Raw genomic sequence first — 144,179 nt, 5'->3', positions numbered from 1 at the left:
TTCTGAGGACACAATGATTTAACTGTCCTTTTTTTAGGCCGTTTTATCAGTCTGGTTTGAAGAGATATCACAGTGACCACCATCCCCAAAAGTTAAAAGTCCACTTCTTGGGGAACTAAGCTCTCTGTGGAAGCAAGTGAGGCTGCTGTTGGTGGTCACTTGAAATGATATTGTCACCAACCCCGCCTGCCTTCTGTGGAGGAAGCGAGTTGCCTCACATTCAAGCTCTTTAATTAGCTCACACAAATAATACATATTGTGAGCTGCTCAGCTGCAGATGACTCACTGTGTAATTTTATGGGATCAGACGATGCAATATATGCTAACCTTTTCTCCATAATCACAGCTTTGTAGCTGAATGCCACAACCTTAATTTGAACATGGGGAAGGCCACTTACAGCAATAGCTGACAATTAAAGAATCAACTTTGGAGCAGCTCCAACTACCTCTTCTCAAGATACTATGTCTCAGGTATAGTTTGAACAGGTGTTGGGCCACTGGATGAATAATTGATGGATCAATGGTGGACTGTATCTGTCTATGATAAAACGTCCCTACTGAATTTAAATGACTTTGAAATGAGTGAGGAACCCATTCCGGTCAGTCAAAATCTCTACCAAGACACATACATAAGAAAATGTGACGAATACGATTGAAACAAAAACTTCTTGCTAACTGCATTGGTTTCAGCATTCAAGTGTGCTTCCTTGAATGTATTTCATGTCTTATTGTAGCGAAGCAAGAAATATGCTCAAATGGCTTCATGATTTATTTAGACCGTTTCCCGGTGCTTTGGTAAATGTGTGCTGGTTTTGTTCTTTTTGAGTGCCTACTGTACCATTGCTGTTCTCTACTGGGAATGCACCAAAGACTCTTACTTTTGCTGCAGTTTTTATCCAGATTGTGACGACGTGTACCGTAATTTAAAGAACATCATAATGGCTCTTCTGGGATGGTGGTTGTGACGTTTCATGTTTGGTCAGATCTTTGTTGTATGCCATCCGACCTTTTCTCTCGCAGAGGTTCATCATTTCCTTTCATAGATACATAGAAATGTCCTACGACATACTGTAAGCTGACTATGAAGCCGAGTCGGGGCCAAAAGTTTTCTCCGGCAGAAGGAGGAGCTCCGGATAGAGCCTCGGCTGAACTTGTTAAAGCGGTTGGCTTTTTGCGGGGTGGCTTTGCACTGCTCCCTCGCCCTGCAGTCTAGGGAATTGCTGCCACCTTCAAGTGCAGCAAATCCTCAGACGTAAGTGTCTTAAGCCCCGTGTGCTTTGCCGAGGGTGGAAATGAAGACAGGCTACCCCTATGAAGAATGATGGCTCCTTCAAGAGGCAGCTGTCCTATTTTAAGCAGGCGACACACACTACAATGTGCTGTCTGACTCTGCCTTTCCCTCCTTCTGTTTTCTTTTGTTCTTCTTTCTCTTTCTCTTTCCCTCTATCTCCATCTCTGCCACGGCGAGGAAGGACCTTTGAGATTGGGGTAAATAAAAGTCACAGGATGTGAGCAGATCCTCAAAGTCGGCGAGAAGATAATGTGTAGTCCCCCCTCAAACATCTTCAAGGATGGAAATGTTATTGATGCATGTTAAGTCCTCTGGGGTTTTCACTCAAAGGACATTTGGGGCCTTTCATCCCTGACATGAAGGTGGAGGGAAACATTATTTAGGCTGCGCAACATGATAGAGGTTTCTCCTTTCAGTGGGAAGCTTGAAAGGGAAGAGTCATCTTTCTCCACCCTTTGAGAGAGAAGCCTCGTAATTGGCTGAAATGGCTGCTCTTTTTTCCATGCCTACTTCTTGAGGTAATTGGTATTTATGAAGTATTTATGGTCCATCTTTGCCGGTGTCAGCTGCACACAGAGCAGTATGTATATTTTTTTAGACAGAAGAGAAGCTTTTTCCATTCTTTTCCTTACCCTGGAAGAAAGGTGGTACTTTTTTGTTTTGCCATTCATATTAATAAATTCAGCAGAGTCATGCTTTGTTGCACTTATATAACAGCCTGAGCAGGACCAAGGGGCTGTTATTAATGTGCGGTTTCACAGCAGGCTGCGGTCTCATCTGTGATGGCGACTTGAGGGATGGAGATACCACTTCTACAAATAAAGAAATGTACAACACTAAACTATATAAACAATACAAATAAAAAGCTCATTGATCAATCCAACAAGGATTCCCCAGCCAAAACGTGGTTACTGTCCCTGTCTGTGGAGCTTTTTAGTAGCGGCATTGTCGGTCAGTTGGAGTCAACCGATTTGTTCCAGATTGAAATATCTCAACATCTATTGGATTGGAGGAAACTTCATACAGATGTCTATGGCCAACAAGTGGATGCATTTCCATAACGTTGGTGACATTTTTTGTTAAGTGACCATGACGTTGATATTTTTTGTTTTACGGCCATTGTATTGGTATCTGTACGGTGGATTGCCATGGAGTATGGTACAGATATCCAACGCTCCCAGATTCTTAAAAGATTTCCACTGATGTTTCATTTAGCTTTTTTAGCACGTCACTTTTTCACTTTTCCAGGGAACTATCTCAAAATAGTTGATGGATTGCTAAAGAATTTAGCACAGACATGTTTTGCTTCCCGTATGTAACCTTATGCATTGTGTAATCCGACTATTCGCCGACTGAAATGTCTAAACAATGTGTGGACTGAATTCCATGTATTTTTTACTTTCCGGTTACCCTCTCAGATGTAAATCATGTTCCCACAATAGAATCCACAAGTCACACCGATGAAAATCACATTAATGTTGTTTAGGATTGGCAGTGTTTTTGGCAAGATGGACAATGTGACAGCAATGACATGCACGCAATGCATAACGAGAGAATCCCATCTTTGTCAGGGGTCGGTGGGAACAAAATTGTGTGTACTCTGTAAGCTGTGTGTTTCCCTTTGTTCTGGTGCCCATACAGTTCACGCTTATCTTCCTGTTTTTCTATCCCTTTTTTTTCATTATCATTCTGTTTATCCTATTGTACAGCTATATCCACATTCTGAGTGACTGAGCTAATTGTTCCTGCTCATGCATTTTCTGCAGATTCAATCATACGCCACTCTGGGCATCCTGAAAAAAAAATGAGGGTGGGAAAAGAGGGATGTGTGGGAGAGTGGAAAAAATGAAAAGGTAAAAAGCGAGAAGGGGCTTGAGAAGGTCATGATAAGAAGAGGGTAAAGTTTAGAGAGGCGAAAAAGAGGAGGACAAGACCTAAGAAGTCAGAGCAGGGATAAATTGGAGAGGAGAGTAAGAGCAGTCCCTTGAGTCATATATTTATGTAAGGGGGAAATCTGCTCACTGGAGTGTACACTGTAATGGCACCCCTCTGTATAATGATCGGCGCTGACCTCCCAAATAAGAGGATTAGTTTGTGCCTGAGCTGTCCAGAAATAATAGACCTCACCTTAGCTTAGCTGAAGTTTGACACAGCAGAAAATAGATAGGGAAATAACAATACCTCAGCAGCTGGAGGTTTGCCTGAACCTCATTCTTCTGCATCACCATTGTGTCAAATTGGACATGCATTCCTGCATATCTGCCGGGTTCACGAACAGATGGTATAAACGTACTGGACCCATGTGGATAAAATGCTGTAGTAGAACCATTGAAATAGAGTGCTGCCAACTGTAACATGTTGCAGAGTTGTTGCCCCCCCTTCCCATATAACAAGCAGTGCAATAGTTGCTGTTTTCGTTATTTATATGCAATGTTGTCCACAGGAAATGAGCTGTCGTTATTGGAGCTTTCAGTCAGGCAGTGAGAGGGCATGTCTTCTGCTCGGAAGAATATTGTGGCTCGGCAGTGAATGTTGTGGCTAATGTCTTACTGCAGGGCACACTCTCCTTTTGTGTGCTCTGAACCAGCAGGATTAAAGCATCCATCTTGCTCTCCTGCTTCCCCTAATGGTATTAGGAAAAGGGTGGATAGGTTTCAGTATTCCGTTAAGGAATATCTGATATGGGGACCGGCTGATTCAATTAAGTCAAAAGCAAGGTGGGAGGGAATGAGTAGCCCTACTGGTGTAATAGCCTCTGAGCTGCATCGCTCAAAGTGGGGTATTTCAATCTGGACAACTCTTACATTACCACCCCCCACCCACATAAAAAGATATATTACACACTCATTACCAGAAGGACTCTAAAGGGTCAGCGTGCAATTTCTGCCTCAGTGCAGATCTCGGTCATCCTGCGTTGTGAATAACAACAACAAAACACACAAGATCCATCTTTTATGCAATGCATGCTGGGGATGGGCTCCGTTCCCTTGTTATCTAGAGCAGGATAAAGAGGTATAGATAATGGACAGATCGATGGATTTTTGTTTGCTTCTGTATTTTGGCATATTTCACAGTGAAACATGAACAGTTGAGCAGTAAGGTTACAAGATGGATTTAAATCGAATATTTTGCGTTTGATTGGACCACTAAAAAAAAGTGTCGGATTATTTTTTGTAAACGCCCCTGAGTGCAGGATGAGTCATCAAACATTTGAATCTATAACGGGAGCTAAACATGGTTTACTTCCATTTAACTGGGACTTTTAAACTAGTCACCAAGGTAATGATTTTAATGAGTGGTGCTATAAGTACATACAGTTTCTGTCCCGAGTTACAAAAGCCCTATCAGGACAATTTCAGTCCAAATTAAATTGCTGGTTTAATTGGAAAAGTTGTATATATTATCTGTATTCTCAGAGAATACATGACCTAACACACAAACACACCATTCAGTACCATCCCGCCGAATGTCTTCTATTTATACCATTTCATATGAAGAGTTGTAGTCACATTCATTTTTAAAAAGCCTAATCTGCTCCTCTCTTCTCCAAACTGGAATGTTGTACTTCAACTTGTTGGTTGGACATCAAAACAATGCCTCAAAAAATGTATCAGATAATAGCCTGCCTTATGCTGGCATATGGGGAATATTTGGCGCTGTGAAGATATTTTTCAGTTTGTTTTTCACATTCACAGTTTGCAGGGTGTGAGCAAGCAACATGTGAAGTGAAAACAGCCATTACTGTTGTATTATTATATTTTTTGCCACAGAATAATATATTTTTTTCATTTTTTCATTTTTTTCTCACACAGAGTGGACAGTGACAGTAGCATTTATGAAGTCCACACAACAACAACAATGTCATGTTTGGGAATACTCTGTCACGGCTTTTTCAAAGCACATGAATGTGAGCAGCTTACCACTAGAAATGGGCTTTTCTCCGACCCTCGAGTATCAGCGATCACAATGTTCACCATTCCAAAACTCCTGAACTTTACAGTTTAAGATGCATAATTGCCAAAATTGCTGTTGCTCTTTCCCACCGTCCAAGGTTACTTGTTTTACAGGCTTGACTAGTTGCCGTTGGAGGTTGAGCTAAATCAGACAAGTCTTGAATTAGATAAGTATTATTTTGACCAAAAGAGGTAGTTTACCTGAATTCTTGAGCTCTGTTACACTCAAATGACTCCAAATGGATTTCTCTTGAATTACGCTGAAGGCTTTCATATCATGTCAGGGGCAGAAAACCCAAATCAGTTTCTTGACTTTTTCCACTTCATACAGTCGAGTGGTCAGGTTATCACATCGTCGTTCGGTGTCTTCACACCACCAAGCCCCAATGCTGTCTGGAGCCATTGGGTTTCCATTACCACAAATCCATTCCACTCATTTAAAATTAATGGCATTGAACCTTCCCTGACCCCAGAGGTAAGCCTGGCCACGTTTTTCTTTTTCTTCTTTCTTCTCAAACACCTTGGGGATTAAGTTAACCTTGCGTTATCAATTCTATCAATGTAGACGGTATGCTAATATTTGGGGCATCACTTCTACTTTTTTCTTCAGAATTAAAGTTGCTTTTTTCAAATATAAATATACAATCCATCTGTAGAAATTTTTGCAATTCCAATCTCCTCTTCAAAATAAAAATATTAATTTTCTCATGATGATGTTCAAGGATAAGGCTGGTATTGTTTAGTAGTTTTAATTGTATCAACAAATCTGTTGAAAAGACCATAACCAACCGAGTTTAAGTCCCAAGCGTAATGGGGTCAACTGAAACCATTTGTTTATTGACAATGAGAAAAATACAGAGAAGCACCTTGAAATCCAATTCTAGGTGCACTGACATGGAAAAGCCAGGGTTAATATAGCTGGAGGAAAGGATGGAAAGCAACAGTTTTTCAACTGTGTTATAATTATATCAAATTACTCTCAGTGTGAGTAACCTGTTCTATGTTATTTTCCCTTTTGTGGCAGCTGGATAGACATTTAGACAATAGAGGCGCTCATGAAATGAAGCTTATCCACATTTGAGCACCAGCATTTGTCCTCTACATTGCCAGTAATGAGTGTACACAATCTAACAGATGGTACTGTAAACATACACTTCAAATTGTGGAATTCCACTCATAAAAAAGGCCCCCGATGCATAATGTTATAAGCTGAGCTGTATTACTTTTGCTCATTTCACTCGCTGCTCTTATTCAGCGAAAAAATGTAGGGCTATCGGTTCAAAGTCATGAAATGCACAAGGCCATGTATTCAGCCCCCCTACCTATGACATCGTGAATAGTGAGAAGGTGTGAGGACATTACCGGTGGCTTTCTTTTCCCCCTGCTGCACCCTGAGGACACAGCCATTGGTGGTTGAGGGAGGGTTCTGGGCCTTATCAGCAGGGAAGGAACCCAGCTCTCTAATCGCTGGGTCTCAGAAAGAGCCGGAGGTAAAGAGAGAGTGGATGGGTGAGCAACATCCAAGTAGGAAGTAGGCTAGGTTTATACCTCATAGATTACATGAAATGACAGTTGCTTTACAGAAGCAAATCCTTGTTGGTGAAAAGAGAGGCATGCAGATACTGTCCCAGGGCACATTGTTGGTGATGAAATGTAGAGACCTCCGGTTGCATCACGAGACTCTAAGCAACCACCGCTGGTGCCATCTTGAAAGCGTCCTTAAGAAGAGGCCATATGCAAAAAGACCTGAAAAGATAGAGCTAGTTCATTGAACTGTCCTCCTCCCTCGGCATACCATGTCTCTAACAATATTACCAGACTTTGTTCTTTGCTCATATTTCCCAGAGTCAGACAGAAAAACAGTCTGGAAGATTGATAGTGCACTTTTCTAATTGCATGAGGAGATTAAAAGGCCATTCAAAGAAAGAAGTAACACTTTCAGTCACACTTTTGCACTAGCGTTTTGGAGAAGGCAAATAAGTTATATATATATTTTTTTTTTACAAAACTAACCTTTACATTTGTGAAGCATCACCGGTAAAGCAGCTTGATTCTGTCTGGCAGCATATTCTGTAAACTCCTTGAGTTTGCAATACAATAAGGAAGTGCTACAGGCGGTAAATAATAGATTAATATGTTATCAAAAAGCTGTGATGCAGCCAGAATCCAGGTATGGTTATAACCCCAGAGCTCATTGTGATAAAGCACACAGTGTTCCATTCTCCACACTTGATTTACTGCTGTGACTGGTTTAAAAGAAAGACAATAGGATTGGTGCTATTGATAATTAGTTTTTAATGTGCCACACTCATCATGTCCAATTTGATGCCCCTTAGGCAGCTGATCACAGATTTAATCAACACATTATTGCTTGCTATACTTAAACTGAATAAGGCAGGCTTATTTATGTCTGTCTGTGTGTTTGTGTTTGTGTGTGTGTGTGTGTGTGTGTGTGTGTGTGTGTGTGTGTGTGTGTGTGTGTGTGTGTGTGTCTGCTGGTAGGAGTGTAAAGAAGACTGTTAGCGTGTGTTTGTGTGACCGTGGAGCGAGTGAGGGAAGTTGTCAGCCTGCGTATCCATCCCAGCAACGTCCTTCTTTGATAGACATCGAATGTGTGTTCCAGGCCATTAACCACAAACTACGTCTGAGGATGACGCGCTTGGAAGCGCGTTGTGTTGTGCTTTGTCAAAGGAAGCCATATTAATTATTGTGTTTCTTTGTAGCGGAGAAGAGAGTGTCCAGGCCTCCCTCACCTGATGAATACAGATGAAAGCAGGGATGTTATTTGGGGGGTTTATTTCTTCTTCTTTTTTTTTGGAATGCTCTCATAACACCTGGGATTTATTTATTTTTTGTGACCATGTGAGGTTGGCTCATTCTTTTAAAGGAACGTATGTCTTAGGTTTTTACAAATGCAAAAAAGATTCAGTGCAGGGACAAATAAAATTAAACATTGTTTTAAATTCATAGGGAGTTAAAGGTCATGCCCATTGCAGCATACCAATGTATTTAGATGCACTCCTAGTGCTGTGACATAAAGTGCCCATATGGAGGGTGGAACCTACCAAAAAAATAATATCCCTTTTAATGTACCAAAGTATATATTGAAAATAAATGTAGGCATTTATTAAATGATCAAATGTGACATGGATTGATATCGGTTTGAATTGTCTTTATTCTGATGAATCCCTGGTGATTAAGCAGATTATCGAGGGAGGCCACAGTGTAGCCACTCCCACAAGTACCACCGTGTTTTCCAATCCATAAGTCCCATTTATAGTCATCTACAGGCATCTATTTGCAAAGAAATGTTCAGGCGGAAATAAAAACCTTATACTTTAGTTTGTTCAAACTCATATAACTCAGTGTCAGCAGCACTTAAAGTTATTCTGACTATTGAGGGAATAAACTTCAGATTGTTACCTTTCAAAAGAGACCAAGACCATGCAGTTACTCCAAATAGTACAAGTACAGCTTGCAATTTACTTTGGGTATACCTGGATAGACGTTTTTCATCAAATTTTACAGGAATGTTAAGAGGTTAAACAAGTTCCTATAATATACATTAATAGCGTGTTTGCTAAAGAGGAAATAAGCTGCATCCAGTTCAAGCTCAGTTTTTTTACCAATTTAGCAAAGTTTACAAATGTAATATGTTGCTTTTTTGAGAACAATACAATAGGAATGATGGTCAAAGATAAGAAGGGGAAAAAAAGATTATTATTATGCTTTAGCCATCCATCCGGTAGTATAAAAACAAATATTGTATTTGTATTATGTCTTGCAATGATGATTACTAACTCTGATTCACTGAGATTTTTGTTATGGCTGCTGCTGGTTTTGTGCTCAACGAGAACTTAACAAGTTGATCTCACAACAAAGAGACGATAATAAGTTATCAGGCTTGTGAATGAGTACCGCGGAAAAGAAAGACCGAAAATTGGCCAACGGGATCCAGTTCTTCTCGAACCGCTTGGCTCCCTGGCTGTGTCGAATACCGAGAAAGACATCGTGAGCTAGTGGAGGTCTTCATTATATGCAGTTCAGGCTCCGGTGAAACCCTGGTTAATGTCCCTATCATCTCTGGAGTGGCCCAACGTCTAGCTCTCTGTCCAAATGACTCATGTTTAATGCATCTCTGCAGTACTTGTCATTTAACCTCACCTCTGGAGGTTGTAGGTCGGGGTGGAATAGCGAAGGATCCCCCCAAGACCCACGAGGGGCAAAACGACCGCGCAGTTATTCTTCACCCGCTCTCCATTTACTTAACATGGGGAGAGCTGCTCCATGGCTCGCCCATTGCTGTGTAATCTCCCCGAAGCAAACCCCCCACCCTTCACATCACACTGCATGAACCTGAACTCGCGGGTGGTCTGGGTTGACTGTGTGGCTCTCTGAAGCACTTTGTTACACTGCTTCCCGTGTGCTGCGGCTGAATGCTTAAGCAGGAGACAACTGATGTTATCCTGGGAGACTGTATGACTTACTCTTTAGTCTTCAGATGAGCACTCCAGTATTATAGCTTTGGTAAGAGCTTTTCAGATGAGATCGAAGGCTGCCAAACTCCACCTTAATCTTTTGGTTTTCAATGTTTTTTAATTATATATATATATATATATATATATATATATATATATATATATATATATATAATTATATATATATATATATAGAAGAGGCCCATATGGCTTGGCAGATTTCTTGCTAGATTTAGCGACTCTTGAAACCAATGCTGTTTTTCAACTGCTCACTCTTGTTGGTTTCCCCGATGTTTCCGAACCCAAAGCTTTAAGCTTACAGAGGCACATGTGCAAGCAAATGAGGAGCAATTCAACAGGATGCAGCTTCATCAATGCTGTGTAACAGGATGTAATAGAGATGGAATTCTACTCTTTGTTTCGCTTGATCTCTCCACTGCATTTTCCTTTTTCACAGTTTACATGCAAAGACCACCTCCCTTTCACTCCTTGAACCCCCCCACACACACACTTACACACACCCACTCAATCTCTGCCTCTCTGTCTTGCTCTGGATAATGGTAATTAGAACATCACCATGATTGAAATTTGGCAAAAGTTGAAGAGGAAATAGGCTTTCTAATCAAAAGCCGCAAAAGTAGCTGGAATCCATGCTTACTTGGCTGAACAATATTCCTCAATGATGGGGGCCTAAACGGATGCCAGTTTGTGTACTGAGGGCCAACGCCGCTCTCTCCCTGCTACGTTGGATTTCATACACATGCCGCAGTTGAGCCCGTTTTAGACACTTATTTATTTAAGTATGTGCTTTGCTGTGATTTATCTGATGTTAGATGAGAAGATTGATACCACTGCCAAGTCTGTCTTTTAATCTTAAATCCACATTCAGCAGCGAGCTCAGAATAAAGACTGGAAGCAACAACAAAAAAATGTAAATCCACTTCCAGTACAAGCAGCGTTAAGGCTTCCTGGTTAACATCTTCTATCTAGTTTGTTTATCCCGTACAAAAAGCCAATTATAAAAGCGTAAAGTTGTGCTTGTTGTATGTGGGGTTCATGTGCTTGACTGTCTCTTGGCTCGGAGCAGTGACTTCCTGCTGGTTGCGTGGCAACCTCTCGCTGTTGCCTATGGTGTCACTTCCCACACATTTATTAACTAGAGCCGACTCTCTTCCTCTTTCATTCGGCCGATACTTGAAAGACAATGGCAATGTTGCCGTTAACGTGTGCTACAGTGGAGAGTTTTGGTGTAATTGGAAATAATCTTTACCGAGGACGCTATGGAGCGTAGAAAATGGAGCCAAATATAGTATATGAGCAAACAATGTCATCTTTGCAGGACTTGTAATCCACAAAATTGTTGGTATTACCTAAAAAAAAAACACGTGGATCAAAGTTATTGGAGTTAAAACCTGACATTTAAACTTCAACAACAGTCTGTTTCTCAACTCACTTGTGGTCTTGTAATGATTTCCTTCTTGCAGAGGGAAACCGTATGAATGACTTTTCTTTGCATTCTTATCTGAATTTGCCTCTACTTTTCAAGCATGAACCTATGCACCAGCAAATATGGGGCTATTCAATTTCGATGGGGCTTTGAATGCTAACCTTGCTTTCTTTTTCTCCCCCTCCTTCCTTCTGCCCTTCCCCATCTATCCTTCTTCTCCAACACAGGAGCTGCACAAGAACCAGGTAAGCCTAAGTCACTTCTTCTGTCGTTTTCCTCACCACATCTTCTCACCATGTTCAATTTTCCCAGCTTCTGTTTTGTTTCCTCACCGCAACTAGCATCGGTTTATTGTGTACGACCAATTCACAGCCTTCCACTTTCCGGTTCTCTTGTTCTCTTATGCATTTTGATTTTTCTATCAGCCTTTCTTGCGTTCTTCACAAATAATTTCTTCCAAATATCATGTTGTATGTGTTTTGTATGTGTTTTATTCAGGTAATCATAACAATACAATAAGTAAAGCCACAATCTTTTGTACAAAACAGGAAGACTGAAAAGGTATAGGTAGAAGCATAATGCGTATATATATATATTCCTATCCTAAATTCTTATCAATTAAATCAGATAATTAATTTGATATAAAGAAAAAAAAGAAGGAAACTAAAATATATATGTATATACATACATTTCATTCACACTTGTAAGCCTCAAAAATTGTTTTATAAACAATCCTTTTGAAAACCAAAAATGAGTTGACCATTCTTACATTCATGTTATCGTTGTTCCATAATTTAACTCCTACAATATAAATACATCTTCTTTTTAATCCCTTTTTTAGCTTTTTGTACAGTAAACTTACAAACATCTCTCAAATCATATTTACACTCATGTATTGAAAACAACCTTTGTTGCTGTCATTGCTGGTGTCTGATACATCTGCAGTTGCTTAATCTTGTTCCATATAGCGCTTGCTGTAGCATCCTAGTGTGCACTGCACTCAAGCAGACGGTGTAGAGACCGAACCCAATGACCTGAAGAGTTTCAAAACCAAACAGCAAAAATGACAAAACGTTGAAAGACCTCTTGTAAGTAATACAAGGGATGTCTTTGTCCAGACAATCTGCATTTATGTATTGATGTTGCTTTTCATTGCTGTTTCATTTTGATTATATTAATTAAATATCTCACAGGTTTCATTCCTGAGATGGATGCTTCCTTTTAAATCAATATTTTAAATACACCTGGTTCATTGTTAACACAACAAGCTGAAATAATGTTTAAGTAATTTTTGGTTGATTTCGCTAAATTGTGTCTGTTACCAGCCAATGAACAAGTTCATCTTGACATTCTGCTATGTGTGTTTGGACTTGCAGCAATCTGTTCATTGTGTTCCTCACAGAGTTAATGCACTTATAAATGTTGAAAATATTGTTGGACCTCGCATTCTAAGAGATGTTATACAAATGAAAATATAAGAGTATGCACCTCTTTTATCTGTCGCCATCAGTCGGTCAACAAAAACACATCCTCCTCAGCTCCTCTGTCCATATGAACCACTGACACAAAGCAGCAAATTGGCATTGAATAGCAATGGCCAGTTTAAAATCCAATCTGTAATTCTGAATTGTAAATGCTGTTTTTATTCATACATTATTTCCAGTGCCTTTTACTTGGCTTTTCTTCTTGCTGTCAAGCTACTGTCAGTTCATCTCAAAACTGTTTTACCAATACACACTGTTTGCTATCGGTGTGTATTGCTTTTGCAATGATCAGAACAAATATTGGCAGCAATTCATATTGACCAGTGAGTAACACCCTGGTATCCTAAACATTATGTTCCCATATATCCCAATAGGTTTGTAAAGAAACATATTTGTTTCCCATTCCCATTTGTTTTAGACATATCGCAAATATGATTCTAATCATACAAACCCAGGACTGTCACCAAGCAGGTCGCTAGTCGTGTCCGTCATGCAAAAAGAAAATTCTGTAACATAACAAAAAAACGTATTTTAAGCCTAAACATGATGTTTCACAAAACCCAACCAGGTAATTGTGTTGTCGAAACAAGTTTGTTGCATTTTGGTTTTGTTTCAATTTACAATGTTAACCATGTGTTTACAACTGTGACCGTAATATGGGTGAAAATACATTTCCCTTGAAACATAATTGAGGATGCAGACTTGTTGTATTTTTTTAGGAGCCAGGGTTGTGATTGACAAAACATGTTAGGGAGAAACCCAGGAAACAGGAAGCCATCCTACTAAAATATGATCAAGTAACTATTAAAATATGTCTCTAATACGAGCCCATTTCACATAAAGGCTGTTTCTTTCTGCAGTTGAGGTAAATAAAAGCTATTGCTGCATTTTGAGAATTTACAGTAGATTATGTTTTGAATGATAGAAAAGAACATTCAATTACAAAAACAAACATTATTTCACCGGTCATACATTGCTTCCGTAGCTGCCCTCACAAGAAGATAATTGTGTGCTGTAAATCAAGTCAAGCTGCCTTCACTCCCCCTCTTCCCTGTCTCTCCTCTACCTAGCCTTTTAATCTAATTAGCAAGGCCAGGGAAAGTTATTTATATGTACATGAATTAAAATTGGACAGTAAGACATCCTCCCTTGAGGCCAATTGGATGAAGCCAAGTCCTTCACAGGCCTGCAGTCGGTCACAAGCCTCTGCTGCTTCCCACTAGCACTGGTGGTCTCCGCAGTGGACTGCCGACGAAGCGGCAAGTGAAACTCACACAGACATGCGCCGCCAATGACAATCATCATCTCGTTTGACTTTAACGTGAACACCAAATCAGTGCACACTTTTCATCCTCTGCAGTGAAACACTTCGAAAATATTGTTTCATCTTCCCAATGTTATCTTTTCTCAAACTGTCGAGACTAAAAACACATTTAAGTCATTCAAATTGGGACACTGTAATAAGCTGTCTCCTCAGTGTTCAGGTTCATCTTCGATGTATCTTTCTATTGCATTCCATTGCGTTGGACTGAAACTGTAGATGTGCCAAATGAGTATGGAAGCTGCCAAATATGTCTCTCTTACCCTTTTGAACTATTTTCCAACGATTGCAGTACTTCAAAGTGTAATGAATGTCACACTATTGGCAGCATAGCCATTTCTAAAGGTTTTAACTACAATATGTTCAGTGCCGTAGCGGAAACACGTGAGGCCCCCCTGCAGAATAACCCTTAGCCCCCCCACCCCCATATGTAAGGGATAATGTATTGTCTGGCGGTCATTATCCAAAGATAAACGAACAGGTATGTGAGCGAGTGTGTTTGTGCTCTTTTATTTTTCTAGACAGTCCTTGCCAATCATTTATTCCCGTAGTCCAGGCACTGTTTTGGCATGCAGATCTTCTCTCACCAAAAAGCCAACAGGACTCACAATATACTCTGTCAATTTTGGGGGAGTAACACAGCCATTTGCGTTGTATCTTGGTTCCTTTTTTTTACACTCTATGATACAAATCTTTAGAAAAACATCTCCCCTTTTTATCTTTAGGATACGGACCTTCACATTTACATGGTCCCTGCCTTAAAATGAACTTTTTCATGTCAGCATCAGTAATATCCACCGGGAAATGTGCCCGGTCACCAGGGTAAAGTGTAGTATTAGAAGTTTCATCTGACTCTGTCGCACGGCTGCCTGGCTCTTCACTGCAGCCTGACTTCGCTGGACTTGCAGAACCTTGGCGCACGCCTGGCTCTCCCTTATCCTCTGTCACAGAATATGATTTAAGTGTCAACGGTGAATGGGACTTTTATTTTGACGGCCACAGAGATCGGGAAGCAAAGGAAGTTAGGAACGTACACAAATCAGGCATTGTTCAGATAGCAACAGTCAACTGTCAAATAGCAAACTGTGAAGACCCATTCACCCGGTACTGGGGGAGCGTCTCAAGATTAAGTTTTCAAATAGTCGTATGAACCACAAATGAGTTCTAATACTTGTATTATTTTATGTCATTTTTTTTCAGAATTTTCTTGTGAAGAAAATGTATATTTAAAAAAAAAAACTTTTATAACATATTTTTATCATAACTATGAACATCCAGCATGATCTAATTAAGAATGGCAGAAAAATGCTTTTCGAGCGGATGTTCAAAATGTGTGCTTCAGACCCTTACCAAGGTCTCACATACTAATAACACCCCTTGTTAGAAAGAACAGAGCCTAAAGAACCTGAATATGCAATGAAACCACACACAAAAAAAAGTGTCGGGGTCATTTGAAGGCTTTTCAGGGGAAAAACTGTGTAAATCGGTTCAAAAATGAAAAACGTCAAAGTTCTATAAGAAAACTACATTTCCCAGAAGCCAGCCCAGGTGCATTCTCTTCAGTTGACTGCGCATGTGCAAAGATCGTCCATTTGACAGGGCAAATGCTGGACCCAGAAATGTAAAGTAAAAAAATCTCCGACGGTTGACAGAATTTAAAGTTACTTATAGGTGGCTGGTAAGGATCTAGATGGCGCCGTTCGACTCCTACATGCCCGCACGGTCACGGAGATGTGTTTATTATTGAAATCCGTTGTTTTAAAGGATAGTTACGAGAGATTTTGTGAAACGTTACTTGCGTCATGGAAAGTTGAAAAATATATATATAGCCACGCGACCCCCCCCCCCCCCCCCCCCCCCCCCCCCTCTCTCTACGGGCCTGAATATGTTTGAAATCTATGTGAAAATGTAAAAACATGGATTTGTTATTGAGGCGCCTCTTAGTCCAGTCACGCAGATGTTGATGTTTAGAGTTGTTTGGCTGCAAAGTTACTTGCAACATTACACTTAAACTTAATTATTGTGGCTTTAAAGAACTACATAAATGTCCCAGGTTGATTATTTTGGCTTAGTTGGAAATCAAACAACTATTATGTATTTTCACTTCAGAATAATATGTCGTACAATAAAGACAAACCAAAGATAACATGTCCAAGGTACGTTTTGAATTAAGCGTTTGGTTGTATTTTGCTTCAGCTTCTCTGGTTGCAGAAAAACAAGATGGTGATGGATTATTATTACAATCATAATACGTAGTATTATAGTGGTGGCAGTTATAGTAGCAGGATCACCTGAGATCCTATTGGACAGATTTAGAAACAGGTTGTCCTTACCTGCCGGTTGGATTGCTACACAATCATCTGAAAAGCAGTCATTTTAAACTATTTGGAAAAGGGCAGGAGCTTTCAAAAAAATACTTAGCAGGTGATTGGAGTCATCATCTGTCAATCAAACTCATTCCGAAGCAGTCGGAAGAAGAGCAAAAACATATTTTTCATCGGGAAAATCTTTCAGTTACGTTTTTTCGCTCTTCTTTCACTGAAGAAATCCTCTCTAGTTCTAGTTTAACTGATGCTATTGCAGCATCTACGCTAATCTCTTGAGAAGCCGCCATTGAGGTTTTGAACATCAGGCCACACCCTCACAGGATGCTGATTGGTCACTGGCTTGCCAGACACATACGTATTACTTGAAGCCCGACACGATGGACCTTTGCTGCGATGTGTGATCTTGTGACATCGTGAGAATCCAGCTTTGTGTGCAAGGTTTGTACTCCACTTGAGTAAACCAGTTCCAAAAATGGACCATACTTTGGGAAAAAAAACTAAACAAGCGAAGCCCTCGCAAAAATATGTCTTGCTGTTAAAGGTCACAGTGCTTCCTTAGTTGACTTGCCACGACGGACGAGACTTCTCTCCTCCTGATCGGGCGACTTGTGTGCTCGCTCTGTATGCCAATCAATAGAATGGACAAAGTGAGAGGATGGAGGTTGGTTGAGGGATGCAGCAGTTAAACACAAGAAGTCTTATCCATGTGTGCACAGAGAGTGGCGTGCGCACACACACACACACAAGCAATAGCACACAGTGTACAGCTCAGATTAATGACTAAATCAATCACACGGATACAGTGTTTGCTTGTCATCCTGTATGCTTTTCTTTTATAACACAGGTTCAATTTCCCAGGCTACTGAAGCTCTATCAGCCTTCCCTCCGAATATGTATTCAGCAAGGTCATCTCCCACTGCACCAAAACAAATGTGCCAACCGCAGGATGTCTTTACTATTGCAATGTCAATAGTCTCCAGTCCAATGCATTGCAATCTACATTTGTCAATACGTGTGCTACTTAGAGCGACACCGCGAGCTGAGGATGCAGCTCGTTTATTAGGGAGACCTTGTTTTGACTCCTGCTCGCTCGTAGATTTATGCTGGAAATGACAGGATGATTATTACATTGTTTTATCTTATATCTCAAGTAGTTAAATACATAAATAAGTAATTTCAAAGTGCATTGTGATTTTCACTACTACAACTGGTCAAGGTCAATATTTTACAGTTTTTCTAATTTGGCAATAAAAAAATGTGCCAATCAAAAGCGCCGATTGATTCTACCACCGCCTCTTTCTTATGGCAGGAGGAAGACGATCAATAAAATCTAGAAGATGAGGGAAACTGCATGCTATAAAATATTACGATTGTAATTACACTTTACTGGGAGCAGAGAGGTTGGACTCCCTGCTCTTGTCCGTAATGAGGGTGTCTGCTCCGTCTGCTCAGAGGGAGCGACAAAGAAAACGTTGGAGGACATTATGATAGTGCAAAAGGGCAGTGTTTAATGTACATTTCTATTTATTCATTTCTAAATATTTTTTTTAAAGGCCTTTTTTTATTATACATTTTTCTAATTTTCCTCAAATTCCATAAAAAGACCAAAACCAACATATCTCTGTTAATCCCTCTCTTAATACTTTCCAAGTGATACAGACAAGGTATCGTGCCTGGATGTTTTAAGTCATTTCCTTTGACACTTTCCTTCGAGATAAATCCACCTTAGTTATGTGCTGCTCACTGTCAACACCTGGTGAGATACACTTCAATTCAATGTAACAAGTATGACGTCATCACTGATACTTGTGAGATCATGGACACAAGTTGCCGTGCATCTAGCGCCAAAGCCAAGATTCTCTCTCTGTCTGTTTAACCTTCGCATATCCCCAAAAGCATTTATCCGATTTACTTCACAATACTTTACTTTTTGGGACACACACGACACGTTCCGTGTAAATAAACTTTGAATAAACAAGCTGCTCTGTTCGGGGGCAGCGGGGCCGGGGCTTCAGGGCTTTGCCGACTGAGTCGAGCTTGCGGTGGGCTCATTGACTGCAGTTCACTTTACGACTGATTGTCGTCACTTCTCTGGAGTCGACATGAGCGGACCCACTGGAAGCAGACTTGAACCAGAATGTAGTTCACCTGTGAGTATGGCCGGGACTTTGGAGTGTTTTTCCTTCTCGATTGAGACTGCATTATAACACTAATAACATTACTGGCAAAAAAAAAAAAAACTCTGTTAATTAATTCAATACATTATAACCACAGTAGTTTTGTCAAATCAAGCCATTAAAAGGCCGATTTCGAAATTCCATTCGCTAAGTGTATTTCACCGGTGTTTCGGACCGCCAGCAACCACAACATGTTTGTTTTTTATGGGCAGATTTAGTCATTTTGGGGTCCATTTTTTGCTCTTTCTCTGACTGGGAACGTTGGTATTGGCAGTGGTAGAAGTACTTTTTTTTCTGAAGTAAATTGTACTTAAACTTTAGTAATTGTACTTAAATGTTGTTAAAATCTGCTCGAGGTGGAGCTTTCAATTGGCTGTTGAATAATAATGCTTCATAGTTTAATTTTTGTATTTTGCGACTCAAATCTAGATCTGCAACGTAACCAGTAGCACTCCTCTGTCAGGTCAATTTAGTAATAAAAAGTTGTCTGAAGTAGAAATACACTAAGTAGTATACAGTTAAGAAGCATACTTTTGAAGTTTTTTAGTTTGCAATGAGTTAGCATGGTAACATAATTCAATATATTCATATATAAACATAATGATAAATATATAGTGATTAAGGGCTCTTTGAATGGGCTCCCAACCGAACAGTAAAATCCACCCCTGGTGTTTTTTCTGAACCAGAGAGAATTGTAAAGTTTTTTCTGGCTGTGAGTCGTAGCTGCGTCTTCGTTGTGTTACGCAACTGTATTTTTGGTGTGTTGCTCAGGACCCGCGAAGTGCAGTGTTGACAATGAAGTTGTTTGTATCAGCGGTTCTTGTGAAAGCTGCAAGCAGCAACACTACGGGCCAAGCATTGGCCCCGGGCGCTGCACTAATGCTAAGAGAGGAAGTAAATAAGAGAAAGTGGACAGATTTCTCCTCGAGGCCGTTTGAGGCGATGCTCGTGTCAAGTGAAAAAGGAAGATGATTAATTATGCTTAAATTAAATCAGGTTATAGGGGTTGTTAATCATAGTTTGGGATAATTCAACATCCAGCCTGCTATATACAGTATGGGGTAGTATAAAATATTCATTCTTTGATTAGCAAACGTAATAATACGTAGTGTCTCAATAGAGGATTGCACGCAGTCATTTTTATAATGATTAAATTATTTGTCCTAATTAAATCGCCAGAAAATAATAATAGCCTTCCCATGCCAGTACCCACCTGCTAATCAGAGGGCAGCAGTCATTCATATGAAGTCATCTCTTTCTACAACATAGTCTGAAAAACTCTGTTATCTAAAGTAAGTCGATAAGGTTCCTACCTATTTCCAAAATAAATCAAAGTTCACCAGCATTAGAAACAGGCTGAAATATGTTCACTCCAGTACACTGGTAAAGATGGATAGATATGAGGGAAGCCTTTTGACTGCATAATGATACCTAACTATATGCTAATGTTATTACTGACATTAGTATATGACATCCTTTGTACAGTTTTCTACCACCTACACTGCTTTTGAAAAGTGTTTTTCAGCACCTAACTCAGAAAAATCCTATTGAAGGACCTGTGATGCCACTGAGAAATTACTGATACAACCAACATTTTAACTAATTTAAATGATAAAAAACAAAGCAATCCTGCAGTTATTTGAGTTAGTAGAACAAAGTTTCAAAGTGTTCATAACAGCTTCTGTCCTTTGAGACACATTTCAGATATGGGAAAAAAATACACCCAAAAGCCCTGTGATAGGGATGAATGGAGACCTCATGAAGAGCAACAGAGGAGGGATTCCTCACTTTAGATTGGATAGAATGTAATATATTTTATACCTGTATCTTTTACCATCCTTTTATCCTTCCTATCCAAAACTGACCCACTCACAGAAGAGCACCGAATCATGTTTCTACCATGTCACATACAACATATTAGTATTTGAGTGTCCTGGGGGGAAAAAATACCACATAATTTGATGTAGCTGCTACACCAAAAAATAGAGGCATTACTGTGCTTGGCCAGAGAAAAATACTTTAAAATTGCAGCAGCAGCAGCAGCAGGAAATATGCAGTTAGCACAAGCAGCATCCGACATACAGCTGTAGGAGAGCAGATCAGCAAAGATGAGATGTACTGTAAGAAACGGAACGTGGGAGTTACACAGGAGCTACAGAAGAGAGCAGACTGGGAATGAAGAAAAATATGTCTTTAGACTTTTGACTAAGGCCAACCTCGAAATCCCTCCTCTTATGATACACACCACGGCTATTTCATGGCTGTGCCCCAAATTGTGGGCAGCCCTCCTTCTAAAGCGTAATCCACACTGGCATGGAGTCTACTTATTGTTCATTGCATTTCTAATGTTTGTCAGTTTGGTGAAGTCAGTTTGTCAGCCGGCTCTATGCTTCGGATCAGTGCTTCATTATTGCTGAAACGCCTCTGACATCTCCAGTCTGGTGTGAATGTTGAGGTATAGTGAGGCTGTAAAAGTGTGCTGCCTCCCCAAAGGAGATGGTCTAACCCAGGGGTGGGCAAACTTTTTGGCTCAGGGGCCACATTGAATAAAAAAAAATTGACAGACGGGCCGGGCTAGTATCAGATGGATGGAGAGTGTTTGTGTGAACCTGTCAAGGGAGGACAATGTTGCGTACCCAAATGCAGACCACATGAGAGTATGAGTATCTGGTAAAACAGATTATTGGAGCCAAAGGGAAGCCTGTGGTCCGCCACAGGGGGTGCTGGGCGGTGGGAGACCCGTGGCTCTACACTGGACAACGGCGAGGCCGGCAGGGGGCGGTGTGAGAACATAACGTAAATGACTCAGCTTTTTTGTTCAACTCGCTGGTTAAATCTTCATCAATTTGTTATACACGCCGAGTCACTGTTCTGCGTGATAAACTAAATTTTTCAAATTTGTTTTTGCTCTCTGGACATAAGAGACCTGCTGTTTCTACCATACATTCTTTCAAAAACTCTCCTTCAGAGAAAGGCTTGCTGGCTTTTGCTAATTTGAATGCTAGCAAAAAACTTGCCTTGGTGCAGTTTTTGTATAGCAGTTTGGCGGAGAAAAATATTTTGCCGACTCTTTAAATTGGCTGCCAACCTCTTAGCAGTAGCCGCCCGTTCTGTCGTTGACTGTTGGCTAGCATAGTTAGCATGCTTGGCAGAAAAGTGGCGGCTAATATTGTATTCTTTGAATACTTCAATGGTTCCTTGGCAAATAAGACATACTGCCTCTGATCGTACTTCGGTGAAAAAATACTTAGCAGTCCACTCATTAAAGACTCCGCACTCACTGTCGACTTGTCTTTTCTTGGGTCCACTCATTGTGACAGAAGGGATCAATGCATATGTCACATGACATGAGCGCGCAGGGTGGCGCAGTTCCGTGGGTCGAATGTGGTTAGTTATGTTAGTTATACTGAGGAAAAATACTCTGCATGCAGCTGTCAGTTCATTTTACAACTCTAAAACTGTTGTAGTACAAACCCTGTCTCCAGCGACAGAAAGTGATTCATATTACCGTAATTCTTCTAAAGTTAACGCTTTACGACATAATTCAAAAGGATTCTGACCGCTAAGAAGTGGAGCTTTTCAGTGTTTTGCGGTATATTACGGTAATAAAAAAAATAAAAAAGTGTCGCCCTTGTCTGTGGGATCAGTGGGGGAGGGGTGGAATTGACCAGCGCAGCACAGCAAGTGTTGTGTGTCGCTCTAGTTCAGCAGAACACGGCAGGCAGCGGTCCGCACGGCGCGTACAAACTGCTGTAACGCCTCTCTGTTCCCGACTTGATTTTCCCAAAGCACGATGACCACAACAGACCAGCGTTGATGTTTCTTCATGCTTATTTATTGCACAGCGCCCTTTTAGGCTTTTTGTGTGTGTGTTCTTTTGCAGCAGAGCCGTGTGCGCAGCAGAAGGCATTACAGCGGTCTTTCTGCTGCAGCAGAACACACACGAGAAGCCTAAAAGAGCGCTGTGCAATAAATAATCATGAAGAAGCATCAACGCTGGTCTGTTGTGGTCATCGTGCTTCGGGAAACTGAACTTGGGAACGGAGAAGCGCTACAGCGGTCTTTACTATAACTTTTTTTTTTTTTTTTTTTTTTAATGTTATAATAATTATAATACTCGGCGGGCCAGATTAAACTACGGCCCGCGGGCCGAATCTGGCCCGCGGGCCGTAGTTTGCCCACCTCTGGTCTAACCTCAAAGATGTTACTAATAGTGCACTCCTCATCGACTCATGTAGTCAAACCTGTCCAATTAGTGGATGCCTGCAAACTGTGTGGATGCCTGCAAACTGTCTACAGTGTGTTGATACAAATAGTAAACTCAGTGTCAATGCACAGTACCAAGTTAATTATAAGAGGAACCCTATAACTATTGTATACAATAAACCTATTGATTAGTGACTTATCTGCTATAAACCAAGCTGAAAATGTGTTAACATTATTTTACATAAAGACACATGACTGAAAGAAAAGAATCAATATCTCACATTTGAATGATTTAACTTAGCTGAATTTATTTAATTGCATTTCCAAGTAATCTGGCATCTTATTCGTCATAACCTCTGCGTCACAAGACGGATGTCAGGTGCTGTTTGCTTGACAGATAGATTGCATCGCTGAGCTCTCTCTCAGACAGACACCTTCGTCATCAGTTGTTTGTCACCTGTCGTCGCCCCCGAGGAGTAAACCTGCTTCGCTCCCCGCGTGTGTCAGGAGACGATGGTGAGATATCCCCTCACTGCCTTCATCATGCTGTTCTGCAGCTGCCTGACTCGACACAACATCCACACACGACTCACGACACTTTTAAAAGTCAGAGTCAGGACGCACGGTAGCCCAACAAGAGTTTCCTTATTTTTGCTCCAGTTTGAGCGTTGTCTCATATACATTGTGTACACTCATCAAAGAGGTGAACGCCTCACGTGCTACTGTGGAGATATCTCCAATACTCACGTGACTTCATTTCACTTCAGGAAGTTGGAGACAGACTTGCACACTTGTTTAGTCACCAGCTGTAAAATGAGCCCTGTTCCTAAGGAAAGAACTAAAGTTTCCGGATCCAGTACAGATTTTATAATCTGTATAAGCGTATAATAATGAGCTTGATTCATATCCCATTTGATGTGCCAAATAAAGTATTTGTTTATGATAAATTATTTGTAAACCTTTTAAGAAGTCATACATAAAACATATATAAACATTATATACATAGATGGATAGATATATGCAACACTTTGTCAACTGTTAAACTATCTAGAAACATTACATGAATAGCGTTCATAAAGTTGCATCTGATAGTTGTAATAGCTCGTTAAATGATTAATAAAGAAAGCAAAACTGCCGTATACATTATTGAGATAGATAGTTGAGACTTTGTCAATGACTAATGCTTAATTTCTGATCCATCTGTCTGTGATGTGTATAGATCTTTTACCAACAATTTCTAAACTGTTTACAAATCATATACAATACACTTAATGTTGAACAAAAATGTAATAATAATAATAATAATAATGCATTTGATTTTCATAGCACTTTTCATAATACTCAAACACACTTCACAAACGTTTTTTTAAATCATCATAAATACAATACAAACACATAAAAATAAAAACAACATGTATGCAACAATAAACTGTTTTTCTGTGATTGAAGTGTAGTTGTTATCATCTCTTATCAGCTGATAAAATATATTATTTTCATAGCAAACTAATGATAAAATAACAACAGTTATAGCATTACCAAACGATAAGTAACAATTATTGATAATGATTCATCTTTTGTTCAGAGTAAAGTCACTATTAATTAAAGTGTAATTAACTACCCATTACCTATTTATTGATGGTGGTTATAATAAACGGCTGTCCTTCAAACTTGTTTTATATGTGTGCGTTGAAGACGCGTTGATGCTAAAAGGAGACACTAATGAATCCTGATATGTTGGAGGACAGAAGGATGCTGCAGTGCCCTCTGCCTCCCTCCTCTGTTCTCTAATTCTCTCTCCCTCCTTCGCCGCCCCGTTCGACCCCAGTAAAAGCTCTCAGCTCACTTTTGTTTATCTGGCAAGTGATGTAGGAGCCCCCCCACCCCCCTTCTCAAAGCTCTCCCTCTCTGTCTTTCTTCCCTGAAAGATATTTCCAAATGAGTGAGCCCAGACCACAGCTGCCTCTCTGACGCATTAATCACTTGGCTGCCGCCCCCTCCACTCTTAGATACACACACACACACACACACACATACACACGCACACACACACACACACACACACACACACACACACACACACACACACACTCATGGATAACCTGGTTTGACTCAACAGAAATAAAGGCATGTACCGCCCCTGTGTAGTCTGAGCACATGTCAGAGCACATGACTTGAGCAGGTACTCCGCAGGATGATCCACGCACACACGAAGCATCCGCCCACCACTCAAGTGATCTTGACTCTTTATACTACACCAACTCCCCTCTCGCTCTCCATCCAGCCGTGGCTCCCACATGACCCTCCATTTTCCTCATCATTAGCGACACCGACCAGCGGCCGCTTTCCATCCAGCCCTCCCTCCTCCACCCGTCCTGCCTCCCTCGCCGCTCCTCTGTTTACTTTTTCGATCTCTTTATTTGAATCCGGCACAATGCCTCCCCTCGGTCTCCTCTGAGCAAAGAGGGGCATCAGCGACGGGAGGACGGCGAGGTAGAGAGGGAAAGAGAAGGGAGGAGAGCCTGCTTGAGGTGTTAATTTGATGTAAAAAAATGTAATCACATGTAAAGTGATGCACCTGGTTTATGGAACTACCCTGTAAGGAGAGGAGTGGAGGATGTTGTGCATCCTGACATAGCTTGATGAGGCCAAGTCGTCATAGAAGGACTAATGACATTCACTTTCAGAAACAATAATGCACTACTGTATACATCAGTGCATTGTTGCAGTTGTTTCTGAAGAGAGAGAAAGAGAGGATAGGATTGATGTTATTCCAAACACTTTGAAGATCCCCTCCACTCTTAAGTGGGTTTTTCTTCTTTTTGATGTCCCCTGAAATGTCTGACCTTGACTATACTGACTTGTATCAATGGAGGTCATGACTAGAGAGGTGTTTCCACATTCCTCTACTGGAGAGCGAGATCCCTGTGCACTTCCATAAGATCTGATATTCAAGCTAGATTTGGTAAATGGCAAATTCGAAAGGCAACCACCGTCTAATAAGTAAATGCCGACACATAATGTAATCATAATCATTGCAGAGTATTATTGCATACTTTAAAATGTGTCTGAGGGGGAACTCAAAACTTCACTTGTAACTATTTTAAACAGTCAAAATAGTCATCATTGTTTTTTAAAGAATTGTGGTGGGTGAACTAAAATATTACTCAACCCATGAAGGTTTTCAGATTGAGTTTTTAAGTTTAACTTGAAGATGTGCTCACATTAAATACAGTGTTTGGTTTGTCCGTTCTGGACTACTGTAAAAACATGGCGGTGCAACATGGTGGGCTCTGTTAAGAGGACCCTAATGTAGATATGAAGGTTTATCCTAAACTAACACATGCTTTTTTGTTTCAGATGTGTATGCACTAATATAAACATATTTATGAATAGCATATTCCATTTCTAATAATAGATTCCCAAAATCATCCACACTGGCCCTTTAAAGTGCAGCTAATTTATGTTAAGAGTCACGAGTGAAATGATCATGACATTTACCCAGTGTATCAGGAGACTGCATGGCAAAGCTTTCTGAGCTGCACATGTGCTTTCTATATTTCAAACAGCATGTGCTCTCGATTTTAAGTGGCTTTTGGTGAGCCAGAGAGTGTGTAAACGAATTTGAAGCTTCAGCAGCATCAGCTACATTTGATGGAACATATAACACACTAAAATACATTAGTTTTTTGCAAAAGAGATCACATCGTCATCTATTCTAATTTGGTCACATTCCTCCATGGTACTATTTGTATGGGTAATGTGCGACAGCACAGGTCCATGAAAAGGTATCTTGAAAAAGTGTCCGATTTTTCTGAATATTTGTGGATCTCAGTGGAGGAATCTCAAATGCATTATGGGACCCTTAACCTCTCATTCATCTACTGCCACTAGGTTATAATTTCATATTATATCAGACAGGGAAATGGCCAGATCGATGCAACTAACAACTCTTAAATCAGGATTGTTCTTATTTTTCGGGTAACAAAAGGTTAACTGCTGCTATCATCTGTTATCAAGGGTTATATGGAGAATGAAAATAACTGACAGATATAGGTCAGTCACTTCTAATTGGCTCGGTAAGAGAAAACATTACGACCCCCTCCCAAACAGAAATTAGCTACCTGAGGCTGAATAAATGGAGTGGAATGGCATTTCAGTGATTAATCGTTAAACCCATTGGATTCCTTATGGTCTCTGCCAGTGTCCCCCTCAGGACAAACGTTACCTTTTTAGAGTCCTAGTTTGCTGTTGAATACATCCAATAGTTTACAATTGCCAGTTGTAGTGAACATTGCAGCCTCTAGGGGATGCTAGCGAGGCGCTTTAACTCTAGTTTTGATGTTGGAATTCCTCCCCGCATCCATTTAGTTAAATGTTTGGAACAACACTCTAAAATCAATTTTGGAACAGCTGTTGCATATTTATCAATAATTACTCTATAATTGCTTCTTCTTCTTTTTTTAAGACTCATTTACATTATAGAAACACTGGACTTAACTGACATGCATATTTTGACTCCAGGCATTGCAGCTTCCCTTATCTGATGAGATTATTTCCATGAAGCAGCAATGCTTGGAATACATTGCTGTATAACTTGCAGTACCTGCTCTTTAATAGCTGCAAAACTGGCTGGAGAAAAACAGGCTGCAGAAAACTGTTTAGCATGCAAATGAATGGGATTGCTGGTTTTCTTATTTTAATTTCCTATTATTATTATGAACAAACCACAACATTGCAGCACACTTAAAGCCGTGAAATCTTCCTCCTTTTATATTCACCGGTATTGTCGAAATTTGCTTTGCACCCATTAGGCCCAGCGAGAGATAAAGGCTTTGTGTGCAGTATACGGCAGCAGTGGTGGTACAAAAGCCACTTACATGCTCACTGCAAGCATGTAACACCCTATAAAGCTCTTCACACCCTGCTCTTAAATAATATGTCACAAATCCACCAAGCATCAGTGGGAGAGGTACTGTGTGTGTGCGTATGGGGTGGGGTGGGGTTTCTGGAATTTAGCTGTGGGAAGTATTTAGTAGCATTGCTGATGCTTTCATAAATGTTAGTTACAACAATACAAAATGATTTGATTGAAAGCTTAACAATTGGCTGAACTATGATGTCCACTGCACGGTACGGCGCGGTTCTACTCACCTTGACAAGTTCTCCTTCTGGTTTTCCATTCAGCATAAGTTGTGAACAGTTCCTGGTACCTGGTACTTTTTTTTTGGTACCACCTTGGTCAAGGTTCCAAACGAGCTGACTCGATACCAGAAGGTGGTGTTTAAACGTAGATAACTGATTGATCAGAGAGAATAGTAACCAGAATCACCACTTGCACCAATCGTGAGATGATTCAAGGCCTGAGATGGATTGCCATGCCATTTTTAGACAAACATTCATGGAATAACTTGATTAATTCCCTTGATTTTTGTTCTTCATCATCATCATCATCATCATCATGTCAATCTCTAATACTTTGGTTTTTGCTTTGTAGTTTGTGCTCAGAACATCTGTGGATTTGTTCTATAGATTTTGAAGCTATTAGGTCTTAAATTGTTATTTGTGGCAGAGAGAATACACTTCAAGAGCTTTATATATAACTGCCATAACGATGTCCCATCTGGATCTCGAGGCGCTGTGTCTTCCAATGACACTTTTAAGCTCGGCAGTTTATTAGCAATTCAGTCAGATGTATTATCTTACATTTGAGTGAATCTCAAAAGGCGGTTTCTGCAACCACTAGCTTTAGCTTTGGTCTATTATGGATTATTTGGTTGAATAATGCAATGTCAAAATGGAAAAGAGAATATTGGCACTGACAATCTTCATTACAATTTCACAGCAACAAACATTGGCAGATGTACAAGTAAGGCCCCAATTTATGTATATGTAGTTTATTTTAAAAGATGACTCTTTGAAGGTGCTCCACATGTATTATTAAATATAGTGGAAAGAGTAATTTGTTTTTTCACTCCCTTGAAGTCTCAATGTCTTCATGTCAGAGAGTTACAGAAGCACACTGCTACCATCATGGGAAAAGATGTATTCATAATTGTACATATTTAATCATTATAAGTTTCACATGTTTTCATACTTATTTAAAAAACTCTTCATAAAGACACTTTTTTTCTGACTACAGAAAGAAGCTTGAATGTTATATTGGTGTATTGTTTTTTCTTGAAGGGAACTTCTTCATTGGACACAGACAATCAAAACATAATGTAACAAATCTAACAAACCCTTTAAAACTGCAAGGCCACGCCAATGTGAACATGTTCAATCACCTCTGTAATGGCTCCATTGTTGTTAACATTAATTTTATTTTGCTCAGGATTATGAATTTGGGAAGAAAAAAAACTGCAGCTGTTTATTTTCAGTTAATGACAAAATGCTAAACAGTCATTGTATGATGCATTGTAATGTGCCACCCACCGGGGCTCTATAAAACCATTCAGTGCTCAGTAAAACTCTTAAACACATTATAAAATCCACAAAACATCAATAATGGAACAATACAAATTTGTGAGCACCTCTATAGTTACTCAACAAAACGTATAAATCCTTAACAGGTAAAAGCTGCTTTAAAAAAAAAAAAGAAGTAAAACAAATAAAATGCTTTGTTGATTTCTGCAGTTTACTGGCAACATTTGCACAAACGAATGTAAGCTGCAATGTCTTCTCTTTAGACTCTTAGAAACTTTTTATTTTTATAGCAACACATAAAACATGTACGTTTCTTTTAAGACGCACATCACCATTCATCTGGTTATAATCTCATTTTGGATAATACCCTTGGCAGAGCTGGGAAGCCTGAGGCAGTACTTGGCTGCTGTATGTCAATATGAGCCACTGAAGGCAGCAAGCCACCAGAGACACAGTCAGAAACTTATTGTGGAGTCTGGACATCAAACTGACCAATGGGGTTCTATCCCACAAATCCTGTGTGTCATATCTCTCAGCTTCCCTCTGAACAGTCTACACACAGCTGAACTCATCTGTCTCCTTCAAATCCTCAACAAGAGGGATTCTGCTGTTTGAAGTAGTCAGGCCAAACAAGGATCTTGACCTTTTCTCGACTGCCTTTGGCTGTCACAGCTTTCACATGGCAAGCAGCTTTTTTTGAAGGGTTGTTCTGTTCTCGGAGATTGTGGTTGACTTTGACATGTTCAAGTCGTCTAATGCATCAAACTCATTTTAAAAAGTTGTAGATTTCCGCTTTGGTTAACGCGAAGGATAATTGTTTCTTCTTGGGTTTTATCTTCTTCGGTCTGGCCATCGATTCTTTCAGTTAGAATATTAGAAGTGCTGAGATCTGAGAACACGGCCACACAACTACGACAAGCTCGGTTGGTCAAAGATAAACCAGGAAGTTGTTCTGTGAACTGTCTCACATGCAGTCTCACTCTCAACTCGTCAAATACCGCATCTTGGTCACTGCCACTCGGAGTTTGATTCCGATGTACGGAGACACCGTTTAGCGCCTGTCTAGTTGTGTGCAGAAGCATGTCTGCTTGTGTTTTGACATAACTGATAAATATTTGTAATTCAAACACCACAATCAACGGCAGTCACGAGATGGCTGCGAAGCTCCGTCATCCACTATACTTGTTCTAACCCCAACTGAAAAGTTGACTTTGCCCAAATCTAATCGACTGATTGAGAACGGAAATTGAATTTGAAAAGACCCGATGTATGTATGAGCGGACATTGACACGCCGTTCCTAACACGTCCAAGGCTGACTCTCGAGGGTTACCGAGAGCGTCGTAGTTTGAAGCGTACAGCCATCAACCAAGCGAAGGTATTTGATGAGGAGTGAGACTGTGTTTAAACGGTGATGGCTGTTTACAATAGATAGCTTGACTGATGATTTTACCATTTGCCTCATGTTTGTTGCCCTGTAGGATGTATTTTTTTAGCAGTGTGAGTGCAATTTCCATATCAACTGCATCATTACATTGCGTGGCCTGTCGCCTTATTGTGGTGAAGAGTCCCCCTGATATGTAACAAGGCTGAACGTGTCGACTTGTCCAGAAAGATCAATCAACTCTTTGCAGTAAACATAGAGACACACAATCAGACGCGCTCACACACATCTGTGAAATCATGCAATCACACCGGACTGGCTGCAATCAGACATGGGTAAAACCACAGTCGCTCTCACATACACACATAAGCACTCTGGCAAAGATGTGTTTTTATGTCAGCAGGACCCACATCATCAAAACAGGAGAAAATTATTGTATGCTGTTCAATGCACTCCTTGAAATGTCAAAATGAAATTAATATCTCTGGATTGGTTGTCGTGATCACAAGCGGTGCAGAGAGCAGAAAGGCATGCAAATGATAAGTAGAACAATTAAAAAAATACAATACTGTATAAGATTACGTAATGCATCATGTTTCTTATTCAGACGGTATGAATAAATGTACGTCTCCCAGAAAACCCCATAAAAAATGCAATACCAGTGCTATTACGACTAATAACACCACAGGGAGACATATTGACAGACTGATGCCCTGATTAATATTTAATATTTTCAACAACCCTTTTATCCTTTAATCCCGTGTGCGAGGGATCTGTTATCAACAAAACAAAATCTACAAATGAAATTGATGTCAGTTCGACAGTGGGTTTGATTTCCTGATGAAAATATTTCTCACTGTCATGGTGGCCATCTGTGTGACCTAACTTATTATGCATACATTTTTTATTGAATCAAATGGGAACATGCCACTGTTAGCCGAGGCAAATGGAACATGGCGTGTCTTTCCTTCCATTTCAGCCTTAGTGAATTTGGGCCTCGGGCTAGCTTTGTACGGTGCGCTGTTGAGTGTCACTGTCTGACAACTTTAATCTGGGATTGGCTGCGTCGACCTTTTTTACATGGATGGCCAAAGGCTGAAATCCCCCCCTTCAGTGCCAAGGGCCAAATATGTCCCTGGCCATTGTTTAAAAAGTTGATAATACCAAAGGGGCATGACAATGACACGGGCTAAAACTTAAAAAGTGACAATTGTAACCGTACAGTATATGTTTGTATTTGTCGAGAAATGCAATAAAACCTGTTGAGTCCTAGGGTCCCCTTTTATATCAGGTCACAAGGTACAAATCAAGAAAAAATATGCTATAATGCTATAAATCCAAAGATAACGATAACATGTTAGATATAAAATTAAACATAGAAATCAGGGTTGCAATAATATATAATCCCCATGTACAACCTCTAAGCACAACTCAAACAATAAATAGGATTAGGGGTTACGGTTAGGGTTTAGGGTTAGGGTGAGGGATTAAAGGGTTGACCTAAAGCAGTGATTGTCAACCACTGTGCGGTATTTATTACAGGTGGCGTGCAAGAGGAAATGCTGATTTTTAAATGTTCACTGTATGCCGTTAATAGGTTACACTTGCGCATGCGCGACTCGCCGATTCTTGTCATTACGCCAAAAAACGATCTTTATGAGATCTCCCTCCGTGAGGTCGTCTTTCCTGCTGTTGCGTCTCTCAACATGGAGCATGCATTGAGAGTGGCCGTATCAAATCTACAACCTTGTTTTAAAAAGAGTTGTAGAGGAAAGCAGCTCATGCAGCCACTAATATGGAGTCACTGATGGAGCAACCTGGTTTAATTGAAAGTGATTGCAATGTTCTTTATTCTATTATTTATAAAAGCACAGATGGAGTCACTCATACTGTGAAGTATTACTTTGTAGTACTGTAAGGTACCACTATGTAGTACTGTGAGGTACCACGATGTGGTATGTCCGTCTGTCTGTCAGTTGCTCCCCCCCTAAAGCAGTAAACCAGGGGAAACACTGAATACTCTTCCACGCCAGTAGGTAGCGCAATAATTACCTAACCATACTGTATATGCTGTATTATGCTACAATATGACATTTTGTAATTTTGTGGGTTGTTGGTGTGCCGCGGGATTTTTTTATTGTAGAAAATGTGACGCGGCTCAAAAAAGATTGAAAAACACTGACCTAAAGCATTAAATTGCGCAATATTTGCCTCATTTGAAAGCAACATTTACAACCACAAATCCAATAAACACATACCTATTTTACATCATATCCAATATTTGTATTATATCACTTAAAGTTCAAGCATTACTGGACAGTTTTTGCACACTAGATTAATTTAAAGGAAGATACTTGTATATTTACAAGTTTTTACCCGTTTGTTACACATCATGTGTACTTTACTATATTTTCATTGTTTCCCAAAGTATAACATTTTGTACTTTTCAGATAGCCTTTGGTTTCATGTTATTTCAGTACTTTCAGTTACTTACCAAATACTTTGTTGGTAGAGATACCAAACCTTTGGTTTGCAGATCCGTAGATTCAAACAACGGGATAAGAAACATGGATATTGTGGAAATAGAGTATCATGCTTACTGTTCAGCAGTCACTTCAACACTACAATTTTGTAGAATCCAGGAAAGCAGTGTATTTCAATAGTTTTGCAAAAGTCCGTGCAAGCTGGGTGATGATTGTGCTCACGGACTAAATGTGTTCCTTCATATTTACTCTCATGTTATTCTGAAACGTACAATGCCCAGACGATGCTGGATGTAGAAAGTCATGTAAATTAGTGCTTTGGAAAACAGTTTTGTCATTGTCAGTGAACAATAGCTCTCCAGCAATTAGGCAATCCTATAATTAAATCATATTTTCCAGCAGCTGCTCTGGCTTTGCCTGTTTGAATTGGAAGCCAATAAGGCGTCGACATATATTCCTTATCTTGACCGCACAGTTTAGAATTTCCTGGTCTAGATTGATGTAGAGTATAGTAATATGACACCCTCGAGGTGTTATATTGCTTGGGAGATTGAAAAAATGTGCACTTCAAAGCTCGGCTGAATCAGTGACAGAGCTAGATATTTTGCCGACCGACTTTTCCATGGCACCCTTGACTGGTCGGCATTGAAATACTGTACATCGGATGTTCTACTTTCTTCATGCGTTTTCTCAAACTGCTGTTCAACTGTCAGTCTCTTCATCTGTCCAGTAGACACATGAATGGTGATAGTTCCTTTGTGTGTGTGTATGAATGCAGAAGCTCATGTATAACAGGGAAAAAGGCAAATTGAACATTTGGAGAAAAATGCAGCTAAATCTAGCAATTGTATATGACTCCCACCATCTCTGGTGTGTCATTATCATAATGTCTGTTTCAGTTATGTGAGTTTATCTTCTACTGTTCTCATGATGTGCAGAACTGCCAGCTGCGACTGACTTTGTTTTTCTGAGAGCTTCGATGTGAGTGTTTTGTTTGAAGGCAGTGTATTGTTAGTTCTGTCCCCCTGCCCCTCAGCTGGTAAACTTGATGCACCAACACTTGTCACACGTCTCGATGAGCTGTCTCTCACGAAGAGGCTTATAAGCAGCTCGCATGAAGCCCTCACAGGTTTTACAATGCCGCCATTTGCATTTAAAAACGTCAACACAGAGCTTCACCTTGTGTTTGTCAGTTGTCAGGCGCTCATGAAATATGTATTCTGTGATCACAAGGAAATATGCAGACATTATTTTTAATCGAGAACTATATACGTATGTGATCGTGGTTGTGACAGTTTGCTATGTCGAGAACATGTCAGATAATTGGAGTACCCTGGAGTACCCAGGGTACCCTGTGTAGTTTACTTGTTTCTCAGCAACACATGATGGTTGTCCTCGTGCACACGCTAGCAGAAGATGGGCGGCAAAACAAACGACTTGATCACGATACTTATCGACTCGGTACATTACCCTTATAATGTCTACTGTGTAGTATCATTTTATTTTAAAAGTAGCATACTTTCCAATAATCGAGCAACGCCTACTGAAAGTAGTGTACCAGTGTGTTTCCAACCAACAAATCACCCCTAAGTCTGCAATGATTTTATTTAATTTTATTATGCTCCTATAACTCTACCCTTCCTCATAATAATTACAAAAAAGTTATAAATGTACTAAAACATGTAAAACTATTGGTTTAGCCCTTGAAGTCAAAACTTGTTTGAAAGGTTGTCTGATAAGAAACTGTCCAGCTACAAGCTTCGGCCCATGTTTGTTTTTCCCTTTGTTTTTTTAAGTGACACTCCAAACACAATTGTCTTTTTGGCTCAAGACCTTCATGCCAAAAATACTGTTTAAAACATCTCCGGGTTGCAGCTTTAAACAACCTTCGCCCGGCACAATGTAAGAAGTATTTTTCCTGCAGCACCTTTGACAGCGGCCTTGGCTGATCGCGAGGGCACATGGTTGTTGTTGTTGTCGGCCATTAATTAGTGTAAAGCCCACCGCCTCCCCGCGCCACCTTTCAGCGTGTCAGAGTTGTTTATTTAGCACAACAGGAACAATTAGGCAGCTCACATGGCAGCCGCCACTTGAATTCCGTCGGACCACCTCCCCCTGACTTAAAACACAACTTAGCAGACACATTGCAGCACCCTGCTGCTGCCTTGTAACCTTCAGAGGGTGCACTCTCCAGCATGTTAGCGTATTATCATAACCAGATGCCCACCTTACCGCCCACCTCTGCACATGTTTGAAAAATGAGGCTCGGTCTTGAATATTAAAGACAGCGAGGTTCATTTATTTAGGGCTGTGTTCGGGCCACCAAGGGATGCTCATTTGAATCTCGTTTGTAGAGCTGTCCATCCTTATCTGTCAGCATCTGAGGATGCAATTTCTCTCTTCCCACCTCATCCTCCTTGTCTACTAAATGGCAGGGATATTTAGAGGTGCTTGACAACTGAGGAATGCAAATTAGCAGTTGATGTTTCCTGCGTTCTTTTTAGTTTATTTCGCTTCTCACCACCCCATACCGCCCCTGAGTGGGTCTTTTTAGCCTCTCTGAGAAGATGTTATTTGTGATGCTATTTATGTCGCTACGTAGGAGGAGAGTGTTCGGGTGGATTACAAAGACTTTATCCATAAGTTTTCCCTTAACCTCAGTTTTCCCTTAACCTCAATTACAAGTGTTTATACGATCCGGTGTAACACTGGCAGTCCACAGTTACATTTATGTAACCCTGCGTCTCAAAAATGAATAAAGAGTAATTCACGAGAACACCCAGCTCCATTAGTAAGTTGTAGCCTCATATTGAACCACCTGTTTGTAATCGCTGTAATATTTATCGTGGAATGCTGGTACAATGGAATGCATTTCCAAATTAACAGTGATTAAAAAGCAGCAGAGGGACAGCAGGGACTGTATTTACCTGTTACTGAGAGCATAACATGCCAGGACTGGGTCTCAGGTTACACTATATCAGGCTGGAAATTGCCCAATCTGACATATCTTGCACGGCAGCTAGGTTGCTGCGATATCATGTGAGGAACATGGGTTCATAAATCACGCAAATATTAATTTTGTCAAGTGATGCGCTCGTGGCTGAACCAATGTGGTTTGCGTAGCATCGAAAGAAGAGCAAAAGACGGCACTAAAGGCTTTTCTAGTTGCAAAAGATTGTCAGTCTTCTTCGATCACATGGTTGGTAGATCTGATTGGTTGAATGTGACCCGTGATTAGCGGTGATGGACAGATGGTTCATCCAATCCCATGCCAAGAGTTTTGTGGGTTTTCCAATGACGGCTTCTTGGATGGTTCTGTGTAACAAACCATCTGGCGCGTCAGGTTAGCATACGTCGGCTGTCGGAAACAAATTTGTCGTCTTATCCTATATCATGTGTCATAGTGGAAAACAACCATATTTGTGTCTAGGACGCCTCTTGTTTGTTTTTAAATTATATTTTATTTTGCCTTTATTTGGCTCCTATAGTTCTACAACCAGCTTGCTGACATACATAATCCTTTGGACATCAGGAAAAAGTCCAGCAGGTGTTCAGTTTAATTGGTTCCCTTTTTAGTCTGACGTGTGTCACGGAAGACACGCAAAGAACGAAAAATTGCTAATTTCTTGATCCTGGCATTAGGGACAATTTGTTGGAGTTTGTTCAATACAAAACTTGGTAAAAGTAGTATAAGTTCATGTGTTAATACATATTCTACAAGTGATTCTGTGTTTCTGATTGTCTGCTCCGTCAGTCGGATGCAATTTTGCTGCCAAACGTTTTAGATCAGGACAATCTGCTGGACAGAACAGACACATTAGTACACCTGCAGTGTGCGCTCCTGCATATCCACCTGCACCGTTTTCCAGTCGATTGTGTCCCACAGTATTGTTTCTCTGTTACTGAGGAGTAAACATTTCAAATACAGTTACTTGGAATCCCAAATTGTTGATTTGACTTTTTACTTTGACTGCCTGCTTGTGTTTGTCCGCGGCTCCATGCAGCCTAGAGCGTGTCTGTGTGCTGCGTCTCACCACGAAAATATTGCGCTGGGGACTGATAACTAGCAGCCACCATTGGAAAGCTGCCAGGTGTTTGCTTTGTAGCGATCATTTAAAATAAACCAAAGCCATCAACCGCAACAATGGATGCAACCCCAAAGCAAAGTCTAAGATGTTATTACTGTAGTTTTTCAAATCAAAGTAGCACATAGCTAGAAATAATCCATTTTTCATTCCACAGGTAGAGATATTGTTTGTGAAACAAGGAAGTGTAGCAATCTGAGCCGCAGCTGAAGACCGATGACGGCTATGACCGATTTTTCTCAGCCCACAGGCTTGTTGACTTTCTCTGGTCACTCGATTCTATTCATTTCCCGCGGACATGCATTAAAGGGTTTTGGTCCACCACTTGCTGCAGGTTGCCAATGCCAATTAAATGTTATATTAAACCAAAACACTGACTCAAGAAAGGAGAATAAAGGGGCATATACGTACAACAAACTGTCGTGGAACATTTTCTGTAGTGCTTGTGTTCTATTGTTGCATAATAGCATATGACGGCATTTGTTATTTGTCCAGATCAGGTCAAATCGATTTTTTTATAGACAATATGCCTTTCTCAGAGCCGAGATTTTGACTCGTCATAGTAGGTGAACACCAACGATAGCTCTGTTCTAATTAACTGTTTCAGTGAACGTGAGCCAAGATGCATTGCTCTGTAGGTTTTCACTCTGCTTTCTTTTAATCCCACGTGTGCTAATATCTTCTGTTGACTCCTCCCTCCTGGTCCCATTAACACACCTGAAAGTCATTTTAATGATGAGCCTTTAAAACCAGGGGTTTCAAACCCATTTTAGTGAAGGGGCCACATGCTGCCCATTTTGATCTCAAGTGGACCGGACCAGTAAAATCATAGCATAATAACACATACATAACGACAATATTTCTCTATGTTTAAATCATTGGTGAAGGTTTTTGGATGATAACCCCGATTTGAAGGTCTTTCTACAATAAACTAGAAACATAAAGACCACAAATTCAGACATCAGCCCACTGTTTATCTGCTTGGGCTCTCCTCTGCAGATTCCCTCGCAGTTGAGCAATATCTCTAGTAATGTCAGTGAATCAATTGTGACTGTGTCTCAATGATTAGCATGCCCGTCTTTCAGTCAGAGGATCAGTAGTTCAAAACCCAGCTCAGCTAGTTTTTAGTTTTTTCTTCTTTTTTTTTTCCTGACATATTAACAATTATGTCACAGGCCGGACTGGAGCCCCTGGTGGGCCGGATTCGGCCCGTGGGTCGTATGTTTGACACCCCTGCTTTAAACCCTTAAAACGACTTGTGTCTGTGTCTTGGAAAAAGCTTAAATTGCCTTGTGTTTCCCCTCACTTTTTTTGTCATGTTTCAATACAGCTGTGGTAATCCATGTGTTCCTGTCTTTGTCTTTTCCAGTGGTGAGTCAGAACCTGGTGACGGACAATGTGTCGGTGGTGGAGGGCGAGATGGCCATCATCAGCTGTCGGGTGAAGGACAACGACGACTCCGTTATCCAGCTGCTCAACCCCAACAGACAGACCATTTACTTCAGAGACATGAGACGTGAGTGTCGTGCTATCTTTACTTGGGGGGGTGTTGCTGTGTACTGTTGTTGTAAACAATCATTCTGTTTTGACCGGATGAAAATGAAAATGTTTCATTCAACGGCGTCACTAATGCAGCCAATTTCAATTTTAATTATTTCCTCCCTCATGTTGCAACTGAGAGACTGGAACAAAATGAGATACCAACATGAATGCAACAGGCTGATGGGACTTTTGCTGTTATGTTGTTTTGTTTGGCATTGTTTCCCTGAAGTAGTTTTGATTCATGGTCAGTTTCTTCAGAACACGAGGTCAGGGTTTCACAATATAACGTAAATAAATGTAGGCGGTTAGGGCTTACTTAGCTATCTGGTGTGACTAAGCGGCTCACTAAGCAGCTTGTAGTGTCTGAATTCTCCATGATTATCATTTTATCAATTACATGCTATACTTAAAGGATGAACCAGGGCAATGATTTATAAAAAAAAATAAAAAAAACACAAAACATACTCTTATACGACGATAAATGGCAAAAAGATAACACAGTTACAGACTTAAAAAACGTAAGATTGATCGTAAAGTCTGGCCAGGTTTTCTTTCACTAAACATTCCAGATCATCCTCCTGCACTTGATATACAGTACAACAGTAGCTGTTTAGGAAAACATCATAGATCATGTTAGGGGTTATTATGAGGCTGTCAGAGGATGAAGTAGGCTTTAGCGGGTAGTAGACACTGTCTGCAAGTGAGAAATCATTCAGCGCTGCCATGTCTTTATGTGATTGATATGGAATGTGTTTAATTATAGTCTCAAGCAGTTTGATGTGATCAGATGACATATAAATCAATCCCAGTGAGACATATATGTATGTCAGTTCCACTGGCTCATTTTGCAGGCAGTCATGAAATTAGACATTTGACAAATCATTTGCATTTTGGTAAAAATGTTGCAGAGCCGTGGTTTGACGACAAATCTGATGAATCGGCACAAACATGATAGAATGTGGAGTTTAACCAAATCATGTGAATGGAGCCGGCAGTGAAGCTGTAAAACATTGATTAATATTCTCTTACACTACTTGCACTTCTTCTGGGGAGCTGCATTAAGTTTGACCCACTTGTCTGCTGTAGGATTAAAACAGAATGAGGTTAATACAATTTACCAAACACGGTTCGCTTTCAGCATGTCTGCTTTAATAAAAGCAGCTCATATCCCTAAACATTTAATGACCTGTTGTGTTTATTCTTATCCTGCCCAATTATAATGTCACATCTCTAATTAGCCGTGTTCAGCTGGACATACTCTCTGCTCTGTCTTGTCAGGTTTTTGGTTCTTTAATTATGTCTTTTGAGCCCCTGAGTGTAAAATGTTGAGTACAAAATATAGTCGACCTCTGTACTATATACCAGTAGCATTATGTTATAAGTTCAAAATGTACAATGATCAGCACCTATGATTCATTAACGGCGTTTACCGTGGTGTATTTTATAGTGCTCTTTGCAGCTTGCACTGTTCAATTGCCATTAGCAAATATGGTTTTGAAGAAAATGTCTTAAATCAGAATCCTCTTTATTGGCCATGTGTGTGTACACATACATGGAATTTTAATCCGGTTACACATTGCTCTCGTCGTACATATGATATACAAATAAACAAGATAAATATAAAAAAGACATTAAAGACAACAGGGTAGAACACAGAAAATAAGCATCAACATCAAGATTTAACTAGTTTGTAATAACACGGTCAAGTTCATACGTGTGCAACATGTGTTCACATATTAAAAGTAAATGTATTGCATTGCAACTGCAGCGTAATATAGGTTTCTGTTCAGTCTCTTTAAGTGCTTGCATGGTGAGAGAAAGATTGTGGTTTTAGGTTGATGGTTACCCGAACCTCACTTACCAATACCACAATAATTCCTTCACCTTTTAAGAAGTATTTCACCCCTGGAAAGATGGTATTTTACATACAACGATGCTATCTATAAAGTAAAAAGGCCCAAATGTTTTTTTTGTCTTGGTTCAACATGGACAGAAAAAAGAGGGCTGTGGTGTTTTCTATCGCTAACAAGGTAGAATACCTCCAACACCCGTAATCTGCTCGTTGCCACCCCCGTCACTCCCGGGCTGCTCCCCAAAGCCACTGCTATTAGAAAGGCTTGACCGGAGTTCCTGTAAATATAGACGGTAAATCGGTTTCTGCTACATCAGCTTGCTGGAGTAGGAAATACTTTTCGCAAAAATATTTTATCCGCAATTGTGTCAACTTGCATTGTTCCCGGGTGTAAGGAGTCGAGGATTTAAAAAAGAAAAGTGCTGCTGGAGTGAGTTATTATTGGTTGCCAGTAAAGGATTCCGAGTGCTGTGTGGCTGAGAGCTCTGAATAACCGAAATAATGGAGAGAACACCAAAAAGTCTGCAAAGCTTTTCGGTGTATTCATATGAAACCGGAGGACTAAAAATACAATATTAAAGGAGAAAAAAAAAGGTTTTAATACACCAAACCAAACAACACATGGGATGCAGGACGTCATGTCATGTGATGTCGCTGTGCCAAACCATCCACCCTGAAATCCAACCTATGACTTTTGCAATAAATTGTCACACTTCCTGGATTAGTAAACAAATGATGATGAAAGTAATGCATGTAAAAACGTAACTCAATTAAGTTTCCCCCAAAATATATTTGCCAAATCAAAATAGGCATCAAAGACAGGAGTGGGCATTCCAGACCGCACATACTGAGTAGCATGGTTTCTGGAGGAATGTTTCATAAGTATTGGAAGATTTCAGGGCATGATGGATTTTTACTTTCGTAAACCGTAGAATGGAACCGTATTCGTCAACGTGTCGAGTGACGAATACGGTTCCTTTCTTCATTGCATGAAAAACGAAGTGGCTTCACCACTGACGTGAAGTTTATTTGTTATTTTTGCTATTGTTATCTATTTTAGCCACCGGTCCGCGCACTGCTCTCTCAACCTGTGTGTGTGTGTGTGTGTGTGTGTGTGTGTGTGTGTGTGCCTACTCCCACACATTGGCACTGAACAAAGATACGTTCTCCAAGATGCAGCTGGTGATGAGAGTGGAGAAAATGCATTTTATTTACAATTTTAAAGAAATTCTTACATCCCTGTATTGTTTACAGTTAATACTAAATAAATCAAATTCCAACCACCTGGAATAAAAAAAGTAAGTTGACGAAGTATTACCTGGTAGTGAGTTTAATGCATTAATATCAAAACTTTAATACATTCTGTAAACTACACAGACGCAAGTTAAAAACAATTCCAGCCACATGCTATCGTGGACGATAACAACGACCCAGTGAACATAGTGGAACATTTAGCAGGCAGATATTTTACTCAAGACCAAAACTAGTGAAAAGGAGACTGTGTATTGGGACTAATATTCATCAAGTGAATAAATATATATTAATGTTGTTCCATGTCTGCTGGATGTGGAAGTGGGAGCTATTTTCTAACATGTTAGCCATAATAATTTGATAAGCTGAAGGGATATGAGGAATTTTGTATCCATGAGTTTCTTTTAAAGTGTGCAGTTTTAAGTCCATGGAGCGCTCCTTTTGACATAACTATGAGACACAGGTTGCAATTAAGCCCTTTTAAATTATGTATTTTTAAATGATCTATGTTCATAAGCTGCCTGTCCAATATTATTAGCTGTATCGTTTCCAAGATATATTTGAAACAGCTGCCTGTTGTCTTCTGCAGTTAGTACATGTTTTATGTATTTTGACTCGTTTATTGAGCTAAGACTTCAGCTGTATGCACAAACATAATGTACAATGTTTCATGACATGTTAGTTCTTCCTGGCCCCCCTATGAGGCGAGTGTCAGGCCATCCTCCACACTCACCACCCCTCCTTAGTCATGTTTACCGCCTAACAAACACACCCTCTACATTATATACAAGGGCACACTGGCAGAAAGGCTTCGTGCGTATGCTAAACCAAGCTCAGTATTTATCCGCTGTTGTGCCGAGCTGCAGTGAGCCGACTCCCACAAGCTGGCTGTCAAGGGCAAGGTGTTTTTTCTTTGATGGGGGGGCTCCTTGATCTCCTGTGATCCCTCCCAGGCATCTTCGCCGCAGCTGCACTGCTTCATTACGACATGGCATCCACCAGGCAGCTTCCAAACAACATTGCCCCCTTCAAAATATCACATCTGCCATCTCCGTCTGAATCCACAGCGGTGGATTATATTTGTGAGCGTGAGATGGAGAGCAAGAGAGGGTAAAGAGACAGAAAGGAGGGAGTGCTCTGAAACTGACTGCAGTTACACACAGAGTAAACCCTACAATGGGTCACCATACTGTTACACTTCCACCCAAAGTAGTTCTGATTTCATCCCCGGTGTGTTAAAGTGCTACCTTTCGTCCACCACTGAAGTATGATAATCGTGGGTCACCACATCCACCTCACACTAAGCAGCAGCACTTCTGTGACAAGAAGACCTAATGATGCTTTAAAAAGGCATTGTTGTTATCACTATTTTTAATCACCAGAGTATACACAGATGGGGATGTTTCCAAGACACAATGACCTGTTTAACATGTGACTGTGTCTAGAGGTAGTAAACACCCAGCTGGAATGTTGTAGCTCTAACTGCCATATGTTACTTATTTTTGTCTGACCCAATGTAAGACACAATCCTTCAACAGCTAATGTCGTGTCCCTTAGATGACCTATTTCAGTTCTTTTAAATAACTTTTATTATTAATCACAGCATTATGAACAGGGAGGGCGGTGATGCATTTGACACAACACACTTCCTAAATGATGACATCGACGAAGGTTTTTGAAATGCACAAAGACAATATTTAGATTAATTGCAAAACGTAAATAACATGCAATTTACTCAAAATCATTACCAAACACCTGTTCCTTTAATGTACGGTAAGCTAATATTCAAAATCCACCAAGTCTTCAGATAAACAATCGTTTACACTTCCTTCACATGTGTGTCATGGTTGAGGTGTTGTAGCATGAATAAGGTTGATGAGCAATACCGTAGCATCATAATACAGTAACATTTCTACCAGAGGCTGCTGGCAGATCTCCTTTCTATTCAACCAGAAAACAGACGCAAACTTATTCATCACTCACTAAATTCTTCTTGAAATACATGGTTACTTGTATAAAAAAGACTAATAGGAGCACTTGAGCAGTGACACACTGCCCTTGTTCTCCTGTGGAGGAGGGAAAGATCGCAGCTTCTGCAGCAGTGGGTGATCTGTCCAAACAAGGCCAGCAAGGTTCAGGGTTAAAGGCTTTTTGTGAAAACAGCTTAACAAGGCATCTTTGAAAGAAAAAAGCATTTATTATATAACATATTCCCACAGAAAGGACCCGATTGGACCTTCAGAAACAAAGAGACTGAATTTGGCCAGAATATTACTTGTGATTGTGGCATTACTTAAAAATCTATATGTGAACATGTAAAATATTTAAGTTAATATATATTTCCTGATGGGTAAAAAGACTGCCCCAATGAATAATAATAATAATAATAATAATACATTTTATTGGTATAGCGCTTTAAAAGGTACTCAAGGTACTTATATAAATAGTAATAGTGATCTAAAAGCGAGCATGAATATTTACAATTGGATCTACAGAATATCAAAATGTAAGTTTAAATAAAGTGTACAGAATGAAGTGTTATGTGAAAGTGACAAGTGTAAAGTGGCAAGTGTAAAGTGGCAAGTGAATTTAAATACGAGGTGTGGAGGGATGTGCAGGCAAGTGAACATGTTGCATCCTGAATAGGCAGCAGTGTTGTTCTTGACAATCATACTTCTTTACCCAAGCCAAGAGAAAATTACCACACATTGGCCTTAATGTCATGTCATCACTCATCAATTGCATGTTGCTCTTTCTGAGATGGCGACCACGATCTTCAACAAGAAGTAACGGTTCATCTTCAAACTTGAAAGGCTTCTGGCTTGTTAATGTCAAGTGGAAACAGCAGGCGGGAGTCCAACTGGAAAATGATGGCTGAGATATACAAGTCTTTCAACTCACTTTTGGCTTTGAGTGATTCAAGTAGCTCTTCTTGTTGTGCATCTGTCTTTAACTATGAGAAAAATGTTCTTGAAATTATATCTGGGTTAAAAGGGTCGTCCCGGTGTTTTGAAGTGGGGTGTATACTGTAAGTACCGAGGTCGCATTTCTGGTCACCCGAAAATAAAAAGTCTCATATTCTAACCCATTTTTGCGGTCTGAATAGAGCAGTGTGTTACCTATAGTAGAGGAGGGTCAAAACACCCCCAGCTTGGATAACTAGCCATTATCTATACTCCCTGCCACTTTACTGAGTTCAGATTTACAGATTTCACACAATAACTTAAACTAACTAAACCACAGAGGCAGCAGCGGACTAATTGCTGTGTTCTGAGGGTTAAAATGATTGTATTATTGTTCAATGGAATATTGTGGCTTCGGCAAAAGCAGAGACAAAGGCTTTAGTTCTCCATCTGACAGCTTTCTCATGGGAAGGAAAACCAGCAAAATATTGTAAACATAGCTTTCAGTAAATCTGATATTGATTTTTTTTAGGTGTCTTAGATACAATGAATGATTGTGCAACATGTATTTGGCCATGTGAGGAGTCAGAGTGGATAGTCTGACATTTAAGTTGGGCTATTCAAATAGCAGGGCATTTCATGTGAGGACAAGAGATGTTATCCATGATTACACCAAATATAAAGTAATTGCGTGTCGTCTTTTTTTTTGTGTGTAGTTTAGTACTGCAATCTGAGTCTAAAGCAGGACGCTTGTGTTTCAGCAGAATTGGCGCAGGCATTTAGTGAAAGATCTCAAGTACCAGTATGCGTTTGTAAAGAACTGATAAACACTGTGATAATGGGGCTGATATAAATACACACAATATCAACATAATGCTTGAGAAATATTCTTGGGATTTTTTTTGTGCAAAGCAGAAGGGACAAAAGAAGGACGGGTTAAATCAAAAAAGATAACGTGACTGATAATGTCATTGTGAGATAGAAAAAGAAGTCTTGGGGGATTCTAAAAACTCTCAAAATGCAAAAATACTAAAAGGAACAAAAGAGCAGGCAGTACTTTGATTACAGTCAGCTGTGCCAAAGAGGGAAAAGCCCCTGAGTCTGAACAGCTGCTGAAGCGATGCTAAATGTTCCCATTCTTTGGGTTTGGTGACTACACAGTGATGTGGAAGCCTGGACTGCACTTAGAGTGAAGAGGAGGGGTTTTTTGTACGAATGTAATTACCCCCAGCCCACCTCGTCGCACCCATTCTGACACCCAGTGAAAAAACTTTGATGTGCTCCTCTCAAAAACTAGCAGCAGCCACTAATCACAATGGATTGCAGACACTTAGGCGAGGCACACTTATCATCGCCTGCTGTCTCCCTGGATGGGAGTCATCTTCGGCCGAAGCCGGAGAAGAAATGATTCGAATGAAAGAAAGAAAGAATGAAATAATGAAGATGAATCCAGAGAGGGGGAAGAACAAGCAAGATGAGGATAAAGTCATACAGTCAGCACAGGTGGAATAGGAAGGGTGCGCGGGGGGGGGGGGGGGGCCATTAGAGGATGTATTGATCCCAGTTCTCTTATGTCTTGGATTCAAGTTTATTTTCACCTCATCCATTCAACTCATCTACTCTAATTCCATCTTCACTGCTACTTTTCAATGATGAGATCATGGCAGCTTGATGGATTTTATTCATGATAACTTCAAAACATGAAATTTGTATTTATCTCCACTCAGGGTGACCATGTAAGCCATGCCAGAACTGAGAGCATAGGAGATTAATGCAAATGTTATGGCAATGGAAAAAATACCATATTGTATGGTTAATAATCAATAAATGGCATCTTTTTTATCAAAAAATCCGAATCAGAAAATACTCTGAAATGTGTTTGCACACGATAGATGCTGAGAGCAGACTCGCCAGAAAAATGTAATGCTAATACTGTTTGTTATTTGATCAAACACCTAAAAAAGCATATTTTATCATGACGAATTAAGTCCTTTCTTCGTGTCAGTTCTGACTGTGAGACATTATGATTCCCAGCTCCCCCTGTCCACATGTCAAAGTGTCCTTGAGTAAGACACTGAAACTCAAATTGTCCCTGATGAGCTGGCCAGCTCTTCTGCTGTGTGTGTGTGTGTGTGTGTGTGTGTGTGTGTGTGTGTGTGTGTGTGTGTGTGTGTGTGTGTGTGTGTGTGTGTGTGTGCTTTCAAGCACTTTGTCCTTCTCAAGTTGGGAAGTGCTATCTATACGCATCCCATTTAATATCTAAGTGCTGACTGGTAATATGAGACGAGACCTGATTCCATGGCCATAAGGTTTAATGAAAACACTAAAGGATTTAGGTCTTGTTTTTTCATATGTATCCTAACAGAGTTGTTGGCCGATGAAGTCATCCCTCCTCTCCATACCGGCCACAAACCTACGAGTGCCTACAATGTAAAAGATGGGCCACATATACCACAGCCCTCAATCTGAGAAAAATGCATTCAGAAGTTCAGCTGAAGCTAGTGTGAAGCTTAATAAGTCTGAGTTCGGCCGGGCTGTCATGTTAAGGTTTGTTGCCACGTTGTTTTTGTACCAGCAACAAACTTACATGCAACTGCCAGAGCGACTCCGCCCTGTTTGTTTGTTTGTGGAAACTCAATGAAAATGACTAACTTTTGCTGATACCAACCTCATTGGCTCAGGCTTCTGTAGTCATAGCATATCCTTTCAGACTCTTGTCTATCTACTCATGCATGCACACCTACACTGCACTAATGCAACACTATTCACTTCTCTGGCACTCAATGTTTACTCTACTCAAAATATTTTTTTTCATAGTTTACTTTATGTGCTTCAGAGAGTGGTCCACATACACATTACAAACATAAAAATGCATAGAGTGCTGACAGAGTACAGAACAACAGGATTCATTAAAGCGGGCATCCTGTTCACCTGCATTAATCTGCATGACAAGTGACACTGCCCTCGGTACCTTGAATCGGAAAAAAATGAACTTTCCCTTTGTCACCTACCTCACAAAGTCTCCTTCTACTGTACCGGCTTATCACTGCTTTTAAATTAGCTTCATCCATGTCAGCAGTAAAAAGTGACTGATCCGATAATGGGGCAGCCATTAAGAGTTTGGACAGACTTCTCCTTCAAAGACTTGACTATCATTTACCTTTGTCAGGCATCTGTGATGTCCTTCTCATGCTATCAGATGTGATAGAACAAGAGAAGATGAAGAACAGGGCAAAAAGAGCACGAAGCTAAAGGTCACCCTCTATTTTTGTCCAAAGTAGAGAGGATATATATTCTATTGTGCGCTGACATAACAATGAAAGAACGGTCTGCTGTGTTGTTCCCTTTCTGTTTGCCGGTACCGCCACATTTTTATTTCTGAGGTATACCACTGTGTTCAACCCTGCTGTGTGAACCAGACTGTTCTCCATCGTCTGTCCTTGTATCTCTTTGAGCTTACAGTATTGTTGCCCCGAGCCCTGAGCACTGGGGAACTGTGTCCTTGCCACAGTGTCTCAGTTCTCAATGTGTATTAGAAGGTATTTATTCATGCAGCTCATGTGTACACCACAATGCCTTATTTAGAAGTGATACATAAGAGGATTATGAGATCCCTGAGATTTTTTGATTTTTTTGTGAAATGGATTATATTTGATTGGAAAACATGCATCTAGTAAAACCCCAAAAGACAAGCATGAACCTAAAAATGAGCATTATAGGCCCCCCATAAAGCTTTGTTTCTAGACACCATATTGTCCTACAAAGCTCATAATAACCACTTCAACTTGGATCCTTATACTGTTTTGTATTTCATAACAGACCAGACTACCAATATTGAGATGCTTACACTGCTGCCAGTAACCTTTACCACAAGGCCTTCGATTCATCTATTATACATCCCCATATATCTTCATCATAACAGCAGCAAAATACAAGTAGCTTTCCCTCGGGAGCAGCTCAGCCTCTGAAAACAGGTTGTACACTTTCTTCAGTGCATCTGTATACTGCAGCATCGGTATGTTTTAATCTGACAGTATTTAATTCAATTAAATCATTAGGATTAGAGTCTGACCTCTCATTTTAATGAGGGCTAACAAGGCTTTTGAATGAGCTACACTAATTAGGGGCGTATTATTCATGTGCCACAATAAGGGCTTCATTGTGTTTGGATAAAATAATCTAATAGCTTCACTAATGGAAATCAACCATTTAAGTTTTTTTTTATATTCGCGAATGTGAAGAACGTCATGTGCAGGGAAAGAATGAGCATTTGCATCAAAAATAATCTCCTTGTATGCTGCATTTTCAGATTGCTTGGATTGCGTTTTTCCTTGTGTCTTTGTACTGTGAAGTATTGTCAGCAGACCTTTCTGGCAGGATAATCAAAGGCAGAGAGAAGTGGGAAGGTGGCAACAGCACATTATGTCACGTACAAAGCACCCAACAGTATGATCAGGTCTTGTTCTCTTGCTATTTGGCCAAACAGAGCATACATTTATAATGAGATTAAACACTTTACATTTTTGATGCAGATTTTGGTTGCGCTGTCTATGAACATAAACATACTTAAAATGCATTATGATCTGTTCATAGCACTGTATGATCATAGTAATAAGCCCTTTTAAATATATTTTTATATGAATAAAGTATACATCTATCTAAGTGAGCAAGTATAAAATAATGATACTTGCCGTATAAGTAATTTCACTCAATTTGTATTTGCTCAGGACATAATATGCATAAGGATTGCACACCACGCGAGCTACATTGTCATTTCCAATGCCCAACATGGACCAACAAGGGCCTTTAAAATAACAAAACATAAAACATGTTCACAGACTACAGATTTAAACTAGAAAGGTGTACTCAGTAGAGCGCAGATCTCCGCCAGGTGTGTCTGTAACAACCACAGCTATATTATTGTTGGAATGAATGCAACTCACAGTTGGCTAACCCCTCCATCTCGACCGCAAGTGTATCAGACGTGTTTTTTCCGCGTGGCTCACACAACAGATCCGCTCTCTCACTTTGCAAACGTCTGCGCAGGCGTGCGTCGCAGCGCCGTCTCAAGAGCGCAACCGTGACTGTGTTTATTTAGACTTCAAGTGTATTTTTTCAACAGTACACATGTAAATGCAAGGTTGAAAAAGAGGCATTAAAAATAAAAATACATCCAGTCTATGGTTTTCCCACTCATTCAGACACATACTCACGTGTACACTGCACAGGCACACCCGTTCCTCGTGGACATTTCAAAGGCCTGTATTGGTTGCACCATGTCGCTGAGAGCCTCGCCATGTAAATACTTGCTTTATTTATTGTAATAAGGCATGATGGATATTTACAAGTGCTCCTAACTATAATTATACGGGGGTATAAGCTGATTATAACACCATATAAGTATGTGTATAATGCATTACAGACAGGGGCATCATCAAAATTAGTATTTTTTTTCCACATCTTTTTCCTTAAAGTGGTGACAAAAAAAGTCTCATCACCAGTCAGCCTTATGGTATCACTTAAAATGTGCCTAATGTTCTTGTTTAATGATGCACAAAATCAATTGTGGTGATTAGTTTTCTTATTTCTTACTGGCCGTCTCCCTCTCTACTTTTTCCCTCTGTTTCCATCACTCTCCCTGTGTCTATCTCTTGACGTTGAAAGCAAATACACCCCGGCAATAACATCACCTTTCTTCTCCATCATCTGTGAAATTATAATGTAGCCCGGCATTTAAAAAATTAAATGTGTTTATGTCTTTTTTTAGGTCTTGTGTGTCAGAAGTGTCCATGTTTAATGCTTTAAGCTTTAAGAAAAAGAAAAGAAAAACCGAGCCAGAATACACAGATCTATACAAGGAGAGTGCAGAGTGTAAAGAGCCTGGAGTTGCTGTCAATCAGAACAGAATTTATCAGCACATCAAAGGGGGATGGAGACGGGTAGGCTTTCATCTTACCACATGTTGTCATTCTACATTACAGCTGATGGAGTGTGCTTAGGTAGATGGGCAAACAAGGTAAGGCAAGATGAAAGTAGCTACAGATGAGCAAGATCTAGGATTCATGGATTTGTCTTCAATTGCACTGAAGGCCAACTCAATAACAGCCAGTCACGAGGTTTATACTAATCCTGTTGTTAGCATGTTCTGTATGACTGCACATGCCAAACAGAATTAAACAAGTTACTCCTGTAACGGTCCGATTACGCAAGGACCCAAAAGCACGACTCCGGAAGACAGAGATAAAGAATATAAGTATTTTACTGAACAGATAACACACAGGGAGAGCTAGGTTAAAAAACACAAGACAATCTGGCAGGGGACAAGTGCAAGTGAGGGGACCTAAGTAGTGAAGACTAATGAGGGGATGTGCTACAGGTGAGACAGGGATGGGCCAGGTGCAAGGAATGAGGGCTGACGAGGAGGGAGTGACTGATGAAGGGGGCGTGCAGCAGGATCTGAAATGACAGGACAGTTAGTACACAGACAGGAAGAAAATAACTTAAAGAAAAGTGTGGCGCTGAATCGTGACAACTCGAGTGTAAAGTGTATCTTTCTTTTGGGGATTTTTTTCCGTTCCAGGCTTGAAGCTATGAGGCACGTCGAGCTAAAAGGACCAGCGAGCATATGCAAACTATTAAATATGCATTTTTACACAAGCACGCCTTCTCAAAGAGAATAAGAGGGAAAAAAAAAGAAAACAACCTCTTATCTTAGCTATTGTGCTTTTATTATTGGTCTAAATGAACAGCTATACAAAAGTGAATTGCTTCTTAGTGCGTCCTTAAAAAAAAAAAAAGGTTTGCCTCCTGGACGCCTCCCATTAGAGGTTTTCCAGGCACGTCCAACTGGTAAGAGGCCCCGCGGAAGACCGAGGACACGCTGGAGGGATTATATCTCGCGGCTGGCCTTGGAACGCCTCGGGATCCCCCAGAATAAGCTGGAAAGTGTTGCGGGTGAGAGAGAAGCCTGGGTCGGCCTGCTGAACCTGCTGATAAGCGGTTGAAAATGGATGGATGGATTCCGGTACTACATAGAATCCCAATTTGTCAATATTGATGACGAGAAAAAATAGATGTGTTTTTCATTTTGAAATTGGATTATTACAGCAGTGATTAGGGTTGCCATGGTAATTTGTTTAATTATTTGACAGAAAACACATTCAGTTATTTTGTCCATCTAAAAAAAGGTTACATCTAATGCAAAAATGCCCACATTTTTCTTTTTCTGGATTATGAGGATGAGTTGTAACTGAATATATCTTGCTTCTGGAGTGGTTCTGGAGTGGTTCATACCACTTGGGTTTTAGATCTCATAATAAGCACACTGTTGCCTCATATACTGTACTTTACACTATTAGAGCTAGGGTTTCTATATTGTAACCTGTATTACCATCTATGAATGTTGACTCACTGATATAACGCTCATATTTCTTTCATTGTAATAAAAAACGTAAACTCCCTCTCGCAGCAGAGACTCAATTATTACGTGTCGACTGAAAATGATAAAAGCAGAACGGATACGTCACTTCCTAGTGAATACTCGGGGCAAAATGAAGACGACCAACCCCCTCTCCCCAAAAAAACATCACATCAGAAGCAGATTGAAGGGAAGTGTAATGAAATGGCAATTCAGTGTGATTGCCAGGCTAGTAGTGGATGACAGAAGAAACGGCAACAGTGAGGTATTCTGACCTCAATCCACTAAGCAAAAAAATAAACAGAAAACAAAAAGCTCGAAGTGGAGATGGCACAGCATCACAGGAAATATGTCAGCTGTGATGGGGTCTTCTGATGTCTGCAGGTCGCAGACCTCAAACAGTCAATCACGGCAAAGGATTTGACGGCAAATATTGATATATGATGAGGTTTGGTTTTTCCATTTGTTTGGCTCACTAAAATCGAGGGATCGTACATAAAAAGGGCTCCAAATCCATCACAGTTCATCTGATGCGAAATGTCCAAATACTTCAACGGTATGAATAAAGAGTAAAGAGTCAACTTTACTGTTGTATATTGTTTTTATTACAGCATTTGATGTTCCAGTCAAACTTATTTGAGGTGTTTACTGGTATTTTAAAGTGTGTATGTGTATATATATATATATATATATATATATGTTTGTCAAATAGATTTAAAATTGTGTGTTTTTCTCCTTCAGCACTGAAAGATGCTCGCTTTCAGATCGTGAACTTCTCAGACAACGAGCTGCGGGTGTCGCTGTCTAATGTCTCGCTCTCAGACGAGGGTCGATATGTTTGCCAGCTCTACTCAGACCCCCCGCAGGAAGCCTACGCCGACATCACCGTGCTAGGTACAACAGCAAAGCACACTAAACATACAAACACACACAAAACACTCAATGTTATTAGCCTCAGCGAGGTAAAAGCCTATTAATCAACATTTGTGGAAGACGGCATACGTCCTGAGCAACATGGCTGACGGCCCACGAGGAAAACTGTAAGAGGCTTTGATAGCATTGAGAAACACGAAGAGCATGTTTTTAATATGTAGTTGCTTTTAAAGCCTCAGCATCATGTTGGAGTGTTTAAGTAAGCTAATATACAGCAGCTAGGTTGCAAGAATGTGAGACCATATTTCTTTCTTTCTGACTACTGAAAGGACACGCACACACCGACACACACACACAGACATACACCTGTGGAATTAACCGTAGTTGTGAGCATAGTACCACTGTACTGTAGTGTTAAGGTTTTAATGTAATATGCATGAAAGACATTACTTGTTTATTTGAATATATATGTACAATATATTTTGATTTACTTCTTAGCAAAAGTGAAACCTGAAAGCTATATCAAGGTATGAATGTGACCATTTGGTAACACTTTCAGTGTCATGCATTATGTCTATAATGCAACTTAAACATACTTGTAATGGTTAAGATGTGTAATCATAGTTATACACTCAGTCATATCAATAATGTTTCATAACAATAATCATAACTTTAGCTTTAGCATTTTAAAAGGACTTATACGGTTAAGCATTATAATCCTTCATAATTGCTGACGCAACAAGTTTGTAAAGGAAGTGCAACAATGTGACAATGACATTCCTTTCGTACTCTGTAGCTGGGTTTCAAGGAGAACATTTGCTTTACATATCTATACCGCAATATGTAGAATCAAATACTTTGCACTACAATGTCTTGGACCTGAATCATTTATCAACAACTCTATTTAAATGCCTATATACATTGGTTTTCTGGGGTTATAGTTACTTTGTCTTCTCACTGTAAGCGTCCGATCATGTCGTGCCACAGTGTTAACTGAGTTTTGTTTCTGTGTCCTGTCGTAGTTCCTCCAGGTAACCCCATCATCGAGGCCCGGGATGAGGTCCTGAGCGAGGGCAACGAGACAGAGATGACCTGCACTGCCATGAGCAGTAAGCCTGCTGCCACCATCAGATGGATGAAGGGAGATAAGGAGCTTCCAGGTAGGTCGACTCCGCACATAAGGAGGCACTCACAATCATATATCACTATCTTAACACAATACGACTGGTATGAAGTATCACAGAAAAAGTTCTTTTCACAAATGTTCACTCATCTGTCTACTTTTTTTGATTGGTTGTCTGAACAAAGAATACTTCTGTGTGACACAAACACACTGTGTTCCATGAACCAGAGAAAAATGACTGAATGATGTGAAAACTCCCGATTCCACTGTTTTCCTCGCTTAAAAAAAAAGAAGTATTATACCATAATTCATAAATTCCACCCAAAAGCAAACAAAGAAACAAAATCATGAACTGTATGCTTTCAAAATCCCCCCTCATGTTATTCTCATCCCTCTTTGATGCAATTTTCTCTTTAGAAATAAACCAATTTAAAACCTAATAAGTAAAATAAGTAACCAAAGTTTACCTATGTAAAACAATAAACCTGAAATGTGAATGAACCTGAACCTTCACCTGTTACCTCAACCATTGTGTATACAATTAATCAGCTGCTTTTTATGGTTCAATCTTTGATATCAGAGCAGACTTCCCTTCAGAAAAGTCTTAAAGATGACAACCAGTCAGGTGGATTCTAACCTGGACACATTTAGCTTAAGTTTGACTGAAATGCTCACACATTGTCTTGAGTAAAACTAAAATGTAAAATAAGAACACATTTAATGTATTGTTCAGTAAGCGAGCCTTGAGCTCCCTCAGAAGGCTAAATTAGACTATCACTGTCAATTAGATTATCACTGTCTGAAATGTGTGTAGGACGGCCAATCAGGACGCCTTTTGTCTGAGACAGGCTAGATTTTTTTAAACCTCACAAAAGAGCCTAAAGGAGTTGCAGGAGTCTAGTTTCCCACTTAGACCACTTGAATCACTTTGCCCATTGAAAATATACTGTCTGCCCATTTTAAGATTGAAGAAATCTAATCAAGACCTAAACCAACATGGACTTCTCAGGACAAAACTTAAAAATATCTTGCAATATTAATGCTATTGTTGAGACTAGGTGGACTGCTGATTGAGTAATGGCTAAACCAATAATACAAAATGTCTGGAGGGGCAGTATGTCACAGCAGGTGGCAGACAGCCAAACCATTTCAAAAATCAAACAGAAGTGTTTTAGATAGATCGCAAAGTCGATGCCAAATAGTGTGTTGTTACTCACCAGCAAAGCACAGGCCCCACCGGTGGGCATTAGGGGACACTGGAGCTCGATGCCCTTTTCTTTCTGTCCATTTCCTTTATAGAGCAGTCTGCAATCCGTTGTTTTGTTCCACAGAGGGAAGACCTTGGAAATAGATAAAACTGCAATAGGTGAAAGCAATTTTGGTATGCACGAAATGACACCCCTCATTGGCTGCTTATCATGTCATACATGGTTTGTAGAACAAAAAAACATTGTTTTAGGCTTAAAAGGTCATCATGAATTATTGTGTGGACTATGTTTGCCACGGAATAAAAACAATTCTGTGAAAACAATCTTTTATTTCACTACTTTGCCACTGGGTTTCCTATTGAATCCAGAATGCACCTGCACACAAGTTTGTGTAGGTTTGCACGTTCTACTTTTAAGTGTTGCTAAATTCTAACTTTTGCATGCACGTGTGCATTTTTTAAGCCCTTGTGCCATGTGTTTAAATGAACCAATTTAAGTTTATTTCCCCCCGTGCTGGCGTCACATATTTACTGCTTGCATCAATGCTGTTGGTTTTTAAATAGAGCTCTGCTGTGACTTTGAATAGTTTCCATTAAGGCGATGTGGATGTGCAGTGGTGGCCAGAGTCTGTTGGCACCGCGTGCCGTCATCAAAGGTGGCTGAGCTTTAGAAGTCTGAGCAGAGCTCAGGGGTGACCAGGCCTCCTGCCAGGCAGCTCCACCTTAGAGCCCAGACAGCAAGCTTTGTAAAGACTTTGAAACAAAAGGTCCTAATCAGAAGTTGTGTAGAAGGCCCTGAGCAGCTTCACCTTTACACTGCAGCATATTACACCCGAAGTGGTCTGCTCAAATCTGGGAATCCTCCAATGTGCCGAGGTCAGGAATACAGTAAAACCGGCTGTTAACTACACAAAAATGTCAGTGGACGTTCAGTAAAATCCTCTTGCAATACTATGCTATGCAGTGACTACTGTAGCTTTTAGTGGAATACCAATCCATTATTCAGGGTTGCACAGCACCTTTGTTTGATGAGATCTTTCCACAGTGCCTCCATACGGAACACTCTCTATCCTGTATGTTCTTGTTTTCCGGTGTGCAAGGACGTTATTTGCTTTTAGTAATATGTCCCTCCTTCACTGAGTATTTTCCGGCACTTTAACGGAGCTTTCAAACAATGGTCATTTACTTGTTATGTTTAATGGCAGAAAAAAACGATTCGTATAATGCTGAATGCCACTCGACCCCACACGTATGCCGTTTTCCCCCACTTGTTGGGAATGGAATCGCATTTACAGAAAATGCTCAGCACTCTCACCGCAGGTGAAAAGGTGTTCATAACTGAATCAGCCTAAAACAATGGCGGACACGTTTCTAATCAACAAAAAATCGTTTTCCCACATTTTACATTTGCAAGTTAAACTTTATTAATATTACAGCCATTTGCATGCTTGCTCTTTAACTGTGCTTACACTGCAGCCATGTTGTGAAAAAGAAAGCTGGCGTTGTTCTGCTGAAAATGCAAGACGGAAAAAAATGGAATGGCTGATGGTGCCAGAGTTCTGGCACCAGGATGACTTATTTCTAATAAAGCGTCCCAAGAATTGTACTTCATTATCTGGAGGGATAATCCGTCTCTCTTACTGTAAATATAATTTAAAGGTTGAAATCGTCATGCTTGCCAATGTAAATCCAACCATCTCTCCCAATATGCACATGCCCGTAATCTCACTATTATCAACTTTTTCTTTTAACTGAAATCATGTTGTTTGATTTAATCAACATTGTGGAAGTCATGAAAAGAGGGAATTATAGCAGTTCAGGGTGTATGGAGGTCATTGTCTTTTTAAAACGAAAGAAAACAAGAGAGGTAAAAAAAAAGAGCCAGTAGGCAGAGCAAATCATTGACTGACGGGGACCAGATCAGCCAATGGCCTCAAGTCCTATGAGACGACCACAAGGAGATTTCAATTACACGACTCTTCCCCAGCAGGAAGACTCTACAAGTGGATGAAAGAATATTTTGGGAAAAGAAAAGCGATTGAAGTGTCGAGACACACAATTTGTTTTAACTAGACACAACTCCCTTACTGCTCCACAAGAACGCAGTTAAACAAATACCAGTTAAAGAAGTGAGAGGAGGGCCACCTGAGTTTGTATGTTAAGGTCTACAGAACACTGAAAGTGCCACTTGACCTTCTGCTGCCTTTCAGTGACGTTCATCTCCACCGTCCTCACTCCGAAGTTTCTCTCTTCGTCCTTGACACAGAACGAGGAGAGCTTTCACTAATTCAGTATTAATACTCGCGAAAGGCTTTTCTTGTTCTGTGCAATTATTAATTAGTAAACTCCTTGATAGTTTTGCGTAACTAAAGACACAAACAAGGGCACCAGAATGATTTTTGAACAGTGTATTAAGCATATGAATCCATTATTATTGTTCTTTTTCATACTAGACAGAGTTGAACTGGTAGATTTGCACCGTGGACCAATAGCGAATATTCAGGAGAGTGTCGGCTTTTGAAGGAGCTCTGTCCAAAACAGAGAAAGCCTATTCACTGCTCTGTCAGAGCATTGGTCCTTGAAGTAGAAACATTAAGTAATAATAAGAATAAGTGCCAGTACTTGTCTGTTGATGGATGAATTGGCCGTTATCAAGAGTCACTATTACATTCTAAATGCCGACAGTGAATTACAGATATGAGGAGAGAATGTGTCCTCGCCCCAAGAATATTTCTCACATAATTTATGACCTTTGTTTTTACTAGGTTATAGATTAATGCCCAAAAAGCTTACAGACAATATTTACTATAACTAAGTATTTTATATTGCCTAGTAAAATCCCATTATATAAATTAAAAGAGCTGATTCAGAAACATTTTAAACAGTGTTTCATTCATTATCAGTGGCGGGCCGTGCATTTCCTACCTAGGCCTGCTGTCTGGTATCGTATACATAAATACGTGCATGACGAGGCGCATCCACACTGTTTTAATGTTCATATGGCTGATTAAGCACGGCACTAAAATGCTTGTCGTTTGCTGAATCACCCAGAGAACCTGATATGGAGAGGGCAAAAAACGAATACTGACAGCTTGTGAGAAGTGCTGGTGCACAAGAAAAAGTCAGGGTACACCATACATGCATCTCTTGAATGACGCTCCTGTGACCAGTGCTAACATGTTCCTGGCTGGCCAGCTGTATTAGCTGTGAGCTGGCTCTGCAAGCAGGCACTATGTGGCCAAGTTTCCAGCGTGCCCTTTCTTCTGAGGATTCATAGATGTGCCGCTTTGCTGCGTTGCTGGTGACCCAGCCTGTGCTGAAAACTGCAAAAAGGGAATTAGCTATACATCAGGGCTAACGGGCAATTCCCACCGGTCCTATAATGCACTGCAGTGTCATGTGATTTGACCTGTATTATTTTATTCCCGTTACTAGCACAGACTGGATAAAATAACGCAGAAAAGAAAATAGTCGAGGAGTATTAGCTGAGATGTGCCAACCCAGGGAGGCGATGCGAGTGAATTGCTTTGTGGAGTGTTGCCACGTGTCAACTCTGGGGCGTATCCCAAAGCAGCAGTGTGCATAAACCTTGCATGATGCCTCCAGTGAGTGGGCTTCAGTACAAAACAATTGTTGAATGTGTATTGATGCATCTAGTGTGTTTCCCTCAAGAGCTGCATTGTTTCTATTTGAACACATTCATATTCAATGCAGCACATTTGGAGTTCCCTCTTACTAGATTACTCCTCTGCCTTTCCTCAAGGAATGGGCACCAGCAACTACTTGCGCTGTCCAGCACACAGCAGGGCTCACTTGTGTTATCTTTACTTCGCACACATGGATGTGAGCTAGAGGCTGCTCTGTGGTCATGTGACGATACCTCCAATCCAGGCCAGGAGAAAACAAGAAAAAACACAAATTCACCTTACAAACTGTTGTTTTGATTTCTGTCCCCTTCATAGTTTCAGAGTAGCATTGAGCAGGAGCATTTGTTATAAATCGTCACTGGGTGATGTGCTTCCTGTGCAAATGGAGCCACACTTTTGAAACTAGTGGTAATTGCAAAGCGTTGAAGGAGAGGAAGGGACAGAATTAAGACTTAGGCCCATTAAATATCTTCCATAGTAACCTGCCTTTCTACAGGTTCCAAACCCACAGACACTTAGCTTCTGTAGGTGAGTATTATGACTTTACAATGAATTCCTGAGCTGTAAAGAAAGACATCCAGAGACCGGACTTGAATAAAGATGTCTCCGCACCACTGTTTCATGCTTCTCAAAAGAGATTTTGATTTGAGCAGGCCCCTTCAGGTTCCCGTTTCAGGTGCTTTCATAAATCTGAAGTCTCTCGTGGTATTTATTCATGACAACCTGTTCCTTTACACCAGGCACATCACACAGGTTTGCTTTCCCAGCACCCAAAGAGACGTCTGTCACCACGGTGACGGCATCGCCACAGTGGCAGAACTGCAGCACAGGAGTGGATCGACTGTGCAACTTAGTGCATATTTTACAGCTAAAATACAAACTGATTGATGCAACTACTCGTATTAAAACCAATTTTCTCTCTGTACCAGCATTTCCCTTGGCAGCCTCTTTGTTTTGGCTTCCATTGCTTGTTTTATTGATGTGACACAAACACACATGTGCAACAGACTGTTAGGGAAGTAGGACAAAGGGGTAAAAATAATCAATCTCTGTTTGGGACTCCGCCGTGCAGTGCTGTCTCCAGCTATCCCTCTTATTTTGTATGACTGTGATGAGGTATCCTCTTTATTGCTTCTGAGAACATACTGTCTGTGTGATATTACAGAGCAGCCACTAATCAGAGGAGGGTTACTTTGCAGGCTTCAGATCTGGCAGAGCTGCGCCAAAGGTGGCCACACAATAAATCTGGCTTCTTAAAGCCTAATGAGTGATTCACAGTCGCACAGTAGCCCCTGACAGCAGGCAATTGTTCGCTGATTCACCTTCTCTGACCATTCTCAAGGACGCCCTCCTCATTTCCACTCTACATATTTTGTAAGGTCAATGAAAGAAAGACATTATGCTTGCAGCCACACAGTGTTTGTGTTTATCAGCCTTTTCCCTTGCAGCCTTGAGTACAAAGGTTTCAGCTTTGTTATTTTCTCAAGGAAAACTTAGTGGCCTGACCCTTCAAAAAAACAAGTTGTTCACAAAGTACTCCCAGAGGAACCAAGGGTGCATACAAAAAAAATAGTTTCAGCAAGTTAGGAAGAGATCCAAAATATGAACCTTTGGTAATATTTTCAAAGATTTTTATAAAAACAGCATGCCAACTTTGTACATATTTTCTTTGTTAAGCCAGCCTAAACCTCTGGAGCTCAGTTTTCATGATATGACTGAAGTGTTGGAAAACACACTGAAAATCAATGGAGCCCTGAAGGAGGAAGCCAACCAACCAGCAAACTATGGGGAGTCATTCAAGTGATTAAGCCAACAAGCACTGCTGTGTTTAGTGTTTGAGTTTGAATTAGACATTAAAGATTAAAATTCAGGCACTGCAAGAAAATTGGAAGAATGATGGTGCAGTAGTGATCACTGTTGCGTTACAGCAAGGCGGGTCCTCAGTTCAAGTCCCCCGGCTAGATGGGGACGTCTGTGCTGGTTTTCTCCACCGGCTCTGGTGTTTTCCCACAGACCAAACACATACAGGTTAGATTAGCTTAGCTTCTGAGTTGCCTGTAGTTGTTAATGGTTATATGTTCATATTTTGTCAACCTTTTATAGACTGACAACCTGTCCAGGGTGCACGCTACCTGTCACCCATTGTGAGCTGGGATAGGCGCCAAACCCCTGCAGCCTTGCTAAGGATAAGTGGCTATGGATGGATAGAGATGAGTGTAATGTGTTTAGAACAGCCTCCCCGTTTTTCAACCTTCAGTTATTCAAGCGCATTGTAACGCCGTTCGCCTTGCTCGGAGTCCATCTTTACCACAATAACACCACTTCAGGAGCAACGAAGGTCCGATGGTGGCTGACTGTACCAGGACTTAGCGGCGCACGTTTTGGCGGTTTCACAAGCGTGTCGGAGAACTACGGTGGCTTTTTAGGGCAAACATAAAAACGCAAAAGGTTTCTGCTCGAGTTGTTGGTTTGTCCTTTGGGGCATACTGTAGAAACACGCCTTTGCAACACAACGGTCTCAGTGAAGAGGACCTGCTCGTTAAAAGGCTCATTCTAAGCTAAAGGAAAACATGGTTATCAATATTATTTTCCTTTTCTGTTTATAGCTCCCCTTAAATGTCAGAGTTGTCATGATATTAAACTGGAATATCAAGCAACAATCAATCAATACTAATGCTTTCTAAGTAAAAATGTTGTTCTTTACCTAACTGTGTCCAGGCCGGGCCACACTGAGTGAAGTGAATTTTATGTTTTTAATGTGATTCTCATTCTTATTTGAACTGGAATCTAAAGTGCACCTTTGTTGCCGTGTTTAAGCCTGCTTGTGTTTTGACGTGTCCCATAGGTAAGCCCAAGGTTGAGCTGACCTACGACAAGATGTACACAGTAACCAGCCGGCTGACGTTCACTGTGAGTAAGGAGGATGATGGTGTACCAGTGTCTTGCATCGTAGACCACCCTGCAGTCAAAGACTTCCAAGCACAGAAGTACCTGGAGGTGCAGTGTAAGTACTTTTAGTCAGTAATAAATATACAAATCTGCCTGGATATTTAAGATGTATTATGCACGTTTTGTTTTTATTGTTTTTCTTCCAGTGTCTCATCAGCTACACTTGGAAATTTAACTTGAAATATAGAAATGAGTGTTCCATTTCCGCTAATTAAATGGCATAAATTTGCTACTTCTTCCCTAGCTAAAACTTGGTGCTGTGACATGTATGACAGTGCCACTGAAGGGAAATTATTTCATTGCATAGGTTATGATGAATAAAAGGGGACATTTGGACTGCAAAGGAGTAGATCTCTACTAATTCAATTACATCAATTTTGCACATTTTCCACCCACTAAAACGTCTTCAATGTCATTGGAGGGAAACTATCTCAGTGCGTGATGAATCAAAAGTGCAAAGAAATTCAAATTCATGTTTACGAATGTTCATGTTTTCTTTTGTCCTTTTCGTCCTGTTGCAGTTCATCTTTACTTTTGGGTCTGACTGTATTTATGCAATATGAGTGGAGCTGTGGGTGCCTAGATGCCTACAATATTGTTGTCTTCCATTTCTATCATCATCACACATTAATACAGATGCTATTAGATCCACAAGTCTCAGATTTCAAGTCACAACCAATTTATGCAATTTCAATACTTTTAAGGGAAGCCAATATGCAGTAACCACTTTCAGAATAGGAGAAAATAACACAATTATTAAGTACTACAGCCAAAAACAACATTGTTTTTGCTCCAAACTGCATGGGATCAGCAATAAGTGTGCATGTTTGTAAACGGGAGACTTGTGGGTACCCATAGAATATGGCAAAGTTAGTTTTTCCCTCACCTAAATTTCGCCTATTTGGAGCTTCATTTAGCCTCCTTTCAGACATGCTGGCATGACATGGTTGGTACCAATGTATTTCTTAGATTGTCTAGTTTCATATGAAGTCAAGCCTTCACTCTAGCCTACTACAGCCTCTGAAAGACAATAAATTAAAGGACAACGGCGTCCAAAAGGAATGCAAGAGGTTAATTGAGGTCAAAGGTCAGGTTTGTATTGTTACAACTGCTTTATTTGGCATTAGAAAGGCATCACAGATGAGTATTTGCAACTCTTTTATAGTGGTTCATATGAAAGGTCTGTGATTAAGGCCTGACCATGATATTGACAATGAATCTAAAGTGACTACTCAGCCATGGGACAAATAATTAGAACGCTAGACCTTTGTAACGTGGAGTTTTAGATATTTTCATTGATGCAAAATGATAGAATTTATTTATTTTAACCTTATGTCTTTGGCCTCCAGGATATCCTAGCATTATATATATATATATATATATATATATATATATATATATATATATATATATATATATATATATATATATATATATATATTTAAAAAAGTCTTCTGTAGATATCTGACCTTTCCCTGGGAGAGCGAGAAAAGGAGATCAGCTCATCTACAGAGGCAGCATGGCATTTTGTTTGCCTCCGATAACGGGGAGCTCACATGGAGCACCCAACTCAGCACCTCACTCTGCTTCACGCTCTGTGCGCACTGCAACGGGCAGTCCTGCACTGCACCTTCTCTTTTGATAATATACAGTTGAATATAACATTTACAGTGATACTCTGAAGAATGATACTGTAGATGGTGATTTCATCAATCTGTTCTTTGACTTCTCTTTGTTTATATTTATAAATCTGTAATCTATGAGTAAGATGTCTTAAGAGCAGTTCTTGATATCCCAAATAATTTCCTATTTATGTGCACCAACTAAAATTGATAAATCAATTAATTGGAAGCGTATCGCTTCCGAAGCTGTCCAGGTGAGGCCCTCACACTTTAGTATTTATGTTTTGCACTTAGACATAGACCTAATTACAGTGTAACAATATGGTTCATATGTCATACCAAACTTAATCTAATGTTCTAAATGGTTCAAGATTTGTCTAAAGATTCCCGGTCTCCATTTCCCCTATAATTAGTCGTAAATTACACAGTCTTTTCTACAAACCTTTAAGAATATCCTGTCATTTCCTGTTCATGAAATTATAAACAACAGGAATCGTAAATTGAAGCTCACTGTTGCTGTCACACACTGTGTTTGTTTACTGATTATATAATGTACTGATAGACAAAGTGATTTACATTACAATCACTCACTGTGTGGGCAATTTGTGAGTGGAATGGAATCCATTGTCTAGTAGGAAACAACAAAAATGCCATAGTCAGGGCAAAGCATAATTAAATAAGCCTGTAATGTTCATGTGTATAAGCAAAGCAAGCTGTTTTGCTCCGTTGCCTGGTTGGTTTTCCCTTAAGGTCAGCCGGCTGCGGAGAGATGGATAGCGTTGTCTGGTGGGCTTATGAGGTGAGGCACACAATAAAGCAAATAATTCAGTTAGCATAATGATAACGGCCTCCTTGCATATTGTAGATGCTATTTCATTTCCTCTGAAGTGGCAGTGGATCCAAATCTGGCTGTGCAGTGTGTGTGTTTTTTCCATCAAGCAGAGACAAGGAAAACTCCGACATAACTACTTGAGGCTATCAAAACAACTTACAGATGCCTGGCGTCCTTCATGTTTATGGCTCTGAGATGACAAGGTCAGATGACGTTGTAAGCGAAGAAAAAGTTGCAGGATGCCATGTTGCGCCTGGAATGGAAAAAAAACCAAAGGGTTCCTGTCTAAAACCGTGCATGCCCACTGAGCAGAAGACTTGGCTTTTCGCCCATCTGCTGTCCATCACCGAGACTGAGAGCCGGCCCCTGACAGGGTGTGATTTAGACAGATGGATGGCCAGACACGTGTTGTTTGTTGCAGAGAAGGTCGGACAGCAGTGTGAAACTTAACAGCCGGCTTTGAAATCATAACTCAGGCCCTCTGTCTGCAGCCTGATTAAAAAACTACCGAACGGTGCGTTTCTGCTATAAAATGGGGAAAAGAACAATCAAAAAACTTACACCATTGTGACTCAGCAATCAGTCTGTATTGAGATGACTCCGGTATTCATTTAGAGCATCTGATGTAGGAGCAACAAAATAGCATTGTGTTGTAAACAAGATAGGGCATAATGTGCTGAAAACATTCAAGTGTGATATTGGGGTTAATTAAGCTATTGATGTTTCGGCAAAACATTTTTTTATATTATTTCAGATGGCACTGCTGGTGAAACAAACTTTGTTTTTGATGAATGGAGTGATTGTTTGAGCGAATTCATCTCTTACAACACTTACACTTTACAAATGTGCATGAAACACATTTTGATATTTTCAACGAAGGATATCACTCTTGACCTTAACTAAGCCACGCCCCCACGTTGCTACTCCGTCAATCGGTCAGAGCTACCATGGAGCCCACACTGTCACTGACAGCACTCTTGCAAAGATAAAGATAACAGTTAAAACCAATCATTAAAAAACTAAATCAGCATGTGAATACATTCAGTATACCTTCCCAAGCTAGCGTATTATAGAAGTGCACAGCATACTCTGCTAATGTTAGAATCATATATCTTCTTCCAACCTCTCCGGGGAACGAGAATCACTATTACACAAACGACGAGCTCCAGAAAATCTGAAACGATTGCATGAGAGTCTGTGGAGCAGAGCCGGTTAGTTTTGCGACTTTGGTCGGAGCTGGCTAATGCTACGCTATGATTGGCCCGTTTGCGTTCCATGATGTGATTTAGCGAAGATGAATGAGTTAATTAACGTGCATAAGTATGATAATTCACTGCAAGATCTCCCACACACATGTACTTCTAGTGGGATACCTTAAAAGGTGTAAGTTTGAGCAGGACCTTTTATTGTCCTGTTTTTTTTATCCAGAATAAAGGATCATCTCTCACACCAAGACGAGAAAAAGCTTTGATAACACCAGCAACAGTCAAGGGAGTGGGAACAATAGAAACGCCGCGGTTGCAAAGAATAGCACAGCAGCGACTGTCAAAGCACCCCACTGATTGTCAAAACAACACTCTTACATTTTCTTTCCAGCTGCATCAGCTCGTCAACAGTGGCTTCTGTTTAATGTAGCAACTTTATCGGGTAATGTCTTTGGACATACTCGGGGCTACGTGTGATTCTGCACTGCACCACATCTATCATTCACAAAAGCTTTGGCTCGTGTTTTGGTGTAAGGGTTGATTTAAAATACCATCAATACGATGCCCGAGGCCTAGCAACAGGGATTTGATTCAAGGGGTAGGCAAGAGTAGTAGGTGAATATATTGGATTGGTAACATCATGTCAAATCAAATCTACCTATGTAGATGTATCCATCTATATCCATGTAAATATCGACATTCTGTATAACGCATTTGCAGGTAATACTTTCTACAATGCCCATGTCCAATAAGTACATATTCATAATGCTTAATTATAAGACATTATAAAGTATTTCATATTCACTTATATGTTCAAGTATCATAATACTTAGTATACAATATATCAATACACTTAAATACATAATACTACACAATTGATGGTCCCTTCATAACTATTTTATTTTTGCAAGGATCATAATGTTTTATAAATCCCACAGTTGTAAAACATAAGCCTTTTTGAATGCATTATAATATGCTATGTAATGTTATTAAACGTTACTCTGAGTGGTGATTGGTTGCATTAAGTGAAGGTGAAAAAAATATTAAATCTATGCAAGAACAGCACACAAAAGCGAGTGACCAGCAATCATGAAGGATATTTTACATTATAAGTCATTATAAATAATGTTTATATTGTGTTATGATTATTGTTACGATGCATTGATAATAATTATAATAATAGGTGGTGGCAGCAAAACTGGACTAATGGATAAGATGTTGTCAGCTGAGTAATAATGTTAAGAGTCAGGTAAGAGTATCAGTGCTGTACACCTCCATGAATATGATTGGATGCTATTAGTCAGCAGGTAGCCTGATGGAGAGTCTGAAGCCAATCAGCTAATGATTCTCTCCACTGTGGCAACTGCCTGAACAACAGTGCCTAATGTCTCTCCTGATGTGACATGGATCCTGACTGTTTGCTGAAGCTCCTCTTTGGATGAATCATGGTGAACACTTTTGGAAAGTTTGATAATTTGACATGCAACCAGATAATGTATATCACGTCGCAGACATGGACATAATTTGTACTGTGACTGGGTTTTGTTATATTCATGACATATTTTTTTTAGTTTACTGTATACGATGAGAAATTCTTCTCACTCCTCATTTGGTAGCTGTACATCAAAATCAAACAATTCCACCAGAATGTGTATGCTATACTCAACATGGCTGTGAATAGGAATCAATCAGAAAGAACATAGAAGAATATAAATGCAGACCGAAGATAATGCATTGTCTGTTATGGTGTCCAAGCAATTCATTATATGTCTCTTTCTCTCCCTTTCTTTTCCTTTCAGACAAACCAGAAGTAAAAATCCTGGTAGAATTCCCTCCGGGTCTCACCAGGGAAGGAGAGAACCTGGAACTGACGTGTCATGCCAAAGGCAAACCCCAGTACGATACACACACACTTACATTCACAATTAAAAATGTGCCTTGGGGATAAAAATCACATTCATTTATTTATGCATGTCTGCATGTCAGGGCTATCTTGCAGTTTTGTCTGAGCAGTTGAGAAGAGAAAATTGGCAGCAGCAGAGTTGAGTTGGGTTGAATGATGGTTGCATCAAAGATGTACATATAGGCAACTCATAATCGTATCTTCTAGTAAGGAGCTCTGATGCACAAGAGGGTTTTCTAGGTAAATGAGGAGAACTATACGAGGACACTCTTAATGTTACAGACAGACCTGAGGCCTGACAGTTAGAAATGGCCATTCCTGGATACATAATCACCTACTAGAATGGCTGCTATTGTGTTTTTCAGGAATTTCAAAGGGGGGAATTAAAAATGGCGTGTAATTATGAAACGCATCAGAATCACTCTGATATTTTGAGCAGGTGTTTAATTACCACTCTTTTAAAGGCGACAGAAAGAGCAGAACGGGTCATTACTGATAGTGATAAGACTGGGTCCTAATACCTCGAAGGAGGAACTTTAGCAGAAAGAGGGTTTGAAAAGAAGCGGCCTTTAGTGCTTATTTTCTGAAAGTATCTCGGCAGACTGTGTGAGACTGAGAGAGTATGTTGATGGACTCGAGGCACTGGGTGTGCACAGATGAAATCACTTATGTGACTCAAGTTAAAGGACTGTTTGTCCACAGAGCTTAGGACAAATAACTGTCTCCAAGCAATTTTGCCCCAATCTGAAAAATGAATTCTCAGTGGCCTTCATCAGTTCTGTGATATTTCTGGCCTTAGCATCAGAAAGCTCTTGTTTGACACTCATTAGGTCATTACTCCACGCTTATCATCTGCAAACCCCGGTGCTGTTTTGTTTAGATGACAGGTTTTTGTGATATGAGATGTAATGGAGTGCAAATGAAGCCATTAGGCCACTCAGGGGTGAGTAAAGGAGCGAGAGCTTTGTGTCTCAGGCACGAGGCCCGCAGAACTATCCAAACATCAATACAGTTGTGCTGTTGGTATCAATCATATTAGTTTGTTGACAAGTTAGTTCAAATTTGAACAGGGGAAAATATTCATCAGATGAGGCTGGGGCTATGAATATTATATCGGAAACGATGATATGACCAACTTGCAGGTGTGGCATTGCAGTGGATGTTTTCATGCTCAGGTAAATTGAAATGTGGAGATATATGACAACAGCAGTAGAACAACAGACTTTCCCATTCACAAGCCGAATGGTCAGAGAGGGTGGTATTTTTATGTGTACCCTTGCATAACAACAACAATCACCATTTCCTTTTTTACTAGTCAAATGACCCTGAGAATCAGTTCAATGTCCTTTCTACTCCTATTCTATCTTTATTGGTATCCCCACCCCCTTTTGTTTTTGGCATCAAACTGTCATCTGTTCATATTCACAATGGATTTTAATGGCAACCTAGTTTCATTTCTTGAGAAGAATGTATCAAAATATCCATTGTAACTTTCCAAACCGTCCCTACAGCACAGTTTCTCTTTGTCCGGAACATAGTTGGCTGTTTCTCACTCTTGAGTAATGTTAGCAAGTGACAAATAGGTGACGTATACAGCTCATTAGCGACAAATGGAATCTGTATACCTTGTCACATCTTTAAAAATGTGAGAACTGTTGGAACCCATTTGAACTCCTGTTCAGCTGCAGCTGATTCTAGGCTCCATTTTGTAATCGTTTTTTTTTTTTACTGAATATGCTTCCTAACATGCCAATGCTTTCCTGGATTATGTTTATTGTTGCAGATGGCGATGCTTTAGATCTTAATCTTTCTAAAAAGGTGCACTATTAGTCTGTGGGTTGTTGTTAGGGCACCGAACAATACTTTTGTAAAGTACTTTTTTAAACTCGGAAAACTCTCGAGGACTCCTTTTTGATACACCTTGCTCATACTCATGCTGGATTATAGTTGATCAAAATATCTTTTAAAAGTAATTTTTGTGCAGATATACATTTTTTTCCCAAGACTTTGCTGAACAAATAAATACAATAAACACAAGTGTTGGAATTAATTTGGGGTTCCTACAACGACTCAAACACAGGGGAAAAGAGGTCTTCAACGCGTTAAGGAAAATATTGACAGTGGCATGATGATTGATTAAAGGTTATTATTGCTACCATAATGCTTTTTGTCTCCACAAGCCAGAAGGGTCACTGTAATACATACACAATAATGCTAAATACTCGCGAATATTTGGGATTCAAACTATTCATACCGGCAGCAATGCAATTTACAACACTTTTTCAATAAAAGATACAATTAGATTACCGGCAGTCTGTCAGAGCTAAATTGTTGTATAGCCTTTGTGGGTGCAGGGGGATTATATGTTTAAAGAACAGGACCAATGCAGGACTTTGATTTGGTCCTAAACACTTACACAAAATGTATCTGAATCTGAAAAGTACACCCTGGAATCAAAATTAGGATCATTGTAGCTGTTCTCACTCTGCATAACATGTTCTCATTCTGAATGTCTGTGTGATTCTCTGAAGAGTAGAAGTACAAGAACACTCAAACACACACATCAAACTAAACGTGGCGTACTTCAGGCTGCCTCCATCCACCACCACCCCAGAAGTTTTCATACTTGGCATAGAGACACGCTAACTACCCATATTCATTTTATAAAGATGAAAACACAATCAATACAGTGAGCCGGGAATTGGAAGTAATTTTCATTAGAGCTGCTGAGAGTTGTGCAGTCATTACCAGCAGATAGCACAGGGGGCCTCGGCTGCAGGCAGCCATTTGTATTCTAGACGCCTGCCCTTCCTCTCTCCTTGCAGCCCCATCTTACCTCTTACCTTTTCCGTCTATCTCTGTCTATCTTGCTGTTCTGATTCACTCTCCCCTTCTTACAGCATCATATCCACCTTTTTCTAGGTCATGTCTCTCACTCCATCTTCTTTATATTTGTATTATTTATTTCCATTTCAATTAATCTGGAGAGCACTTGTAATCGACCACACACTCTCTTCCAAGCCATCCACCACAGACAAAACCCCAGCACACGTGGGTTTGTTTGCTCTCGCTATTGAGCTCAAACACTTATTTCAGGATCTCTTTTCCTGGGTTTTTCACATTATTTCTTTCCCATTCGGTTGCTCCCTCCACACCAAATGTTTTCAAATGGAGGGAAGCAAGTTAAAACAGCACAGCAAAATGCAACAAGAGACCCCATCAGCACACGCTCATGAGAAATAACAGTAGTTGGCAGTGGCCATTGGAAGTTGCAGCAGCAAAATAGAGGTGTTTTGTCTTCTTTCTTTTATTTTCTCTTCACCCTCTGTGGCTCTGAGCTCATTGTCATAAAAAATGGAATCTGTCACCCCGCTATAAACCTCAGTCAAGGTAGAAAAGAGAACAAATACCGACACTTGATAGGCGCCCACCTACACAGCAACACAAGTATGCAAGTGTAAAAAGCCTGTAATTTGAGAACAAAGCTGCTTCACAGTTATTGTTGCGTTTAGCTGTACACAACAGGAGGAATGTCACTTTTGTTTTTCATATCCTAACTGTCTTTGATTAGCTTCTAGTAAACAGTTGCTTGAAAATACATAACACATGTTGTATATTCGTGTTGCCAACAAGTCTACCACTTCCATTCTCAGTTTTGAATGTCTGTCTTATCCACGAGGTCTTACTGGTGCTCTGGTTTTCATTTCAGGCCACAGCGGGTGAACTGGGTGAAGGTGGATGACGATGTGCCATCCCATGCCGTCATCACCGGCGGTGACCTTTACATCGAAAATCTAAACAAGTCCTACAACGGAACCTACCGCTGTGTGGCGTCCAACACAGTGGGGGAGTCTTTTGACGACTACATCCTCTACGTCTATGGTATGCCGGTCTAACACTGACCCTACATCACTTTCTTGTTTGTAAAGATATGATATGATATGATATGATATGATATGAACTTTATTCGTCAGCTGGTGCTGAAATTTGTCTTGCGACCCAGCAGCCGTTTGTCTTATGAACATATGAACACCAGAATCATTCATGTGCAGACTGATTTACAAGATTGGTGAGTTGTTGGCACTGAGCAGTTGTAACATACGAAAGGCCAAGAGATGGGATGACAGGGGTGTGCCATCGCCCTTGTTAGCAAAATGAAAAAAAGGCATGCCCTTTGTTAACCTACAACCCCCTCTCGTCATCCCCAGAGTGCAGAGGGTGCAGAGGCAGAGGAGTTGTGTAGTTGAACTTGTTAGCCGAGTCTGCCTGACTCATTGATTCTTTATCTGACTGAGGTTTGTGCAAGTTAAAGGTCCATTGCCCCTACCACGGCTATGAAATATCAGTAGCCTTCACCAAACGCTGCTGTGTCGTGTTCCGGCTGCGAAATGGCCAGCAGAGCTGAACCCAACGAACCGGGTCCTTCCCCCCTGTTAAAAATTAACAAATCGCCTACTGCCAAAGGCAGTAACCATTAGCATAATCCAAGGTATGCAGACTGACTTTTAAATAAGGACTGTCTTTTAAAACAGGTGCATTATACTTTAAATCCCTCCTTGTTTCCAACTGCACTGTGGATATGGCCAACACCGAAAGCTTGTCGCTTTGCTCTGTCCACTTGGTTCCCTTCACTGTCCTTTCATCCTGGCATCTGGATCTCGACAAATGGGGTCCTGAGGCTGCATTAAGATGCACACAAGAAGGAAAAAAAGGCAGGCAATCTGTTTTGCTTTCTGATAAGCATGCAAGCTTATTGTTATGATTACTCAAACTGGCTTATATTTCTTCTTCACACCAGCGCCTGTAGCAACACACCAACACCAAAGCAGCTCCTTGAGATGTTTTAAACACAGTGCTATTTTCGGTTCAAAAGAGAAGGTCATGTCCTTAGTGTTGTTTCTCTCTCTCTCTGTATTGTTTTTCGTTATATGTACGACCTCAAGAGGAGTTTACATTTTTCATTTGCGTACGCATTAACAAACACATTTTACATTTAGGGCGGGTTAAATTTGGCAAACCTCATGAGCTCAGCATAGTTAATAAGACCTGCTAGCAGCCCATTGAGGCCAAGTTAGGTTTTACTTTTGTGGTTTCCAAAAGATGAAGGTAATGGGAGACTGTGGTTTGATTCTAATGCTGCGTTCACACCAAAAGTGTTGCGAATTTGACGCGGCAGTAGATTACATGCAAAGTCAATGCACAGATGCGAATGGTTGCGAAAAAGCGAATCATTCAGACGCTGTTGTGGGACTATGGATAATATTATGAACCCAGACACGATGGAGTTTGATGTTCCGACGTATGTGGAATTTACACAACAAGTATAAAGCAGAACTAGTGGTTATTTCCATGGTGGATGGCGGAAACGGTAACGAGATAAGCCACTCCCCTGTTCAGGCGCGAGTAACATTCGCAACGCTTTTGGTGTGAACAGAGCATTATTGTCGAGCACGTAAACTGAAGCGAGTAACGCGTCGCGAATATTCGCAATGCTTTTGGTGTGAACACAGCATAAAAGGAAACCTGACCACACCCAGCTCCATTAAGTAATTGGATTTCATTTTCAATACTGTATGTGCAGACAATCACCGCAAGAGTTCTTCAATTGTGTATGACACAGAGCTGTATGACATGACAGATAGAAGCTTTCAATTGTATCAGAACTAACAATAGCACCAGTCCTGAAAAAGCTAACAGTTTTAACCTTAGGGGGGGGGGGAACCGGCGGGGGGAACCGGCGGGGGGAACCGGCGGGGGAACCGGCGGGGGGAACCGGCGGGTGGACGCCTCTGTTGCAACGCTGTCCAACCACCGTGTGTTGGAGGACGCCGTTATCAGCAGTAACCACTGTATTGCGCTGTATGAGCGCTGCAGGCGTGCTGTATTAGCGCTGTGCAGAGTGGGGGCTAATAGCCAGTGGGACACACACACACACACACACACATGATCATGTGATGATCAAATACACTTCTGGTATCTGCAAAGAGATGAAACTCTGGTGCCTCTTTGACAACCGCTGCTAGATGGCGCTGCTTTAGCGCTGCTTCTGCTTTAACACTGCTTCTGCTTTAGCGCTGCTTCTGCTTTAACACTGCTTCTGCTTTAGCGCTGCTTCTGCTTTAGTGCTGCTTCTTCTTTAGCGCTTCTTCTGCTTTAACGCTGCTTCTGCTTCAGAGCTGATTCTGCTTTAACACTGCTTCTGCTTTAGCGCTGCTTCTGCTTTAACACTGCTTCTGCTTTAGCGCTGCTTCTGCTTTAGCGCTGCTTCTGCTTTAACGCTGCTTCTGCTTTAGCGCTGCTTCTGCTTTAACGCTGCTTCTGCTTTAGCGCTGCTTCTGCTTTAGCGCTGCTTCTGCTTTAACGCTGCTTCTGCTTTAGCGCTGCTTCTGCTTTAACGCTGCTTCTGCTTTAACGCTTCTTCTGCTTTTATGCTGGTTCTGCTTTAGCGCTTCTTCTGCTTTAGCACTGCTTCTGCTTTAGCGCTTCCATGTATGTCCATTGCTCAGTTTATACTCCCCTTGGAAGTCCGGCAAAATGTTTAATAAACAACTAAATAGTAATGATTGTATGCATGTTCATGATAATCTTTTCACAATAAAATACATGCTATTTTGGTAGAGACATTACATATATGACAATACAATAGAAATAATGTTATTTTACTTTTGTACGGCACTTCGGCGCCGTATGTTTTACTGACGTTCTAGAGCAGAGGCCTAGCTCTACAGTTGCTCACTGATGTTGCAATGGAACGACCAATTAGCTCGTTCTTTGGTATCGGTATCACTTTAAGGGTACTGATTTTGATACTGGCACCATAAATCTACACAATATTCAGCCTTAAAATCTAGTTAATTGTTATTTATATAGCCCAACATTTTTACTCATGAATTGCCTCAAAGCGCTTTATAACATACAACATCATCTATTCTTACACCCTTGATTAAGATAAGAAACATTGTCATGCTCACCACTGTCCATCAGCAAGGTGTAACCCAGTTTTTTAATTGGGTTGAGAACCACAGCCACAACCTAGCTGTGGATCAATAGATGAGTGTGGTGTGTGTGTGTGTGTGTGTGTGTGTGTGTGTGTGTGTGTGTGTGTGTGTGTGTGTGTGTGTGTGTGTGAGTTCTACCTACCACAAATCCTGAACCCGCTTCCTCCTACTTCTGCCAAATGTATTCATGTAGATTCCTGATGCTGTAGCTTCCTCCAGTCTTTCTCTATGCTGTTTTCTCTCATCCTCATAAGCATTATCCTAACATGCTTTTACACGGTTGATACCAGTAACATGTTCTCCCTAGGCAGGGCATTACACTCTAATGTGCTCATTTTCCCTGGCAAAAATGACTTCACTATCACTTTTGGTAGACCCTGAGCCCGCAGAGAACTTATTTGGCGGCTATTGTCAGAGGGAATTAGCAGAGTGAAAAGGCCTCTTTTTATGGAGGAGGGAAAAAGGACTCTGAATGCCTGATGGACACCAGCTGAATGGATGTTATTTACAGCAGAGCGAGTTGCTGTGCTAATGATGAGTGCAATAAAACAAGAGGTTCTGTTGAAAATCAGGAAACAGTTTACTGCCACCTGCTATATTACAGCTGTTAGTCAATACGAGCAGTGACATACAAGCCTCTTTTTGTGTGTCAGAATCAGTTCTCTCTCACGATTTACCAAATGAATGACACAACAATTTCCAAGTCATTTTGCATGCAAGAAAAACCTCTTTCTTGTTTTTTTGCCTGTCATTTGTACACCGTGCAGTCCGTACTGACATAAGTATAGTATAAAATGTGAGAGACTGCTGCTTCTGGGGGACGGTTGGGGCCGTGGATCAGTCAAACAAACACAAACTCTTGCGACCAGGTGACCGTTGTAGCAGTCTGGTGTCTGTTAGTTATGTTTGTGTTTCCATACGTATTTTACTGAGTTTAGTTTAACTTATTTTAACCCATAATGTTTTTTCTGAAACCTAACTAAATTGTTCTGCTCACTAAACCAAAAGTGCGGATGTCACCTTAGTTTTGTGGCGTGCACGTAACTGCAACCGTTTCACTGGGACAACATTAAGTTAAATGACACACGAAAAGTGCCTAGAATGATGCGCAACAAGCCATGAATGCATAATAATGACTCACAGAAATGGTGTATGCTTTTGTTTTTAAGCCTTCCTGTGTAATTCAGCAAAACGATTTTGGTTGAGTAACTTGAATAAGTGTTTTCAATTTCAATAGTTGAGGATTAAAACGTGAGTATGGAGATACAAAGGTGTGAGTGTTTCTGTAATCAGATCAACTACAAGACACATAAAATACCATAAATGCTCTTATTGAATCATTTTAAGTTGTGCCATATTATCCACTACTTCAAAGTCAGTTTTATTGTCACTTCTTCCATTTGTGCAAACATACAGAAGACCTGAAATTATGTTTCTCTACTGTCTGACATAAAGTGAATAGTGCAAAATAGTGCATGAAGTGTGAATATTCTGGTAATTGTTGCAGGTGTTTTGTATATCTCTCTCATCTGGCCTGAATAACAAAATCCCATGGTGAGGGATGCAAGTCACCCTTCTCTACTACCCCCCTCTCCCCGGTGAGAGAAAGACAAAGATAAACACGGTAATGCAACATGTGGACAACTAAAAGCCTTGCGCCCCAAAAAAAGAGCCATTAAAACCACAGAAGGCCTCTGTCCTTTTAGAGCTAGTCTTTTGATGACTTTGATGTGTCCGTGGCTCCCACACCACTAATGCCGACTGTAATTCAACAGAAAATAATGCCGAACCTTCGCCTTGCTAATGGTAAGACAGGGTGTTGTGGCTGGGCTGTCAGAAGCTGATTCCCACATCCAGACCCCCTACCGCCAGACACACACACACACACACACACACACACACACACACACACACACCACTACCACCACCATGCAAACAACTCTGTAGTCGACCAAAACAGAAGCTGGGAGACAGACATGTATATACAGTCCCATGTAAGCAATCCGACCAGTAGCAGGGGTGTCAGCATGCACATGCTATAAAGTCACCAGCTGATTTTGAACTGTTCACAAAGTGATTTCTGGAATCTGTATCGAAGCAATCTACAGATTTCCCTTGTTTAATTTGTCGGTACCACAGCAACGGTTGTGGTGGTAAAAGTAAGAGATGCACTTGACGCCATGTGGCACGCCATGTGACAGCAGAGTGCTTGAAAACCTGTTGACAGTATATAACTATACACCGTTTAACCACAATGGGGGTTGCAAGAGCGGCACAGTCCGTATCTGACTTCAGATATTAAATTTATATTGGCGCTTGTCCCTACTCTTTGAATTAAAGCAACACCCCATTAAACAGTGATGAGAACAAGTGAAAAGGTACAACCATGTAGTAACCAAACGACATGCAACCTTTGATTAACCCCAGCCCTTGGACCAAAAAACAAAGACACTTATTTTAATCCTAAAAAGTTTACCACCATACCTCTAGGCTATTTCAGAAAGATACATCTAGTTAAAATGTGGCAAGTAAGGAGATTCTTAATAACGTTAAAGTTCTTCCAACAGACAAAATGTACCAAGTTTTAGATTTAAAGCACCACAATGCCCCAAAAGCCTTCTTGAAATGAATGTTTTTTCACATCTCTTTTTAAGTTAAGATGTAATTGTCTTCGTTAAATGTTCAAAATGAGCCACAAGGATCCCGAGCTGTACATTACAGCTGTGTCATTAAATGATAGAGTCCACATGGCGCCTCCACCGCCGGCACTCCCCCTGCTTGACAGCCAGAACAAATGCAGCTATGGCCAGCATCTCTTCTAATGCATCTGGTTCCCGAGTATTGTGACCCTAAGTGATGGAGAGCACCGCGAGACTGGCTGACACTAACAATGTTAACAGCGAAAAGAATGCAGTCTGTACTGCTCTAACTCTCACTGCCGCTCTTACTTCACAGGGTAAGAAAACACAACCATCAGGGTTTTCCTCTCGCAGTCGAGTGAGACCCAGCGCCGAGGGGTTTTAAGTTGTTTACAGGCTGCCGCTTACCCAATAACTGAGTTCTCCTTCTCACTGCTCCTTTACCAGCACCGGCTTTATTGCACACCAGCCGCATGCTTAGTGACCCTGTTGCACTCAGTCGTCTTCCTACTTACTTTACACTTCTTCTCCATTAAAGCACATGGGAATTTCACTGCTTTAAGTGGCCTCCAACATTTCTTCCAGAGGTGCAAAGTGTCCCAAAACATCCTATTCAAGCTGCAATCGCTATTAGTTTGCTGAAATTGCACTTGAGTGGAAATGAAATTGCCGGTGTAAAATGCTACGAGGAGAAAAAGTAATTCATCACCTCCAAAGCAAATGTGCAAGTACAGTAAGTCGTGTTTTGAATTCTGTTTAAATTTAAAAACTCTTGGATTTCTCTACAATGTCTCTGTCAATTCATGACATTTCAGTTGTAATTTGGGGGAAATTCTATAATTGGAGATCCAACGTTCATCTCCTGATCACCCTGTGGAAGGATTATGTCAGAGTGGCTGTGATCTTGTATTTCACAGTTTATTTGAGGACACATTTAAAGAGTCACAACACTGGCAGGTAGACAATGTATCTTCTCAAAATGACCCCAATATACAGTGTTTATTTCCAAATCATCCATACCATATTTTCAATGGACAATACTTATAATAATTAACTAATCAATAATCAAACTTATATTACTTACAATATAACTCAATTTGGAGAAAACTACTTTCAATCATGTGTATATAAATCTGAAGATGAATGCCTGGCCACCTTTAAACTTTAAACTTTAAACTTAAATTTACTCTTATTGTGAAGAGCATGGAAACAGGAAGTGCTTTTACTTTGAAGGCAGAAAGTACAATGATACGTGCTTGTTGACGCTAACTAATTTTGAATGTTACGTGTGGAAAATATATACATGTCAGGTGCAAGAGCGCGTTCTCAATGCTTTAACAGTTGTAATACTGCGGTTCACCAGTAAAGTGAGTCCGTTCATACCAGACTTGTCTTGGTGCTCATTAGAAGCTCCACTTCATGACACTGTGCCACCATGGCAGCGGGAGCCTCACTTTCACTGTCCGACACCTCCTGAGAGGGACCCGGCGCGCCCGCCGCAGCCAAAGCCCTGGAGCCGGAGGCTACGCCACCGCCGCCGGCCCCCGCAGCAGCAAACATGTTTATTATATTTCTGCTCTCAGCAGCATCAGTTGCGAGAGCTTTTTTTCTTCTTTTCCCTCAGTTTTTCTGCACCGCCTTTTCGTTTTTTCTCCATTTTTGCTTTCTCTTCTCTCTCACAGATTGCTAATGATGTGTCATTAGCTCATCATTAAAGGTGATTGGACGAGGGGGTGGGAGGGTCTGGAAAATGCGTGGGCGGGACTACTGGGCTTATCATAGGGCCACTGGGCCTCTTATGCGTCTTTACATGCAAAAAAAAAAAAAAGGTCAGCCACTGCCGGCCCATTACTGACCGGCCCACCGGGAAAACTCCCGGTACTCCCTCTGTCTTCCAAGCTTCAATCAAGGCCCCCATCCTAATTTGAACACCTCAAATGTACATTACTTTATAAGTAAAGGAGGAAGTGTCCCTCAAATGTCTATTACGTGCAAAAATGTATATCGCCCCCACATTTATCCATTAATATTTCTTTGACATGGTGACATTAACAGCAATTTGTGTAACCTAAACTAAGTAGTCTATTTTGTAAAAACAGCTCATAAAATCTCTGCTATTTTTTCTCCTTAAAACTTTGAGCTGACGTATTTCTGGCAATACTGTACAATCAAAAAATGATCGATACTATCTAATCTTACTGTGTCTGTAACTTTTTGATTATTTTTAACAAGCATGTACGGTATATATACTAGACTATACTAAACTACACTCCACTATACAGGTGGGTTGCCTGATATTTTATCAGGGTCGCCAACTAAAATTGCAGAATTTCTTCCATTGTCTTTTATTTTACATTTATATCTGCAGTACACTTTTGGGCCACTTGAGGGAGCCTGAATGCCTGTGTTGTTCTAATAATTGGAGTCTACTTAGGTTGAGAAAGGCTTGTTTGTTAACTGATGAGAGGAAATTAAAAGAATGAAATGCATTTATTTGGTCTCTTTAATTAAGACATATATGGAGTTCCTGTGCTCACGTGGAGTTCTTTAACTCCCTGGCTTTACCAGGAACAATTCCGGTCAGGCTACAGCTCGGAGCTTCCTGCGGTCCCGCTTCATTCAGACTAGAAACACAGATTCATAAGCCTCATCAGTAAACAACGGCCAGTGACTCAGTGGGAAGAAAAACACATTCTGCCTGTCACATTTGAAAGTCAATAAGCTCCAGTGTCCTTTGATACATTGCACCAGTTTGTCACTAAAAAGAGAAATATAGTGTACATTCAGAGTCTTTCTTTTAATCTTTATTTATCTTCTTTCTTTTTTTACTGCTGGGTTTTTAATGAGATGCTGACACTGATGATCCCAAACATCTGCTGGACCCTCACATTTCATAATGGGATAAAAACCAATTAGACAGCACCACCCCAGAGCTGGAGTTGTAACTCTCAAGCATGTGTGAAATTCATCAGCTCAAGCCTCATCTGCCAGCCGACTTCCCAATTGATCATTTCTCCCCTCCTTTGTCTGCACATGTGTGTGTACAGCCCTTTGTATTATCAAGGTTGACTTAAAAAAATTTAATTGTTGGTAGATTAAAAATATACCACACAGCAACAGAGTTTGAATACTGATCCAGATCACCTGAAGGCCTTCATTAGCATTTTAAAATTTGCTTCAGGCAGAGTTCTGAGGGACTACACAGACCTCTCGGCTTGTTATTTGAATTACTTAATACATTTTTCTTATAGTGCATGAAATAGATGATTTTCAAAAATTGTGAAGGGATTTTTGAAGTAATAACTTCTGCCCTTAGGGAAGACTACTTTTCAATGAAAAACAACCTCTGTAACCTCAGGGAAGACATCGTACTCTACAAAGAGCAAGGTAACTTTTATTACCTCCAATGCAACTTTGGGATGAATTGCATTTTCAATTCAATGATGTCATTGTGAAAACACCTTCACTGGTAACGTCTACTGGAACATCTGGGAACAATTACTGCTGTACATTCAGTGATGCAATAACAATACATTTGACATCCGACTGTTCGCCAAGCTGCAACCTATGGTGCAGAGAAATGAAGCCAACGCAGAAGTGCTCAAAAAAACTGCAGTTCCGCAAATGGCCTATTAAGGCTGGTTCCAAAAGCGAGTCACCCCACAAAGACCTCCATGTTAAAATGTCCAACATTACTAGTAAAAAAAAAAAAACGTTGTAGCTTTGGCCACACAGATGATACTTGTTCGTGAGATCAAGTCATTGTTGGTTGTTGGTCTCTTCACGAGTACAAGTACAAAAATAGAACTACACCAGCCTTACTAGTTTTAGTTAAATAGAGAGAAAGCTTTATATTGAATTTTGTCCAGCTAGTAATTGGGATTGGAATGGTGTAGCTTCTAACTGGTTAGAAATGAAAACACAGGCATTTCATCTCATGTGACATACTGTAACCCAGCGGTAGGCACATTAAGTACAACCATTGGCAAACTAGCAATAAGTGTGCAAGGGACTTTTTTTTAGAAATGTTGAAGCGCCCTCTCAAATTAATGCCAAAATACCCCTTTCACAGCCATTGGCAGCTGGTCTGCCTGTTATTGATGGTAGTTTGAATGTTTTTTTTTTTATTCAAGCAAAAACACCTGCAGTTTTGTCATTTGCAGCTTGTTTGGTTTTATAGCCACTGTCGTGTGCATCCAATAAACTGCAACATAACCGATGCAACCTACCATGCACCATCACATAACCAAATGTGACATTGCACACTGCTTGTAACTGTTAAAACAACACCTCTTCTGTATCCCGGACATTAATCTCCTCCCAATTCTTGATCCATCAACTTTCGTCACCTTCTTATAATACAGTATTTCATTAAAGTGCAGACTGGCCTCTCCTTTTCAACAGCCAAAAACATATTTTTCCAGCACATTTCAATAACCCTGAAACCTTGTTCAGTCCATTTCCAGGCAATCAGAGCAGCATGGGTGGTCTTTTCCAAAGCAGCACTGCCAGCGGCTTCATATCAGTGCAGCACCACCACTTCAACAAGGAAAATGTCACTTTTGATATCTCCCCCTGGTCATTGTCAGAGTGGGGAGTCTAACCTGGATAATGAAGTAAAAAAGGAAAAGCTATGGGAAGACAAATGCTTTCTGGTCAAAGTTTGTGTACTCAACAAACCTGCCTGATGCTGTTCATTTATTTTCATGCCTCCGCGTAGGCGACAACCGTGGCCGGAGGCCTGATGTTAACGGGTTGTCTGTCTGTCCGGCCAACCATCCAGTTAATTCTAGTGAATGTGATATCTCAGGGATGCCTCGAAGGAATTTCTTCAAATTTGGTACAAACATCCATCTAGACTCAGGGATGAACTTGTTAGATTTTGGAGGTGAAAAGTCAAAGGTCAAGGTCACTGTGACCTCACGTCCGCTTTATTCTCGTAAATGCAATATCTTGACTTTATCATCATAACATAAAATAAAGTGGGGATGTCTGACCTCTACAGGTCATAAATGAAAACAATGATGGATTATTTTGAGGAACGCTGTTTGCAAATGTCTTCAAATTTGACAAATCGTCGACTTGCCTTCGAAAGTGAACTGATTTAAATTTGGTGGTCAAAGGTCACTGGGACCTCACAAAACAGGGATGGCATTTTGGAAAGACGTGGTTGTTAACTACTTAACTACTAGACCTACAACCGCAAGGTGGTAATTCTTTTTTTTTTACCATTTGTTTTGTGTGTGTATTATTTCCCTCCCTCCTGTTTTTTGTGCCCTGCCATTTATTGTGTCATCATGTTTGAGTTTTTACATTTAATCTAGTTTTTTCTTTTGTTGCCAGTATCCTCACCAACTTTGTTCTTGAATCTCCTTGGAGATATTAAGAATGCACAGACACGTTTGTTTGTCAAGACAGCTCGCTGCATAACAATGACAGCATAAGTACAACACCAGCATGTGTTACTCATTAGGCATTTAATCACTTCTAACAACCATGTGCTCGCAAGCATTGTCAGTATTTCATGTCATGGTGTGTAGCCTGTAAAGCGAGGATCTCCCAACAAATCTTTGATAAGCTCAGTCGGAGTGAGACCAGATGATGTGTCGCAGTGTCATCATTGTGTGTACAGTATTTAATGCACTGCCATTACCAATCCATCAAAAGGTCTGCAGCCAGCCTTTAACTCTCTCACACACACACACACACACACACACGGTGACACATATTGAGCTGTTGGTTACATATCAAACAACAATACCATCGCTTCACAGTGACTTCACTTTATCTTCATGGCTTATATACTCATTTGTTTCCCCCCTGTGTTTGTCATGTATGTGTCCTCTCATCCAGATGCTCCCTCCACTACCCCTATACCCACCACAGCCACAACCACTACCACCACCATCACCACCACCATCTCCTACCCTGAAGCCAATCAAGGTACAGTATCACCCTCGCACAATCTGTTTATCTTTTGTGTGTGTGTGTGTGTGTGTGTGTGTGTGTGTGTGTGTGTGTGTGTGTGTGTGTGTGTGTGTGTGTGTGTTGCCTTATCCCCCGCACAACCTTGAATCACTCCATGTATCTCCATCCTCATGCCACAGTGGCAATCATATTCATATGTTCCTTTAACGCTGGTTAAGAACACACAGGTTCTGTCATCATTCACCATTTTTTTTAAAAGCTTTTACAGTTAATTCAAAATGAATTATATTCAGAGCAACAGAGAACTTTTTCCACATTTGTTCTTCAACAGTTCTTAAAGGATTATAGGATGTCCTTAAAGGTTGTCTTTACAGCGATAACACCGTCATTGCGGACATTTTGTGCCCACCCTTCAGTTCCCTCTCATGTTTCGCCCTTTGTCTGCATAGCGTTTCGCCGAGCAATACTTGCATTTTTTCCGTGCTGTGTCTGCCATTTCTGTAGCTTATTATTGAATGCATGCTTACAATCTGACAGCTGCTACACTTTTATATAAATTGATGCCCAGAAATGTCCCAAACACAGCAAAATGAAAAGAAAAGAGAATACACATGCAGGCAGAGGGCATGGTCAACGTGACACACTTCTACTGGGCAATAAGGGATTCTATTTGTATGAGTCTACACATTGTTTCTGAAGGAAAGTCATAACCATTCACCATTGTATGGTTGCCACCGTTGGCATTGGCAACGCTCATTATGATTCTCTAATAAAATGCAGTTCTATAAAACATTGGTTAACATGGAAATATGACAGAAAAAAAAGAGACTTTGATGGACCAACCTCATCTATTGCAGTCACGAATTATGAGTAATTACAGTGCTCCTCTTTTCAAATAAGTGTGTGGGTGTGTACGGGTGTTTTTGATTGAGAGGACAAATAGTAGGCCAAGGCCCAGCTTGTGTTGCTTTGTTGTCTGTGTGCAACCCTCTCAGAGCAACCTGGTGGCTTTGTTCCCCAAATCCTTTCACAACAGGGTTTTTCACACATGGTTTGTATTATTCCCGCACCAAACTGCAAACCTCTCCATCACACAAGAAATACATTCATTACGGGTGTAAATAGTAGCGTGATATCCCCTGACATGGCATGATGAGAAAAGCTAAAGCAAACAAATAGAAGGCTGTACACTATAAACCATGGATACTGGGTTGGCTATGGTAATTGTATGACTTTGATAATTGTTCTATAACATTTAGTCACTGCAGACTCTCGCTTTATTTTTATGAAACACATCACTCATTCTTAAAGTAAATTATAGATCATACTCTAGGTGGGTTGCCAGGGTACCAGTGGGGATGAACAATAACTAAACATGAGCGCTTGAAAATTAGGCCCCTTTGAAATTGGCAAATGTTATCTTGCTCTTTCAGAAACAGAACTCTGGGCTATTGTGAGTGTAAATCTCCAAAGGGTGTAGATAGAAAACATCACTTTATGCCTCAACTCAGAAATCAGCCAGAGCCCCAAATGCAATCAAAGCCTCTCTGACAGACCACTCAATTGGAACAAATCTCACGAGGCTGGCAGAAATCACAGGCATTGTGCTTGATTATGCCATCTGATTGGATTAAAGAGAATACCTATCTATGCAGGCTTATTGATAGCTCCTTTGCCTTAGATCAAAGAGTCGGGAGTCCGCACAGGCCTGTTCTGATTATCCCTATTCTGACTGATTAACATTTGGATCTCTGCTGGTTATTGCTAATGTGCCTGCTGAGAATAAAATAGTTACTTTATGGGTAAATAATAATAGCAATATTTCCTGAAGGTTACTAAAACAAAAATGTGTAAATTAGGCAATGAATAAAGTGAGATGATTGTTTTACCTAAAAAAATCAATAATAAACTCACAAATAAACTAGATTACAATTAAAGACCAGTAGTTTATACTGTCTAATTTAAAGGAGCTGTAACATTCTGACCGCTAATATAGCAGTTTACAACTATTTGCTAAGTAAAGATACAGTGGACTAACGTCTACCTAAGCAGAGAATGAGGTCATTCTCCCTCTATGTGTGTTGTTATCCAAGCTTCTACTTGCATTGTTGAGAAAACAGGGCCGGTTGCGCTTGATTTTAAGTGCACGTGAGCGTGGCGAGCTCATGGCCGCAATTCAGCTCTGTTCTTCGTACAGCGTTTACAGTTTATAAAACCGTCCAAACTGACAGCGTCTTTGTGGAAGCACAGCACCCAGATACTCCCCCTCAGATAAACACTGTTAGCTCTGTCAGCACTTTTGCATTAGTTTGCTCTGTTAGCGCTGTTAGCACCGTTGGTGAGAGCCATTGAGGGGCAACTGAAATGCTCACAATCTTGAATATTTTGCTTTTGAGAAAACAATGGTCCCGCTTTGTTTATTTCCTTTATGATGTAAGTAATTGGTGGGCATAGTGGCCACTGTTTATGAGGAGTTTCACTGTCTCATTTTAACTTCTTCAATTAGTAAAACAGATATACAAAATATCTATTGGTAACACTTAATATGATGTCTATAAAGCATATACACATACTTATAATGCGTGGTAATCTGCGTAAATCATTGTATAATTATAAACACTAATACCTATTCATAATGTTTTATAACAAGAATTGTAAACTTTAAAGCATGTCATAATGATCATATTACTTCATAATTTCTGGCCACTCACTGACATTGTTTTTGTAAGGGTCATTGTGTATTACAAGTCCCATTGTTTTAAACAGTATACTCTTTTTTATAATGCATTGTAATCACTGTTAAAATGCATTATAATGTGATTATAAGTTACAGTAAGTGGTTATTATTTGCTTAAAGTAAAGTTGTTCTTGCAGATTTAACGATATGTTTTCACTTAACATAAACCAACAGCGCCTACTTGGATTAATTTGTACACAAAAATGCCAGTGAGTTACCTGCAATTATGAAGTATTATGATACTTCACCTTCTAAAGCGGAACAAAAAAGCTTTATTGTGTATTTCTTTAAAATATTTATTTGTATTTATGAGTGCTTTTAACTATAATTATGCATTGCTATGAGCTTATAAAGCATTCAAATGATTCTTATAATGCACTATATATGGGAGTTGTAGAAAATGGTTACCAATATAATTTTATACCATTTTTGTGCAAAAGTCCATGCAAATCCAAAATGCTAGCTCTGACTCTGCTTTCCACTCTACAACCACCTCCATACTTAATGACAGAGTAAGATAAGATGGAAAAACTGAAAATGATTGTGTACGGTATGTTGGCGAGTTATTTCAGTCCCCAGTGAACAGGACGTGCACTGAGATGTGTGGACTCCACCTGATAAAGCAAACCTCACGTCTTCAGTGCCAATATTTTCAGGTTAAAACAACCCACTTACAGTTTTCTTCCAGATGTCCTCTCTTTGCTTTCAACTATCAGAGGAATGCCATTATAACTGTGTATATAGATTGAAGGCAGACTCATATGGCCATAATTCACTCTGCCAGTTGATTTAATTTACCCACAGCGGTGCCGCCCACCGCCAAATGAATCTATCAGAGTGGGGTTGAGATTTTTTTTCTATCAGTTACCCATTAGAGGGACAGAATAGAGCACTTTAAAAAAATCTATTAGAGCCCCAACATATGGGTCTTAAGTGCTTGGCAGGGTTCTGCAAGTGACATGGGGAAATGACAATTGCTATTTTCACTACTAAATACATTTCTTAATTGAGATATCTTGCACACTAAATCCTACAAGTATTAGGAAATATTATTAATTTCCATTCATAGGCTCCCTTTATTTTTCATGACATCTTTCAGGAGCTGTATGTTGTGTTTCTTTTCTCTTGTGTGCTTTGCTGCATTCTGTTTTTCTACCATTTCTGTGTCAGTGTGGAGGAAAGATTTTTGTTGAAAAACAACATTTTGTGCTGCGCACTCTCTTTAGGGGCTGCAGTCTATTGCTTTAGTGGTAGTCAGGGCCAAAAGGAGGTCTTTTGTGAAACGCAAGCCCAAAAGTAGAAATGCTCTGCTGTCTTTTGTAGGGATTCAACGTGCATCCTCCCATACATTCTAGCTATCTCATTACCTCAGCTCTCTCCCCCTCATCAACACAATATGACTCATCGTTCCCTAATTCAACACATCGGCAATAGAACAATGTCCCTTAAACCCTAAATGAAGAAAAAAGATAATGGATGTGTACCTTGTGCAAATAAAACAATCTTCGCCAGACTAGCATTACGTTTAATTGATGAAAGACCATAAGCGAGGCTGACAACCAATTAATTTAACCCACAGAATGACAAAACAGGCAAGGAAGGGAAGAGGAACAAATATATTGTACTTTTGTCTGGGTCTTAAATCACATAAACACCATCTGGTGACGTGTCTCCACCTCACATTGTCCGAAATGACACATGCACACAATGTGCCAGATAATGTGCGATATTGTTCCCACTTTGCTCAGTTGGATTCCTTGTCTTGTTTTAAAAGTGGAGCAGCCAGCCTTAACTAATTTGATTCAGGTCAATAGCAACACAATAGGTGCTGTCATGTGACATGCAAACCTGAAAGAGCATCAATGATATTATAGCACTCGGAATCATGGAAAAAAAAACTAGTCTGAAGACACACACGTCGTCGTAATGTGGAAGCATATTGTCTTTTAGAGGTATAACTGTGCTGCACAATGACCAAAATGAGATGAAAAAGGGCCAGGAGGTAATTCGCTAGCTACACAATATCTGAAAAGCAGCACCAGTTAAGGCCATTTCATTCTGTATTTACACATATGCTTATCATTAGTACCTTACGGCTCCGAGACTACATGGAGTGTGTTAAAATGTGTTAAAATAACTGCTTAAGTGTACATATGCATCAAGCGGCCACCTCATTTTGCTGAAAAATTAAGCCAACACTGAAGAGCCAAAATCTGCAATTTCTCAATTGGCCACTCAAGGCTGGCTCCAAAAGCGACCTCCATGTTCAAATGCCCTACTTTTAACATGTTTACAGCCTTGTACAAAATAACAGCTACAGTTAATATCCTGGTTCATGACTGCACAGGGGGGGATTTTTTTATATAATATATATATATTTGAATTAAATATTGTTCGCTATGTCCTCTGCTGTGTCACCCGAGTCACCTCAGCTCGACCAATGAGCCACCTCTTTGCTCTTTGCTCTTTTTGGATGAGCAGGTTTTTAGTTTGCCTCAGTCCAAATTGTAAAGTAAAAACAAGTAATTAACACAGTACAACAAAAACGATTAGTCAGTATATGCGGTTAGTTCCTCAGGATTCAGACACAAAGTGTCTTCCTGTTTTTTATAGCAACATTCAACAGTTGTTACAGGGTGAAATCTATTGTTGAAGAAAAGAGATCGGCTGCTCGGCTCTCTATCAACAGAGCTCTGTGGGAGACGGCAAAATTCTGGGATATGTAGGAAACCACAAACAAAAGCCGAAGTAGGGAAGGCAGGTTCGAGAAAATGGATCCAACAAAAAAGTAATCTCGCTGCCAGCGGGGACACCCGGCAGCCTGTTGGCATTTTCAGCGCCACGGGGTTCCACCTAATCCATTTCTGCCAATACAATTATGATTGGCATGCAGTTATCGCTGCATGTTGAGCTGGATGTCATGTCACAGTGAGTCACCAAAGGGCTCATGGGAAGTGTGGCAACTAGTAATGGAGCTGATGTGACCGCATCATATCTGTGAATGTCAGCGAGAACACTGCCGATGTCTCTGTTGACCTGTGAAGCTGGAGATGGAGGATGAGGAGGAGGCTGTTTAAAAATGGACAGGCAATCACTCAGCAACAGACATACTGAATGGTCCCACATGGCTGCCACCCACAGTGTAATGAGGGTTACCAGGCCATGCTGGCTTTCTGTTGACTGAGGCTTGCAGGGACAGAGGATTCACTTTACATTGTAAAGCCAACCAACACTAGTGAAGCCATTGCATGGCCTCTGGACTATTCTGTGAAGAAGAAAAAAATTCAATCCCATGAAAATGAAAATACTCCAGTCACTCATTTCCACATTTTAATTTAATATGAGGCCTTTCTTCATCAGCATTTACTTGTGTTGATGTGGACCCAAGCACTGACCTTTAGCCTTCATTGTAACAAGTATGCTGCTTTATTTTCCTTAAATGTTTTGGATAAAGCACAGTGTGTAGGATTTGAGCAAGGAAGGAGGTGACTCAAGATGGTTTTTCAGCATGTATTTGCTACTGCAGAGGACAATACATAACCCATGAATTGCCCTCTGGTATCTCTTTCTGCATCGTTGCTCCCTCAACAATGCAAAAAGGCTTCATTCTCTTTCTTAAAATACATACATTATTTTGACATTACACTTGGCAGCCTACTCAGTTTTGTGTATACCATTCCTGTGTACTACTTTACTATTCAAGAGCTTTCAAAATTAATAGAAAAACACATCTAACCTAAATTAAAACAACAAATCTGAAAGCCATGAAAGACATACAAGAATAAAAACAGTAACGCTTGTTGGGCAAAGTAAGCAGGTGGGTAACCCATTATTTGACTTCTTGTGTTTCTTTCAGCAAATCTTTTCCTAAAAAATTATAATAATTATATATATATATATATATATATATATATATATATATATATATATATATATATATATATATGTGTGTGTATATATAATAACATAATTTATTAAAAAAATGGAAGCCAAAGCCTTTGCCGCACAACGTTGGTAACATGACACAGGGTGGCCTACCGGAGTACAAATGTCGCTTAAAAGGTGAAATGAAAAAACTATAAAACATATATTTAAACTTTAATTTTTTTACAAAACAGCTGGGTAATGTGATCGTAACCGTAAACAAGAGTAATACTTTAAAGTTTACAACATAGACAATCTCCAAAGAAAACAACAAAATAGTGACGATAGTGCTGATACCTACTACACAGATGTAACAACTGTAGAATCTTGACATATAAAATGTCTCCTTTCTCCTCAGAGCTGCAATGATGTAGAACAAGTTCAAAGCAGGCTACAATAAACCAATAAATGTCAAGAATACTGTTGCGTCTGAAAGAATGTCAATGCAATTAATATGCAACTGCAAATATCACCCATCATTGATAACTGGTCAGATTGTTGCATTAAATTGATACACTACAAACATTTGGTACATCTCTTAATGATCGTGGTAGATTGATTGGGTAGATGGGCTGTTTCACACTGTTTTGTTTAATAGTTAGCCTTGACGCAAAGGATACTGATGATTTAATTCATTCATTCATTCAGCTAGACATGTGGTAATCTAAAGCCCGGGTTAAAGTCAAACTTAACTGGCTCACTTGCTTATCTGGCTTTGAGAAGTACTTTGCATTTTAAGTATGAAATCCCTTCAGTGTTTTTACCGAGGTGTGATTCAACCAAATATGCTAATACATTGTCAGTGTAATGGCTGGCCTGTGGCGTTATTTAGCCCTGACATGTCTCAGCTACTCGAGGACCTAGTAGAGAAATGGGTCCTCAGAGGCCCCGGTAACTCTGAAACGGACTCAATGCTGTCTCACCTTGCAAGATCGTTCCCCATACCCTGAGCCTCTGGCTGCAGAGCTGAGGTGTGGCATTGGCCTACTGCTCCCCGAACAATTACACATACCGAGCAGCATTCTCTCCTACACAAACATCTGTCTGTGTCTTAATAGCTTTCCGGCACTTTCTCATGTCTCCGCTGAGACAGAAGGCCAAAGAAACCTAAGGCACGCTAATGTACACTTAGCCTCTTGAAATAACATTTTGGCTGTTTAAACTGTCCTATTTGGACACAATTTGTTTTGATGTATGTGTTATGCATTTGTGCCTAATGATTTGACCAAATTTCAGCACTTTTATTGTGTTAGAAATTGGCTCTTATGCAGACACACTTTGTTAATCACTCGGAGAGCAATGGTTTTGGACAGGCCCCATTTGTCGGTGTGCAGGCATCTCCATCAAAAACGTTTTTAAATGGTATATGTTTCTCCAGCACAGAGGCAAGGTGTGATTACTGCTTCTGTTTCCCAGGAGTACAATAGTCTGTAGTCTCAATGTAAGTCATGTTTTGTGGGATGGGAAGATGCACAGGTCAAACAAAAACTGGACTTTCACGTTTGTGAAGGAGGTTTATTTTGAAAAGACACTGTGCATGTTAAACTGACGTGTAGTACCTGACTCATCCAGAACCGATGCTTAAGGGGGTCCTTCAAGGATCAGAGTTTGAAGCTTAGGGACACTGGCAATACTGCCGTAATTGACAAGTTGGGTGTTGGGGTGTTGGAATATTTTACCCACACCCAGTTATCGCAACAATAAACACTATGTTAGAACTTTACTTGAGTTGCTGCCATACAAAACATTTTCCTTTGCAAATAGATGGTGAAGTGTTTTTTCAAGTCATACACTGATACATTAGGACAGCTGCACAATGATTTCCTCTTGATAGTTTGTCTTTTCTCCAAACCAAAGCTGCGTAAAGCACATGATAATAGTCTCTTCCATATCTCCTCAAGCAGTAGCCACCCTCCCCTCTGAGTGGAACGTCCAGTGTGTGCAATGAAAAGTGTATTTGTGTGTCTGTAAGCTTATGTTTATCTCTGCACTGCCTTTGGTTCCCTTTGATTTCTGTCTTTTGTCATGTTCTGGTCTTCTGAATGCTTGCTTATGGGTGTCATTTGTTTTCTCCCCCTAACCCGCTCCCTCCCTGCCTCCTCCCCATTTCTCTTTGATTTGCATGCTGTTCCTCCTGTTCCACACCTCCCTCCTCAACTCCTTGTGTGCTCAGACACTGCGCCCAGCACTGAACCTGCAGCTCATGGTTGGTATCTCTACTTTCCTCTTTATGTCTCTTTTTTTAAACTTGTATGCTTTCTCTGCAGCATGCTTACTGTTACTGTTGCACAGCCGACAGTTATGCCGGGCGACTCAGCCTGGAAATATCATCTGTGTGCCTGGTTTCAGTCATTTATTGATCCAGCTGACCTGTCTTTTGATGCCTCAGAGCACCTGTCAAGGAACAGTCGGGCTGTTTTTTGTTTTTGCGGCATTAATTGTGCCACAAAGATGTTTTTTGTCACATTCTGTCACTGCATAGAGCCATGCATAGCATAAAAACACCTTTTCTTTTCAAAAGAAAAAGCCTCTCATACTCCTCGATGGAACTGCATTTGTAGAATGGTTGCACCAACTAACCAATTACAGCGTTTCCCTGAAGGTGTCACAGAGGAATAAAACCCACTCTGAGGCCAGGACTGATTATATCAACAGCATGAAATGATTCTGTGTGGAGGCAAAAATAGACCTCATTTACTCATTTTCATTAATTTGAATGAAGATGATATGCATCATTTTCTCATTTTGCCTAATTTGCATCCCTTTTTTTCATTATTTTGTGGCAGCAGATTCATAATTAGTGTGAACAAATCCATGAATGCTTGGTCACAAACTTTCTATTAAGCATGTGCTCAGTGTTGCTCCATCAGGACCTTTTAAACTGACCTCCGTTGCTATAAATGTCAAATTAAAGCTAACCCTCCGTTTGTGGTTATTAATCCATCCAATCAAACATTATATTATGCTTAGCTGGGGCGGGGAAAAGCAGGTTAATCAGGGTAGTCAAGGATAACTTTGAAAGAAAAGTGTCCAGGAGGCATCCCGATCAGATGCCCGAACCACCTCAGCTGGCCCCTTTTGACATGAGGGTGAAGCGGCTCTACTCCGAGCTCCCTCCGAATGTTTGAGCTCCTCAACCTATCTCTCAGGCTGAACCCAGCCACCCCTACGAAGGAAGCTCATTTTGGCCGCTTGTATCCGCGATCTCATTCTTTTGGTCTCGAACCCAAAAGCTCATGACCACAGATGAGGGTCAGAACGTAGATTGACTGGTAAATCGAGAGCTTTGTCTTCTGGCTCAGCTCCCTCTTCACCATAGCAGTCCGGTACAACATCTCCATCACTGCTGACGCCACACCTAACCGCCCGTCCATCTCACGCTCCATTTCAATCTCACTTGTGAACAAGACTCCAAGGTATTTGAACTCCCTCGCTTGGGGCGGTGACTCACTCCCAACCCAGAGGGCGCAATCCACCATTTTACAGCAGAAAACCATGGCCTCAGACTTGGAGGTACTGACTCACACTCGGCTACAAACCTCCCAATGTGTACTGGAGGTTTTGGTCTGATGAAGCGAACAGAACCACATCATCTGCAAAGGAACAAAGAAGTAATTCTGAGGTCCCCAAAAAGGAAACTATCCTCCCCTTGCTGTGCCTTGAGATCCTGTCCATGAAAATCACTAACAGAATTGGTGAGAAGGGACAACCCTGAACAACCCTTAGGTTATTTGGTGCAACCCAATTATATATATAGGGAGACAAAACATACACACTAATTAAATAACCACAAATCAAGAAGAACTCGGAAAATGCCTGTTTTTCCAGGTTTAAATTGACATTAAAAGTTGCATTTTCATGATCTCATAGCTTTGTTTCTTTTAGTATATTTTCAATGGATGGTCAGATTTTATCACAATAAAAGATAGGGCCAGATGGGCTCAGGGCTTGCTGTGAGGCATGTGAGGTGTAAACAACAAGTGTCTTGCAGAATCAGAAGCAGCCATCTTATCTTTTTAAATTATAAAATGTGATGATTCACACTTACAAGGGGATCAGTTTACACATCAAAGTGATAGAGGAATCTGAGATCGGCAGGTTTTTACTCTTCTAATGCAATTTAAATGATCTGTTTTGCAATTCATGGCTTGAGTCATAGTGCCTCTTGTACTGAGGATTTTACAATTAAATTAGCCTTTTTAAGTCTGAGTGCATCCATTTAATGTTTGTCCGAATCCAATCTACGGTGATGTTTTAACACTATGTACCCAATAACATTGCAATAATATTTTGATCAAATAACTATGTTTGATTTGTGAGCTAGTTTACCTTTTCATTGTTCATGCAAGTTTTCTTACTGCCCCACTGTCTTGTATCCATAAATGGATGGATGGATGGATGGATAGATAGATAGATAGACACTTTATTCATCCCCAAGGGGAAATTAGTTTGTCACAGTAGCAAGCAACTTACATAGAAGGCACAACAAATCCCGAGTGTTAAATATGCTGGAACTGTTAGTGAAGAGCAATCCAGTTAATTTCCATGGTGCTTCTCCACCATGCTGATCGTATTTATTTTGTACACACAGTATTACATTGTGATGTATAATCGGCCTCATGGTTACCTATGCTGTGATGAAACAAAAGTGAACAACTAGTTTTGCGTTGGCTTCACATATTGAACCAACACATTATCACTCCCAACTCGTCAAATAGACTCTTGGTAAGTGTCACTAAGCTTCAAACCACGACACTCTAAAGGTCAACCTCTAGCGTCACTTTTGGTCGAGTTTTCACTACTGGGTTAGTAAAAGAGCATGGTTGATGTTAAATTACTCTTACCCCATTATCATGCAATATCAGAGATGAGATGATTTGATTACATTTTTTAAGCACCTTGTTGCATAAATGCAAAAGCAAATGAAAACACGTTTCTTCTACAGTAATGCTTAATGATAGTAAGTTCATCTTGATATCTCACGTTTCAAAAATATTTTCTAATTTATGCATGAATGAATTGAATTAATGATGTAATCAGCATAAATTGGCATGTTTAATAAATCACACTGATGGTGTCGGGATGTGAGGCAGTTGAAGTGCCTCCTGACATGGTGTTGATTTCTTGTGTCAGACAGACACGCCTGCAGCAGCCGTGGGGCTCTCTCCCTGTAAATGATGTTGGCAGTTTGTATTGGCCGGGCCACAGATGCTTTATTCTCCTATTTGTGAGATTTGTTGTCAACATTTATGAGTTTTTGAATGGTTTCCCCAGATGTTCTACTGTATCTCAGTGGTTCATAAGTGCTGAGCTGCGCCTTGAAATACTGTTCTTCCTCTCTGGTGCGGCAGTCAGGAGAAAACGTGTCGTGCAGCAAGGAAGGACTCACACACAGAGAACAAAAGAGATTCAGGCTAGAGTCTGGATTTGTATTATATATAAACTGGAATTGTTACTAGAAACGTTGAACTAATTGCAATAAACAGAAACTGTATAGACTCAAGATTGTGGATATTTCAAGGCAAGTGTTAAGTTGCGTGACGTATCTTAATATTTTCCACTAGCTATTAAACTCACTGATTTATTGATCTATTTGTCTTGTGTTAAAGACATCTCCAGATCGTTGTCTAAAACTCTAATATAAAGGTCATATTGGATGATAACGAATGGTAAATGAGGTCCAATGTCAATGTTCAGTGCCAATGCAGAAGGTAGTGCTCTTTATTGAGTAGCAAGGTTTATCAATCTTCTGTGATTGAGTATTCCAGGTCAGATTGTACTGAAACCAAAAGACTTTTTGATGCTGCTTTGAACTTTTATCTGCATCTGAGAGTCAAGTGAAAAAAATGGCACATTTTCTAAGTCCTATCAATTATTTTAAAAAAAATGTCCTCTGTTTATGACTTAAGAACAGGTGAAACATGTTTTGACAGGATAATCCTTCTAAATTCCCTCGAGAAAGAAATATCTGGGAAAAGCAATTAAAAAAAAAAGTGTTGTAATACCCATTTTGGCAAGATTATCCTGGCAAAACCTCTTTTTTCACCTCTTCTTAAATCATAAACACAGGAAAGAAAGCACTTTAGATCAGACTCAGAAAATGAATCACCAGAATTGTATTTCCTCACCGTAGTATCGCTTTAAGTAAATTTAAATATCTACTATGTTCGCTGCTGTAATCCATATAATAACATTATATCAAATAACAGTGTTAAAACAATTTGTTCTGAAATGTGAAAACGATGAACCTACAGATAATAATCCCCATGATCTGCAGCTCCCCTCGACTTTACAGAGCTATAAAGTGAGTTTCAGCTCGCTCCAGTTGCCCTACCCACAAGTTTACTGTTCAGGTTCACTGTCACATTTGTTTTTTTTGGCTGCTGTTTTCAGTGAAAAAGCTCTGGTAGACCCACTGCACACTATACCTGCGCAGCATCAAACAGCAAACATACAGACACTCGCTGGTGAACACAGTGCAGCATGTAGTAGCTAAAGAGCCAGATATCTCCCCCGAGAGCTGGTGGAGATCAAAAAACAGAGCTAGGAGAGAGTAAATATTAGACTTACATTAACCAGGTGAATTATAATGATGCTCTGTATTTGCTGAATGTGGAAATAAGCAACTCTTTGCTAACGGGTTTGTCATACCAACTAAAAAGGTGGTGATACATGTTGTATGTTTTTTGGCCAATTAAGGCAGTTATTGCAGGTTTAAGTTAATTATTAAGTAAAAGAAAAAAGATATTTTGAAAACCTGTCACTTGTTTACTGTGTTTACAGTGTCTGTGTATAGTAGATGTAAAAGGTGTCAGATATATCATGGTACCTGAGTGTTGTATGTCGTTTTGATTTGTAAAAAAGAAGCTGTATTTCCCTTCTATAAAATATTTGTAAAGGGCAAAAGAACATGGGCTTAAAGCAGATGAATGGGTTTTCAAGGTGGATTGTGGAGATGGGATTTCATTAATATGCATACATGATTTGGTGAATGAACATTAGTGAAGGGTTCAGGTGTTGTATCGAATATTTAAACATAATTAACTTTCACTTATTCCACAGGGCTTATGTTGATGTGAAATCTGGCTTTAGTAGAAATGTTAGGCAGTTTCTTTTTTTCGGCTGACTAATCATGTTTCGACCCTTGAAATGCCAAACAGCAGACGCGCACAACAGAGCCTTGAAACATGTCTAAATGCAGTCCTTAAATACAGGCTCACGACATATCGATCACATTGTATACGTCAAATTAGTCTTGCTCATTTTTCCTTGAAGGTTAAACATGCTTTGTTCTGAAAATAGCACTGCGCCTTTTCCCCCTCCAGGAGATAACACCATAAATCCAGCTGCTCTGTAGAGGTTACCAACAATGAGCTGACTGTGAGAGTGAGAATAGGATGTTGACAAGACGCCTTTTCCTTTAAATATTAGTCAAGGTCAGCATTTAGATGTACATTAAATTCAAATACAGATCAAGTGTTGGTCCCCTGTTCACACCCACAGAGGTGCCAAATAATTGTAAGTCAATATCTCTGTGTTTGCAAAAGCATGTGTGCATGCCACTGTTGGAAAACCGAATGATTAATTATTTCAAAAACATACATTTTCAAATTGTTGTATGTGTACTTATACATCAACTATAATAGTGATATTTCAATATTAACATTGTGGCAATTTGGAAGGTGTCACTTGTACTGATGAACTCACACACGAAAAGTTAACTAAAATAAATACTGTACAGACATGTGCTAAAGGCCATTTTGTATAGTCTAAATTCAATTTGAATGTTAACATACTTAAATGGGAAATTCTCTCAACATGAATGAATAACTTGAAGTAAATATAACTTGAGCATTCATTAACTTCAAGTACAATAAATAAAACAGTATTATGTATAAAATGATCAAACAAAAAATAATAATAAAATCAGCAGCAGATTTTTAACCAAATATACAAGCAATATATAGAACATAATAATGTATCCTATTATAACTTAAAAGTTAACTTTTTGACAAAAATCAAGGAATCAATTTATTAGTACATTAGGGACCATTCTACTCAGGCTTATATGGTGCTAAACGTCAGATTTTCCATATTTCTTGGTTTCTCCCAATTAATCATAATATATAGCCCATTCTGGTAAAAAAAAAAAGAGAGAAAAGAATCAGCTGATTAATGATACTGTTAATTAAACTTTTAAAACAATCATGTAAACTAAGTTGCACTATCCAAATGTGTGGAATCATTGTGGCAGCATCTTGTTACAAGGCTACTGTTTTAATGAATGACAATGCGGTTCTGCTGGATGTGTAAAGATACAACTGTTTGCTAACAAATTCAAGTATCAACTTAAAAGGTGACAATATGTCACCTTCACAGCTTGATTTTTCCACCCACGAGTGGCCAAAAAAGATCAGTTATTACAAGTTCAACAAGTTTAAAACAAACAGGAGAGTCATGAATATCAATCAAGCACCTGTCCTGAGGAGAGGTCTGATCGGGCAGCTACTTGTGTGGGTGTCCAGCCCAAATACAATAGACGTTTTTTCAGTAAACAGTGAATCACTTTGTTTGACTCGGATTTTAAGCCCTGATTCAAAGAATATTGACAGTGATGAGTCAGTGACGGTCAATGCAAGGATAATACCATCAACAGCATCGCGTCCCCGGAGGTAAAGCGGGCTGGTCGGTAGACCAGAGGAAGATGTGAAAATGAAAACAAAGAATCGACTTAACAAACTGCGTGTGCAATATCTGTAGCAATACCTTATGGCTGTTAAATGTGCCTTTGTAGGGACACATTTAACAGAGGTGTGATGCCATGGAAACAGCTGCAGCTAATGATAATTGGAACAAATACGTTTGACTAAAGAAAGGTTAATGGGTTGCATTAACAATAGTCAATTTTGTTTAGTGTTCTGACTAACTGGCACACTTAATCAAAATAATCGGGGGTGGCTGTGGCTCTGGAGGTAATATAGTACAGCGCTTTTATATAAATAACCCTTTAATAGTGTGAACTGTACGTAGCTACAGGGGAGATTCAGCCACGACTATGTTTACATGCATGTGCCTACTGTTAGACAGCCTACAAATAAAACCAGCATATGCACTGTTGTATTACACTTGCATTAATTTTCCCCTCTGGAGACAGGCTCATACTGTCGTACTTTAATTGTTGTAGGCTGAGGTTCAAACCAACTTTAGTTCAGGCAACAAAAAAAAGCTGAACCTGGGAAAAACTTGATCTGCAACACAATTCATTATCATCTGGCCATGTCCTCTGTTGGCTAATCCAATACCATTGACTGTATATAAACAGTAGACGTGCCGCCGCCCATCGGTTTGTGAACTACGATTGTGAGGCCTTGAATTCTGTTTCTTTGTCTGTCGCCATCTTGGTTTTTGGAGCAAGAAGTGACATGAGAGAGTGGAGCTGGAGTGCATTGGTCACAGATTTTTTTCCTGTGACCAAAATTTCACATTTGTTTTCATGAACAAAAAACAGAGTTCAAGTTCTCAGACAAAAACACGGACATCTCCCATACTGCGTGGTAGCAACCCGTCAATCACAAGTTAACGACGTTAGCTTTATCGTCTATTTTAATCTAAACAAGATCATAATTGAGGAGAAAATCATGCTGTATTGATATTTTACCTCTTCTATACAATCAGACATTATTTTTGCAACCAGAGGAATCACTCCCCCTGCTGGCTATTTGAAAGAATGCAAGTTTAAGGCAGTTCTTCATTGGCTTGACTTCTCAGAACTGATAACAGTATTGTTGTTTTCAGTCTTAACACCTAGGAACTTGGTTGAACACTGCGAATCCGTAAAGTCCCTCTTTGTCAACACCATTGTTAACCATAATGTTCAAAATAAATTTGCCACTAAATTAATTCAGAAAAATAAGTGCTTTTCATGAAGTGCTCCCTTTAAGTGTCATTTACAATTATGATGAATAATTTGTGTGTCAACAGGGAAAACTCCCCAAATCCCGGTACATTTGAAAAAGGCATATTCACGTCTTTGTTTCTGTGCCCAGTGTGTGACACCAAGTCAGAGCCTTTAGAAAAGCATCGGCGCTGACCGCCTCGCTCACTCCCCATATTTCCTTGCAAATGTTGTTGCCATGGTGATGCCCCCGCTTGTCGCGATTAAAAGAGAGAGAGGAAGCCGGGACACTATTGAGCTCGAAGGCACTTCCCGAGATTGTCCATTTCCCTCTAAAATAGGCCAGGTACGGGGGATGTGGCGCGGAGGGCAGGCGGGAACAAATTAAACATGCGCCAGAGCGAAGAAGAGGCTCTGAGATGAGCTGCCAGTGGACTGGAGAAGTGGGTGTTGAAACGTTGTGTGTTCTTATAAATTAAGCTTTTGCTCTGATGCTGAAATGAGAGAGAGAGAGAGAGAGAGAGATAGAGAGAGAGAGAGAGAGAGAGAGAGAGAGAGAGACCGGAAAAACTCTGACATAATGACTGATTTTATTATGCATGTGGATAAACACCACTGCACTTCTGGCTCTCGGAGGCTCCTGTGGTACAAAATCGTTTTCACTTGTTCCCAATAAAGTGTGTTCCAATGAGATACTGTAAAGTCATCACGGTTTAGTTGTGTTAATAGTGCACTAATTTGCAGTGGCATAGTACAGTAAATAATGCTTTCACCAACAATAATCACCTAACGTTGCTACATTTCAAAGACGTCCAGAGAAGCCGGTCAAAAATAGTTCCGCAAGGATTCTTTACTGCGTTTCTGAGCTGGACCAATTGCTCCCATCGTCCACTACTATGTTTTGTCCTGTTGCATTGTGGAACAAGTGACCCTCAACACTACAGCAAATAATCATGGCTTTGCTTTTGTGTCCATGTTACCTGCATGAGGTAGATCGACTCGCTGCAGCTCGTTTAAAAAAACAAAACAACACACATGGTCCTCGGCTCAGAGCCAGCTCTTTTGAGTGTTGAGCGTTGGAGCAGCGTTTGCTCTTCTCATCTCACTTCCTTCTCCTCACTCTTAATGAAAGGGCATGCTGGTCGAAGATGTCAGTTGCTTTAGCTGATGGCTAGCTGCACTGACTAATTTCACATCCGGATAGGTGAGAGCGTCTGTAAAGGACACACCTGCCAACACTGCTGTCAGCAAGCGTGTGGAAGTAGCGGGATAATTGAGCCGCACTCTGAGATCTAATAGTGGAGAGGAGAGGAATACAGCAGTATAATGGCCACTTTGCTCACAGCAGGATTGTGGCAGGTGAAGCACAGGACCTTTCTCTTTAATCCAAGGACTCAGCTGTCACATTTGGATGTCATTAAAGAGACAAAGCATTCATTAAATGACAAGGCCATACTGTGTCAAATTACCATCAGGTATTGATGTGCAACAAATGTAGCGATTGTTTCTTCAGTCTCTTGATTACTGCTGCATGGGGCGGCTAACTTGGGGAAGTATTTTGTATAGGAGAAGTGTATGTCTGTTGTGTGTTTATTATATATGTGTGTGTGTGCGCTCCATGTGTATCGTAATGCCTGGTTCCTATGCCGAGTATGGAAACGATTGGGGAAGACGTGTTTGGAGATTTGGCCAAATTCCAACAGCTCTTTCGACTTGAAGACTGAGTCCTTGCCGGCCTCAGAGGCAGCGGTGGCCAGGTGATCTTGGGCTAACTGATGATCAAAGGGACAGATGGCATTGCCAACATCACTGACTGCCTGACATATTGGTAGGTAAAAGAGACACAGTGGCAGTTTCTTTTTTTCTGAGAGCCAGGGCATTAGTGTGATGACTGTGTGCATAAACCTTTTTTTTTTTTGGTTTGATGTTTTTGGGCCTTTGAAAGCGGAGAACCCGATTCATGGAATTAGCATTAAAAAAGCCTCCTCTCTTCTCAGAGCCACAGAGTACACAGAGATTATAATGGTGGAATCAGAGGAACCTTCTCACTCCAGCGATAAAATAGCAGATTCTCTGATGTCAAGCGAGGATAAACATCCACAGCGCAGCATGGACCAGCTCTGACCACTGTCCCACTGCTATCCGGTTCTGCTCCATCGACTCTCTTGCAGTCAATTCATTGTCTTCATTTACAGGCTGGTTTTGTAGATTGCAAGCTGGTCATAATTAAACGTTATGTCATAGGGATTGTATTTTACCAGGAGAGGTTGGAAGGAGATATATGTGAAACCTGTGGCTAACATTAGGAGAATACTCTAGCACATCATTAGCAAGCGTTAGCGTTATAATATGTTAAGGGAGTGCAGTAGTGACATTGTGGGCTCCATGGTAGCCTTGACAGCTTGAGTAGCAAAAGGTCAATTCAGCGTGACTCCCCCTTCTGCATTCACCAACATGTAAATAAATAAAGGGTTAAAACCAGGATGACTGACACCATTGCACTTCCTGTTTACAGTACCCAAAGCATGATGGGAACAAATGTTAATAAGAAAAGGAGGAACAACCGGAGTGACAAAATCCAGGAAAATTAGCTTTTTATCTCTTTATTTTTATATCTATTTACATTTAATTTAGTTTGTAGTGTGTTGAAAACCTGCTGAGAAATACCCGACCAATGTACAGTTTCATAAAATGTTTTGTCTTCACAAAGGGGCTCTCAAACATGAGCAGTACTAGTAAACATGACATTTTCAGAGGTAACCTATTCTGAAAACATCAATATAGGACATGCCATGCTGAGACTATATGCCATAAACCTGTGAATAAGAGAGTGAAAACTCAGCAAATACAGATGAGGGCTGAAAGGATTTTTGTTCAATACACTTTTCAGCATTAGCACAGAAGCTGTATTCCCTGGGTCCTCGCTGGTCCACAAATATGTGGTCAGGCTAAAAGGTGTGTTTCTGAAATGGAAAGACAGATTTTTTTTTTTGAATTCTCTTCGGAGGGCAGAAATGTCAGCGGGGTCACTGCAGGAATATTGCAACACTTTCAACTTGTTTCCCACATTCACTGCATCGTGATTTTAAGTAAGTGGAAACCTGTCTCACCATCCTTTAGAAAAGAAAAGAAGGTTTGCAGCTCATAAAAGTGCTGACATGTTGTTATGAGCAGTGCTGTGGGGTAACACAACTTCACAAGACATTAGAGTACTCAGTTTACTACTTTGTTGTAATGAGTTATGCAACAGGTTAGATTGAAATTCCAGTTATTTAGTCACAAATAAGGAATACACTTGTTAAATCATGGAGGAGATGCTCCCAATATCAACTCTAGAGTTTCTATCTTTCTATAGGATCATTAAAACAAAATGCCTATGATGCATAACATGAAGGCAACAGTGCCTGGCTGTGCTATCTAATGTAATTCTTATTTTTGGTAACTCTGTAAAGTAACATTCCCCAACACTGATTGTGATGAGTCCATTATGACACTCTGGGATGCCTTTATTTAAGATGCGTGTGCGTGTTTCATGCGCACACACAGAGATAGATGTGTTGGTATTTTGAGACTGCCGCCCAGTGGCTTGAAGGCGCCTTAGGGGCTCTCTTCAAATGAGGCACATATGCTGCATTAATTAGTTTTAGACTGGCAACCGAGTTTGGCAGGTGACAAAGTTAAGTGAACCTCTAAGGTTCCGTCTGGCTTTCACATGGTGAAGTAGACGGGGCCTGTGACATGAGATCTTTTTAATTAGTCTGTACGGCAAAGTTAAAGATTTTAAACAGGAGGTCAACAAGTGGCAGACATTTTTTAATGTAACTTATTCGGTGTAGTCATACTTTTTGGGGTCCAAAAGGTCAGCAGGGGTGTTGTGATATAGTGGTATTGATGATAACCGTGGTGATATTTAAAGTAATACACATATGATGTTGTGTCAATAATCCGGGGCTCCGTAAATTATCTGGTTGCCTTTTCACTAACTAATGGTTTAATTGTTCATTTTACAACCTCTCTCTCTCATTGTCTGCACATTGTGTAACGCCTCCATTAACCCTCAATGTGTTGTCTTTTGTTAATGTGCATGTCTATTAAATGGTAAAACATTTCCCAGATACAATGCAGTTTGTATGTATTAATGTGTATTCATATTATATGTATTTCTTCGTTATTAATGATCATAATTTGGTTGACACTCTGAGCTCCAAGCAAGCAGACACAGCAGGTGGTGAGCTTGCTGGCATTATGTCTCACAAGTTTTAGTTGCAAAAAAAAGATCCCAAGGCATGTGACCTGCATGTTCCTTGCTTTTGAATGCTCTTATTATAATTTGCATTTAGGCTCAGTGTTGTCATGACAGCAGCAAAGTCTTGCAACTTTCATCTGAGACAGTTGTACTGTATTTTATATTTTTATTTTTTAAGCTTGGCTGGGCCATTGCTGGCACGAAGGACAGCGGGGAAGAGAAAAGAAAACTAAATTATAGAGTTTGTAAGGAAACACCTTCACACAGTTTCCGAAAGAAGGAAAATCACATCTGAGAGGAAATTGAAATTGATTATTAATCGGCATTGCAAAAGTAGCCCCTTCTTCCCTATTTCCCCTTCAGCAAATGCTTGCTTCCGAGGCTTTGGCAATTCTGCCATTCTTGGTGTTGGCAGAAAAAACTGGAATACATGTTTTCCCATGATGCCACAACCAGGGCTTTGTCATTGCAAGGATATGTTTAAATATATATATATATATTAATAAACAATATCCTCAGCGTTTAGTGTAAATAGGACAAACCCAGTCGTGGAGATCATCCATTGTTACTGGCTTCCCTCACTGTTAGCAGCTCTGAGTCAACGTCGAGCTATTATGTGAGCTGTATGTTCTTTTCTTTTTTTTTTCCTTACACCAGCCATGCATGTAAACTGGCCTGAATTTCCTTTGAGGTAAGGCTTGGATTAGAGGCCGACACCCAGTACTCAGCCCTGTTATAGGGTTTTATTATCACTGGAGGTTTTTGTCAGCGTTGCTACACCTGGCGGAGATTGTGCCACAACACTGCTCCTCAAAGACCGCCAACATAGCATGACAAAGCCCGCATACAGAGACTAAGATAACAAAGAAAATATACAGCTAGGCCTCCATCTTTACATAATGGCTGACATCCATTTTTTTTTTCTAGTGGCTTAGCAGACAAAATTTGCGGAACAAAGGTCAAACCTCATAGAGTCCTTTTAATGCACTTTTAAATAACTACAAATGAAGACCATGTCTACTCAGATTTGGAACAACCGCCTTTAACACATTGCAGTTACTTTTATAGAGCTGTGATTAAACAATTAGAAGAAACTTGAATTATAATAGCCCTTTTGAGACTTCCTGACATTGTTTACATACACCCTTGTTTTCTCTGGTGGCAGCCTGTCTTTATGTATAGTGAAATGAAAGCGTAAACATGGAGTGTCCCTGAGAGTGAGATTATTCTTCTTTTTCTGGTAATGCGTAAAGCGTGCGGTGTGTCTGTGGAGCAGGGCTGCATTATGCAACCAGGCAATAACATGTCTCTCTCTCTCACCCAGCATCCGTAGCTAAACCTCTGAAAGATATTATGAGCAGTACTTCGTAGACATCCCGCGGTACTATTTTGTATGTTATTCAAGTATTCACAAACGAGGGATCGTAAAGACCGTAAAAGCACACATAGGACGGTAATCTTAAAACTTAATTGGATTTAGTCCGTCTTTCAAAGTGTAAGTTTAAAGTTAATACTGGAACACTTTAAATTGGAGTTTAAAGTTGTGGTGCAACAGAATTAAATTGGATCTGGGTTTAGAACAAACTAAACCAACATTTAAAGAAAGGTTTAAATTAAAACATGTCTTCATCTTAAGCTAGTTTAAAGTTTGGTGCAACATGATTAAAGCTAAAATATGATGTGATGGGGTTTAAAAAGGAATCGTTGTCGGTGAAACCCGGCCTTGGCTTTGTTTCAACCTTAAAGCAACTCAAGGAGAAAACAACCTGGTTAAGGCATCAACAAAGTTGGTTTACCTGAAAGACACATTACTCACTGTAACTATAGTGACGGATTAGAGAAGTCAATAACGTGTCATATTTTTGTCTCTCTCCTAATGCTCTCGGTCATGGTGTTTGCTGCATGCAAACTAGATACATATAGGTCTAGATCTGCAAATCCCTGCAACACTCTTTTATTTGTGGCTTTATTGAGTCATTGAGGGTTCGTGAAAGGTTTGTGTCGACAGATCATCTCCATGCACGACCTTGACCAGAGAATGGACTACAGTCTGTGTACTGCATGTATGTAAATGCAGCCATTGTCTCCGGCTCTTTTTCCAGGATTAGCCCCTCATTTCCTTGGCACAGTTCCTTCACCCAGGGATGTCTCCGCTGAGTACACAGATCTACACAAAGCCCCCAATGTAATTTCACTGATACTATTCTGTCTCACAACACATAATACACACTCTCCTCTGTTATTGTTATCACTATAGCAAGAGCAGGGGAGGAGACACAGGACTTGACATTGGGAGTCAATTTAATCAATGCCTTTCATTTTCTGTCACTTTGACCTTGGCGAGATTGTTCTCTTTGGATCGCTCAAACACAGTTTACCGTTTTCATGATGAGTAGCATCATGGCATTTTCTTTTCTAGTGAATACATGACCAATTATCAGTCATTCGTTTTGACCTTATCTCTGTTAAAGTCAAAATATTACATTGTCTAACACAAGGGAATCCTCAAATGTCTGCTGTCAGGCAAAACATATCATTCAACATGAGCACACATGAACGCAAACCAGGCTTCTGGCCACCTTTCACATCCACAGGCATAAATAAACCGATGAAATGACTGTGGCTGGAGGCAGCTCAGTGACAGCGGGATGGGAGGAGAGCGTTGGTGGGTGGGTGGGGTGCGGAGGGGTTTGATAATCACGCTTGAGAGAAGAAAGGGCAGTCTGGTAGATGGAGAAAAACTCCACTGGGCTTCTTCTTTTTTTTTCTCCAAACAGTGCCCCCATTAACAGGACTGATGTGCATCTCTGCAACAAGCTGCAAACTCATTTGGCCTTGGGAGCCATAGAGAGTCCTCAATGTGTTAGGATAAGTCACTCCTGAGACCACTAAAAGCCATTATTAGAAGGTGTTTATTGAGCCAGCCGTGGCCCAGATACGGCTTAATATCCTGAGAACAGTTATAGCCCATAATTATATTACATTTTGGATGAATACCGAACGTGATTAGATAAATGATGAATAGCTCTATCAGAAAAAAGAAAAAAAAACAAGGTGCAAGTTTTCTTAAGAGATAATAATGCTAGGAGTTGGAACATTTGCTTTCCTTCTCATGATTGCATTGTTTGAACCCAAAATAGATTTCATTACATGCACTAAACTCTTTATATTATGCGGAATATCACAAATGAAGAAATATCTTGGGTTCATTTGACAAGATATATATATATATATATATATATATATATATATATATATATATATATATATATATATATATATATATATATATATATATATAGTTTTAGCTTTCTATATTCAATGCAGGCCCACAGGTTTTGTGCCAGAAAGTACAAATTAACATTGAAGACTGGTGACTTGTTATTTTCAGAAGACAATGTCTCAGTGTAAAAGTGTGAATCATAACTGTCATTTTTCTTCAAACGAAGAAATAATTATAGAATGACAAATTATATGAATTCATATTGAAATGAAGTGTCACTGTCCTCTTTGCTTTGTCTAATTGAATTACAGTGAAATTATGTTACAGGCCCCCTCCCAACCTGCATAAGTGTAGAAAAGCTTGTGATAAAAGGAAGTCCAACATAATTCTATCTCCAATAACTCTAAAGTATGTTTAGATTTCCTCTAAACTGGTTGATCAAAATAATTTGGTAAATCTGAAGAAATGTACATCCTTCTACAACTTTAATGAAAAGGTAGGATGGTTATGATGGCACCACACATGTCATCATTCACCCATTCACACCCATTAATTCACTGATAGGAGGGGCTACCCTGCAAGGTGCCACCTGCACATCAGGAATCTAACTAATCATTCAGACGCGCTCACTCGCAGTAGGAACTGCCTGCGAGAGCAATTTGGGGGGTGTCTTGCCCAAGGACACATTGACATTCAATTCAATTCAGTTTATTTTATATAGCCCAAAATCACAAATGGAGGGCTTTAAAACCTGTACACATACAACATCCCAGTCCCAGGACCTCACATCGGATCAGGAAAACTCCCCCAAAAAATAGAAAAAAAAAGTTTCACAGGGAAAAAAGGAAGAAACGTTCAGGAGACATGGACTAGTGAAGCCGGGGATCAAACCCCCGATCCTCTGATTCCAGGACGACCCTGCTCTCCCACTGAGCCACACTCGCCGACACATGATGCATGAGTATAGAAGAGTATAGATGTCTAGTGCCATCTATACTCATGCCTCTTTATGCCTGACTCATGTCTCTTTAACGAACAGACTTCACTATTCAGAATCAGGGATCAGGCTAGAAAAAACAGAACTGTCTCTTGAATCAATGCAAAAGTTAAAAAATAAAACTTCACAACGTTAGCTTTAATCATTTAATTTTCAACTTTATTTGACCCTTTGGCTGCTCTGTTTTTAATGGTGCTGCTGTCTTTTTAACGTGAAACCCTTTTTTGACACTTTCGAAAAAGACTCAATAAATCTTAAGCTGAGTCGCTCTGTATGTAAGCAGCGTGGTGCGCTACCCGAGAGGCAAAAGATTCAACTGACATTTTTAAATAGGTTCAATGAATAGGTTCATCGGGACTTTAATTACATTCACTCTTTAACCGAGAGTGTTGTGGGCAATGGAAGAGGATCTTGAAAAGCCAATGTGCTCTTATGACACCCCACCCACATCGCAGCGCTGTAGTCCTGATTGCCCTTCTATCCTCAGGACGCGCGGGCACACCGGTGAAATCACGAGTACTTAATTAGCAGATTAGGAGATCCAATTAGGAGATCTCCTCTGTCTCAAATCAGGCCTCTGTCAACATGTCTTGTGAAAATGAGATACTCCGACTTAAGGTGAGCGCTTCTCTCACTACAAAAAAAATGAACACTCTTGATTGACTGTTGCATGCTTTGTTTAGCCCCGTGGATACCTTGTTTGAGACCCAGCTGTGATTAATCATTTATATTTCGGCATATTTCAAAGGCTCGATAAGTCCAGACAGAAATTGACGCAATATGAAAACATAGAGCTGGATTCTGGAATAGTGTGCTTGTGTGTTTACATGGGATTGATGCTGTAGCTTGCTTTTAAACTGACAACCTGTGACTTACAGTTTTATTTGAAAAAAGGCCTTTATATGGATTCGGAACAGAAAGCGGTGCTGTTGCTTGTGATATACAGTACTAATAAACACCACCACTGTGGTTATCATCTATCTTTTTACATCCCTACCCTCCTGGATTATTGTCCTTAGCTTCATCATAAAATCTCTCTCTGAGCAACATAACACACAGCAGCTATTTATGCTTTAAAGCGTTATTCATTCATGTTCGGTCACTAGGGAGCAGAACATCTTTAAAACAAGCTGCCCTGATGTACAGTTTTAAAGAGAGCTGCCGGGATGACATATATCGGTAATAATAGGTTAAAATCGCACTGGTTCCCTTGACAAAAAGCAAATAGAATTTTTCTATTGGATTTTGGATTATTGCAAAAAGTAAGCTCTGTGGCGAACAAGCATTTAAAATTATGATATTTACATATTTTGTTTCGACAGATAATCTTCACAAATGAACACCACTTTTATGATGTTTGAAATATAAATACAATCTCCAAAAGTAAAAAGCTAGCATGAGGCTTTTGTTAGCAACCGCCTTTGGTAAGAGACATAAAAGCTTCAACATTAGAGAGTGGGATATTTAATGATATATTTAATGTTGTAGGACGAAACTTTAAAATGTGTTATAGTTGTGTTAACCATATACCTTATTTCAGACATCAAACCAAAAATCCTTTAAAAAAAAAACATGGACTTTGAGATTAGGTAGCCAGAAGTGCAAACATGCACACTAATTTCCAGGTTTTATAGGACTCATGCCTGCAGCACTCGATTACATAATAAGCTAACTGTAATAAGCCACTGTCCACTAACTTAATAACTTATTAAGTATTTATATGTAAATGGCACCAGCCATTTTGCGATATCTGTTGTGTTTTTAGTCTCCACACATGCGCCACAGCACTTAACTGAACAACAGGAGTTACTTTCAAGGAATAACTAAAATTGCCTTTAATGTGCACTTCTTTGATCGCTAAAACAATGACCCACACAATTTTGACGCTCTATGTGAGATAATAACACAAATAAACTGTATTTCAAGAGGTGACAGTAATTGCTCATAATTGATGCACATTGATATGACATGCAAATTGCTTTTTATGGGATCGTTGGGACTGAGTGCTTCCAGAAAATGACAGTACAAGCTCTGCAGCTGTCATCCAGACAGTTCTTCTGGCTTATAAACAGGGCTCTTTAAAAATGGAACCCAAACAACCCTTTTTTATTTTTTGTTTGATTATGACAGAAATTGTTGACTTTGTCATTCCATCAATAACTTTTAATGTTAAGCCCTGTGTACCAAGGAAAAGTCACCTAAAATAGCAAAAATTATCAACAGTGGTAGCTCCTCTACCAAAAGGCTTTTATGCACATTTCTCCTTTTAAAGGTACGCTAATAAGATATATGAATCCATTTAACTGAACTTGTTTATGTTCCCATTTCCGTTAAATAGAGATGCGATAAAAGAAAAATAAAATTGTTATCATCGCCTGTATCGCCTATATGTCATTTAAATTTCAAAGGCATTAGCACCATTAAAACCAAGATGTCATGGATAATGATGCAACTGAATGTCTTCTCCTACTCTTTACTACAACTTTGACTGTATATTTTATGAAAATATACTAACAAAACGTTTATGCTACAATTTATAAATATATACTCAGGTAGCCAGGTTTACTGTTTTAATGATGTATGTTTGCTGGGAATTTTGAATCAAAATACAATGTATTTCCACATAGCCATGTTACAATAAATATAAATCTCCCAAAAACGTTTGAAATAGCATTTAACAAAAGAACACTCCCTTAATACACAGGCAGATACATGGAGAATGGAAGGTCCACAGTATTCTGCGAGATATTCCTTAGATTAGTTTCAGTAAACTGAAGAGAATGATACAAGTATTGTAAGTATTGTCGCCTTTGTATTTTGTGGAAGACTTAATTGATAAAATACTTCATAATAGCACATAGTTTTGACAACATACGGATGAGTTATGGATACAGACAACGGTTATCTTTTCGAAACAATATAACATGCATATATTCTATGGATGACCATTTTTCATTGTTCTTAGGGCTTATTGTTGCTGCGGCATAAAAGACCTGCAAAGGACTAGAGCCAGCAAATAAGTTGAGCTTTGTTTTCACTTTGATTTTTGGGAATGAGACTGTTTGTGTGCTGAATAATTGAATCATACATTTATTTTCCATTTAATAAAAATAAAAAAAATAAAAGTTTCAGAAGACTTTACTGCAATCAAACCTGGAAGAGAAAACAGGGACTCAAGGAAAGCTGCCAGTGCTGAAAACACACACCACCCGAGCAAAATCTACTTTGGGAAACAGCACACACACACGCTGTTTTTAAATATGTCGCGACACCAAGAATATTTCTTAGCGGGATACAAACTAAGTGCTTGGACAAAAACATACACGTATTAACAAACTGTCTGCTCGGTAAAGAGAAGACGAGTACTGCTGATTCATTAACACCCATTTTGGAAACAGGGTTTATTTCTGAAACTAAACCCAAATCTCAGCCAGCAAATTAACAAACAGTTAATAGAGGAAGAAAGGCACCTGGATTAAATAAACATAATTACAAAAAGTACCCGACAGTGAAGCGAGAAAGGATCATATTAGTTTATCACAACTCTGGTCTTCTCGTCGTTTTTTCGATCATTATCAGAGATGATGACCAACCAAGTTAGTCATTCTCAGCTCTCAGTATTTAAGCACAGTCTTTATTACCCAACTTATATTAAACCATGAATTATCCTTTAAATTGCAATTTCCATTGACTACTTCTGTGCCCGCAGTGTGATGAATCATTTGGTCTGACAGTTTACTGGCCATGAAATATATGATATTCACGGTCCCCAGATAAGGATTTCTGTACATTCTATGATATTTGTGTCTCTCTACGCCCTCGTGTGTCTCTCATCTTGAAAAACAAAGACACCTTGCCAAGTATTTTTTAAATCAACCTCCTCAAACCCACATAACTTTATTTTAAATTCTCGCGGAGATCCCAAAGTTTCCAAAAATAACAAATATGTCAGGCTGCATTTTGGTGAAATGTGTATGAAATTATGTATACGACATATACAATATTTCTTTTTGATGGGATGGTTATGAAAAAAAGATGTATTGGCTTTTAATATTTCTCTCAGTGTAAGCATCATACAACTTCAAGCTGTCAGACTCAAGGATTTTATTTTATTTTTTTAAGATGTTTTTTGGTATTTCTGCTTCATTGGGTAGGAGAGCCACAGGAAAGGCAGAGGGGCGAGAGAGAGGAGATGACACAGCAAAGGAATCAAACCTGGGCCACTGCGGTTAGAACAGCGTTCCATACCAGCATCGTGTTTAATTAATGTCGATTTAAAATGACGGCTCTGGAGCTAGGATGTCTCATTTTGGTAAATGCACGTTGCGCCTCGTCCTCGCCCTCATCTGCTGGCATCTCAGGTGCGAGGGGCAAAGGAAGGAGGAGAGAAGGCGAGGAATCGAATTGAGGACGTACAAACTGAAGGGATGAGTAGAGCCCCAGGTGAGGTACCGGGGCGCCTCAAGGATTTCTAACCTGAAAGCAACCTGCAGGGGGTAAAAGTGATACCAATGTAGTTCACTGTGTACTTTCAAGCTCTTTCAGAGTAAGAGGAGGTGTTAGTGACCCCAGAGCCGTCCCTCTAGCACCACCAACAGGCCAGATCAGCTCCATTACTGGGAGGGCTCGAAAGGGCCAGTCATATTCACACAGGTTAATCCACAAGGCAGAGTTTATAATGGGATGAGGCTGATGTGATATGATGTAGACTTATGAACATTCATGTTCCCCCCCATCCCTTATATGAGTTTTAACCAGAACTATTTGATATTGACAACCAAGAATCGTTTATTGCATGCGTCCAAGCTACCCCCAGCACTCGGCACCACGCCGCAAACACCTAACACACACTCTCCTGCTTCCCCAAAAGCCACAGTCCACATTAACATCGTAATAGGAAAGTGTGTTAAAGCACAGCTTTAACAGCCTGACAAGAGCGAATTGGATGTCAGAGGGATTCCTGCTCAGTTTAATTGAATCTGCCCAGCGCTGAAAAAGAAAATCTAAAGTCAAAATAACCTATTAGATCCATCAGGTAATGTTTTGTTGAGTTTGACAGGTGGCCCTGCTCTGCCTCCCCCACCTCTCTCTTTTATTCCTGCAGGTTATAGCGCCGCTGTGTAGAGGTGGGTGGTAGCTGATGCTATCCATGATGTTTCTCGCTCTGTTTCTGTTATTCGTTAATAAATTGTGGCCTGCTGCTTCTTTTTTTCCTTGAGCTCACTCAAATCCCTTGAGTGTAGAACTAGGCTGGAGAAGCGTGTGTTGGGGTTTTAGTGAGTTACTATAGCTAATGGATTGTGGGGGCTGATGGTTTCCTCCACGTGATCCGATTGCTAAGAACTGGCTGGTGTTCAGTGTTCTGACTTAACTTTTTCTGGCATTCTCTATTTTCTTGTCTTTAAAAAAGACATTATCGAGGAAGTGAAGGTTAAGTGTATGGTGTAATGGTATCTTAATAAGCTGAAAGCACAGAAATGCATTAGTAATGTACACATTATATTAGATACCAAAGTGCTAGGTGGCTTGCGAATTAATTCCAGGTCACATCTCAATGCAACACTTAAGCCAAGTAAGTTATCTTCTCTCTGCCACCTTCACCTTCACCTCCACCCTTCCCATTAATTTAACTACAACACATCGTGTGGGCTTCTGATGACAAAATGTGCTCCTCCTTTGTGCTGAGAAGAGCCAATCGCATACACAAGCGGATATTAACTTTGGCTTGTCATGGATCCCTACACTTGATCAATAGCTTTCACATTGGATTACAGCCAAGAGCTTCAGGGGCTTTTATGTCCCGCCCCTAGCAGGGTTTATTTTTGTTAAAAAAAAAATCAACAGTCCTACGCAGTGAGTAATTTGTGAATATGTTGTTGTGTGCACGGTTGTCTTAAAGTTTCTTCTTCATGTTTTTTTCCAAGATATTTTTTAAACTGACATTTGATACAAGAAACAGATTAAATTGAATGTTAGGGAATGGTAAAATAGGAAATGCCTGTGACTCAACATGTGCTGTTGAGTCACAGGGTGAATGTCGCACGTGTCTCCACACTGCACACATACGTGTTAGGGAGGAGCGCACGCATAATAGGAGCAGACGTGTTAACAGAGGTTGATTATGTACTCCATTGAATGCACAGAGGTAACTGTCAGAATTATCTCTGGTAGAAACGGAGGCATAGCTCAGATCGGATTTACAAAAGCTGCAGGGAACAGCCGATCCATTAGCTATACTTTCAGCTATGCCTTGTTACCCGGGTCAACATAGAGAGGCACGACCATTCAAACCTATGGACAGGTGCATGCCAGAGATTACGTCACAACTGTCTGTTAGCGCACTGCCATGACTTTTATTTTACATCAAAATGTTTCTTCTTTTCTTTTTTTCACAGCTCTACCTTTGTGAATGAAACATGCTTCACAGATAAAACTGCCTTCCCTTTCCCTAATAACGGATTATTGGACACAGATATGAAAGAATTAGGCTAAACAGAGTGAGATTACGAAATCATAATTCTCCGAGCATTATTCTGAGTAATAGTAATGAGCTCTCCTTCAGAGTGTGTCTGGAGGGCAGTCCCAGGAGCTGACTGTGTAATGAGCTGCTGCCTGAGTAAATCAGGCGCAAAATACACAGATTGCGGCAGCAAACTCGGTGAACGTCGCGGCGCACATTTACGCAACGCCACTTTTTTAGTGAGTGATTTCTCACAGCCCAGCAGGAGCATCGTCCAATCAATTCCTGATTGCAAAACCAAACTGTTATCGCCATGGCAATTCTGGAGAGTGGTTATTAAAAATGTTGGCGAGATAAAACGGAGCCAAACTGGTCCCGGGAGTATAACTTCTCATTGCAAACAAAAGGGTTCATGCAACGCAAATTAATGGGTTAGGTCAAGAAGTCAACTTTTTTTAATAAAAACAAAAACCAGACCAGTCCAAATTTAGGCTTCGGCAGATATGGTTGTCCACGAGGCAAAGGGAAATTGTTATGTTAAGTTATGCATTGAGATGGTTAAATTCACGATGGTTGGGGTTCGGTATGTGAACAAGTTAATTAGAGTATCCAGTTTACAATTACAAGACAATTACTCAATTACAGTGGGGTCCATGGAAATATGTTTGTCAACAAAGATACTGTACTCTTTGTGATAAGCAGCCATTGAGATCTGACATATTTGACCAACTATTTAGTCTTGTGGAACTTTTTTCATTCTGGTCATGAGTGTGGGCACTGCGGCTCCAAGGGCCCTGCATTTAAAGGGATTTTTTGAAGTGCGGTCCTATAAGGTACTTATCCCTACTTAGTGTATTACCTGCTACTAGACGGCTGTCGGCATGCTCCTGAGTTTGGAGAAAAGTTTGGAGTTGAAGTGTACGCTATATTTAGAATATTTTCACGGCTCTATCTTGCCATCACACAGCCCTCCTCAACAGGGAACTGAACCTGAAGTGAAAGTTATCCATGCTCTCTTCAAAGCCAAATACAGGATAGATACGTTTCAGTTCAGTTCAGTTCTCTTTCGCAAAATATATAAAATATAGCATCCATTTTTTTCAGCAATTAAAATATTGTTTTAATGGATTGAAATACATTTTGCTGCTGCACCCGTCCACAACAGAACATTTTGCTTTGCTGTTTTTCCAAATGGTGGCGTGCCAACCGCCATCTACTGTACAATACACTGGCAGCAGATAAGTACCTGATACAACCTTACTTACAAACACATAACTATCATTTTAAAGTGACATCTAGATGCCTATCGGCACATTTGACTGTCAGACATCCCAGCAGAGATGTGGTGGCTGACTGCTATTCCCACAATGTAACACTGAGAACTGTCGTCTACCCACACTGAGTTTCTCTTTCCTTTGCTTTTCAGATTCACGAGCTGGAGAAGGAGCGCCCAGAACGGTGGACCATGCAGTGATCGGAGGAGTGGTGGCCGTGGTCGTCTTCGCCATGCTCTGTCTACTCATCGTCTTGGGGCGCTACTTCGCAAGACACAAAGGTACTGGAGCTGAAAATACAGCTTCATAAGCAGAGCGAACACATTCATGCTTGCTTTCCAACTAAAGCTGCATTGGGACAGATTATTAAATACAGCATGCAGGAGGTGACAGCAGAGAGCGAGCGCTGGACTCAGCAACATGGATAGACAGCAGTAAACTAGTGCAATCAGTCAATAAAACACCGGCCCACCATCACACATTACAGCAATGGTACTGTAGTTGTAGAAAGCCGGAGGTGGGTGGGTTATAAAGATACTGTTGGAGTTTGACTAACAACCACCTGGCAAATAAATCTCTTCCTCTTTATTTGGAGACCATGGGACAGGATGTACGAACTGGGTTTGGAAAATAAACACATGAAAGCCAAAAAAATGTATGACTACTTCACAAACCAAACCGTCCTTATTCATACGGATTAAAGGGACTAAAAATAAATCAACAAACAGCATCAATTAAAAAAATAGATATAGAAATAAATAATGAATACCAAAAAAAATACAGAAAAACTCAGTAAATTAAAGAGGCAGTTTACAGAAAATACAGTGTTTCCATACGACACTTAGCACTAGCATATATATTCTATATGCTTATAGGAATAATATTAAAAAAAGTCTCTAGAAATAGTCACAAACTGCAATCTATTGGTTTTGTGTTGCTCAGCATGACAACAATGGCAATGGAAAGTCAATTAGGATCCTTTTTCGTGATGAACCCACAAATGAAACGCATCCATGTGACTATGCAGCAGTCAAAGTCACATGGAGACCACTTTGCCTAATGGCTTTGTGTGTGGTGCGAGTTGTAAGCTGTTAAAATAGCAGTGGATGCCAGATATGAATATTCACGGAGAGCAATAATGATAGAGAAGAGATAAAAGAGAGATTTTCTTTTTTCTTTGCCTTCTTTTGGTTGCTACACTTATGCAGAGACACGTTGAGATGTGAGACTGCAAAAAACTAAGGCATCTTGAAGCAACCCATAACCATGAGAACAAATGTGGAGTAGAGTGTATGAATCGGCAACAGGGGCGGATCACAGCATGTATATCAATATGTACAAATATCCCAAATTCCTCGGGTCGGACACCTTAAAGTGCCGTTTTTAATTGAGATTTAATCTCCAGCGGATGTATAATATAGGCAAACATTTTGCACCTATAAACAAGACATTGTAATTATACAGTACGTGAGAGTATAAAACAAGAAGGCTGCTATTCGCATCTGAGTTGAACTCATTTATGTACGCCAATCTTTTTTATATTTAGAACTTAACAAATTCTACAAAGAAGGCAACGGATATGAGCCAATCAGAGGCTGAGTAGGGTGAAAAGAAGCCAAAAGAAGAAGAATGGAATGGAAAAATATGCTCAGAATTTGTCTATTTAATCACAATCTCAACATATCCCGGGTATATATTCTTGCTATACAGTGAAAGCGTGTGTCAATTATTGGATGCCTGGTGTAGCCTCCGGAAGAACTCAGTTCAACAACTTCTCTCGTTCTCTAAATTTATTTACTAAATGATCACAAGCAAAGTAATAGGCGCTACAATTGCAAAAGCTGTGAGTGGTACAGCAACACGCAGGTTGGGCACAGAACAACTGCCCCACAAACGGAAGTGGGGCCTTTTCATACACAGGTTATCATCACAGGTTTGTCTCGCCTCGTCCTAACATCTGATTCGCTCTATCCTGTCAAGAGGAGGAGAATCCCGTGTTCTCATCTTTTCTCACAAGACTGGGATGTGCAACGACCGGTCTGCTTCCATAATGTCAATATACTGATAAACAGTTGTGGGTGTTGAAGTGCGCAGGCGTGTGACTAACTTCCCTTGAGAACTGGACATTTCATAGACACAACCAACTCCAGCTGTGTTATACTGACCTCGCTAACCTGAACTTTAATAGACATGAAGAGTAATGGAGAATAACAGAAGAATATAAGGATTTATATTATCAACAGCACCATCTTGTCTCCATCTACTCAAGCTGAATTTGGGCTTTTACTTCCGCATTTGAAGTGCCCATTCTCATTCGATCTGGAATGTCGCCTCCGCTATCAACCTCTGCCGTTATGGGATGTGAATAAATCTTGTAAATTCAGTTTTAAGGGGATTGCTGGTTCCTTTTTTTCTCCCTCCTCTGAACTTGACAAGGTTAATTTGAAGGTGTGAGCCATGCTCCTCCACACACTTGAGATCATTCCGAAACCCTGATTCTCATGTGCCAATTTGAATGAAAAGTAGGGGGAAATGATGTATAATCTGAATATTACAGCTCGCTGGTGTTAGGTTTGTGTAAATGGCCACACGGAGATGGATTTACATAATTAGGTGCTGAGGGATGTAGAGGCACATTTTAATTTTTTTGTATCATCTACGCAGCAGGCTATCAACCCAGTCTGTGACTCTGTCCTTCATCCCCTCAACCTCAGGTACCTACTTCACACACGAAGCCAAAGGAGCAGATGACGCAGCGGACGCGGACACAGCCATCATCAACGCAGAGGGTGGCCACACCAATTCGGACGAAAAGAAAGAGTACTACATCTAATCAAAGGCGGACCCCCTCACTCTAGTGTCCTCTTTGGGACAACGAGCTGTTTTTGGGGCCGGGGGAGAGGGTTGTTTGACGGAGGGGGTTGAGTTGGTTCAGGATCACGTTTAGTGAGAGTAGAGGGTATTAGGGAGTAGAAGAGAGGTGGAGTTTTAAAAGAAAGGCCTGGTTTTAAGCCGTTGTTTAGTCTAGTCTGCAGATGTAGATGGAATGTTTTGTGTGTAAAAAAAAAATTAAATCAAAAAAGGACAAAAAATGGGAGGACTTGGGTTTTCGGTAAACTGAGAAGGGGATGTGGGAGGGAAGGCTGCGCCATACGTTGCCAGAAATCACTGTAGAGAGCTTCACCATTTCAACACCTCCCTAACTGCTGGTACGAATTTTATTTAGTTCAACCATTTGCAGAAAATTCTGTGCCTTGTTCTATCCATACTTTTGGATTTGTGTTGATCCTCATTTGCATAACCTTGTTGCTCTCCTTTTCCCCGTCTCATCTTTCCCACTCGTAATCATTGATGTGCTGTTGGCTTTTTTGTATGAGGGTAAAATTACACAGCCACTTTATTCATTTCCCTAAATGTGTCTGCACACGTTTCCTCTACTGCATAACAAAAACTCTTTCCAGTATACTGTGATTTGTCTCAAGCCATTACTTCCCTCTCCTTTTTCCCCCCCCTGAAGTTTTGACAGCTCCAAAAATGCATGGAATGCTTTACATATCATTGTACAAAGGACATAAATGAGAAACAGGTTTGATGTACTGTATATGCTCTCTCTGCCCCAACCCCTGAACATAACCACATTCAAAACATAATCAAAAAGAAGGCAGCAAGGGATCATATTAAATGATTTTATTGGGCCAATTCACTTTTTAAATTCATGTTTTGTTCTTCAAAGCAGATTTACTACTGCCTACTAAAAAATACCTTTCTTAGTAAAGAAAAGTAGTACATAATTTTTCTTCACGGCACTGCCATTTCATTGTTTTGATTTCTTTCTCTGTTCACTACTATTTGTTCTCTATTAGTCTGGATGGATACTCGGTTTTCCCACCAGCTTTTATTGAGTTGTAATGATGTGATTCAATTGATTTCCATCTGCTCTCACTCTAGAATATTTTTCTTACAAATGGGAAAGTAAGAAAATGTAAATTGGTTTAAAATTGGTTTTGGCAGGCTCTCAGTCAAGATGCCTCAGTAATAAAAGGCTGTTGAAAAACATATTTGCTATTAATATTGGCCAACTAACAGCCGTAAGAGCGGGGGTATTGTACATAACTTTACCGAAAAGAGAAAGGGCCTCAACCAAACACATTTAAATTGATTTTAGGAACACATAAGCTGCACAAAACATCACGTTATCTCAGAGACACACAATCCAATGTAAATCAAGCCAATGGAATCACAGCTGTATTGTACACTAATCCTTACTAAAAAATATTTTTTACAACTTAATAGAATTGCAATGGAGTACCTTGGTGGATTTTTTTCTGTTATACTCATTGTGAGTTTTGTCAAAATGGAAGTAAATGTCTTCAAACTGAAATGCTCTTAAAAAGACAGTCCAGTCTTTCCACTTCCATCACCATCACCTTTTCAAAATCTATTTTTCTTTTATGCAGCGGCTTGAGTGCGTAAACAATTGGTAATATTTTTGCACGTGTGTATGTGCTAAAACTCATTATTTTTGCCTCTCTATCTTGCTTTATGTATCACCTGCCAAAACTGAATGAGGATCTGTTTTGCTGCGCCAGCTGGGGAGCACTGAGGAATGCCAAAAGTAATTATTTGTTAGTAACTGAACTTGATACACATGTTGTGGTAATCCACGGGTTACATTAATGCCCTGGCTTCTTAACATGGCAATAAGGGTCTTTCCATGGCATTGTTTGTCATCATTATGTGTTCACACAGCAAGCAACTCGCTTAATGAGCCCGTCCTCTTTTCGGTCAGCTGTGGGTGGATCGAGGTGGAGATCTACACCTTCAAAGTGTTGAACAGGCTCTGTGTGTCAAAATATCTTGTCTTTTTAAACATTTAATCAACACAGATGATAAACTTAACATCAACCGCATGAGTGATTGCAACTATTCATAAAGTATACTATTTTAAAGTCACTTATTCCTGCATTTTTTTCACAGTAAAGTTGTTCTTGAAGTAGTAGTACCAGAATCAATTTGACAAACTTAAATCATATCAAAAACAGTAAAGAATTGTGTTTTTAAAGTATGCCTTGTAAAGTAACATCGGTGAAATTGTACACTATTTGTTTGCTTCTTTTGATAAAATACATCATAATGAAACCGATTAGTGCATTTAAAAAATTACGATTCCAAGTTCAAACATTGCACATCAAAAGTAGGTTGTGTCACTCAGTGTATTGCTACGGTTTGCATGTATATTAATGCACAAATAGGCCTAAGTTTCAGCAAAGTCATATAACATTGTGTCCAAACTTATGCATTGTAATTATTTTTTATAATGTACTGTAACTCTGGTGCAAAATAAATGTGCTTTCTTCAAAGTAACTGAGAGACCAATGCCAAACAGACACAAGCAAATTAATAATACAGTTGCCAATTTCACAACAAATACACCTGTACACGGCATAAATAAGCACTTTGCAAATACAGATAAACTACTAGCATGGTAATCCATTCCCCATACTCCCCAGTAATGACTATTGTTTTGCAATTTTATAGACGATGGGCAGTGTTTCTGTATTTGATTGTGTTTTACATATTTTCAGCTTTACTCATGCCCTATATGTGTTGTCAAATGTGTCAATTTGTGTCCTAAGTTGCTTGTCTTTTAGTTGTTTGATGTATGTTTTCTCATACTGTGGCTTTTCGCCACGGTACTTTCTGCTCTACCTTTAACCTCCGATTTCACTGAAGTCTTCTGGTTTTCCGTTAATCTGAAAATATTTTAGTTTGATATTTATGACTTATGATAATGATCAAATTTGGTTTTGATATATTGTCGCTAGATGTCATTGGGTCATAACGGAGTTGCTTGCTGTGTGGACACTCATATTTACACGCAATACTTTTTTTGCCATGTTAACACATTTGATTGGAATTTATCAATGTGCAGCTCAGATTGCAACACATTAACAATGTGATAGCTTTAATTAATATATCATAGTCATGCATGAAGACATCATTCAGTCTTTCCATATTGAGATTGTGGTTTGGGTTTTTTCGAGGCATCCTAAAAATTCTGTTTCCATACGACAAAAACTGCATTGTCAATTACATATTTACTCTCAGATTACGTTTGTTTTTGACATGTCACAAATACCTATCTAATAATAGTGTGCGGAAGTCTGTGTAGGGAAGAGGTGGCTCAAGACAGGACTCTCACCCAGGAGACTGTTGTTCGTGTCCCGTGTGAACCCAAAAGTCAACGTTGGGTCATTCTCATTTAAAATAACTTAAAAAATGTAACAAACACACTTACTACAAACATGTTGTTTTAGTACATCCACAGAGATTTAAGAAAGGTTCCTAAAAAAAATTATGATTATGAATGAATCATTTTGAAAATGTTGATCGATTAGCTGCTACTTCTAATAAGGCTTGTGAGTTAATAGTCCAGTGACATTGCCGTAGATAACATTACATGAATCTAAAATCACCACCGCACAAAATAACCTAATTATATAGTTAATGTAGCCACATATTGCAAATCGACTTCATTGCTCTACCACAAAAGATCACTTGACATAACCGTCTGTCCGAGTCTCACGCCACATGACTATATAATATGCAGGTTGTGCAAGAACTTATCAAGTAATGAGTCGCTGTTCTGTTTATCTCATGTATTAAGCAACTGTGCAGAACATGAGCTGAGCCACATACAAAATGTACTTTACAAATAAAGATGCACACTCTTACATTCATCCTTGACGGAAATAAAAAACACTTGTGGAGGGAATCTAATTGAATGAGGGAGAAAATGTGAAATCTAGTGGCTGAATGTTATCAATATTCTTAATTGCACCTTGAAGCCAAACCATGATGTTTTGCAAATTTGAACCAAATAGTTTTATTTATTTCAATTTCAAACTGCATCCTGGAGAAAATGTCCTTGAAACGTAATTGAGAATGCAGTTTAGTTTCACAGAAACATTATTTTGTAGGTGACAGGGTTGTCAAAAGGAAGTTAAGAAGGTTCTTGTGAGGTGCATTACGCAAATTCCACTGTCCACACCTGTGCATTTTAAAAGTTGTTTGATACTTTTTCTGCAGTTTTAGAAGACAGTCGGAGGGCTGGGTGGGAGATGTAAACACGCTGTTTAGCTTTTTCCATAATGATACAGCAGTTGTAGATGGGGGCTACAGGAGCAATGTTGCATACAAATATCAAAGATGACGTGTCCAACGCTCTCCAACTGTTAATTATTCTGTTAAAACTTGAGTTAATTTAAAAGTGCTGTACTCACATAGGAATTACCACTAAGTTAACACTGTATGCTGATGACACTGTTTTGTGTTTGTTACGTGGACGGGTGGGGGTGGGGAATGGTTCAAATTAGTTTTGGTGTTTTACAGTCTGGTGTCTGATAAAACTATTAACTGACTTGTTATTGTTGCTTTTTGAATCACAGTGCAGATGCCACTTCATCTGCAAGACTGAGTGCGTGTGATTTGTAATTTACAGTGAGCACTATTTTTGCTTCAGTGACATGTGGCAGCTTCCATTTAAATCAAACTTCAACATATGTACTTGCCAATAAAGGAATAGAACTGAGTATTGTCTTTTCCATTAAGGCTAATGCATTAATATTTAATTTGTGCATATTAAATATGTTGTGCGTTGGAACGGCAGGAGTGTTTCTCCAAATGTTTTGCCTACTATAATTGTGCTCTCCCAAAGTTCCAATATTAAAAAGTATCATGAGCAAAACAAAATAAAAACAACATTCAAGTAGGTTTAAATATTCAGAAATGATGAGGATTGAAAATCAATCTCAATTTGAAGTAAATAGCAGAATGATATTTTAGGTTACTGTATGTATAATTGTATTTTCTAAATGCCCGGTAAAGTAAAAATGGTCTTACAGTGTAACTGGTGTAGTTTTCTCCACATTAAAATCTTTTGATAATGTCCTGTCTCTGGTTCATGCGTTGCTGACCGATGTGACTGCATCTCAGGTAGAATGCAAAGTTTAGGCCCCACCAATGACATAAGAGCAAGTACAATGCATCCTCATCAAATCAAAGTGTGACTCATTATTTTAGATCCAAGAAGGAAAATTGGTGGTATTTTGCATATATGTTGTACATGTTTTCTGTATTTTTCTTAATATTTGGTGCACTGTAAACAATGTGTTAAGTATTGCTTTGTGTTGACAGGTCATAAAGAGTACACTGTTTATTGGACCAGAAACTTGTTGTGGCTGCACTACTACTGCGGCTTTCAACTCGCCACCGCCTTTGGAAGCGCGTATGATTCCCGAATAGTTTTTTTGATTGTGTCACCAGTCATTGTTTTTAGATTGATTCTTTTTGTCTCTCTGCTGTTCTTGGGAAATGTTAATGTGTATTAATGGAGAAAAGGAGTTCCACATTCCCATACACATTTTGTATTGGTTCATAAATAGACATTTTTACAAAACAATGAAGAGTTCTTGTCTTAATAAAAAAGAAAAGATATTAATGTCCAAAATAATCAGTGTTGGTATTATTTTTTACTCTAAATGTTAATATATTACGATCATGCACCACAAGTGGAGAGAATTTTGACTGATATAGACACAGTAACACATTATTCAGTAACCATTTGCAGATGATGAAGCCTGACTGTATTTAACCTTTTCATTCTGATGAAAAAAAAAAACATTCTGATTTGAAGATTGAAATTCGAAATTCAAAATTTGTACACGTTTCTTTGTGTTAAGGCCTTTATACACCCAGGTGTTTTTTTGGGGGGGGGGAATCAGTTAGATTGGCAACAATTTTTGAATTTTAGATTGTTCATTCAAAACACACACTATAGTATGAGGATTACCAAACAACAAGTTGGAACCAATATCCTTTGCAGTATAGTCTCTATAGTCGACTATCCCCAGTACGTACAATGAACCCTTTTTACTAGAATAGAGTGCAATGTACAATGAGAGGTACTTTGGCGCTTTCAAGTTTTACCTGATGATATTTTTAAATAGTTTTTGTGGTTGCTTTAATTAGCGTTTCTGAGCTTATGTAGATCTAAGCCTCAAAATGAAGCTTAACTAATTAACGACTCTGACTTCAGTCAACCCACTAACACAATGGATTATTATATAAATATGTGCAGAAATATTTGACGTTCAGGCTCTTGATTGCATCACTCCTCACAAGGAAACGCTGCACAGCAGGGATAACAACTTCCTCTCCCTTGGGAATACAGACTCAGGTTGTGCTTGTGAAAATGGTTTATGGACAGCGGCAGCAATAGCAGCAAGAGGTTGCACCTGTTGCAGCATCTAGCTTTCAGGTGGGCAGCAAAAGAGCAAAACACTGACAACTTAGTCTCCACCACCATCACGTCAAGGATGTAGGTTGCAATGGAAGGAACAGCTACAAGAGAGCAGCAAGAGACTTGAGTTGAATGCCTGGAGTGGTGAAAGATTGTCATAATGTTGCTCTAACATGAATAACTGCCGTCATAAGGAATAATGGAGCGATTTTACACTTACGACTCGTTTCAGAATGCCTCACAAATACACCGGTCATTTACTCATGTTGCATAGCTGGATATCATGAATTCAGACTGCACAGGTAGACAAAGGGGAGAAACAGGGGCTGTATATTTATAGGGTGTATATATGTCTACCACCGCTTTTGTTCAATCTGAAGGGAACATCGGCATGTGCTGATGTCATGAAATCTTTATCACATGCATAAACCAGTGTGAACAAGCAGTATAAAAGGAGCGCTCCTAATTAACACAAATACAGGGTGATACCTTGAGGAGCACCGTGAAAGCTGGAATAAATTTGACAGGTTTAATACTCTAAAAATCAATCTCCGCTCCGTCTGCTTGGTGAGTGCAGTGAAACGTTTTAACTAACATCCTAAATAAATGAATATCACGTTATTGATTCCAACATTGTAGATTGGACTGATGTGAGGCAAGTAATCTGTCATAGAAAAAATATATTTCTCCATTCATATTTCATGTTCATGAGTCAGGTTTTACTTTAGACATTAATACACTTATAATATTCATTATTCAGTTGATGACTTGGGTAGAGGAAGATATTATCTTTTTAATTACATTTTCACCTCGGGCTCCCATTATACCTCAAGTGCTGTACATAATGAGCCAACACCTTAAATAAGTAAAGGTGATACTGCTATTGATTAGAACGTGAAGGCTGGAGGCAAGCTATCAGTCATAGAAAATGTAGTTCTGAGTTCATACCTAATATACGTTGCCTGTTGGTCTGTTATAGACTCATTACTCAACATCCTCAAATAACTTGGATAGAAATACATTATATTCATTGCCAGCTATCTGACTATAAGAACGAACGGCTGTACTTAATAAAGCCGGAGCATCATCATTTCACTGTGTCTTTTGTCAACAGTAATGAAAAGGTCTCCTGACGCAGTCTTGTCTTTGTGCGTTAATAACCTTGCAAGCTCAAAAGGTTAAAGCTGCAGGATCCGGAAATAAATAATATAGTATTTATCCATTACATGTGCATGGCAACCACATTATAATTTTGACTCAGCCAGTGTCTTGATCCTGATCTAATGAACTCTGCCCTTGTTACCACTGGCATATTATTCTCGGATTGGCTGTTTAGCACCTACCCAGAGGCCGTTGAGATTAGAAGGCCATGAAGAGACTCTGCAAAGCAAACTACTATAGCCTAATATCAATAGGCGAACCAGAGGTGATTATGAATGATGTATTGATTGTGAGATCGTAAGGGGCAGAAGGGAGCAGACCCATAAGCTCTTGTGGTAATGGCAAACCTTAAGGGCACTCATGAAATCAGGTCACCCGTAAGGGCTCACAACAATTAAACTACTTGTCCTCGCGCCGCAATCAGACCTGGTCCCTGTTATGCAGGGAGCAGTACTCTTTGCATAATGGGGAAATGTGTTCATACAATCATTAAATACAAAGGAAGACGATTTTTGTAGACTGTTTGAGTCAACACGTTCTAACTCCCAACTCGTCACATACTTGGTGCCCCATGGCGTCTGATACTGAAACACTGGGGCACACTTTAGCATCTGTGTGGGACACACTCCAATGTAAACCCGCCCACATCATTATTAGGCAGTCAGAGCAACTGATGTGGTACAAACAGCGCAGTAGTCTGATCAGGATCAGTGTGGGCGGATTCTTCAAACAAACACAGGACTTTCACCGAAGAGACCGATGTTCATGTCCCGTGCGAAACTAAAAGTCGACTTTGACTTATTTTGTCACGTCGGTTGTTGGTCACGTGACTCATTAGTATTGTTAGTCCCCTGAGTCACGTGAGTCGTTTGTCAGTCATGTCAACATCAACCACCTGCTTTTCATTACCCCACGTAGGTGTTGTTGCCTAGACCTAACATCCTGTGAAGATGGAAGTTTATTTTGAAAATCCATGCGACACGCCGTCCCTGACACATCCAAAGCTGACTCTAGAGGGTTACCTGGAGCTAGTTTGTTATCGGCATAGTTTGAAGCTTAGGGCCACTGAACAAGCCTCGGTATTTAACGAGTTGTGAGTGAGAATGTATCGTCCAAGTAGAAGTGACTAACCATGTTTGAGCAGGCTTTGGTTGAATGCAGGTCAACAGTCCATGTGGAGAACAAAAGAGGCAGACGCATTGGCCAAAATGCAATCTCGGAACCCACCGACCAATGTGTGACAATGATTTTATTTTGATTTAAAATGTTCTTATTACTCCAACTTCATTCTTGCATCTAAAGTTGCAAATCAGACCGTAAACAACGAGCAGAGCATGGAACCCTAGAAATATAGCCCCTTGCCTCCATAGGCTAATCCGTCGTCAGAACAATAGCCGATGGGTTCCCAGGTGGCATTCCTACACTGCTAATTAGTTTCAATTATGCTTTCTGATTAATTGGAACTTTTATATGGGAGACCAGAGTTTGCATCATGACTCTGGCACTTTGGTTCAAGGCAGGGAAAGATCATGGTTTAGGTTAAACGTTAACCAAGTAAACATATCCTCTCTCGTGCTCCATGTCGCTTTTGGCTATTGAAGTAGTGAACCAAGACTATGAGCTCAGCCTCACCGTAAGTGCTTGGTGCCTAAATGCAACCACAAAAAATAGTCTGTCACCGGTAGAAAAGGTTTGTATCAGTGAACAATGGCTTACAGTCATCAAAACACAGACAAAAGTGAATAGCCGTGCAGTTTTACTCTACATTCCTAAACCATGTGTTTACCTGTTGCTCTTGCTGCTTTTTGGTTTTTGTTTGTTTTTTGTTTTATTTGAAATCCATTGGCTTTAACAGGGAAAACAATCACCTTTTTTTATGCAATACCTTCCTGTCACAAAGGTGCTTGTTTTTTGTTCAAACATAACTTCCATGACTCTTTAAATTGTTGTTGTTTCTGAAATCAGAGCTTCAGCCACTCACCGGTTAAAACATTGTCTTTGTTTGTTTGTTTGACTCCAGCAGAAAATTGCTCTGTGCCATTCTGCATGTGTTATGATTGTTTTGTTTTAAACTGCAATTTGTGCTCAGTGGGTCATTTTGACTATCTTCACGTTTATTTCATATTATTAAATTTTGCAACATTGCATTACATTACATTACATTACATTTTTGCAAGAGTTGGGGGGAGGGGGAGGACAAGTTGTATTATAGACAATAATATATTATTGTATATAATAGGTAATAAATCAGTCTTATTAATCAGAATGAAGAAAATGCAGGCCTATCTTGACCTTATTCACTTCAAAGGAGACATGTTTTGGGTAAGTTTGTTTTTTTTATGTCACAAACCAACCTACATTTAGTATTTATTGTTCAGGTAATTAGTTTTGAAGAAATGTGGTCATATACAGTATATTGTTACCTGGCACTTGATACAAAGTTAAGTGGTCACTGGTGTTGTCATGATACTTCCTGAGGGAATTTGTGTACCAAATTTCATTGCAGTCTAAAGTTTTGTGAGACATCGAACTGAAAGTCGCAAATGTCAACCTGCTGCTGGCGCTAAAGTAAAAGTTAAGAGTTCACAAAAGTCCTCTAGCGATCCATCTTGCACATGTTCATGAGGTCTGGCCTTTCCTTGGCTTAGTCCACCCTGATCTGAGGACTTGGTCCAGTGTGATGTCACTTCCTTACTGCCTGCAGTGTCATGCTACTCCTATCGGCTGTCGGTTCAATTGTCTCCATGAGCTGCAACAGAGTGTTTGTCCTATATGGTCTTGATTAGGTAATGTTCTCGGAGGCTAATGAAGATATAGAAGTGGAAACCGTATCTCCTGGTTTTAGTGCTGACAGATGTTTGTTTGTGGTTGTCCGGATGGATCTTGGCCTCGTGAGAGGCTGGGTTGGTCTCTGCGGTCCATCAACATGCACGTTCGCCTGCTGTCTTTGTCTCAGCTAAGGGTTCTTTCTTCATCTATTTTACAAACTGACATAGCTGTTTTTACTGTTCTCTCAGGCAATCCGTTGCTGTTTGGGCAGCGAGTGCTTGGCATGCTCAAAATACCAAGCTTTCTCAAAAGCTTTGCAATCACTTGCGCCGAAGCAACTGTTTGCCTTGGGTTTGTCTTCCAAATGCATTCGCCTAACCTTGTGGGGGGTTGTTTCACTCTTGCCACATGGAATGTATTCTTTTAGCAACGTTGCCATATTGTGAAATGCCAGCACTCAACTTGAGGATTACATTATTGGCTTAACTGATTATTGGCTTAATTGATGACCAACCCTATGAAAGTGTGATCAGGTAATGGTCCAAATTAATCAGGGATTTCCAGAAGAAAAGAAGAAAAAAAATTGTCGCTAGATTTAGACACTATCATAGATTCCTTTCTCAAAATAATGTGTTTGAATGTGCATGCAGCAGCAGATATATAACATGTATATACACCTCACAAATGAATGCAATTACTTTGTGTGTTGTGTAAGATTGTACATGTGCTTCCCCTCCTGGAGGTCTTGGTCTGTAAGGCTGTGGTTGATCTTTACCATCTTCGTGGTTGAGCTGCCTCCATGTTTAATCCATGTGTTTCTTTTGCCTGAGGGTTTCATGGATACATGTACCTGTCTGTGGGGTTCGAGGTGATGTGATACCAGAGTCTGTGAAGTGTGTCTGTTTTGCCATGAAGACCTTTACTAAGTAGGGGGTACGACCAGCCAGCCCGCGATGTTAAGAGGGAAGTTTAGTTGCTGTATGGGTACAGAAAGGACGCCCCAAGGCCATGCTTGTGATGTTAGACCTGTAGTATCTCAACCTCAGGTCCAACCTCGACTCCAGGAGCAAGTCAATTGTCAAGTTGTCTTGAGGTGTTGATATCTTGGCAAAGATGAAGATGACTCCTGTATCTCAGCTGTAGTCCACATTAATCTTATTTTAGCTGATGGAATTCTGCCCATTAGCGTGATTAGCTAAATGTGTTCTACACAACAGCAGAAGATGAAAAACATAATACCAGTCAAATATGTATTACTGCCCCTTAGTTGACCCACACAAGGATGCTGATTTCTTTGTATTGTGCATTATTTATTTTTTCCTATCATCTAGGATGCTCCCTTTACCTCTTAATTGTTGTTGTTCCTATATGTAAAATGAATTGTCTTTATGTGAACCAGCTATTCAGTGTTTTGTTTTGATTTTTAGCCCTCCAGAAATATTGCCTTTGTCAAACGGCTAAAGATGTAAATAATTCAAGTAATAATCTGCTGTGAAGATAAAATATGTACTCTACACTGTTTCAATTAAAAGAAAAAAATGTGAAGCAGTTTATCTTCTCATAAGTGATTTTAAATAATGCTTTTCATTATTAATGGTATAGCTCATTTTTCATCTTTCTTCTTTTTTTTAGACACACTTCAGATCATTCCTGTCTTGTCTTGATTTATGTTGCAGATCAAATTCTATGTATGTTCTTCTAACATAAAGGGACATTCAGAAAGGCATTTTTCATGTAATCATATGTATTCCCATCAATGTACATCAGTAAAAATGCTTTATATTCATCTTTCTGAGCTTATATTGGCCCTTTTATTGACAGGGCTTTCTTTCAAAAGACAGAAAAACAAATTGTGTATAGAATTTGACTTTTTGTTTTGTAGCGTATCTTTGAAAAATGTAAATTTTGTGAAAATGTTGCAGCCCTAATTCTGCCGGTCAGACCCCCATTCTCTCCTTCTGCAGCTCACTGCAGATGAGCTCTGAAACAGATGTTAGAGGGCCTTCTTGTGGTCACCTTAGGAATTGCGCAATAAAGGCCGATCAGGAGCAGCTTCTCCACACAGAAAATCTGGCATTTAAACGAGCACGCTGACAAAAAATATTGAACCATATGACGTGAGTGACAAATGCAGGAAGTATTATGACTGTTTTCAGTTTCCCCTTCAAAATGCATTAAAACTCTGACTTGAGTGGAATCTCCAGCCAAGAAGTCGTGATTGTCATGTGTTCAAATGTTGCATTCAGCGCTGAATGTTTCTTTTGTTCATTCATTTTGTGATTGATGGCTTTTACCAACACCACTCAATAAGCAGAACTTCTATAAGATAATTACCCCTCTGCAAATTATTGTAATTTGATTTGAACATTACTAATTTTTTTTTACTACATGTAAGAAATTTCAGTAGCCCTGCTTTAATTAACCATTTTGAATGATCTCGCCTCTTTTTTATTGACATTTAGCACAATGCATGACAATCCTGAATATCAACCTAATGGATCTTATTAGCCACGTCCTCTAGACCAAGGTGAATTAATCAAAGCAAACTTGCTTTATATACCCCGCCCCTTCCTTTCTTCTTCCGCTCTCTCTCTCTCCCTCTCTCTCTCTCTCTCATTCTCTCTCTCAGTTTCTTGCGCTCTCTCACACCGAGGCAGCTGGGGATTCATTTGTCTTGCTGATTAATGATGAGAACCATATCCTCCACAACACCAGTAAATTAAAAGAGATTGGGGACGGAGAGAAAGAACATCCAGCTCTATTCATCCCAATCAAATTTCACACTAGGTCCAATTCATCCTAAGCTTTATTTCTATTGTCTGCTTATACAAACACAAAAAGCACTCGTCATTCAGTTTCTCCTCCCAGACCATCTCTGGCAGCGGGAGGATTTTAACAGGCAACTTCCCAAGTGCACGCTCATTTTTCAAGCCTTCAGGGTATAACCCTACCCATCACTGTTTCAGGTGATAATTGTCATCAGCAGCATAGGGCTCGCTGTTCCTCTTGCCTGCATGGCTCTATGTCTTCCTGCTCTTCCTGAATGTATTTTGGTGTCCTCCAAGTCCAAGGAAATATATGTAAGGTCATCGGAGGACATTAACGATTCTAGATTGGCACTAGGTTAATGTATATACTATGTGATATGATACTACAAAACACAGTAATGTTGGATATATGTGTGTACCTTGGAGTACTGCAGGGTGTACGTGAGATTTCTTTTTTTTCTACATGTTAATTTAAAAAATATCAGTCATGCATAACTTTAAAATTCGGATACTATAACAAGTTCAATTAAAAAGAATGTCAGTGCAATCATAAACTGCCGTGAACCGTCTACTGTCACAACAACCTCATTAGCTTTTCTACCAAAAATGGTTTGTGCTGGTTCGGGGTTACTTGGCCGAAGAAAACATTTCAAAGGAGGTACATCATTGAAAAAAGTTTGAGAACCACTGCTCTACGGGGTGTGTAATACTCTCTGACTCGATGACCAGGCGCCCCAGTTAGTCCAGGACTGTCATGGTTTCAAGCTGGGTGTCCAAAGACCTGACAAATATCTGTAAAACACTCAAATGTCCTCGTCAGCATGCTAATGGTTAGCTGTCATGCTGAAGAGAGAGACGGTCTTTTCTCAAGAGCTACGGGAGGTTTACCCTTTCCTTCCCAAAGTACCCGGCAACAAAAATGCTGCTTACTGCACACACGGCTCACCGACAGTTGCAGTCGCCCGCGGAGGAAATGCAGATACAAAAGATCATGTTGAAACGGCCAGAGAGCAATAAATAGCTGGCAAAGAATGTGTCACAGTCAACCATTTGGCCAGAAGCCTGTGCAATGATAAATGCCTCGTGTCTTGTTTAAAAAGGTATCTGACAATCAATAATTATATTTCTCCTATTCAATCCGTTATCTGTTATGAGACAGTTTTCAAATAAACTATGTTTTGGTGGATTTTGGGAGGCAGAAACATAATTTTTCGTCTGCTGTCCGTGGTGCTGAAATGTGCGCTCGGTAGGTGTGATAAGCACTGAAACACTTGCCCCTCCCCCCCATCCTGATGAAAATGCAGATGGTGCATAAGTGCATACATATGCACATTCATAGATGATGGAACAATTAAGGGTTTCCATATGGACAGAGGAATATTAATCAGTATACATGATGTAACAGACTTTAAAAACACATGTGAAGCTGTCATTTAGCACAATTATGCTTAAGCTTATAATGCAAACATGCTCAAAATTACTTTATTGACATGCCAAAAGTTGAGCAGGTAATGATTAGCTGAACATGTGGGCATGCTGACATTTGCGAACAAAGCGATCCATGACAATGTTGTTTCTGTTGCATGTTCAAGGTTTCAACTGTTTATCTAAATCTTAACCCAGTTTTTCTTGGCATTTTTTTTTGACATGTCCTTTAATACATCATACTCTAGCTGCTGCAACAAACTATTCCTCACATTAGGAATCAATAACTTTTCATCTTGTATTTGTTGGACACGCGGACGGCTCCACTCTCAGCGGGACCTGCATTGTGGTATTTGTTCATTGTTCAGGGACTAAATCAGTCCCTAAATGTTTCATTTATCTTCACAGCATTTGGCAGCTTCCCAAAAAGCACAAGACATCTCAAGTGACTGGTGTCCAGAGAAAATAGATGGGAGCTCTAAAAAGTACACATAACTAATCGCTAATTAATGCTGCTTTTCCTCTGCTACTTTAAAATCAACTGTAGTTTCCATATTTTTTACTCTGTAACACTTTCATTTCTTCTTTCTGTTTTACCTGCTACTGCTTTCAAAGTCACCAGAGCCTCATCTTGGATCAAAAGACAGGGATTTACACAGAGGAGTTGATGGTTTGAAAATGTGCCCCTCTGCCAGGGCAGCAGCAGGAATGAGTAATAGAAGGTCTGCGAGGTTTGTAACCCGCTGACATTCACAGATGCATTGATCTCTGTGAGAAATATGCAGTAATTAAAAAAAGGCAGGAAAGTGAAAACTATTAAATCAGTACTAAACAGGCCTAAAGAGAAGTTATTGGAAGTTATTATTTTTGATGATTTTGCTAGAGGAAGTCTTTCCTCTGGGGATAAGTTATGTCTGTATCCACTGCGTAATATAAATAATCTGTGCATTCAGCCCAATTATATCATATTTTAGTTTTTGTAGTTTTACATTTTTTTTACTTGTTTATTATACCTTTACTGTATGATTACTTATGTATATATATATTATTGTATTTTTTTTACTTATGTCTCTTGTTTGTTTGCACAGTCCCCTCTGCTGCTTTCATCCAGCTAATTTCCCCACAGTGGGACTAATGGAATAAGGATTATTTTATTGTATTTTATAGTTACTGAATCTTTTCAATATAGACCAAACCAATGAACAGATCCATAGAGCATGCTTAAAATTGATGCTGATTTATCATATTCCAAAAAACATTGACATGGCTGATACTGATGAGCAAGTTGATATTGATTTGCAAGTCCTCTACTTAATCTGTCTGCATTTGTCATATCATAACATCCATGACCCCTGAATCATTCACCTCAAACCTTGAGCTTTTCTTTTGACCAAATGAAGCTGCTTAAATAGCAATAATGTTCTTGCTGCATCTTGAGTTTTGAAAACATTTAGTTGCACTTCCTTTTCACTATGTTGTATACATATCTGTTCTAAACTACTGAATGCATTTGAAATCATTCAATGTGAATAATGGATAAGAAATCTCTGTAAAATAATTTGTATTTCTATTTATTTGGAAAATACATACTTATATGTATACATGTAATTATCTTCTCATTATTCGACCCATGCAGAGTTTTATCCATTCAGCCAGTAAATAGCCCTTGAATTTTACTGCCAGCCTTTGAATTATAAAGCCATTGTGGGGTTCGCCGGTGAATGATTTATCAACAAAACGTGTAACTGCCGAGCAAAGACACTTTTCAGTCATTTTCCTTTGGCGTTAGCCACGTTGTTGTCCTCTACTTGCGACCTGTGAACCTTTCACACCTCAGCCTTTCATTCATTCTCTCCCAGCTCCCGCTTTTGTATTTTTTTAGTTGAGATGAAAGTAATGTGCAAGATGTCACGGGGGAAGAGACCTTTTTTAACAGCTGTCGATGAGATGGCTGCCCTTTCAATTGTGAGAAAGTTCTTTGATTGTGAACTCTGGTGCACTTCCTGCTAGTTCTTTGTGAGAATAATGTCCCCACTGTTTGATTAATAAAGGATATACAGTCATAGTCCTACTCATATTTTATGAATATGCCAGTTGGGTCTTACAAGATCCTTTGATGCTTCCATTGACAGCTACACTAAGAAATATATACGACAAAAACTTCTCACCAGGAAGCAACCACAACCAACATCTTGTAACAGCATGTTACCCATAGTAGTCGACATGTGAGGTTTTGAGTACATTCAATATTGGCAGTTTTCTAAAGATTTGCTGTAATGTGTTTGTTGTAATCATCCGCAGTCAAAATGAACAGATCAGATCATGAACCACGAAAACCATCCGCCCCGTTGGAGTGTTTTGTGTCGGTGTAGAATTTTGACATGTTTATTTTTCACATAATCACACTCAGATACAGAATTTGTATTGACAACATTTGGGAATAATAACTGCCTTCTCCAGGAAAATGATACCTTACCATGAACAACATACAACAGACATGCATTACCCATTATTCCTGAACGTGTTGCCCACTTACAAAGCAACATAGACTTTAGTTCACTGAGTCACTGAGGCACGAGTCAGCAGTCACACTGACTCATTTCAAACGGTATTTAATACTGACTCATTTCACACTGACTCATATACAGTATATAAATGCAATAAATACTAAACTCAAACACTTCTGGAGTCACTACACTGTCTCTGTGCTATCATATTTTTTCCTGGTGAAGTTACCTTTTGACAGCACCTTACTTTGGTTCATAGAGCTTTGATTCACTTTGGGGGCAGTAACCCTAAAGCGAAGGCTAGCCAGTCTCACAATAGCATGCTAGTTGATTCTCCTAACCTTTAAGCCTCTGAAGGGTTTGGAAAAGGCAAAGTTAACTCATAGATCAATCACGACATATCGAGTCAGACAGAGCTACTACACTGACGATGACAAATTAAAACAATAGTTATTTTGGAAAGAGCTCACAGGATCCATCCTTCCCTCTCATCCAGGGCATTTGCCATGTCCATGAGGTAGTATTTATTACATCTGTTGCATGTCATGTCATACAGCACTTTCCTCTTCGGGGTGTACCCGCAGGGATCTTAAAGCCGTCGACACCTTAAGATTGTATGACTGATTGTGTTTTTTACTCTCCTGTGGCTTAGTTGAAGTGATGGCGCGGTGTTTTCCCAGACGTTAAGAACAGTGTCATCATCATTGATAGAAATGATGGCCACAGCTCTCACAGAAGAACACAATATGTGAGAATCCAAAGTGTCCTTTCAAATTTGATTAAATGGTGTAAACTTGCCACCACACTGCATCCTAGGCGTCAAGCTGATCCTAGCCCCGCCGCCTGTGCTTCCCTTAACGATGACACGGCTCTCATTTCATTAAATGTCTTTCTGGACATAGTCTCAGCTGAGCAACTGGTGCGAGCAACTGGTGTCTGGCTCATGTTGCCACAGCAATATACCATCAACTCGTACCAAGAGCAGCAATGTACTGAGTGAATCACTCATTATCAGATGTGTTCTCATTTGGTATCTGCTTCAAGCTCACTATCACAGCCAGAAACACTAATACCACAGATGATGGCGCAGCCCTCAAAGCTCAGCAGTACAACAACAGGGTGTCAGGGTTGCAAGCTCTACAAACATTGGCTTCTTTCTACCCGCAGATCACATACATGGAATCACACACACAACCCTCCACCACCGCAGCTGCCTCCAGCATGTGCTATTTTGCCAACTGCAACCCTGGGCAAGATAATAAGATGGCTAGCAGACATTTTGTCAATATTTCTGTCTTGGCTTAGAGTACGCCTGGGTTGGCTGCTTACTGATAGATGTGTTGACTGAGTTTTTGTTATTTTTTTTGGTTGTATTTTTTTATTTTTTTCCACAGGAGCGCTGCCCTGGTTGGCCAGAGCAAGTAGAGGCAAGTGCAGAGGAAGGAGAGAAGGGCTCACTAATGCAAAGCAGTTCATTAAAATCAGGTACAAAGCATATATCAGTGGGGAGGGATGCTGCTAATCGGGGCCTGTGGTTCGTCCGGCAATATGTAAAAAGGAGATGGTACACTCCTCAGCTGTGATCTTGTCTGGGGAGCAGCAGAGTTCTCTGACGCTAAGGAGGCCGTGCAGATGATTGATTCTCCAGAAGCATGCTTGGAGAGCCTGCTCTTGGTCTGCCATCTGATTATATTCATGGTATTATTCATGCCATGAATATACAAGGAGGCAATGAACAAATAAATACTGACATGCATCCAGGAGCTGATAAATATTAAATGGAGCACACATGGCTTCAGATTTTACCATTTCACAATTTGAACATTCATGCTGTGAGGCCCCTAGCCAAGGTCTAATTTTCGGTTCAAACAGGTTGAGCAGCCATGTGGGGAGAAGAGGATTCATCACAAACATCATATTTGGTTAGGTGTTGTGTATACTGGAATTATGATTCTGGTATAATCTTTAGAAGTTTGCAGCATTTCAGACGCTTCACCAAAGTGAATGCAATTCATCCATAAGGGGGGCATGAATGTCTGGACCAAAATTACAAGATATTTCACCAAAAGCCAAAAATGTCAACCTGCTGGTGTCACTAAAAGGAAAAAAGGGTAAGTCAGGGTTTCACCAAAGTCAAGTGTATTCATCTTCTGGGGACCCCGATTAGCTTGTTGAATACTCAGTCAGTCACGCATTAAAACGTCCAGCGCAAATGTACTAAAACTCCTGATTGAAAAGCTTCATGGATGACTACGTGCAGCTTTCGAGTAAGAGGACATCATGAAGTATAAACGGACCAGATATGAGCTTCAAAACGTCCTCAGATACTGAGAACGAAACCTGAGAGCTTTATACCCGGACATGTGGCAAAGAATCCAATCATGCGATAGGAGAAGCACGAACAGGTCCAAGACCCAAGACACCCTGCAGTAGACCTCTAGAGTTTCTATGCCAAATTTGACAGACTGAACTGAGACATCCTCTCAAGATCCCCCGGTACCCCTGAAGAGACTGCACTCCAGGTGGTACACAGGTGCTTAGGGCTTTGAAGCAGGTAAACCCCCATGAAGCAACGGGACCTGATGGAGTGTCACTGATAGTCCTGAGGGCCTTAACTGAACCACTGGCAGGTGTGTAGACAGACATGTTTAACTCCTCTCTCACATCGTGGTCTTTAAGTCCTCCGTTATAGTACCGGTACATAAAGTGGTGCCTCAGCCCCAAACTATATGCTCTTACACTTGTTTCCACCCAGGAAAACAACATCGTTATTAAAAAATATGCAGATGACACGACCATCCTTGGCCTCATCAAAGGATGGTCTTTATACAGGGAACTGGGAAACTCAATAGTTGTACATGGAGAGTACAAAGACCTGTTTTTAACATAGAAAAATAAATAATAAATAATAATTATGGACTTCTGGAGAAGAGCCACAGACCTTTATCATCAAGGGCACCAAGGTAGAGCAGCCTTAAAGTTGCAAGTTTTTGGTCTTTTCCATGACAGAAGACCTGATCTGGGCCAAAAAACACTGTGGCAACAGTGGAACAAAGCACGGCGGCGGATTTACTTCATGAGGCTGCTGAAGGTCTGCTGAGGCTGGACTCATTAAGAACACGCTCACCAGTGGGATCTTCATGTGTTATGGAACCACCACCTATAGGCTGAGAGGAAATCTCTTCAATGAGTCATTAAAATTGCAGAGAGACTGATCGCCTCAGACCTCCCGTCCGTGGACACCCAGTGTTTTACAGCCGCTGTCGGTCCGATTGCAAAAGTCTCCTGGGAGAAAGTTCTCTGTTTGTGAGACTATCCAACCTCCTCTCCCGCTCACCCATGATGATTTTCTTAATATTTAAACTATGTCAGTTACTCTGACCATCTAATGATGACACAGATGGGTTTAAATTGGAGTTAGTTGAAAGCCTTGGTGGATCTCATACATACACTAAGGGGGCCTCTGTGCCTTGACTACTTCCATCCATAAATACCACTATATTGTGTTTGGCAGCTCATGTAAATCACCGTGCCTACTGACCATTTCTGTTATGGCTACTATGTAACGCAAGAAATATCATACAACAGTTTCCAGTATACAGTTAGAAACCATGTAGAAACCATGTCATGACAGATACTTTGAATTTAATCATACAGTCATGGATTTCAGTTAATCTCCATGGAAACAGTTACGGGCCCATCTCATAGCGCATTTCTGCAACTTCGCATACTTGACATGGTGACAGTGAACACATCATCGTACGTTTGGAAAGAGCTTGTGAAGGCACCGTCTCAGAGTCCAGACGGTGCACATTTGGATTCAGCTCTTCTCTCTTTATGGGGCATTGAATGTATCAAATGAGGTGAAGTGCTGTGTGTGTGTTGCACTAAATAACTGAATCCTCTGCAGTGTGGAGAACATACTCTGAAGGAGAAAATGTATCCTTTTAAGTGTACTGGAAAGGAAAGAAAAGTTGAGTCAGCATTTAATTGAGGCCAAGACAAGTTTGAACCAAAGTAGTTTTGAAAACATGAAAGTTCTAAGACACCAGAAGAGTTGCACCTCAGACCACAATCCGGCTCTGATTCAAACTCCAGAGAAAAAGTAAAAGTAAAAGTATTTCTTGCGCTTGCCTAGGTGTCTTGTGTATGCATCACAGAGGTTATTAGCCCACAGTCTAGGGTTGTTGCCTTTGAATCATTAAGTAAGGGGTGAGTGTTTGAAGCGCCTTGATATAATGATCCTTGGCAACTCTGAGAGTTCAAAGTAAATTGGCAAGGGTAAAAAAAGGCTTTTCTGCCACTGAGCAAAATAGAGAAATCAGCCAGCTATGTTTAATAGAATTTTCCATCAGTGCTCAACCAGTCTCTCAAATGGGTTATCTAAGATAATGGCTGCACGGGTTCATTACCTCCTTGTCAAATTAAATTTCTTTCTCTCCTCAAGGGGGATTGGATAGTGATTACAGATCTAACCAAAAGAAGGCTCTAACTTTCACTGTGTAAAACTGTGAAAAGGCCACAACGACAGCAAAATGAGTCCATTTCATCTTAAGACCTTTGTTGTACGCTGAGCTGGTCACTTCACAAAGAGAGTAGGTGTTTAATGTGGTTTCACCATAGATCTTTGTTTGCCTTTTCTTTTCTTTCTTTGTGTGACTCTTGTTCCTCTTAAGTGAAGCTCTTTTGTGGAAATGGGGTGATGTATAAGGCAACTATTGACTTAAATTAAATAGAATCAGTGGATGAGACATTGCTGCATTTAATGGATTACTATTGTTACGTAAGAAAGGAATTTAAAATGTTTAATGGTATGTAGAGAAAACACTGTGCAGTCAGCTGAAAATACATGCTGAATAAATACACTTACTGGTGGTAACAGTCGGTGTATTTTAATATGATGTTGTCCAGATGTCAGCAGCTTCTTCATTTCCTGTATGCATTGTATTGTGGGAGAATACAGTGCTTCAACTGTAATGATATCGATGAATCGGCAGTTCTTGTGCAATTCATGTAAGAGTTATCATAATTACAAGGTTTGAGTTGTAAATAGCCTTCAGGTTAATGTTCACGTTTTAATTACTTACATAATAATTACAACAGGGACAATCTGACTTTCCTTCTTCATAATACAGTATGCCTCACATCAATCATAGCACTAGCTCGTTCTTTCCTTCCTTCCTTCCTTCTTCCTTATTTTATTTTGTATTTATTTTGCACAATTCAAACAATAAAATAAAAAAATAAACATACATAATGAGATCAATATAAATGAATATCACAGTACAAGAAGAGGCAAAAAGCCAACTGGGCTTATTTGAAGCCTCCACCTATATAATATTTAAAATTTGACAAAATTACAAACATAAAATGAAATAGGCATAAGACGGAAAACAAAAGAAAAATAAAGAAAGAATTCTTCTTTTTCAAATGATGTATAATACACAGTTGAAACAACTTTTAAACAACTATAACTTGGTTGGCACACTGGTCATCTCCCACCCAGATGTGGACATCTTCCGCCCAGATCTAATTGTCCTCTCCCAAGATTTGGAGCATGTTTTGGCCGCAGACTGGCCTTCAACATCGAGGATGTGCAAAGCAAAGTGAACAAAGCAAAGTGAACAAAGCAGCGAGGAGCCACCTCCAAAAAGCATTTTCTTATGGCACTCTTTGAGGAAGACTTACATCAGACTGTAGCTCTCAGGGTGTGCAGGATCTACAAATAGACGGCTTCAAAGCGTTGGAGGTACCACCTGTGTGATGAGTGAACTTTACTCATCAAAGTGGAATGGGTGGAGCATGTTGTGTCCAGAAGGCAATTTGCATTTTAATATGTTATAAGTTGTTTGATTCAGTGTGTGTGTGGACATTTTGAGGAGGCAAATCTCATCACAGCGAATCCGTGGCTCACTGTAGGGGTCGTTTTTAGGTTTAGTTTATACCTCACGACACACATAAACTACATTAAAAGATCATAAACAGACATATTTTGTGCAGATGGCTGCTTACATTTTTACATATTAATGGTTAAACTTCGTCTTTTTTTGTTGTATACAAAAGGTCCTGAACTGTGACTAGTATTAATCTGTTTTCATTTGCAATTCAGTGTCATCATTTATTTCACTTTGTTTTTCATCAGTAGGAGATGTGAAAGCTCAAATACATCAAAGGAACAAGGTAGCAGGAGATATGAAGATTTTCCTACAACACAAGTGATCTACACATTGGACACTAGCAAACAAAAGTACAGTAAAATAATTCAATGTTAACTTGGTTTCACACCGTCAAGAGTTCAAAGTCAGTATTTCTGACTTGATTCTCACTGTCCAAGTAATGTGACTTGCCACACTTCTTGTCCAGAGCCATGTATAAAGTGGTACACAAAGTCTTTATTCTAAAATATTGTGAAATGACCACTTGCAAATATGTGTAGAAATTGTTTGAAGTGCGAAGGGAACATGAGTAGTCAAACCAATGGAGCCTGATACATTCCATGATGCTGAGCATGGGCTCGACAAAAGGCTTGCTCTGGGTTTGGTATCCTTGGTTTAATACTCTTTGGTTCGCCATAGATAACAAAAATTGGGAAAGAGTTCCTCTTTGAACCAAAGTTCTTAAATGTGCAATCGCAAACTGTCACCTGAACATCTGACAACAGAAAATGGGCCTCTAATTGGTGCTTTTTGTCACATGAATCCATTCATGGTAGAGGAAAGTTATGTTTGCAGTATTCATACAACATCGTCTCAATTCAAAGTGAATTCTCATTTCATGAAATTGTATGAGACTGCGGTATGTATGACAGACCCAAACTGACTAAACAACAGCAGCTGTGGCGCGCACCATCCAAACCCAAAGAGGAGGTGAAGTGGTTCTTCACGCCTTTTGAAACAGGATGACCATGAATCCGGGCCCAATTTTATCAACGAGATTGGGATTATGTTGTTTACAATTCTTAGCTGGCAGGTCTGAGCGGTGAGCGGTGTGATGTGTGTGAGTTGGCAGTGGTGCTTCTGAGAAAGCACTCCAATGTGTCAATATGAAATATGTGGAAGTCAATGTGGACATCGGACACTATCAATATGAAGCTGGGAGGTGCTGAAAAAGTGGGCTTGATTAATCTTTCAAGGCAAAAATTTAAGTAATTTCTGTTTATTATTTATAGTATCGGTCTTAACTTGGCTGTCAACTCCACCGGTTATGACAACACTGTAATGTAATTGCATTTCAACTAACTCCAGTGTAAACTATCTGCAACTGATGTGGTGTAAAGAGAGAGAGGGTCCACACAGGGCACGTGGGCCTTGGATAGATCAAACAAATGCAAAACTTTGGTCCAGGAGACGCTGCTTGTGTCACGTGAGTCGTTATAGTCTCGTGTGTCGGGAGTCACTTGTTCATTTTCTTTAACCTAACTAAGTTTTGCTCCCCGAACCTTAGCTTCCTATGAAGACGGTAGGGAAGTGTATCGTTACTAATCAAATGTATGTGACGAGTTAGGAGTCACATACATTTTTTACTGTCAGAAAGATCAAGTTCATTTTAGTCCCGTCAACCCAGTGACAAGATAATCAAATTTCTGATGGTGTCAAAAGTTGAGCAGTTACTGTGTCTCCAGTTGTGACAACTTTCTCCACTTTTTGATTACATTTCCCAAAGTGACACATCCAATGTTGTTGCCTACTGAGGAGATGATGAGCAGCAGGTTATCTTGGGCTCAGCATGAGGGTTGCCTCTCTGCAGATATCCTGATTGGTTGGTGTGTGTCTGCACACAGAGAAGAAGATGCCTTCACAGCCTGTTAGACAGTTCCAGCTCCACTCAAAACACCAACTTTCTTCTAAAGTAGAGACAGTTTGAGTCGAGTTTACACAAATAAATACTCTGTTAAAAGAACAGAGTTATGTTTTTTTTCACATACAGAATATTTAACAACTGTTGCATTGTGAATAAAATGTGTGTATACTCAGCCAAAGCAGTACAATGAGTGAATGTGTTTCAAACGCTGACTATTTTGCCTGACATTTCCTCTAATTATTCCTATCTATGACAAAATTACATTTGAGGGAAACCAGTCACGATCACAATTTATAAACAGTGAAACATGGTTCAAGTTGTGAAATATAAACAAAACAAAAAAACACAACAAAAGTACATGGTTAGGTTTTGTAAAAAAAAACATCATCACCTAACTGACTACACAGTTCAATCAAAACAAAGAAGCAACAAAAGTCCTTGGTTTCATTTTGACGACTTCATTTGGGACACGAACAGCAGTCTCTTAGGTGAAAGTCCAGTGCTTTGACCCGTGCATTGCCCTGTCAAAAAATAAATAAAAATAAGTTTCCCTCAAAAGGTAATTCCTAATACAGTTGTGGTGTATGGGAAGGTACATTTTTGGAGATTGGGATGCCCTATAAATCGTTGATGAACTTCTCTGATTTAATAATTGGTAATAATTAAGTGGAAAAGGCGGGAGGGCAGATCGTAAACTAATCACAGGGCGGGCAGTTCAATCCCCGGCTCCTCTTACCCACAAAG

The 144,179-nt window shown here is 40.0% G+C and overlaps 1 protein-coding gene across 1 annotated transcript; it reads left to right on the top strand.

Annotated features, from left to right (window-relative positions):
- Nucleotides 1-38,223: 38,223 nt before the first annotated feature.
- cadm1a (cell adhesion molecule 1a) lies at nucleotides 38,224-118,537 on the top strand (the record flags this gene model as incomplete). The annotated part of the gene is made up of 11 exons (XM_079237814.1): nucleotides 38,224-38,275; nucleotides 38,388-38,573; nucleotides 52,764-52,916; nucleotides 53,918-54,055; nucleotides 61,718-61,876; nucleotides 67,280-67,376; nucleotides 71,093-71,265; nucleotides 82,874-82,963; nucleotides 91,783-91,815; nucleotides 115,857-115,985; nucleotides 118,419-118,537. 11 exons carry the CDS (start codon nucleotides 38,224-38,226, stop codon nucleotides 118,535-118,537), a joined length of 1,329 nt encoding a protein of 442 aa, XP_079093940.1.
- Between the last annotated feature and the right edge of the window lie 25,642 nt (nucleotides 118,538-144,179).

Source organism: Taurulus bubalis (assembly GCF_910589615.1).
Source record: "Taurulus bubalis genome assembly, chromosome: 2".
NCBI classification, from domain to species: Eukaryota; Metazoa; Chordata; class Actinopteri; order Perciformes; family Cottidae; genus Taurulus; species Taurulus bubalis.
Note: the sequence above shows the minus strand (reverse complement) of the source record. Positions and strands in the feature narration are given on the sequence as shown.